Below are 121,198 nucleotides of genomic sequence, written 5' to 3' on the forward strand. Positions count from 1 at the left end.
GGAGTCAACCTCGAGGCAAAATCCGGAGCCGGAGTCCCTGAGGCAGTTCATGGCTGAACACAGTCACGTTCTGGCAACTCCTGTGATGCCACTGGAACCAACCGTATTGGCCTCTGCCTTTCCATTGGACCATTTCAGCGATGTGGAGAGTGGGGATTTGCTGCATGGGTAACAGCCTATCCTCCATACCTACTTTACCCAGGCTTTGCGCACTGGAGGGGACACTCTGTTCCAGAACCACCATTCAGAGCGTGACACCATAGTCTTCCGAGACTGAAGGATGCCAACAAGAGGTCAGGCTGAGTGGTTACTCCAACCTCCTTGCTCCTTCTGGGGGTATTCGACCTTTCTAGGTGAATCCTTATCCCATGTGCTTAACTTAGGGCCCAATCCCATCCAACTTCCCAGTGATGATGCAGCTGTAATGTAACTCCAAGGTAAGGGAACAAACATTCCCTTACCTGGAGGAGGTCTCTGTGACAGCCCTCTCACTGCAGGATGCAGCACATGCCCCATTGGCAGGGCTCTGTCACCCCAAAGACGTTGCACAAGACCAAAACAATCAACAGGTCTAACTGAGGAATAAAATTAGAACAAAAAGCTTGGCTGCCCTTGTCCTGGAGCTCCACAGCAGTGGTATGGAGGGCTTCCAGTTGCTACGCTGGGGCCACCATCCTGTTCTTGACCAACTTGACCAGTGCAACTTCCCCACCTGTTGCTCCTAGACTGGTTAACCAAATAAGGGCCCAGTCCTATCCAACTTTCTAGCTCTGGTGTAGCCACAATGCAGCCCCGTGGTCAGAGAACAAATGTTCCCATACCTTGAGAAGACGCCAGTAACTCTCCCTCCACCACAGTACACGGCACACACCCCACAGACACAACTGCACAGACACTGGAAAATGGGATAGGATTAGGCCCTAAGTGTTTACCAGTGGTAAGTCACTAGCAAGGGGGCCGCTAGGTGAAGAGAGCCTGGGGGCTGCTACCAAAAAAGTTGCACATCACCCTTGACAAATTATTGACCACGTTGATAGCAAATTCAGGGATCCACATTGCCACTGACGGTGTAATAAGCGGACAGCATAATCCCCTCCAGAGGACCCATGAGTGGCACTTGGGGTGAGCTGGAGGGTGTGGTCTGTTCTTCCATTCAGGTCCCCAAAGTCCAAGGCCAGCCAAGGACCCAACCATTTCTCTTCCAGCAGCCAAAGGCATCCTCCCCCTCCCGCATTTTACGGCATCTCCACTATTTCATCCCCCCCCTTTGGTTCTGTTTTCAGCTTCTCTGCTGAATCAGCCGGTTGTGAGGCCAAGCCTTTCAAGGATCTGTTCGCAGATTCCCCAGCCAGCCCATAATTCACATCCGACTGTCCCCGCTATTTCATTAGCTGGCTTTGAGTTGGCTCCTGGTGAGTCACCCTTTAGATGAGGCCGGCCTGGCTTTCTCAGGGGCCTCCTATCATTTTGTGCGAAGAGATGTATTGGGGAACAGGGCTTGGAGGATGATTCAGGAGCTTTCCGCTTAATCTGCTTTTGGCTGATAGAGTTGGGGGGGGGAGCTCTGAGGGGACTTGGCAGAACCCCTCAGCCATCATTTACTCCCGCTGGGAGTCAGCTTGGATGCCAACTGTGACTCATGAAACTGTGAAGAAGCTGGAGAGCAGCCGCTGCCAGCCTCCCCTACTCAGGCAAGTTCCTCACACCCGGTGCTGCCTGAGGAGTCCAAGCTGACCTTCCATGCTGCAGCAGAATGATGTGGTGGTAGCACCCCGAGGTGGCAGAAGGAACCGACCACATCATGGCGGTGATCCTGACAAGAAGTGTTTTCCTAAGGACGCGAATGGTGGCTACGTCCTACTTTCAGTCCGTCTCTGAATTCCAGGCACTGGGGAGCAGGAGTGAAAGAGGAATGACGGCTTACCCTCCTGGTGGGCTTCCCAGAGGCAGCTGGAGAGCCTCTGCAGGAAACAGGAGCTGCACTAGATCAGAGTCCCCTTTGGTATGATCTAGCAGGGTGTTTCTTATGGAAACACGGTTCAGAAGCAGTCTTCAGAAAGCCCTGTTTCATGCCCAGCCCCTGTGCTCCAGCTGTTCCAACTGACCAGAATTTTCCAAGTCCTCTAGGCAGCCCCCATCCCTGGTTTTGCCTTTAGGGGGGGGTGAGGCTGGTCAGGCCACTGCCAGATTTAAAGGGGTCCTCAGCGAAGTGCCTTAGAGGGAAGATTCACCTTGGTGACCATAGCAGTCTGGAGCCAGTGTGGGGTAGTGGTTAGAGATCAACCCAGAAGACCAGGGTTGAAAACCTTGCTCCACCACAAAGCTTCCTGGGTGACATTGGACCAATGACTGTCTCTAAGGGCACAATCCTAACCCATTTTCCAGCACTGACTTAAGGGCAATGCAGCTCTGAGGTACGGGAACAAACATTCCCTTACTTTGAGGAGGCCTCCGTGAGTGACACCCAATTGCAGGATGCAGCACATGCTCCATTGGCACCTCTATGCCAGTGCTGGAAAGTTGGTTAGGATCTGGAAGTTAAATCTGTGAGTGGGAACTGAAGCACATCTTCAAGTGTGTGTGGACAGGCGGTGGCATAGCTAGAGCGGGTGCAGAGCACTAGGTTTTGCAGGGATTCACCTCTGTTTTGCTCCCCCCTCCCCAATGGCTCCGAAGGAGAGGGGGAGGGGCTGCCTGCATGCTGTGGGAAGGATCCCTGCAAAACTTAGCGCTTTACACCCCCTCCAGCTACGCTACGGCTGTCTGTGCTGTTGTTTTCTAAAACACTTTGAATTTGAGCTACCTTGCAGCTCAGGTTTAGAAGTGCTCACTGTTGGTGCAAGTGCCGTGCAGCTGAGGTCTTTCCAAGGAGCAGTAAATTGGCATTTTGGCCAGTGTTTTCCTTTAAGTTCTCTCCTGAAGATTGTAGCCTAATTACCCAAAACATTTTTGAGCAACATTTAGCATTAACCTAAACAAACGTCAGGGTATTGTGTTTCAAAATTAGGGGTGGGTGGGGGTTTATGAGTTAAAATAAGGGGCAAGAGGACTATCCTGGTCTGGTCAGTATGCCCCACAGTGCCCCAAAGTTATTCCTGGGCTCCCGTTACTAAGCTCACCTGCCTCTGAAATACCGCACATTTATTGTTGCCGTATCTAGCTATCTTTCTGCGGTTTCCATGACAAAGGATATTAATGAAAGAGCTAGTGACTTGGCTGTGAGGAGTGGTTCCCACTTGCGCTAAACATGTTTTAATGAAACCGAATCACTTTCGGTGACTGTAGATGATCGGAAGAGTGAACTCGAAGGCCTGCAAGATAAGCTGTTGCTGTTTCTGAACTGCAGGTGTACAGTGGAAATGTAGCATTCCCCCTCCCCCTCACATTAAGCTGGGTAAATCTGTGATTAGCAGATACTGGTGAGACCTGCAAAACAAACTCTCATGGGTTTTATTTTTAAGATGTTTGGTGATTGTCTAGAAGGGTAGCAAGAATAGTCCCTCCCAGGAAATGCAGTCTTGGGGCATCTTAACAACCTGCATGTTGATTGTGACATGAGCTTTCAGAATGCCAGATGCAAGGGAGGGCACCAGGATGAGGTCTCTTGCTGTCTTGTGTGCTCCCTGGGGCATTTGGTGGGCCGCTGTGAGATACAGGAAGCTGGACTAGATGGGCCTATGGCCTGATCCAATGGGGCTGTTCTTATGGCCCATCCATGGAGACAGGTGACTCAGGCAGTCAGGAGGCACACACCTTGTCCACCCTCTTGCCTCCACTGCTCTTCCTCCCACTTTCTGGATTGGAAAAGGAGGGGGGGGTAGAGCAGTGGTGTGGGGGTGAGAGGATTTGTGGGCCATCTTCCTTTTCTAATCCAGTAGCTGGAAAAGCAGAGGTTGTTTCATCAACTGGTAAGGGTGGGGCAACATTTGACACACCTCTTCAGCCTCCAGGAGATCTTGGGCTAGAGACACTTTTGCTTCATCAGTCTACTGCTACAAGTTACCACGATCCAGCACGTGAACCCTGTGGTCCACATTGACAACACTGATAACAAGTGGGTTGGGGGAAAATTGATTTTGGCTTCCCTTTGGCCTCCCAAAAGTAATCAGGTGTGATCTTTGATCTCTCTGTCTCTCTCTCTCTCTCTCTCTAAGGCCAATTTCTGGCCAAGTCTTTGGTCACAGTGTTTGGCAGCCATTTTCAACCACTGTGCCAGGGCACATTGGTGCGCCGCAAGTGGTCCACAGGTGTGCCACAGGAATTTGAAGGTCATTTATTAGTAGGGCCAATGGGGATGTGAGACTCCCACTGGCAGCACAATGTGCCTTGGCAATTATCAAAAACCTGATGGTGCGCTTTGACAGTTTTAGTGCCTTGTCAGTGTACCGTGAGATGGAAAAGGTTCAATATTGTTGGTGTATGGTATGAAGCAAAGAGGGTCTAGGTTTGGCAATTGCCTCCCCCAGCTGCCTTCCCTGGTCCAGTGTTACCCTATGCCTATCACTCTAGCCCAGCAGTTTTCAATCAGTGTGCCACAGCACCATGTGCCATGAATGGCCTTCAGGTATGCTGTGGGAGTTTGGAGGAATGTCCTATATTAGTAGGGTCATTGGGGTGTGTGGTCCTCCTACCGCCAGTGTGATGCACCTTGTCAATTGTCAAAAAACTGATGCGGTGCCTTGACTTGGTTGAAGATTGCTGCTCTAGTTCATCCCCAGCCTCTCTCCCTTCCCTCCCCACCAATGAAACTGACAAGGATGGTGTCAATTTCATCAGTGGACAGAGAAGGGGGCAGCAATGAAGGAACTTGGCTTCTGTGAATTTATTTATTTATTTTATTTATTTTATTTATACCCCGCCTTTTTGCCCAACGGGCACACAAGGCGGCTTACAAACACTTTAAAAAATACAACATTAAAAACAATCATTAAAAACAATTTACAATAATTAGAAAATCTAAAAACAAACAAACCCCCGTGGATTTTCATATAAAAAGCAAGAAGCAAGAACGCCAGCCAGCCTGTCAACAATTAAAAGCTTTTTGAAATAAAAAGGTCTTCAGTCCACGCCGAAACATTAGCAGTGAGGGAGCAGTTCTCAATTCTAAGGGGAGGGTATTCCACAGTTCGGGGGCCACCACCAAGAAGGCCCTCTTCCTGGCCGCCGCCCCTCTCACATCTCTTAGTGGCGGCACAGTCAAAAGGGCCCCCCCAGATGATCTAAGAGCACGGGCAGGATTGTAGGGAAGGAGGCGGTCCCTCAAATACCCCGAACCCGAGCCGTAAAGGGCTTTAAAAGTCACAACTAGCACCTTGAATTGGGCCCGGAACAGAACCGGCAGCCAGTGTAGCTGCCGGAGCAACAGCTCAACAGAGTCAAACCGACTCTGTAAACCGAATTTACCTTTCCTCCTCAACATTGCCAGTTTCACTAGAGAGGCACTGAAGGAGACCTATCTGACCTTGAATATTGACAAGGTTTTCTTGCTGTGCTTCCTACAGGGAGAAGTTGAAGTGGGGGGACGGACACCATTCCCCAGTGTGGACCACGGCAATGGAGAAAATGGGCATGGAAGACCACAAAAGCACATCTTTAGGTGACGACACAAAAATGCAGTATGGCCACCTGTTGGTTTTGAAAAGCTGACCGGAGGGTATTTGAAGTGAGATTCTTTCCAGCGTACAGGCAAGCCAACAATAGGAGAGAGACTGCAGGTGCCTGGTGCCATGCAAAGGTCTCCTGCTCCCTCCACAGCTCAGCTCTGCCCTCTTCCACTGGCTACCCCTTATGCGGGGACTTTCTTCTCATGGCACACTGACCTCTGTGGTCTTCACCTCTTGTGGTGTCACGTCCGGCTTCCAGCAGAAGCGGCAGGCAGAGGAAGAGGGAGAGGCAATTCATTACTACAGACAAGTACATCTAGAAACAGAGCCACAGAACCCAGAAGCGGTTTTCAGTTACTTTCAACCTCTTGGCTCCAAATTCCTGCCACACACCTGTGGGCTTTTTCTGGCACACCAGTGTGCTGTGCCACACTGTTTGAAAATTGCTGCCCGGATGAGCCATACAGCTCTGTTTTGCTCCCCCCCACTAGGAATGGCTCAGAAGGGAGGGGCCACTTGCTCGCCGCGCTGAGCCTCCCTTCCAGACTGGCTATTCCGTCCCCCACTCCAGCTACGCCACCGAGCCTAAGTACATGTACATGTGAGCAGCTTATTGCTCCCCTCTCTCCAGTCCCCTCTGTTACTTCCCTTTTCTGCTTTAGATAGTCAGCCCCTTGGGGGCAGCGAACCTGTCTTCTCTTCTGTTGTAGAACTCCTGCAGATGTTCACAGAGTTTCAGTGAGGAAGTTTCAGGGTTCTATATGCAAGATGTCCACATCTGGGTCATATAATTTTGCATCTCAAGCAAATTTGAGCAGGACGCTAGTTACACAAATTAGATCCACCCTGGCTCATGGATCTCATTTGTTTAACTTCCAGCAGGTGCCTTGCTCTCTGCTCTTGCCCAGAACTAGGAGCAATAGACCACAGGGGAGGGGCTGTCGGTCAGACCCCTGTGTTGATCGCATCAAGCCCCAGGTTGAATCCCCAGCAGCACCTCAAGGAGAGGAGAGAAAAATTCCTGTCTAAAACTTCAAAGAACTTGTGCTAGTTACCATCAACAATGCCAAGCGAGATGGAGCAAGTGTCTGACTGAATAAGGCAGCTCTTTAAAGTGGGCACAGCCCAGTGATAGGAAATATGTTTTGGTTGTGGAAGGTCCAAGATTCAAGTCCTGACCCAAAAGATCTCAGGCAACTAGGGTGATAGAACTCCTGGAGAGACTTTGGAGAGCTGCTGTGAGTCAAAGTATAAAGTCACTTTGTGTGCAGAGTTTAGCAGCTTTACCCAGCATGCAATTAAACTGTGGAACTCCTTGCCACAGGATGCGGTGATGGTGGCTAGCATAGGGCACAATCCTAAACAACTTTCGAGCACTGGCATAGCTGTGCCAGTGGGGCATGTGCTGCATCCTGCAGTTGGGGGGCAGTTATGGAGGCCTCCTCAAGGTATGGCAATGTTTGTTCCCTTACCTCAGAGCTGCATTGCCCTTATGTCAGAGCGGGAAAGTGGGTTAGGATTGTGCCCATAGATGCCTTTAAAAGAGGATTAGACAGATTGATGGAGGGAAAGTCCATCACAGGTTACAACCCAGGATGCCTATATGCAACCTCTTGATTTTAGAATACCAGGATACTGATATAAAGTAGTCTTGTGGGCTCCCTAAGGCAACTAGGGGGTCAATGTGAGATACAGGAAACTGGACTAGATGGGCCCTTGGCCTGACCCAGCAGGGATCTTCTTATGCACTTAGAATGTCAGTGATGAGTTGAGAAGTTCTGGATTTGAATGTCACTTCAGCTGAGGAACACTGTGCTGGGACACTGTCCAAAGCCACACTACCCTGGACACCACCTCTGGCACTGTGTGCTAAAAGAAAAGCCATTTATATAAAGGGAATTTATTTTATTGTGAATGAAAGAGCTCCTTTATTTGCATGGCCCGTTTAAATAGAACTGGAAGTCTTGCACTTCCTAGTCTGGGAAAATCACATGACAAAGCACAGTAAAGAAGCAGATGATCCACTTTCCGGTTGCTCTTTATGCAGTTCAGGCCCACAGCAGGCTGGAGGGAGGTAGCGACAGACTCAGAATGAAGGACACTCCAACTATGGCATCCCCAGCAGACACAAGTCACATCAGTCCACTTCATGGCTGGGCCAGCCCTAATGAATAGGCCTGTCTTGGGTCCAGCTGTTGTCCTTCCATCTTTCCCCCATTTGCAATGAGGCTGATCAAACCGGCTTCCTTTGCAAGGAAGTCATATGCAAGGAAGTCATATGGATGACTGCAGTATTATAGGCGAAGAACTTGGAAGGCTTGCAATTACAGCTTATTTTAGTGTTCTCAGATCCAGTGATGAGGTGGGCCTGGGTGAACTGGGATCAGAATGGAAAGAGGACAAGGATCATCACATGCGCACACTTATGCAACTGTCTTTATTCCACATTGTCAAAAAAATAGCGTTGGAGATAGGAAAGCAAGCCGGGCATGACACTCTTTACACTCTCACATAACTCCAGAACCAGGGGACATCCACTAAAATTGAGCGTTGGGAGAGTTAGGACAGACAAAAGAAAATATTTCTTTACTCAGCGTGTGGTTGGTCTGTGGAACTCCTTACCACAGGATGTGGTGACGGCGTCTGGCCTGAATGCCTTTAAAAGGGGATTGGACAAGTTTCTGGAGGAAAAATCCATTACGGGTTACAAGCCATGATGCCTTTGTGCAACCTCCTGATTTTAGAAATTGGCTATGTCAGAATGCCAGTGCAAAGGAGGGCACCAGAATGAGGTCTCTTGTTATCTGGTGTGCTCCCTGGGGCATTTGGTGGGCCGCTGTGAGATACAGGAAGCTGGACTAGATGGGCCTCTGGCCTCTGATCCAGTGGGGCTGTTCTTATGTTCTTATGCCCCCATCCTCCTCTTGACAGCATCTGCTACAGTTCTCTGGAGACTCCAAACTTTCCTCCCACCATTAGTATGAAAATAGAAACCCAAGGTATAATGCTGGGGAGGGTGATCAGGAAAATAAACATCCTCCTTTGAAGGAAAAGGAGGATTTGCATGTCTTCAGGGCTGGCTCTGCAACTAGGAACATTCACAGAACAGGCCATTTTCCGTTCTCAGTGCAGATCCTGGAATATTTACAGAAGGGTGTCCTTCTTCAGTGATCCATCCCTGCTGCCTACGGGCTGCGCTTCCACTCCGGCATAAAACACCTTTTGCTGTTGACAGTTTCGCCTCGCCCAAAGCAGACACCGGGCTTCCTTTTTCCATAAACAAATAATGGATGGAAACTAAAATTATACCCAAATACCTCCGAGTGCAGGAGGGTTGCAGCAACCAGTGCCTCTTTCCTCTTGCTGCACAGAGCCCCCTAATTCAGTGGTTCCCAAACAGGGTGACCAGATGTCACAACCGCAAAAGAGAACCAGGCACCCCAAAATGTAGGACATCCAAGAAAAATGTAGGACATGACAAAATAAAAGCTAAAAATGCTCATGTATTGATTTCATGTTGTTAATTTAAACACTATACTACTTATTATTAAATTAAAACTATATTACATACAATTTATTACATATAGTTTATTAATTACAAGAACACTATGCGCTGCCTGCAGGGGCCCGCTCACAGGGAAAAGGAGGACATTTAAGTTCTTTTCCAGGACTAAAAAAGAGGACATGTCCTGGAAAAAGAGGGCATCTGTCCACCCTGTTCCCAAACTGTGGGTCGAGACCTGATTTTTGGTGGGTCCCCAAAGTGTGATGGAAGGATCAGATAACTAATTGCTTCAAGCCCTAAGGCTGTTCAAAAATCAGATACTGTAGCTGCTAATTGCTCTGCAAAGAGCTCAGCTCCTACAGTTTGCAAGGCTGTGTAACGATAGGGAGATAAATGTAAATTTGAGGGTCATTTTTTTCTGGTTATTATTACTTATACATTTAAAAAATATATTTTTTTTCCTAGATCTCCTTTTTTTCAAAGGCTGGTAAACCTCTTTGGGTCCTGAGAGAGTGTGGTCTTAAGACGTACAAAAAAGTTTGGGAGCCACATCCCTAATGGAAACGACCTTAGCAGGTGGAGGAGCACCCATTCAAGCCCTCCACGCACACACACACACACCCCTCAGCCTGCAAGATGCAAATGAGGAGGCCTCCCTCGGCCAATGGGAGGAGGGCAGGAAGGCTTCCAAGGCGCGCTGGAGCCAATCCGAAGGCGGCAGGTACCTTGTGAATGGGGAAGCGAGGCGGGGGAGAAGGAGTTCGAGGCTGGTCTTGCTGCTGGGAATCCAGCAGGGGCGATGCGATCCGACTGAACTGGGGACAGGGTTCCAGTCTTGCCCGCGCCTGCTGGAGGCCAAGCGTAGAAGGGGGTGAGAGAGGAGGAGCAGGAGGAGGAGCAGTGGGCGGGGCTGACCCCCCTCCCCTCCCCTGCTGGGCTCCACACCAGAAGCAGCTGCAACTTAGTAACTTTGGCAGGGGAAGGAGGAAGGAAGGAAGGATGGAGGCAGCCAAGGGGGACCTGGGCAGGCACCGTGGCCGCTGCGCTGGGGCGGAGGAGCGCCTGTGAGTGACCCACCGGCGCTGGCAGGAGGAGGAGGAGGAGGAGGAAGCCAGCAGCGCTCGAGGCAGAGGCGGACCCCACCTTGAAGGCGGTGGGGAGGAAGCGGCAGCAGCCGAGGTGGTGCGCTCAGCGCGGAGGCTCCGGAGAGGCGCTGCCTGCGATCGCGGGGCTCCATCGCCCCCAAGGCGGAGTCAGGGGACCCCCCAGTCCTCCACCCCCGGGCAGAGACGCCGTGCAGGCGCTGGAGCCATGGAGGGCGCGCACAGCCTGACCGCCGACGAGGTGCTGCGGCGCTTCGCGGTGCGGGAGAGCTGCGGGCTCAGCGCGGAGCAGGTGCGGAGGAACCGCGAGAAGTACGGACCCAACGGTGAGTCCTGGGGGTGGGGTACGGACACTGGGGGCGCCCCCTCCCCGCCCCGATGTCCGCGCTGGGGACGGTGGCGTAGCTGGGGGGGGCAAAGCGCTAAGTCTTGTAGGGAGCCGCTCCGCGGTGTGTAAGCGGACCTCCCCCTCCCCGTCGGAGCCATTCCGGGAGGGGGGAGCAAACGCCTGCAAAACTTAGCGCCTTGCCCCCCTCTAGCTACGCCACTGGGTGGAGGGATGAGCAGGGAGAGAGGTGGGGTCCGGGTCTGGGGCAGAGGCGGATCCAAGAGGGGTTATGGGTGTAAGACCCCCCAAAACTGCCTTGCCAGCGTGGAGGGACACTCACCTGGGGTTAGGAGTCCAGGTCTACCTGCCTGGATGAAGCGGAACGGGGGCCCTGGTCTACCTGACTGGTTGATCTGGGCTCCATAGTCTAGGTAGGAGCCCAAGTTTGCCAGTCCAACAAGCCTTGGCCATGGACACCAAAGTTTAAATGAGAGCCCAGGTCTACCCGCCTGGTTGACCTGGCCTCTGGAGTTAAGGTAGTGCTCATGGCCCCCCACAACACAAAGGCGATAGTGGGGGGGGGATGAAGCCACTGTGGGACAGCCACTGCTGGACTTGGGGGGGGGGGTCTGTCCTGGCTGGCTGGGTGGGTGGTCTTTGATGCGTTGGAGGCAGCTTGATGCGGGGCTTGGCACAAGGTCCATTTGGGACTGACCCTAAGAAAAGAGAGGGAGGGGATCGGAGAGAAGACAGCGGTACTTTGGCATCCCCATCTCAGAAGAATTCTGCTGTCTCCAGCCCAGCCTCCTGTTTCCAACAGCGGTCAGCTCAAGGCTTCCAGAGAGCGGGCGAACTGGACAGGAGTCAGTAGTTCTTCCTTGTTTGTCCCCCAGCACAAAAGTTGCTTCTTGGAGGAGGTCCATTGTCACTGTCCATGGGGGTTCCACTCCTAGCTGGATCAGTTTCATGCTTCAGGCAATGCCTGTCCCCTGTGGTGTGTGTCCCGCTTCCAAGTATTTACAGGTGTAGTGCCTCTGACCATGGAGGTTCCATTTTTAATGGTTGTCATTGCTTAGTCATGGAGAAATAGGGAGTGACTGCCATTTAAAAGCCAAAATTTGGTTATGGTTAGGAGGCTGTTGCAGTGGGATTTGGGAGGGACGATGACCTGGGCAAGGAGTGATGAGTGTGCTGGGGGAATGGTGGGGGGAGGCGCTATTTGGCTATAGGATTGGGAGGACAGCAATCTTGGGGGTATAAAGGGAGAACAGGCAGGGTATGCATAGACTTGGAAGGGACCCACAAGGTCATCTAGTCAACCCCCTGCTTGTAGCAGGGAATCCTCCTCCATGGAGCATCTCCAGTGAGGGAGAACCCACCACCTCCCTTGGTTATCTGTTCCACTGTCAAACTGCCCTAACCCTCAAGAATTTCATCATGATATCCAACCAGACTCTCCCCTCTTACAATTCGTACCCATTGGATATAGTTCTCAAACTAGATTGGGTTTGGGAGAGGCCTTAACTCAGGAAGCCCAAGTCCAGTTCCTGGCAGGTTAGAATTTTTTTTAAAGAATGTTTTATTATTATTATTTTTTTTTAAATTACTACACAACTAAGTTCAGATTTCTGCAAAGCTCACTGGGTGACCCCGGTCCAGTTGCCATCTTTGTCCATCCAATCACTAAAGGCTTGCTGAGAGGAGATCAAGTGTGTCCCACCTCTTGATCCTTGAAGGAACTGTGGGAGGAAAATGTCAGAAAAAACCAAACAGGATACATGAGAGTATTGAGAGTTGGGGGGGAGGGGGGGACAACTGGGGTTGAAGGCAGGGGATTGTTGAGGCATGTTTTGGTGGCTGATGTAGTTTGGGATACCTGGTGATGGAGGATCTGGTGGGAGGCACTTGGGGTGAGCAGGAGATTCGTTGGAAAGGACGCCGTCAGTCAAGCATTGTACAACCCTATCAAGTTGGACCAGTGGACCTCTCTGTCCTGGTATTGTCTAATCTGATGGGCAGGAGCTTCCTGGAGTTTCAGGCTTACAGGTCTCTTTCAGCCCTTCCTGGAGATGCTGCCAGGGTTTGAACTGGGTACCTTCTGCATGCAAAGCAAGAGTTCTACCACTGGGGTATGGTCACTCCTTTACCGTGCGTTTGAAGCATGGATGATGACTCCTCTCTAGCCCAGTCTGGTCTGCAGACCTGAGGCAGGGGTCTTTCCAAACCTTCCACCTGTGAACATAACTGGGCCACTTGATCTGCTCACCTGTGGCGATTATCAGGGGATTAGCCAGGAAAGCTTCTGTAGAACCATTTCCTGTCATTTTAGACTATCTGCAGTTCACAGTTGAGAACACAGGTGTGTGGGTGGGCAGACAGGCAGGTGGACTAGTGAGTGCTGAACTTTGGCAGAGTTTAAGACTAGCGGGTGCTGATTTAGAGTGTGAGGTTTCAGGAGAGGAGAAGAAGCTGTTGACATCTGGGTTAAGAACCACTTTTGATTTTTTATTTCTGTGCTGGAGGGTGCCGGGAACAAGACTGTGCCTTTAATTCTGAATGAATTTGTTCTGTACAAATGTGGCTCATCGGTCCTTCTAACCCAGCATTGTCTGCTCTGATTAGCAGCCCCTCTCCACAGTTTTGGAAGGCTCTGGCACTTGTGTGAAGGCATACATGGGACATTTTTTGTTTTTTCCTCTGGGGAGGAAGAAAGGAGCTTTACCGACGGCAAGAGTGTTGTTCTTGGTGGTTGCCATTTAGTTTCCCAAAAGCCTCCGGGAATTGTGCTACACCATGGCAAAACATCCTTTTGGGAAGGGGCTTCTGGGGGGAAAAGAACCACTTCAAAACCACCTCGTCACCACCTCCCACCCTGTTAGGACCGGAATTTCTCAACCTGAATTTAGAGGCTTATGAACCATCTTTCTGATCCAATCCAGAGTGCTGGTTTTAACTGTCAAGCCCTTGTGGCCAGAGATGGGAGGAATGCCTCTTCCTGGAGGAACCTACAAGAAGAGGCATTCCTAAACAGAACTGCTTTGCTCTGGTGCCCCTGCCTTTCAAAGGCACCAAAGGTAGGAGACTCTTCCATGGTGGTGTCCAGATGGGCAGGTGCTCTTCCTAGAACTGCTTTACTAGTGCTGCCTTGAGTGCAAGGCTGACATGGTCTCATTTGCCCAAGTACATCATGAACAACAGCTTGTTTGCTTATTGCACTGACAGCCTGCCTTTCTTCCCTGGTGAGGCAGCTGCACCATCCCTGGGGTTCTCTGGGCAGTCTCCCATCCAGGTGCAGACCGGACATAGACCTGCTTAGCTTCAGGGGCGTGGTTGGCACATGCCCTCTTAGACTACGCCCTGAGAGTGACTGGACCTGTCACCTTTAGTGTTCTCTTATTGCTGCTGCTTTGTTCTTATTGTTTGGGTAGCAGAACATTGCTCAAATGGACTGTTAAGTTCAATTGTAAATCATTGGTGAGTCACATTTCAGAGAATCCCAACCGTGGCATGCACAAAGTTGTTGCACGCTTGACCACCACTTGGCTAAAACCATGACCCATGATCAAATTTCTGGTCTCGTATGGTAGAATCGGGCCCAGAGCAGAAGCACTGGCTGTGTCATTTGTGTGTTCCCTTTTTCGAGTGACATCCAGTTGGGTACTTTTAGGGGTTGCCATCAGGATTGGAGATGGGCATTGCAGCTTTGTGAAGAGCCAGAAGCTTTGGCAGTGGTGTGGGTGCCATCCTGGGCATTACAAAGCTGCATCACCCATCCCAGGTCTTCAATCCTGTTGGCAACAATTGTCCAACCATGGCAGAAGAAACTTGCAATTTAGGAAGCAGTACCGGGAGGTTTTGCATATTGACTTCATGGAACATGCAAGGGATTGATGGAATTAGTGACTACAAGTTGCAGTGATGGCCATGAGCTGAAATGGCTTTAAAAGGGGGAGTGAGACAAATTCACTGAGGAAGTCTATCAATGGCTACTCATAGTGGCTATATTTATTTTTCACATTTCTTACCAATCCTCCAAGGACCTCAGTGTGGTGTACGTGGTTCTTCCCCTCTTTTTATCTTCACAACAGCCCTGCAAAGTAGGTGAGGCTGAGAGAGAGTGACTGGCCCAAGGTCATCCAGGACACTTTGTGGCTGCGCAGGGATTTCAAACTGGATCTTCCAAGTCCAGCTCTCAAACCACTACACTACCTTATTTCTCTATGTGCACCTGCTGGGTCCAGAGCAGCCTGCCACCAAATATGGTGTGCAGAGGATCAGTGGCAACTAGTGGCCTCTTGGAAACACCTGGCTGTTGACAGGAGGATGCTGTGCTAAGTGGATCTCTGGCCTGATTCAATAAGGCCCTTATATTCTCATGTGTAGGAATTGGAGCATAGCGACAGGTCCGTGGCCGGAACGTACTATGAGCACCACGTTGGCAAATGTTCCTGGGAGTCTGACTGAGGTGAGAGTCTCGAGCACTCCATGAGTGGTGTGAACATTTGGCTATCCAAACGCAAACAAGGGTGGGACTTCTCGCCGAGAGGGTGCCCAACCGCACCTGAGTCAATATTTGACTAATTTTAAGAAGCTCGTTGGGAAGGTCCTGTCGGCCCAACCGCTATTTGCATATGCAAATAGCTCTGATGAAACCAAAGCAAAAAGAGTGCGTTGGAAGATATTAAAAAGGATGGAGGAGGGGATGTGGTGGCAGGTCTACTTTGTGTTCAAAACTGAATTGGAGGCACAGTTTTGTGCTAATGGCAAAATTCTTTATAATTGCCACTTTGATGTTGTCGGTTTCAGAATCTGAAATTTCTTTTGTTTTTCAAAAGGTGCCTACATTCGACTTTGGTAACTCCTGAACTCGGATCTGGCCAACTATTAGGTTGCTTCAGTTGGGAGTTTGGCATTGTTTGCCCAGCCACTTTTGAACCTCGACTTGTGACTCATTAGGTGGCCTTCAGCAAACCACTCCCTCTCAGCCTCAGTCTTCCCCATCTGCAATATGGGGATAATATTGACTTGACAGCACTGTTTACATCAAGATAATGGCTATTATGCACTTTGCATTATCAGAAGGTGCTATATGAATGTTGAGTGGATCAAAAAGAGGGGAAGCAGGGAAGAAAGGAGATCGGTGTCTTAAAGCATCTCCTTTTCGCTAGACTTCCTCTTCCTTTTTGAGTCTAGGCAGTGGGAGGAAGAGTGATGGCTGGTGTAGCACCAGTTAAGGGGGCGACAGCATCTGTTGTGTTGCCTTGGGGACTGAGAGATCTTGAACCCTCTGCTTGGACTTGCTCCAATCTCTGACTTACGTAGAGGCTTGAGGGCTGAACTGGAGGCTTGAATGAGTGGAAAGATGAACCATCCTTGGAAGAATCTGGCCTCTTGGATTGCCTCTTGTGCTACAGAGATCCTAGAGATATCATGCTGCCTTGAGGACTAGTGTGCTGCTTGTTTTTAAAATCCAAATGGAGACTGTCACTGTATTGAATCTGTTGTGATCCGAATGCAGTCAGTAGGGGTATAATATCCTTGTTTGGGTATTGTCCAAACTTCTGTGATCCGAATGCAGTCAGTAGGGGTATAATATCCTTGTTTGGGTATTGTCCGATACTTCTGGTATTGTCCAGAGAAGATAACTTTGAGAAGCTATGAATCATCAGGGTTTAATCCAGTGCTCAATCTTAAATAATATTACACTTATGCTTCATATTATGGATTGTCACAGTGCAGTCCAAAGTATGTTTATGCATGGGACTGGACCCCCTGGGTTGAATGAGGCTTACTCTGTAGTAAGTAGCATTGGAATTGCCATCCAACTATCTATAGGTTCAATCTATAGAGTTCAATAGGTTTATTCATGAGCAAGCCTGCTTTTGACTGATGGCTGGTACAGCTTTCTGATTCATTTTAGAAAAGCGCCAGGGTAGGAATTTAGGCTTAATCTGATCCTTGTTTTTGGTGCTTTTGGAAAAAAAAAAAAAGTCTTGCGTTTTTGAAAATCACTTTTGCAATATCTGATCTCAGTTACACAAATGAGAAATGGTTGATGGTTAAAGAGGAGCTTGTGGATACATTATTGGAATACGGTTTTTTAAAAGTGTTTTTTGGAATGGCATTTATTTGTAATTCTATAATTAAAAGAAGCTTTGTCACTCGCCGCATCCTGGAATGCTGTCAGGAACCAAATGGAGCTAACCTGACATGACTCATCATAATTGTGATGCTGCCTGGGTGCATTTCATGAGACTCCTTCATGGTGCGAAACCTTTGGAGAGGGTCCAGTTTTGTGGCAACTTATTGCATTAAAAATGGGGTAAAAGCAACAGAGCCCAGTTATCATCCAGAAATTTTGATGGCACTTGGAACAAGTGACAACTTTTTTTTTTTGGTGAGTAAACAATTTTCTGCCTGCGGAGGGACTATTTTAAAAATTAGTTTTGTCCCTGCAGTGCCATGGTGAAACTTGGTCCTCTGAGACCTAGAACATAAGAACAGTCCCACTGGAACAGGCCATAGGCCCATCTAGTCCAGCTTCCTGTATCTCACAGTGACCCACCAAATGCCCCAGGGAGCACATCAGATAACAAGAGACCTGCAAGGCTTCCTGGGAATTGTAGTTAAGAACAGCCCCACTGGATCAGGCCATAGGCCCATCTAGTCCAGCTTCCTGTATCTCACAGTGGCCCACCAAATGCCCCAAGGAGCACACCAGATAACAAGAGACCTGCATCCTGGTGCCCTCCCTTGCATCTGGCCTTCTGACATAGCCCATTTCTAAAATCAGGAGGTTGCGCATACACATCATGGCTTGTACTCCGTAATGGATTTTTCCTCCAGAAACTTGTCCAATTCCCTTTTAAAGGCGTCCAGGCCAGTCGCCATCACCACATCCTGTGGCAAAGAGTTCCACAGACCAACCACACGCTGAGTAAAGAAATATTTTCTTTTGTCTGTTCTAACTCTCCCAACCTGGGCTTGAATTCCAGCTTGGCCATGAAGTTTCCTGGGTGACCTTGAGCAAACCTGCTGTCTGCCAGTTAAGATGGTGTCTTTCCTCCCCACCCCACCCCCTGAGTGGTCCTGGCCAGCAACTGAGACTCTGCCTTAGCCATCATGACAAATCGCTTATGCTAATTTGCGTAACCCCCTTTTAAAACCTTCAAAAGAAATGGCCATCATCACACCCCTTAGTGGTGAAGAGGGTCTCCTCTGTGTACTTGGAGGGTGGTGTTGGTGGCACTCTGGCTCTCAAGTTTTTTCCCCTTAAAGACTAAGGGCCCAATCCTATCCAACTTTCCAGAACAGGTGCAGCTGCAATGCAGACCAGAGGTAAGGGAATAAATGTTCCCATGCTTTGAGGAGGCTTCTGTGACTGCTTCCCCAACACAGGAAGCAGTACCTACCCCATAGGCATATAGCAGCACCAGCACTGGAAAATTGGATAGGATTGGGCCCTAAATCTGGCATTGACCAGGCATCATACGATGCATAATGACTTATAACCATCTCTCTCCTCCAGCCCCACATAACATGGGCCCGATTCAGGCCAGGCTTCCAGGAACTCCAAAACGTGGAGCTCCAGAAACGAGCATTTCAAACCCAGAGCCCCTGCCTCAGGTCTTGTACTGCTGGAATAAACTAACCCTGAGAGCACCCATACAGGTCTGGATCTACATCTTGCACTCTGATGTGCTTCAGAGCTTATCAGCATAACTTCAAAAGAAGGACAGCTCACCTCTTACCTGTCTGCTGGACAGAACTGAAGGAAAGAACTGCAACTCTTAATAGCTTTTCTCCTCTACTACATCTTGTGCAGCTAAGCTTGGCTGTGTAGCCAAAGCCTCCTGACCCCCTGGGCATAGCTGCTTCTAAGCAATCCTCATCTGCCGCTGTTGACCAAGAGAGTGCCTTTTTGCCAGCCTGGTTCCTTGTTATCGAGACTAGATGCTGGCTGCTTTGCTTTAAGGATCTGTAGTGAGTTGGCAGCTGCACCTACAATATAGAAATATACGTGTGTCCCCCTTTCTAAAGTGACAAATGGTTGCTAGGAAGAAAATGCTGTGGTTGCGTAAGTGTTCTTGCTTTCTCCACACTGCCTTATTTTCTAACTGCCCGCTAAGCTGCAGAACAGTTTGATCTGTAAAATCTGCTGCAAGGGGCTAAATGGCTCTTAACAAATTGGTTTGTGGTCTTTCCAGATCCTCCCCTGCTTTTCCTTTTTTGTCGTGTGCAGGAACAATCTTGGCGCCCAGTGGTTCTGATGACATAAAGGGCCAAGCTCAGTGGTTCCCAAGCTGTGAGAGCCCCGGCTCCCTGGGGAGCCACAGAAACCAGCCAGGGGAGCCGTGGAACCCTTGCAAAAACCTGCAACCCTATACAACGGTCAGGATTGTAGCCGTAATGGGGAGCTGCAGCCTGTGGCCCAGTAGGTCAAGGGAGCCGCCAGTCAAAAAGTTTGAGAACCACTGGCCGAATAGGGCAATGTGCAGTCTCTGAAAACCAACCAAGAACCTGGCTTTGGGAACTGAAGTGATGTTGGGAACAGGCAATGTTGGGAGGGGGGAGCTGCTTAGCCTCCCCTCCCCCATAACATGCGCTCAAAACCACAGTCCCCTCAAGTGAAAGAGATGAAGACCCAGACTGCTTTGAAAGGCAGCACTGAAGGCTTTGATCAGGAGCAGAAGTAGGTGTGTGAGGAGGGAATCTTAGCTGGGGAAAGTGACCCCAAGAGGATCAAGCAACCCTCTCCCCTTTGCTTCTGATCTTAGCCTCTGCTGTTACTTCTCACTTAAAAATAAGTACAGGCGAGGAGACTTGTTCACACTAGAAACGGTGCTAAGACTTTGCCTCTTTGCTCCCCACTGCGTGGAGTGATTTGCTCACCTGCTGCTTGGGGGGGGGGGGTGTCATCTGTGTTAATGCAATGGGGCAAACAGAATCACATTATTGTTGTAACCCTGAATCTTGGGATGTGCAGGGCTATTTAAAACATGTAAACAATATCGTTCCATAAGCTGAAGAGGGATCTTTGGACATCCTCTCTGGTGTTAAGAAATGAAGCTGTGTCTAGCAGTGAAGCCTGGAACTCTCCTGTTCCAATTGCAACTTGTCTTCAGATTCTCTAGAAGGTTCTTTGACTTCTTGTCTCTCTTTCGGCCTTCTTGGTCTGCCCTAGCGGTAGAATCTGGGCCTACTTTGCAGAGACGTTGTAAGGATCGCACCAGCGATTTTCCATCTCACGCTTGACAAGGCGCTAAAATTGACCTGATGCACCATCGGTTTTTTTTTTTTTTACAATTGACAAGGCATGCCATGCTGCTAGGGTGGGGGCTCGCATCCCCTGATGTCCCTATTAATAAATGGCACTCCCTTAAACTCCTGTGGCACACCTGCAGATCGTTCATGGCGCACCAATGTGCCACAGGCCACTGGTTGAAAATCACTTGATGACACTATAATAAAAACAGTGGTTTGGAAGAAAGCTATGTTAGTGAGAAGTGTTGGTTATTCCTTGAATGTCTGAATCTTCCCTCTCTGTGCACTTGGCAGGGCGTGCATCAGACAGGGAACGAATTGGATTGGATGAATCTGATTGGATGAACTGGATTTTTAAGTAGTGATCTAGACAGAAGTCCTGGCTGTTTTGTTTGGAGGGCTAAACCAGTGCCTGCTGTCTGTCACTCTCTTTTTGCTAACATCTTCTCAACCTGGCTGCCGTCTTCTTGCCCTGTTCACCCTAAGCAGCTTGGTTCTGAAGCTATTAAGTGCCTATTAAGCAGGTTACTAGGCAATTGTTTGAACTCTGCTTCCCCCACCAAGAGGTTAGCAACTAGCAGTAGCTCACGCAAATCCTGTACAGTCGTGGCGGTAGTAATAATCGCGGTAAGCCGTCGTTTCTCCTGAAATCCTGAGCTTCCTGAGATGCCAGTAAAAGAAGAAAAAACACAACATTCTCCCCCCCCACTTCCTGACTCATTCGACTCAGCTTTCTGTTCTTCTGTACATCGCCCACTTTCCAGCCCCCGATGTACACACTTAAATCGTCTGATTCATAAACATTCAGCTCCCTGCCTCCCTCTCTGCTTTCCAACCCAATTCCTTCCCTCTGGAGGAACCTGAATGTGTTCTGATGCTGCCGAATCTACAGAGACCCAAAATGGTGGAACTTTGAGTAGATGGGGGGGGGGGAGAGGGGAATTATTTGGCCTGCACTGCAGTATTTATTTAAAAGTTTTATATTCCGCCTTTCCCATGTCAAAGCAAATGTCCAAAGCAGCTTACAAAGCTCTACGATGGAAAGTATAATGTATAAAACCAATAAGTAAAATAAATAAAAATGACAAAACCATTGGGGGGGGAACTTATTTGGTCCACAAAGAGGCAGCAGAACCTAAATGTTACTACAGAGGGAAGGCATCAACCCATCACCCAGATCAGGGGTGCCCAAACCCCGGCCCTGGGGCCACATGCAGCCCTCGAGGCTTCTCAATGCGGCCCTCAGGGAGCCCCCAGTCTCCAATGAGCCTCTGGCCCTCCAGAGATTAGTTGGAGCCCGCACTGGCCCGACGCAACTGCTCTCAGCGTGAGAGCGACTGTTTGACCTCTTGCGTGAGCTGTGGGATGAGGGCTCCCTCCATTGCTTGTTGTTTCATGTCTGTGATGCAGCAGAGGCAGCAAAGGAAAGGCCAGCCTTGCTTTGTGCAAGGCCTCTTATAGCCCTTGAGCTATTGCAAGACCTTCATTCATTCATATAAGTTCATCTTTAATATATTCATTTATGTAAACTTATGCAAATTTATTCAAATTTTAAATGTAAACTGCCCCTGCTAATTGGGTAAGAGGCACTTTTTCAAGTGGGTGCTCCTTTTTTTAGCAGGGGGAGAGTAACTGGCCCACCTCACCCCAGCACTGTCTGTTCTAGTGGCTGTCTGCTGGTATTCATTTGCATCTTTTTAGATTGTGAGCCCTTTTGGGTCAGGGAGCCATTTAGTTATTTGATTTTTCCCTGTAAACCGCTTTGTGAACTTTTAGTTGAAAAGCGGTATATAAATACTGTTGATTGATTGTTGATTAAATGTAAACTAATTATTTCCCCCCCCCTCGGCCCCCGACACAGTATCAGAGAGATGATGTGGCCCTCCTGCCAAAAACTTTGGACACCCCTGACCCAGATGAAGGGTTTTGAGCCTTTGCTGAAAATCCACAAGGGAGGGAGGAGTTAATTCCCCCAGTAGGGAATTCCATGATTGTGGTGCCACTACAGAGGAAGGCTTTTGCTTCCACTGCCATCCCTCTAACTTGGGATGGAGGTGGCACTTGTTGAGCCCTCTCTGATGACCTAAGAGGGTAGACCAGAATGTGCAGGAGAAGGCAGTCCTTCAGATAGTCTGGACTCAAACTGTTAAGGGCCTTAAAAGTCAGTAGGGTGACAGGGGGTTGGGTCTATCTCTCCCTGCCAGAGGTGTGATGGATGGTGGCTGGTCATCTCCAGGAGTTTGCGGTTAGTGTTTGAGACCTGTAAGTGTCAAGATGCTTTGGAAAGTCTCCTCCTTCAAATTTCTCCCTGGATTTTAGATTTCTGAATTGCTTGGTCTTGTTTCCAAGGAAGTGGCCCTTCTACTGAGTCAGGTGACTGGTTTATCTAAATGTTCAGTATTGTTGACACTGACTTGCAGCGGCTCTGTAGGGTTCTGGTCGAGGGTCTTTCTCTACCTGAATTAGAGACCTTGCCAGAGATTGAATCTGGAACCTACTGTACACAAAGCAGTTGAAACTTTCTAGCAGTCCTAGAAATTTTCCCATAGTTTCATTTTTTTATTTGTTCAATTTTGGACAGGAGGCTTGTCAGGTACGGCTTTTCATTGATAAACTCTGCAAAATGCCTCCTCCAATCCTTGGCATGCGTGTAGTTGAATCAAAATTATTTTTGTGTAGTGTTTTATCAATGCACTCTCACACTCCAAGACGTTGGTGAAACACCATACCAAAAGAATTGTGATGTAGTGACATGAACATTGCCTTTTGCCATGTGTATCGGTAAGCCACCCTTGCACTCTGAGTCGAATTGCACAATACCCTAAATTCCCTAATGGCCTAGCGCATGTTGTTTTACAAGAATAAAGAGAAAGCAACTTGGGGGGATCTGTTTAAGGGAGCAGAGCTATGGTGGTGGTGAAAAGTTGTCAGGCTTTACTTTGCCCTGCCACAGTTTCACACCTGATTGTGCCCCCCCACCAGCTATTTTAAGGAGGGGGAAGCTTCAAATGAAAGAAAATTGGAACTTTTTTCTTTTTAAAATGGGGGTGTGTGTGGGGGGACAGGACATGCAAAGCCCTAAAGTCTCCAATACCTTGTGCCATGTTTCTGATCTGTTTTGCACGCCACCCCAGCTACTATTTAAAAACACTAACTGGCCACATGGAGAGTAATGTGTAACTTGGCCCCAAGTTTCAACTTCTGGAGACTCTCTGGGGAGGGAGTGGATCCAAAAGCCATTCTTGTACCAAGGGGGGGCTTAGAATTTTTCCTTTTCTCAGCCCAGCTTATCAGGGCTGCCATTAACAGATTCATAATCGAGCATTTGCTTCCAAAACGAGATTAAGTTTGATTACATTCAACAAACTTGGCATTGGATCCATGGGAAGATTGTGGCTGATGATTGTGGGAGAACTCCCAGGGTCTATGTCCAGTCATTCTTTGGGGTGATGAGGCTTCTCGTTTTTCTTGAAGGATTTTTAATTCTCAAAGCCATTTGGTGTCTACAGTGGATCAAACAAAACTATATAAAAGCAATGATGAATATATGATCTCTGTGGTTCTGGAGTTGTGCGAGTTCACCATGATATATTTGGGGGTGAGATGAATTCTTCCATAGAATTAAGATCTTTATTAAAAATAATAAAATGACTTCTTGTCTAGAGAAACTGCTGGAGTCAAAATGGAAAGAGGCCAGTTATTTCCCAGGTGGTAGGCAAAAAAAGACATTCTCACAGCTTCTTTAATTTTCCTTTGAACAATGATCAGTGTAGCTTGTGGGAGGGGGTTGAGGAAGGCTGACAGTTTGCCTTAATGATAAAAAAAAAATCCTCATTAAACTTCAATTTTTTTTCATGTCCCTTATGCTCACTTTTAAGATGCACTTGAAAAGTGCCTGTTGCACCATGAAGTTGGTCTTTCAGCTTAGTGGCTAAATGACCCACTGTACCAGTGGCGTAGCTAGAGGGGGGGCAAAGCACTAAGTTTTGCAGGGAGCCTCACCACGGCGTGCAAGCAGCCCCTCCCTTTCCAAGTCATTCTGGGTGGTGGGAGCCAAACAGAGACTCCAAAGGGGAGGGGCTGATTGCATGCTGCAGTGAGGCTCCCTCCAAAACTTAGTGCTGTACCCCCGCTTTAGCTACACCACTGCACTGAACACAGTGAAACATCCCCTGCACGTTTGCACAATGGGAGTGAGTCCTATTGAACGTGGTGGGACCCTGCTTATAAGGTCCTCTGCAGATCTTGCAGCCATTTCATAAAGAATGTTACGGTCACTTTTGTTTTTAATTGCTTCTCTTTTTAGCTTGCTGTTCTTGTGTGTGCTGGCACAATGCAATGTTTTTTTTGCAGGAGGCAGGGTTCAGATTAGGTTCCTGGAAAATTGATATTTTCTACCCTTCCCTGGTCTTCCTTTTTTAAAAAAGCAAAATTCTCCAGGGTCAGAATTGCCACTTGCATTGTGTCTTAGTTGTTGCCTGCCTGGTTAGCAGAGATTGCGTTTTGACTGCTCTGCAGTCAGGGACGGAGGTGTGACTTAGGGAGAGGAAATCCGTTTTTCAGGCAATCGTGGGTGCTCCTGGTTTGCAACTCAGAGTCCCTCGGTTCCTGTCCCTGAGATTAGTTTGCTTGTGTTTCGGACCTGGCTGTTTCCTGGCCTTTCAAAGCTTTTTATATCCATCTTTTGAACACAGCTGAGAAGGGGTGGGGAAAGGCGAAATGGAAACAAATACCAAGGCACAAGCTGTTTGGGGTGGCTTTGTTTGCTTGCTCTGTGGTGACATGCAAAAAGGTGAATTTGCAAGGCTGCGGTCATTGCAGGAGGGGACAGCCATGTAAGCCCTGCAGAGTCTGGAATGCCTGTGGATTGTGGGAGGGGACACACCGTTCAGCTTTCTGAGGATTGTGTTACTCAGATCCACACCCTCCCTTCTAGGAGCTCAGGGTGTTTACATTTCTTTCCCTCCTCCATTTACTTTTCACAACAAGCCTGCGAGGTAGGTTAGGTGGACAGAAGGCGATTTGGTCACTTGGGGAGTTCCATGGCAGAGTTGGGATTCGAACCCAGTTCTCTCTGGTCGCAATCTGACATTTTATGCATTAGACCACATTGGCTCATCTGTGCTGATGCTGGAAACAAAAAGAGGTCTTGCAGCAGTTCCATGCTCCCTCTGCCTCATCACTGCAGTTGGCGCACGGAGGTGGGGAGAAAATGGAGATGTTTCTGCTCATAGAGTTCGGCTCAAGTAGTGCCTCCTGTAGAACTGGGCTGGCTACAGGAATGCCAGCAGCCCTGTGGTGTTGCTGACTGCAGCAGAGATGGTGATGTAAGGCAACAATTTTCAGCTCTTGTGCCATGGCATATTGGTGTGTTGCGAAAGATCCACAGGTGCACCGCGGGAGTTTGGCGCACAAGCAGTTGAAAATCACTGAAAAGATCTGCAAATCTTTTTCTAGGGCAACTGTAGGGCACTGCTAGTGAAAGAAGAGGAACAGACAATTTGTTACAGCAGACAGTTGCCCTTGAGGCAGCCACAGAACTTGGAAGGGTTTCCCGCAATCCGGAAGTGACATTGCAAGAGGCAAAGACTGTAGAGGTGACCATAAAGATCAGTGAGAAGAAAAACATTGAAAACCACTGGTGTTGGGAGCAGCCTGTGCATGTCTACTCAGAAGTAAGTCCCATTATAGTCAATGGGGCTTACTCCCAGGAAGTGTGGATAGAATTGTAGCCCAGATCTTCTCCCCCAGATTAACCACCCTGGTGACTTGCCTTGCCTTGACAGCCCTGACCATTGCTAATCAGGAAGTCCCCCAATCCTCCCCAAAAGCTTTTGAAAGTGGTCATGCTTTCCCGCATTGTTGTCTGCAGATGGGGGTGCCGATTGTCTTGGCCTTGGCATTGATGTTATATTCCTATGCCGATTCTTGACTTAGAACTGGAAGCTTTCTTTTTTAACATCCTTCAGCAGAGCCCGTCCAGGAAACGGGCTGCAGGTTGTCACGGCAGAGCTCTTGGGGTGAGGCCCAGCTGTCTTCGGTTAAGATAACAATCTCCTCTGCACTTGCTTGCACCAGATAATGGTTCAATTGGTGCAATCCTCCCATGGTGGGGTGTGGAGGGTTTTCTGCACATGGCTTGAGGGCATTAAACAGATGCCTGGAAGGGTGACACTTCTGTCTCTTTCATAATTACATAGAAGAATGCATCAGGCTGCAACTCTGTTTCATGGGTTCAGGAGCCCTGAGTTTTGTTTTGTTTTTTGTTTTGTTTTTTTACAGCGGGTTTTATCCCCCAAACACCCCTGTAATGTAGGTCAGGCTGAGAAAGAACAACTGGCTCAAGTTCACCCAGTTTGAGCAGCAATTTGAAACTGGCTTTCTCTATTCCACTGTCTAGCTGTCTGACCACTGTACTATCCTGCCAATTAGGGGAGATATTCTTTGATTCATCTGGGAGGCAGGCCCTGGAGGCCTCTTTTATCATTGATGCGTTGAGCATTATTTGTCCAACCAAGTGGGAAAGAGCAGCCCAAAATCTTTGCCTTGGGTGCTTTCAGGGTGAGGAGTCTGGGTGTGACTCTTCTGCTCTGTCCTCAAAAGAAAGGAGGTGTGACTCTTGCTGCTCGGATTGTGCCCAGGAGGCTAGTCACGCCCTCCCTTGTGGCTTGACAGCTGGGTTGCCTCCAGTAACTGTGTGGCAGGAAAAGTGACCTGGGGGTGACTTCTGGCTCTTTGCATCTCCTAGCCAAGAAAAGGAGCTTTCCACCTCTTAAACAGCAGCTACAAGTACGGCATCTGCTGCACCCATTTTAAACTAGTAAAAATCCAAATGGCACAAATTTGGGGTGGTTTGTGGGGTGGGGTAGATCTCTCCAAAGACACTAGCCTTGATTGCTAAATGGAGCCTCTGTGTGCAGGCGTCATGTACTTCTGACTGACAGGTAATGGGGTCAACAAGGAGCAGACCCTTCTCTCCCCATTGCCTCCTTATGGACTCCCTGGCAACATCTGGTTGGACACAGTTGGTAAGCAGGATGCCAGGCAAGGTGAGCATCTGGTCCTGTCCAGCAGGGCTGTTATTTGAGTGGCACTGGACACATTCATGGAAGGGAACTTCATCAGTGCGGTTGGCGTCATGCCCCCATATCCAAGGATCTGTACTGTGATCAGTCCTTTTTCAGCTGTGTTGATAGGTGGTCTGGTCAGTAATAGGGGAGACCCCGAGAACCACTGCTAGTCAAGCGTTGGCAATATTGGGTTGGCCAAACCAACCATTGTCAATGTTTTTCTTCTCAAGGCACATTGACCTCTGTGGTCTTCTCTATGCCTCTTGTGTTGTCACTTCCTGCTTCCAGGATAGTCTGTCGGCAGAGGAAGGACAGAAAACAGTTGCCCTAAAAACAGAGCCGCGGAACCCAAAAGCGTTTTTCAGTGATTTTCAACCATTGTACTCCAAACTCCCACAGCACCTTTCATGGCACACCAGTGTGCCGTGGTGCGCCAGATAAAAATTGCTGAACTAGAGCAACGCCCTGACTCGGAGCATTTTTAACAAGCCATGCTGGATCAGGCCCCAGGGGGCCCATCCAACCCAGCATCCTGTTTCCCCCACAGCAGCTGCCAGCTGCCTCTGGGAAGCCCACCCACAGGAGATGACAGCAGGCCCTCTCCCATCATAATTCCCTGCAACTGGGGTTCGAAGAGATGCTACTGCTAAACTTGGACATGTGACACGTAGTTGTCATGACTGCTATATTCTCCATGGATTGGCCTGGTTCCATTACCGCATCCCTCCTGGTGGCAGTTTCCTGTTGTCTCCCTTGTGTTCCTTTTCAGATGGGGAGCCCTCTTCCCATTCCGTTTGCTGTGTAAACCATTTGGGGGTCTCTTCTTGTTGTGGACCTAAGATTTATTATTGTGTTAGTGCCCCCCAAGAGCAGCTTGTCGACAAGACATGGAGTCTGGTTGACAGCATGGGCGCCAATGGTCAGGGCATGGGCTCCAGTGGTCAGGGTCAACTCCCTCCGGAAACAAAATGAAGTTTTGTTTTCAGATTTTAAATTAATGTAGGGGGGCATAGCAGTGGACCACCCACCTGCCTACTGCAGAGTTTGAAAAGGAGGAAGGGCTAGAACCAAAGAAATGGGGAGGGGCTAATAGGTGGGGTGGGGCTAATAGGGCTCACCCCATCCTCTCTTGCGCTCAACCCCCCCAACCTCCAAATCCAAGGAATGTTGTGGGCAGGTGGGAAGGTGCGGTGAGGGCAGGTGGGTGACTCTTGGCATCTGCCTCAGGTGTGCCTGAAGATCTTGGACTGTCCCTACAAACCATGCTCTTTGAGGTTTTCAGTTATGTGCTGCACCCAGCCGTGTGAACGGCACTCAGGCCAGGCATGCAACGCGATTGCCGGTTGCCCTGAAGGGCCTGCATCTCGAGCCGGTGGGTTCATGGTGCGAGGATAACAGGGAATTTTTCTCCTCTCCTCTCCCTGGACCTTGACTCGAAGTGACTTTCAGAGCTGGCTAATTTGCAGAACAAGAGCGTGGCAGCTTTCATCACGGTGAAAGAACTGACCCTTTCCTTCCTGTTCCATTGGGTGCCTTCGCACACAAGAGATTAGACGGCTCTAGGGAGGCTCGATCTAGCAACGGCTGTTAGCCGCAAGCGCTGAGAAATAGGAACCCCCGCCCTCTGTCTTCATAGTTCATATACCTAGGAAGTACCTGCAGCCATTGGGTCCTGCCTTGGAGACCTCCAGGTTCTTTGGAGGCAGAGCTGTGGAGTCCAGTGGCTGATTCTTAAAGCCCTCTAAGCTGCATTCTTCTCTTGTGTTGTGTGTGTGTGTGTGTGTGTGTGTGTGTGTGTGTGTGTGTGTGAGAGAGAGAGAGAGAGAGAGAGAGAGAATGCTGCCTGCATCTGTCCTGTATATACTACGAGGCATTCATTCACTGGGTGCCGCAGGATCTAGTATTCAGGAAGATTTTATTTCATTCAGAATGATGAATATGAATTATAGCTTGATTAGCAACAAACTACTTCCTCCAAGGAGCTTAGGGTGGCCTGTGAATGGGGGGGAGGGAGAGAACCATATGTAAAAAACTCTGTGAGGAAGACTATGCTGAAGGACAGTGTCTGGCCCAAGATCTCTCAGTGAATTTCACAGCTGAGTAGGGATTTTAACTCTAGTCTCCCATTCCTAGTTCAACATCCAAATAGTTCTGCCGTGCAGTGGCATAGCTAGACGGGGTGCAAAGCCCTAAGTTTTGCAAGGAGCTCTGAGCAGTGGGAGCAAAACTTTGCCTATTTTGCTCCTACCGCCTGCTGGATCAGGTCAAAGGCCCATCTAGTCCAGCTTCCTGTATCTCACACTGGCCCACCAGATGCCTCGGGGAGCACACAGACAACAAAAGACCTGCATCCTGGTGCATCTGGCATTCGGAGGTCGCCTAGTTCTAGCTTGCACACTGCGGTGAGGCTCCCTACAAAACTTTTCACCCCTTCTAAGGACACCATTGCTGCCATGCTGGGCCTCTGCATGAATGATGTCGGTGTGCATGTTCTGGAGATGTAAGCCCCCTTTTTGCATCTGTTGTGAAAGTGTGCCAAGTCTCTTTGCAAAATTTAAAAAATAGATAACGAGGGGTTGGTGGTAGCTGTATGTGATGTTGCAAGCTTGTGGTTCCTGTGTACATTACAAAAAATATGTTTCTCTGATCTGGTATGACTGGAGGAGAAACAATGAAGGATTAAAGAGAGAGGTTGCCACCCTTCCTTTCTTTTCTGGAGGGTGGGGAATGTAATGGCCCCTAGTACAGTGAGTACTTGATTTCTATCTATCAGTTTTGTATAGGCAGGGAGCAGCAGGTGTGGTCTGATGCAAATCCCATTCCACAACCTACCATTTTGGTAGGTTTTGAAAATGTTGGTATGACGGCAAAGTGTGTGTGTGTGTGTGTGTGTGAGAGAGAGAGAGGAGCAAGGGCTTTCTGTCTTTCTCCCCATGGGAGGAGGGACATAGGAAACTGCCCTATAACTTACCAGTGAAGTCAGACCTTGATCAATTTAGGTCAATCTTGTCTAACATAAGAAGAGCTCCCCCTGGATAGGCCAAAGGCCCATCAGCTTCCTGTGTCTCACAGTGGCCCACCAGATGCCCTGGAGAGCACACAAGAGACCTGCATCTTGGTGCCCTCCCTTGCATCTGGCCTTCTGACATAGCCCATTTCTAAAATCAGGAGGTTGCGCATACACATCATGGCTTGTACCCCGTAATGGATTTTTCCTCCAGAAACTTGTCTGAACCCCTTTTAAAGACATCTAGGTGAGACGCCATCACCACATCCTGTGGCAAGGAGTTCCACAGATTAATTACACGCTGGATAAAGAAATATTTTCTCTTGTCTGCCCTAACTCTGCCAACACTCCATTTGAGGGCATGTCCCCTGCTTCTGGTGTTGTGTGAGAAGGAAAAGAACTTCCCTTTATCCACTCTATGCATCTCCTGCATAATTTTTAATGTCTCAGTCATGTCCCCGCCCAGGCATGATTTACTTGATCTACATTTTATTCAATAGGGCTTACTCCCAATCCTCTCTTCAAAAGTATATAGAGTTGTAGCCTCACAGAGCACTTCACCAGAAAACCTCTCTCTCACCCCACACCATGCAAACTTTATGAGCCTTGAACATGTTTCCTGCCCAGATGCCTCCTCCCCTAAAGTAAAAAGCCCCCAAAGCTTTAACTTTCCCTTGTAGGTTTAGGCCCTGAATTAGCTTGGTTGCACTGTTGTCCTAAGGGCCACGTTTGCATGCGAGGCAAAGTATGTGCCAGTGAGATCAAAGGGGGGGCGGTGTCGTTCCCTCTTAGGACTTCCTTGAAGTCTGGTGCCTTAGGCAGCGGTCCGCCCTGTCTCCTGGGTTGGGCCAGCCCCTGTGTGCTCATGTTGATATTTGCCACTTTATAAGGGCTCTGCAGCCTTCCTGAGAGACGCTACAACAGCAGATCTGTTCGGTGTATGTGTGTTTTGTTCCACTCCCTCACCACATTTTCCTTATTTTAGTCCCTTTGTTGACCTTGGGAGGTTACAAAATGGAAAAATGATGGGGGGGGGAATAAAAATAAAAGGACAAGCTTGTCGGCTTTGCTCGCCAATTTGTAAGTGCTTATCAAGGAACAGAGTTCTTTCCTGTTCCCAGAATGCGTTGCGGAGATGCCCTGCCCTCCTCCATCTCCCCTCTGCTGTACAGGAAAATGCAAGGGTTTTTTTTGGGTTCGTTTTGTTTTTTGATAATATCTGCACCAGGAAGTTCCTATACCACAACTTGACTTACTTGCATGAACCGGGGAGGTGCTTGTGTGCTGTCTGCCACTAAGGAACAACAATAATAATAAAATGGAACTATTCCCCATAGTATTGTATTGGCAACCTTCAGTAATCGTTATTATTCGAGAGTGTGTGTGTGTGTGTGTGTTACCCACAATAGCTAAATGGAACCTCAACATTCAGGGGCAGTGTGACTCTGAATATTGGTTGCTAAAAAGGCAAACAGGGGAGGGCTGTTACCTTCATACCCTCCGTGTAAGCTTCAGCAAAGCAGCGGCGTGACCGCGATTGGAAACAGGATGCTGGGCTGCACGGAAAGTGCAGTCCATAGAAGTGGCTGAATTGCATGCTGAGCCAGCATGGCTATTGCCCTCATTAGCCACTGATAGGCTGGGAATGGAACTTCCAGGTGCAGAGGCAATATACCTGCAAGTCAAGGCAGACTGGTTCTGCAGGACCTTGGCTAGCTCCAAGCAGATGTCATCTGAAGTGCAGCTGTACTTATGTACCTGTCCTGGGTGTTTCTTCTTGAGTAGGGGCTCATCTTAAAGACATGGACCTCTTGCAGAAGGTCCCCACCCCCACCCTATTTCGGACCTGCCTCCATCAAGGCTTTGTTCATGCAAATGTTAGATGAGCTGATGAAAAACTATTCCTGTGCTGTGATGCTTCTGACCTGTATGTGTTTCATGGGACCACAAGCTCTTCATGTGGGGTGGGAAGTAGAAGAGTATGCAAGTACAAGAATAGTGCATTATCAGAGGTAGTCATTCCTGCCTTTCTTTCCTACTCTCTCCTTTTTATTCTCCCAACAACGCTATAAGGTGGGTAACACTGAAAAAGTGGGGGTCCCTTTAGTTAACTTCATGGCTTGGTGAGATTTGAACCTCAGTCTCCAAGTCTAGCACTTCTGTCTTCTTAATCTAAACTTCTCTAATGAGAACTTTCAGCCAAAATGTGTGAGATTGGGGGGGGGGGATGTGAGAACTGAGACAGGCCCCCACCTTGCCATTTTAAATCATGCTCTGCATTTGTTTAGTGTTTTTTGAGCATGCAGGAATTATCTTGAAATTTTTCCTTACAACTAAGACAAGTCCATTTAATTATCCCCATATTGCAGGTGGGGAAGACTAACGCAGAGAGGGAAGGGCTTGCCTAAGGCCAATGAGTGAGATTCCAGGGGAGGCGAGACTTGGAAGTGGTCCTGATTTGCAGCTCAGGCTGCAATCCTAACCACACTTTCCTGAGAGTAAGCCCCATTGAACAAAATAAGACTTACTTCTGATTAGACCTGGTTAGGATTGTGCCCTCAGTCTCTTAGCCAGTGTGTTGCACCAGCTCTCACCAGTTGCTTCCATGGCAGCAGAAGTGCTTGTCGTGCTGGAATCTGTTTGGAAGGAACATGACTGAGCTACTTTTTGGATCTGGGGATGGTCTGTGCCTGGATGGGAGGCTGCCTGGGGCCTTTTTGGACACTACCCTGAGTTCCCAAGAGGGCTGGAGGGACATGATGGCAGCAAATGAATAAATCCCACAAACACACAGGCAGCCAAAAATAAGTTAAACTGAAGTGCTAAGTACATAGTTCCTTAAACCTCAATATTTGTCAGTTAGTGTTTTCCATCCATTCCTTGGCAACAGTCACCATCAGGAATCCTTTCCCTAAACTCCTGTTGAAATTTGCTGACCTTTCCTCTGCCGTTCAACACATTGAGTTCCCTCCCTCAGTGGTGGTGGAAAGTGTGTGTGTGTGTGAGAGAGAGAGAGAGGGGGGGGGGAAACATGGATAAAAGCCATGATGAGCTTATCAGAATGTATAGAATCCTATGTTTTATTGTTTATTTATAAAACACCCCTCCTGGAACAGACCAAAGGGCCAACTAACCTAGCATCCTGCTTCAAACAGTGGGATGTGGAAGATGCAGGCAATGTGCCTCTCTGGCTGTTGCTCGCCAGAAACTTACATTCATAGGTACAGTGTTCCTGAACATGCAAGCATTGCACAACCACTCTGACTAATAGCCTTGGCTGGATCTCTTCTTCCCCTTCATGAATGTGTCTAAGTCTCTTTTAAAGTCATCTTGGTGAGTGGGCACCGCCACAACTTGTGGCACGGAGTTCCCAGGGTCAATGTTGCACTACCAAGTCCTTCCTTTTGTCCATCCTGGAGCGATCCTAAGTTCTGATGTTAGGGAGAAGAATACCTGCCTGCCTGGAGCTTTTCCATCTTGCTGGATTCTACACCAGCAACCTAGTTTGGAGCATAGCAGAATTCTATAACATGAGAGGCTTAACGGATAAAAAAAAGATCATATAAAAAAGGCTCTAGAAAGTTGCAGTGGATGAGGTCTGCTGTCCTGAAGGGCTCGATTCTTCCTTGAAGTGAAAACGGCAGTTTGTTTCGACACCCTCTGCAAAACAAACCCTAACTGGCTGAATGAGCAGGAAGGCCTGATAAGATCAAGCTTGGCTCAGTACAGGTGGGGGGGGGGGTTGCCAAACGTCATTGTGCTGGCTTCAGTGGAAACCTTGCTGTGACACCTCTGTTTTGCTTTTGCTTGCCAGGTTTGCAACAAAAGGCCGTTCGTGTGGGGGAGGAGGGAGGGAGGGGAATACCTCTCCAGGGAGACCTGGTTGCAGGCACGAAGCTGCTACCAGGGGAAATTCTGTGGTTGGTTTTGGGTGCCCTGGGGGGTTTGATGCCGCGGGCCCAAAACTTGGCCGCGAGTTTGCTGTTTTTGTTTGCCCCCTTTCTTGGCCTTTCATGGCCAGCCTAGTTTGTAGAAGTTAAAATATTTACACTCATTCTTCTCTTCCACGGGGAGAGATCTCCTATCCTATCCTATCCCATCCTAAAATGGATGTGCCCACTGTCTGCACCCATGTTCAGCTGAACATGCAGACATCAGGAATGTGATGAGGCATCACAGACCCACGCTCTCTCTGGCGAGGTCTCCCTGGTGTCAGTGCTGGTGTGAACATGGCAGTTGCGGCCACAGATGGAGCTTTTCACCACTGTCAGTTACCAAATTCCCCTCTTGCCAAAAATCACAGCAGCGCACGTGGATTCGGAGCCCTCCAGCTTCCCACCAGATTGGATGTGATAAGCTACGGAGATGCCTACCGATTTTCTATATTTGACTTGTTTTTGGACAAAAACATATTTAAACATAAATGTGCACTTTTATGGAAGTCCTCCCTGCACAAGGAGCTGTTTGGCCCCCTCCCTCAGTCGGAAGGAGAAGGCTGAAGCTTTTCAGAGAAGGTTGCCTCCTTGTCAGTTTCAGATTATGTCTGGTTGTTTTCATTCATTCTCTTGGCTTGCTCCTGTTAGGCGATAGTTTCGTCTTCTGATTTTGATTTGATAATTACTGTGTGTTACTGTGATCGGTGGCATAGCTAGAGGGGTGCAAAGCACCAAGTTTTTCAGGCGTCTGAATGTGTCATGCAAGTCATGCATGTGGCCCCTCTCCCTCCCCTTTGGAGTCATCCGTTTTGCTCCCCCCACCCAGAATGGCCCTGAAGGGGAGGGGCCGCTTGCATGGCGCATTCAGGAGTCTGCAAAACTTAGTGCTTTGCACCCCCTTCAGCTATGCCATTGAGTGTGGTTCTCGGATTGCCAAAGAAAGGCAGGATACATTTTAAAAATATGATTGCAACTGCTGTTTGAGTAAAGAAGCACATGAAAAAGCTTTGTTGGGGGGGGAGCTGCAGATTTAAATGTGGTGGTGGGTTGTTTCTTTCAATGCTGGGGAAACAAATTCTGGAGATTTTAAGCAGTTTGAAAGTCTCATGAAAGCAAGCCAAGTTGATGGGATGACAACAGAGATCTGCCCATCCCTAGAAGTGTTAAAAACCATGGAAGGTGCCCACAAGGTCACCTAGTTCAACACTTTGCCTATGGCAGGAAGTCCTCCTAGAGCAGTGGTTCTCACACATTTAGCACTGGGACCCACTTTGTAGGATGAGAATCTGTCAGGACCCACCGGAAGTGATGTCAGGACCAGAAGTGACGTCATGAAGCAGGAACATTTTTAACAATCCTAGGCTGCAATCCTACGCACATGTACCCAGGAGTGAGTCCCATTTACTGTCATTGTTAAAAGAATATACATAGTAGCCTGTTAAAGGTACAGATCTGTCACATTTCCCCAAATGCAGTCACATACTGTGGTAGCATCAAATCTAATATATTAAAAATAAAATATTGAAATGAATGGGGACACATCTGAAATTGGCTCGCGACCCACCTAGTGGGTCCCGACCCTCCGTTCGAGAAACACTGTCCTAGAGCATCTCCAGCAGGTGTCTGTCAGAAGTACTTCCAAGATGTCGTTTGAAGTGCCTGCCTATCTGTATGTTCCCATCTCTGTGTGTTATTTGCTTATATACAGGGCCGGCCCATCCATGAGGCCAACAGAAGCTGTTGCCTCAATCGGCAGATTGATGGGGGGGGCACCATCTTGTCCGCCTACTTGCCTCCACTTCTCCTCCTCCTTGCAAATCTGTGGATTGGAAAAGGACAGAGAGGAAGAGGAAGTGTGGAGGGGAGTAGAATGTTGAGCTGGAACATTGGAGATTGGGAGGAGCAAAGGCTCCTCCTACGTCAGTGGTTAAAGGGGCAGCATTTAGCAACTGTTACCCTGCACATGCCCTATCTCATCTGATCTCAGAAGCTAAGCAGGGTCAGGCCTGGTTAGTACTTGGATGGGAGACCACTTGGGAATACCGGGTGCTGTAGGCTTATACCATGATCTCGGAAGCTAAGCAAGGTCAGGCCTGGTTAGCACTTGGATGGGAGACCGCCTGGGAATACCGGGTGCTGTAGGCTTATACCATAGTCTTTCGAGACTGAAGGTTGCCAACCAATATCCAATCCAATTTGGCCTGCTGCTTCAGAAGGTCTTGGGCCAGCCTTGCTTACATATGTATAGTGTAAGCATCATTTTTTTCCTTTGACTTTTTTAAAACCACCTGCTCTGTTTTCTTTTGAAATGCAAATGCCGCTTTTATTTTTTATCAAAACACTGTTTTCATCTTGGGGATTGAGCTGGAAATTCCTTCCATCTTCCGTCTGCCTGGAGAGGGCAAAACTCCTCAATGGATCTGTTGCCTGGGATACTGTTGGAAAGCTTCAGAGTTTGCACTTTCTGCTGCTGTAGGGTGAGAGCCAGGACTGAAAAGGGAGGTGGAGACCTTCCTTTATGCCACCAGAGATAGGTGGCGGAATATTTCCGGGTGGATGTCTGTGTTTGTTTTACTACTGGCAGCAGAGACCTGTGGGATCACTTTTGCTTTCCTAGTATATTATCTACAGTGGGGAGGACAACAGGGCTCTCTCTCCATCACAGTGAGTCCTCCTGGAATCTGATCCAGCCGGTCGGCTGGCAGCAGCTTCCTGGGGACAGGAGGGGGAATCCCTGGGCTTCTTGGGTCTGTCATTGCATTGCTTGGATGTGAAGCGAGTTCAGGTCATGCTGGCGGCTGCATCTGTTCATGGTTGGAGCCCGGCAGCCTCCAGCAGCCTTGGAAACATGACTGGGAGAGAAAGGGGGGTGTTTAAAATAAGCAGAGTATTTAAAATAAAAAAAAGTCAATAGTGGATTCAGTTGGGTGACTGTGGTAAAAACTTCAGGGCATGCTGGATTCTAATAGCAGTGACTCAGGGCTGATTTTAAACCAATTGGACCAATTGCTCCCAATTGACCCCCCACACCTAAGGGCCCCCCCACTAAAGTAAATCTGGCCTTGTCAAATACACTTAAGAAAATTCCATGATGTTTGGCTCAAAAGCTGCCCTTGACTTATCTGTGAGACTACTTATAGGCGAGTATCTATAGTACTTGTCGGCTTGCGTGTATGCAATTTTATAATAAAATGTGCATAGATCCATTTGATCCATTTACTTGCACACACTTTTAAAGTACACATTTTGATTTTTTTAATTCTATCATTAACAGTATTAACAGTATTTATATACCGCTTTTCAACTAAAAGTTCACAAAGCGGTTTACAGAGAAAAATCAAATAACTAAATGGCTCCCTGTCCCAAAAGGGCTCACAATCTATATCATAGAGATATAAAGGCGATAATAAATTTTATTTCTAACTCTAAGATCCTACAGACCTTGTCTGTGAACGCTTGGCCCCGCAAAAATGTTTCCAATTGGGCCCCACAGCTGAAGGTGCAAATTGAGGCAAGGACCGGTGACTTTGAGAAGCAGGATCTTCCGCTTCTTAGGCAGTTTTTCAAAATGGTAAATAGCCTACAAGTCTAGGGTTTGCGAGAGTCTCTTCTTTACTGCCAACGTGGTGAAGGAGCATATGCATTTATCACCCATATGGCTCAACACAGGGCTGGCCTTAGGAGCTGTGGGGCCCAACTGGAACCATTATTTGCGAGGCCCCAGGTTCACAGCCAAGGTCTGTAGACTCTTAGAGATATAACTAAAATGTAGCGCAGGGGTGCTCAAACTTTCAACTTTAGGGGTGCCGGACCTTTAACAAGTGTATAGAAGAGAGAATTTCAGCAGGTGTAGCTTGTCATCTGTGGGATGACAAGTTGCACCTGCTGCAATTCTCTCTTCTATACACTTGTTAAAGGTCCAGCATCCCTAAAGTTGAAAGTTTGAGCACCCCTGATGTAGCGTAACTTTCTTTTTTTTATGGTAGAATGAAAAGCAACCAAAATGCGTGCTTAAAAAGTGCATGTGACTTAATGGATCTAAGCACATTTTCATATCAAACTGCATACATTTAAGCCTGGATTACCTTAGTGCGGCGGCCCCTTAGGCGCAGGGCTCAATTGGTCCCATTGGTTTAAAGCTGGCCCTGGCTCATCAGATTAAAAAATGTTCCTTCCCTGTTGGGATCTTGCCGGGGTGTGAGCTGTGTGTCCGGGGAGGGGGATGTGTTCCCCTTTACGCTGCTTGCCCTCTTCACATTTCCTCTGATCTTGTGTTCATCTTTCATAAATAGAACAAAAAATGTCAGTGATCTTTTCCTTTGTGGTTTACAGTAGAGGTTTCCAATTTTACGAGTGTGTGTGTGTGTGTTTTGGGGTGTGTGTTTTGGTGAAGCGTGCGCTTAGAAAAAGTTCCATCAGCGCAAGAGTGTCGGTGCATTTTTTGAAAAGCCAGTTCTTGTTTGCCCTCTGTGCTTCCTGTGCCCCTCCTGTTTCCTTTCAGCGAGCCACTCTTGCAGGCAGGCAGGGTTCACTTGCTAAATAAGGGCACTAAAGGAGTATTTTTAGCAAACTTCTGGCTAATGACCCCGAGATGCTCAATTTCTGTCATTTTCTGATGATGTCTTTGCACTTGCTTTATGGTGGCTCTCCAAGTTAGCAGCATTCACAGTTTGGGGAATCCTAGTGATGAGTTAAGCTACAGGGAAGGGAAATGCTTCTGAACAGTTCACAGGTTGGGCTGACAACCATGAGAGTCAGTCTTTTCACCAGGTCTGTCTGCATTTGTGTTTTGGGCAGAGAGAAACCCAATTTGGCTCACCTTCACACGTACATGAGTGGAAGGTCACTAGGGCTGCAGCTCTATACGCACAATCCTGAGAGTAAGCCCCATTGGACACAGTGAGATTTACTTCGGAGTTGCTGCTGGCAACCTTCAGTCTGGAAAGACTCTGGTATCACGCTCTGAAAGGTGGTTCTGGAACAGCATCTAGTGTGGCTGAAAAGGCCGATTCAGGAGTGACAATCCCTTCCACACCGGGAGCAAGTGCAGTCTGTCTGTGGTCTGTCTCCCTGGCTATGGGCCTTCCTTCTTTGCCTCTTAGCCTCAGACTGTTGGCCAAGTGTCTCTTCAAACTGGGAAAGGCCATGCTGCACAGCCTGCCTCCAAGCGGGCCGCTCAGAGGCCAGGGTTTCCCACCTGTTGAGGTCCACTCCTAAGGCCTTCAGATCCCTCTTGCAGATGTCCTTGTATCGCAGCTGTGGTCTACCTGTAGGGCGCTTTCCTTGCACGAGTTCTCCATAGAGGAGATCCTTTGGGATCCAGCCATCATCCATTCTCACAACATGACCGAGCCAATGCAGGCATCTCTGTTTCAGCAGTGCATACATGCTAGGGATTCCAGCACGTTCCAGGACTGTGTTGTTTGGAACTTTGTCCTGCCAGGTGATGCCGAGAGTGCGTTGGAGGCAGCGCATGTGGAGAGGGTTCAGCTTCCTCTCCTGTTGTGAGCGAAGAGTCCATGACTCGCTGCAGTACAGAAGTGTACTCAGGACGCAAGCTCTGTAGACCTGGATCTTGGTATGTTCCGTCAGCTTCTTGTTGGACCAGACTCTCTTTGTGAGTCTGGAAAACTTTGGAGTAGACGTGCCTCAATTATTCTACTGTAGGATAATTGGCAGGCCCTTATTTTTAAAAAGGTTAATTTTGCTTAGGTGAAGAACAACTATAATTACGTCATGTTAAAACTCAACAAGTGGCCTGGATTTATGTTCGGCAATGATTGCAGCCCCTGAGTTGGGAGCTGGGGAAAGTTGGACACCCCAAACATTAATATAAGCTGTCAGCTCTGGCTGACACATGGCAGGTATTGGTCTCTTTGACGTGGTTTCTGCTGGTGTGTGGGTTGAAATGGAGCTCCTTTAAAATAACAATTTATTTTACAGTGCATCTTGACTAGACGCAGTGTCCCCAAAATGGGGCGTCCCGGGGGTTGCTGTTTTTTGTCTCTCTCAAGTCCTTGACAGTCTCTCTTCCTGTTTTGTTTAAACTACAAGGAGAGATATCTGAATGATGGGGGAAGACCTAACAGTGCGAGAACCCTGCTAAATCACTTTAAATGTGACAGGTAGACTGCCTCTGAGCATGCAGGTTCCACTTAACCATCATAGATTTCTCTACCTGTATCTCATTCCCCTTAAAGAGAACTAGAAGAGCAAGTCTGCTGGATCAGGCATAAGTGCCATTAAACCCAGCATCCTGTTTCTACAACTGAGCATTCAAATGATTCCAGGAAGCTCCCAAGCTGGACATGGGGGCAACCACCACCCCAATTTATAGGGGTCTCTGATGCTCTGAACCACTTTTCAGAGTGCAATACCATAGTCTTCCGAGACTGAAGGATGCCAGTGAATAAATGATACTCAAAGATAGACTTCTCTGAACGTGGAGGTTCCATTCAGACATCCATAGCCATTGACAGACCTTTCTCCCCCTTGAATGTGTCTAATCTTATAAAGCCATCACACCATCTTGGGAGAGCAAATTCCGTACATTAATTGTGTGTCACTTTTCTGTCTCAGAATCTCTTGCCCATTAGTTTCATTGGGTGACACTGAGCCCTAGTGGTGTGTGTGGGGGGGGGGAACCTATCTCTCTCTCTCTCTCCAATGTGCATACATTTTAGAAACCCTCCTCTAAAGCTATCTTTTTTCCCCCCAAAATTAAAAAGCCCCCCAAGACTTCAGTCTTTCCTTGCAGGGGAGGTGTTCCAACATCTGACTTTGAAAATGCCTGTGCCCCAGTCTGTGGTGAAGAGACTGGGTTATGAACTGGGGCTTCCCCAGTTTGAGATTTGCCTCTGCCATGAACTTGCAGCTGCAGGCGACTGAGGCGGAAAGGCAATGGTTTCTCTCACTCAGAGGCACAGCTAGAGTGAGTACAAAGCACTACGTTTTGCAGGGAGCTCTATCACGGTGTGCAAGGCGCCCCTCCCCTTTGGAGTGATTCAGGGCAGGGGGAGCAAAACAGAGGCATACACCTCTTTTTTGCTCCCACCACCTGAAATCGCTCTGAAGGGGAGGGGGCACTTGCATGCCGTAGTGAAGCTCCCTGCAAAACTTAGTGCTTTGCACCCCCTTTAGCTACGCCACTGCTCTCACTATCCCTTTTCTGCCTCAGTCTTCCCCAGCTCCAATGGGGGATAATAATGTTTTACTTTGTAGGATTGTGGAAGGACCGTACCAAGATAGGACATGTGAAGCGTGCCATCTGCACTCAGAAAGTGCTATGCAAATATGATGTATGTATTATTGGTAGGTGCTAAAGTTGTAACTAAATCTGCAGCGGCTGGTGCCAGTTTAGAAACCTTGACTTCTGCTTCTCCGCTACTAAGTGGGGGGGGCACGATTTTCAACATGGAGTGGCGCAGGGAGTGCTTTACCCTTCTCCTATTCACTGCTTTTTTTCTTATCAAGTTAGTAGGTATTATTATAAGCATGCTTCAGATGGGGAAGACTGAGGGTGAGAGAGAACAGCTTTCCTAAGACCTCTTAAGGAGTTCATGGCAGAGGTGAGATTCAAACTGGGAAGTTCTGATTCGTGGCTCTTTTCTCAGCGATTTTCAGCCGGTGCCGTAGGAGTTTGGAGCACAGCTGTTGGAAATCACTGAAAAACTCTTCCAGGTTGTGCAGCTCTGTTTAGGGCAACTGTCTGCAGTAGGGACAGACAAGTCATTACTACAGAAGCTGGAAACAGAGCCATAGAACCCGGATGAGTCTCCCAGAAGTGACATCACAGGAGGCGAAGACCACGGAGGCCAGTGTGTCATGAGAAGGAAATTGTTGAAAATCTTGGCACTGACCCACTGTAGTTCAAATGGACCATACGCATCTAAGCTCTTAAAAAGCTGGATTCCGCTGTTGAATGCGTCCAAAAACCAGAGGTTTCTGAGATGGGGCTGGGTGGCCAGTCCTTGAGAAATTGGGGAGGGGGAGAAATCTGGTATGAGGTGGTTTGCAGTCTCAAAGGAGCAGAGTCTCGTTATGGTCTCAGATTAACTGTTGCCCTTTCGCCTGAGAAACAAAGCAAAACCTGGAGGAAAAAAAAGATCGTTTGGGGGCAAATTGCCATCCCTCTTAAGGCACCATTTTGGAAGTCAGTGGGTGATGTCTGGGACAATTGACAGACCAGAGTGGGTTTTGTGGCTGGAGTATGATACTCTTTGCCCTTTCTTATGGGAAACAGAAGCAGTTTGGCCTAATTTTTCACCATTAAATCCTAAGCAAATGCCTTAACTGACATCTTTCACTGGAGCACCAAATCTTGCCTCTCCCTGGTTCAGTTCAGTTTACCTTTTAAAAGGACAGAGTGCAAATGGCCCAGCCCATGTTTATCCACCTCTCCGTCACCTGTTTGCCATGGGCTTGCTCATGTGCGAGATGCCAGGATGAAGGCTTCCCTTTGGAAAGGAGTTTTGTTTGAATTGGCAGTGGCTGAAATGTCAGCGCAAGTCAAATAGCAACTGGAGCTTGGAGTTCCATTTCCCTGAGTGACTTTTCTGGCTCCCAAATTAATCTTGGAAATGTTTAACCAGTTCATGCCCTGTCAGATTTGTACTCTGTTCATCGAAATGTTGACGGTCTCCTTTGTTTCCTAACATCGAGATGGGACAAGGAGTTTTTTTTGTTTTTTTTTTTTAAGAATTGAAAAATTAAATTGGAATAAGTGCATGTGTTGGTTCATTTCCAATGTAGCCACTTTTGTTTGATTCCAAGGCCTGCAATGTCTACTCAATGCATCACATGGGTTAAACATATTTTGGAGTGACTAAGACAAGGTCCCCAGTTTGTCTGGGCAGCAGATTTTTTAATTTCTTTAAAGTGTTTTTAAAACAAGTCCTTGTGTTTAACCTGTGATTGGAAGTGCCAAGACTGCTCTTACATTCTTGTTGATCGTGGTTAGGTAATAATGAGTATGACATTATCCAGTTGGGATTTCCCTGGACTGAAGCTTGCCTCTGCTGTAAATTCTCGTTTGGTAGCCATAGACAAGCTTTGCAGCGTCAGGGTCCAATCCTATCCAAGTTTCCAGTGCCGATGCAGCCACAATGCAACCCCAAAGTAAGGGGACAAACATTCTCTTACCTTGAGGAGACCGCTGTGACTGGCCTTCTCCCCCACCTCCCCTTCTCAGCTCACACCCTGTTGGTATGGCTGCATCAGCTCTGGAAAGTTGGATGGGATTGGGACCTCAGTCTTCCCAGCTGCAAATTGGCAATGGTAGTATTTACTTTAAAGCAGTGCTTCCCGAACCCTTTAGCACTGGGACCCACTTTTAAAAATGATAATTATCATGGCCCACTGGACAAAAAAAGTGATCTAGAAAGAAATATTTTATTATTAATAATAATTAATAATGATTTAATAGTAAAAATCTGCATACTGTTTATCCACAGATTTTATATCTGGCTCAACATGTGCCCCCCAGTCCTGTGCTGAGCCCAACTTGGCCCGACCTGAGCCTTCCAAAGGCGTCCAGAGCCAACTGGCTTACTGAAGCTTCCCTGGGCCTCTGAATACCTTAAATGCATAAAAACGAGGGAAATCAGAAGTGACTTTTTCAACCTAAAATGGCCATTCCGGAGCCCGCAGAGGCTGTGGGAGGACTTAGCCTCTGTGGGCTTCAGAGGGTATAAAGGGGCCAAAACAGCAGATTTTGCTATCTGTGGTTTTTGGTATCCGCAGGGGGTCCAAGAATGGATCCCTCATGGATTCTGAGGTCCCACCTGTAATCAGTGTCCTGTGCTTCCAAGGCTACCTTACATATAGTATATATTTGCTAGACCCTCACTAGAAATGGAGTTCAAGGACTGTCCCCCAAAGCCTTTAAAATCATTCCAGGATACCGAGAAGGCCCTCCGTTTGGTTGTACTTGTTGTAAGAGGCGACTAAACAGCCACCGGGTAGGTGAGGCTAGTCAGCCTGGGAAGGCAGCTCATCTGAGAGAAGCAAAACTCTGATCCCAAACCTCCACTGCCTTGTGGCTACATCCAGTTATGGAAAAGGCTTCAGGAGTCAACCTCGAGGCAAAATCCAGAGCCGAAGTCCCTGCGGCAGTTCATGGCTGAACACAGTCACGTTCTGGCAACTCCTGCGACGCAGCTGGAACCAACCGTATTGGCTCTGCCTTTCTATTGGACCATTTTAGCGATGTGGAGAGGGAGGATTTGCTGCATGGGAAACAGTCTATCCTCCGTATCTACATTACCCAGGCTTCACGCACTGGAGAGGACACTCTGTTCCAGAACCACCATTCAGAGCACGATACCATAGTCTTCCGAGACTGAAGGATGCCAACAGACTCAGAAGGCTGACCTGGAGAGCAAGACGTACAGCTAGGGACTTGCAGGCCAGACAAAAGGCTGAAACTGGGTTCACACATGATCTATGGCATGCCAATTACTAGAGAAAGTGGGAAAATGCAACATTTTAATTTGGGGGTGTGAAGATTACCTTGGACCACAGGTTAGCATTCCTGTTTTTTTCTTCTGCAAGCCAGGCAAGGGTGCTTTCAAAGGTTTTTTTCACCAATGCTTCAAAAACTTTTTGCGACCCACCCAAAATCAGCTCACAACCCACTGGTGGGTCCCAACCCACAGTTTGGAAAACACTGCCTTAAATGATTGTTGTTAAGTATAGATAATTCAGATAGTGTGTAACATGTATCTATAACCGCCATTTCTTAGAAGTTTAACGCGAGGCATCTGGCATCAAAGGAACAAAACTCAAGAGCACTAATGACCTCAATTCAGTGAGTGTGGGGAGAGAGAGGGAATAGGGGCATGCCTTGTTAACCCTGCCCCGATGCTGACATGCTCCCCAGCTACACCCCCAGGCAGCCCCATGTTCAGTGCTTGTCTGCAACTGCTGGGTAGGGGGGGAGAGCTCCTTCGTGTGACTGAAGAAACCTCCAGCTACAGAGGTAGTATACATCTGAGCACCGGATGTTGGCAGCATGCCATGAAGTAGGGCTGCTGCTTCCATGCCCTGCTTGTGAACTTCCCAGAGGAGTCGGTCATGGTGCAAAAGAGGACTTCATGTACCTGTGGGTGAAGCCACTTTTCTCTTCCACCTCTCAGTTTCTGTGGCATGTTTAGGGCTGATTCATATCTCGTGGGCAGGCGGAGCAAAACAGAAGATGTGTTCTGTGTCTGTGGTATGCAAATGTCCTTGGCTCTGTCATGTGCCCTGTCGTGCTAGTGGTGGCCCTCTTCCTCCGCCAAAAGGAAATCGTTGCTCGCCTGCGATGACATCCTTCCGTGGGCTTTTTTCATTGCAGTTTTCTCTCTCCAATGTCGTCTGCAGTTGTGAGTCACTTGGGGGCTTGATATGAACTAAGAATTCATTCAAAGAATGTTAATCCAGTTGGTTTTTAAAAAAAAAAAACACTGAGCAAGAGAGAGTGAGCAAGAATGTGCAGTACGGTGGATGCCAAGGTTTGGCGTGTTTCAAAAAAAGAGACTGCTTTTTTGCAAGAAATAATATTAGCAGCTTTTCAAGACATTTGTCGCCTCTTACCTTTTCTCAGATGCCATCCAAGGATGCTGGGACTGGTTCTGGGTTTATGGCACCTGGTTGCAGTCAGATGAACTTCTGAGCCAGAGACCATTCTCCCCTGCCCTTTCCGAAGTCACACTGATGCAAATGTTGGCTTTAAAAGCACACAGTGGCTGTTGAAAAGGCAAATGTCATGTTCAGATTTGTTATGGAAGGGACCGGCAGTAAGAAGCTCGCTGGTATCAGAGTGCCTCCCGTGCAAAACACAACTGGCCCTGGAATGTTGCACATAATTGTGGTTGACCAAAAAGATATTGCAAAGGCAAAAAGGGAAACCTGAAGATGAGGGAATAGGAGCAGCTGAAGTGTTTGGAGATTCTGCGAGTAGGAAAAAGATGATGGGGGAGGGGTAGGGATAATCTATAACAGGGGTGCCCAAACTCCGGCCCTGGGGCCACATGCGGCCCTCGAGGCCTCTCAATGCGGCCCTCAGGGAGCCCCCAGTCTCCAATGAGCCTCTGGCCCTCTGGAGATTTGTTGAAGCCCACACTGGCCCAATGCAACTGCTCTCAGCGTGAGGGCGACTGTTTGACCTCTCGCTGTGGGATGAGAGCTCCCTCCACTGCTTGCTGTTTCACATCCGTGATGCAGTAGCGGCAGCAAAGGAAAGGCCGGCCTTGCTTTGTGCAAGGCCTTTTATAGGCCTTGAGCTATTGCAAGACCTTCATTCATTCATATAAGTTCATCTTTAATATATTCATTTATGTATACTTACGTAAATGTATTCAAATTTTAAATGTAAATTAATTCTCTTTTTTCCCTGGCCCCCTACACAGTGTCAGAGAGATGATGTGGCCCTCCTGCCAAAAACTTTGGACACCCCTGATCTATAAAATGATTCACGGTGCAGAGAAATTCCTCTCCATAACTCATGTGACCCAGTGAAACTTAATAGGCTGTCGATTCGGGACAGACGAAAATCTTCACACAATGCGGAATTCTAGCTTGTGGAACGTGTCTCCACAAGACATGGGGATGGACACTGGCTTGGATAGCTTTTGAAAGGGATTGGATATAGTCATGATGGACCCTTTTGTCAGTGTCTCCTTGCAGTCATATGGAACCTCCGTGTGCAGAGGCAGTTTAATTTTGAATATCAGTTGCTGCCAGCCGACAAGCAAAGAGGAGAGGAGGGCATCTTCATTACATGCTTACGGGAGTCATCTGGTCAGTGACCTGCAGGAGACAGGATGCTGGTCTTTAGATTTAGAAAGTTCTAATCTTATCGGCCACTGTCGGATTTGAACCTCCATGGACAAGAGGCAGTGTTAGGAAGAGATGCTCAGATCACGTGGGAAAGGGTTGTCTCAGTGGTAGAGCACATGCTTTGCATGCAAAGATTCCTAAATTCATTCTCTGAGATCTTTAGGTAGATCTGGGAAACCCCCCCCCCCCCAATCTGAAGCTCTAGGGAGCTTCAGCTCCTCAGATGCAGTTAGGCCAGTTTTTCTTCTCAAGGCACACTGACCTCTATGGTCTTTGCCTCTTATGATGTTGCTTCTGGGAGACTCTTCCAGGTTCTGCAGCTCTGTTTCTAGGGTAACTGTATGTAGTAATGAATTGACAGTTCCTCTGCTGGTTTATAGTTGCCCTAGAGAGAGAGTGGCAGAACCTGGAAGAGTTTTTTGGGGCAATTTTCAACCTGCAGCACACCTGTGGACCTTTCATGGCGCACCAGTGTGCCAGGGCACACCAGTTGGAAATTGCTGAGTTAGGTTGCACCAATGTTCTGACTTGGTAGAAGGCAGCTGTGTGTGTCCAACATGTAACAAGGGAGTATGCTGACCTTGCAAGTGGGGCCTGCATGTGTTGGGTTGTATACATGCATGCCACTAAGAATTTGAGGCATGGATGTCAGGTGGTGTCTGAGGTGGGTTTTGCAAAGTGGATGTGGAGGGAACTTGTAGGGCAGCGAGAAGGCATTGCATGAATCATTCCTTAGTTTTGGGTGCTTGCAAATTTGAAAACTAAAGATGGTCACTGAAACAGAAAGAAGCTGCAGTTATAGTGATGGACTGTGTGTCTCTTGATCAATCCATAACTAGTCTCTCTCTCTCTCTCTCCCCCTGCCCCTCCTCTTTCCTTGGTTGCTCTGTGTGCACCTTCCATCGGACACCGTGCAGAACTCCCAGCTGAAGAAGGTAAGCACTCTGTTATCCAGAGCTGTCTGTAACCTGGATCTGTTATCCAGAACGTGGCCTGGGGTTGGTAGTAAAGGCTTAGGCTTTGCCTTGGATTAGGGAGCTCTAGGTTGAAATCTCCTCTCAGCCATGGTGACCTTAGTCACTGTCGGCTAAACTAGAGGTCACATGGAGTTCTGTGATGAGAACTACCAACGTCAGGTTTTGTGTGTGTTTGTGTTTTTGCATTTGAGCTGGGGCTTTTTCCCCTATGCTGATTTCATGACTTGAATCACACACACTCCTTCAGTGGCCTTACAGTGCAGCCCTGTGTGTATGTGTTTACTCAAAGGTAAGTCCTGCTGAGTTTATTGGGGCTTACTCTTGGGGACAAGTGCACAGGACTGTAGCCTTCCTATGTCACGTGCAAGATGGCAGCCATAGTTTTGTATGTACTGCATCGGTGGTTCCCAAACTTGGATGTTACCGCGACACACCTTGTTCTCCCCAGTGGGTCACAACATGCTGCTCCATCTTGTGAGGTCCCGGAGGCTTCTTTCAGGCGGATGACCTCTTCTATTGTTTTCCACAAGTCTCAGAATGACCTATAAAAGCCTCTAAAAGTCATTTCCAGTTTTCAGAAGTCACTTCTAGTTTGACAGAAAGTGACTTCTAGAGGCTTCTGGCCATTCTGAAGACCACAGGGGTAAGTCAGGAGGGTTGCTGGCCTAGAAGAGATCTCTGAGGTTTCCTAATACTTCCAGAATGGCTCTGATTTGAAGCCACCTGGAAGCAAGGGAGGGTGAGAGGGCCCAGGTTGTGACCCACCAGACATAGGCCTGTGGCCCACCGGTGGGTTGCGAACCATACTTTGGGAAGCACTGCACTAAACAGTTTTGCAGGGTGGGGGGAGAGGGAGCGGGGTTGGGGGCCTGGCTTTGTTGAATATCTGAATTGATTTTGGTTCTTCTTCTTCTGCTCGCTAGGGAAGTCACTCCTAGAACTGGTGCTGGAGCAGTTTGAAGACCTCCTCGTGCGAATCCTGCTTTTGGCTGCCTTTGTTTCCTTTGTAAGTGGTGGTTCCAAGATTTCCCCTGCAGATTTGGGTGGTGATAATGGTGGTGGCAATGGTGAAAAAGCTACACAGGTGACATAAATATAAATTCTGTGGCTGCCCATCCAGTTTGGTTTGGAGAAGTGGTTGGAGAAGGATCCAAATCTGGATTCTGCTTTGAGTCCTGAGCTGGAATGTTTGAATTCCAAGCTATTCAAAATAACAGCGTGAGTGCACAATGCAATGGGACCTTTGACTGATTGCGGCTTAGGTTTGAAGCCTAAACCGATGATGTCACTTCAGGCCATGACATCACTTTCAGATTAATGACATAACTTCTGGCGGGTCCCGACAGACTGTCATTCTAAAAGTGGGCCCCGGTGCTAAATCATTTGAGAATGACTGCCTTAGGTGTTTAGATGTTACAGGTTTTCTGCAATGAATGATGTACTGATAAGAGCTAATGAAAATGTATGTACATTTTTGGAGACACTCTGTATAATAGGAGGGCTGTTTCTAGAATCACTGCTGTCAGGTCTTGAAAGTTTCAGTGCACTGACGGGTTGACTTTCTTTTCAATGCTCTGAGTTGGTTGTTGCCTGCCTCCATGTTGGGTGTTGTGTTGAGCCACAAGAGCCTCTCCTGATTCAACACCGCATGGCTCATCCCTTCCCACCAACTCATTTGGGGTTTAAGAGACTGTGTTTCTGAAGGATGTGCTGCCCACTTGGTCTCCGGCTCCCTTGCTGAGTGAGAGTCATGAGTAGATAGACTGCTGTGGGCCTTGGTGACTCATCCAAAATCGTCTCTCTGCAGTGAGGGTCTATATGTTCTTGAAAGCAAACAGATCATCTTGGTGAAGCTGCTATGTGTTTCCTACCTATCCGGTGGGGATGACTCACTTTCAGGAGGAGGGTAAAACAAGTTGGCATGTCTAGGCCAAGGCTAGGATGGAGCCCTTGGCCCTGACATGCTTGCTTTCCAACAGCGGGGTGGGGGAGCATTCAGTGATGTGATTACCCACAAGTGGGAAGCTGTCTTGCACAGGATGAGGCCCCCTGTTGATCTCTCTCAGCACTATTGAGGCTGGCTGGTGGTGGTGATGGGGAATCTTCATCTGCCCTGCCTGGAGATGCTACCAGGGGTTGACCCTGCGACTTTCTACATGGTTGGTTGGCAACCTTCAGTCTCGAAAGACTATGGTATAAGCCTACAGCACCCGGTATTCCCAGGCGGTCTCCCATCCAAGTACTAACCAGGCCTGACCCTGCTTAGCTTCCGAGATCAGACGAGATCAGGCTAATAATGACCTGTCACCTGACCTGGAAGGACCCCTTCTGATCTCTTGCTGTGCGGACCACCTTATCAACTGTATGGGGCTGTTGCTCATTGGCAGAGGGTCTGCCCTGCTTTGACCTCTGTCTTCAGCATCTAAAGGTAGGCTGGGAAATGTTCTGTCTGAAACCCTGTAGAGCTGCTGCCAATCAGTGTAGGCAAGACTAAGCCAGGTGGCTCAATGGCCTGGTTCGGGATACGTAACTTCATCAGGAGCATCTTTGGCCCAGTGGGAGAGCAAGTCATTTGCATGGAAGAAGGTTCAGTGCCTGATATCGCCAGGTCAGGCTGAGAAGGACTTCCTGCCAGTGGTGTGGCTAAGGCACCTGCTGGTGCAAAAAGTTTTTTAATATCCCCCAATTTTAACACCCCCTGTACAACATCTTAGGGGGGCACTGGGTACTTTCTGAGGCCTCGGGTACCAGGCCTTGAGGGTGTGTCTCAGAGGCCTTTGAGAGGCACTTCCAGAGGCCTCTATTACCTCAAGACCTGGTACCTGTTGCAATGTACCCACACTCCCTTAGCTAAGCCGCTGCGTTCTGCCTTGCTCAAGTACTGTCATTCAGTGCAGATTACTGAACAAGGTGGACCAGTGATCTGACTTCGGAGGAGGCATTTGTGAGAAAGGAGGTGTCATCCCATAAGTAACCCAGCGGATCGAACAGTCGTCTTGGGGGAGGGGGGGCTTCCCCTTTTTCTTTTTGCATGTTGCTGTTTTGCCTTTGCATCAGTGGAACTCCTGGCTGAATTTGATTTCATTTGCAACATCTCCTGAAAATGCAAAGCGCCTTCTGAAAGCCGGGATCCTGCGTGCAAACATCTGCATCCCACGGTGGATACAACCCAGTCAATGGGGATTCCTCCCTGCCTGATCTGTTTGCAGAAGAGTCATAATGAGGACATGGCCGTGAGGGGTACCCACATTAGCAAAGCAATATCTTAGTAACATCACGACTAATCTGGTGACAGGTGTGCAGCCCTTGGAGCGGTGGGCACGCCCCTTCCTCGAACAGCCCTTACTTCTCCACCAGGGGACTCTAGCCTGGTGCTAGAGCATCTGCTTTTCATTTAGATGGTTCCCAGTTCCTGGCAGCATCTTTGGTTTGGTTGGCAACCTTCAGTCTCGAAAGACTATGGTCTAAGCCTACAGCACCCGGTATTCCCAGGCAGTCTCCCATCCAAGTACTAACCAGGCCTGACCCTGCTTAGCTTCCGAGATCATGGTATAAGCCTACAGCAACCGGTATTCCCAGGCGATCTCCCATCCAAGTACTAACCAGGCCTGACCCTGCTTAGCTTCTGAGATCATGGTATAAGCCTACAGCACCCGGTATTCCCAGGTGGTCTCCTATCCAAGTACTAACCAGGCCTGATGCTGCTTAGCTTCCGAGATCATGGTCTAAGCCTACAGCACCAGGTATTCCCAGGCGGTCTCCCATCCAAGTACTAACCAGGCCTGACCCAGCTTAGCTTCCGAGATTAGACAAGATCAGGCATGTGCAATGACAGCATCTTTGGCCAAGCTAGGAAAGGCCCCTACCTGACATCCTGGAGGGATTTTCCAAGTTAGTGTTGGGCTGGGTCAGGGGTCGGCAACCTTAAACACTCAAAGAGCCATTTGGACCCATTTTCCAGAGGAAAAAAAACCTCAGGAGCCACAAAACCCTTTTGACGTCTAAAATGAAGATAATACTGCATATATAGTTTTTTTTTTTCACCTTTATGCTCTTATAGGTCCCATTTTTATAATGTAGCCCCCTCTTGTAGCTTTTAGTTTTGTCATACATTCTTGTCCTGTGTTTTCAGACGCCTGGTCCTCTATGGTGTTTTGCCTGATTCCAAGGCCATTCTCTGCCTGGAGAATTAGGCCCACTTTAAGCAAATTAGCTCCCCTTCTTTCTCCCAACAAATGACCCTGGTTCTGCCCTGCAGTCCTGCTGGACCCCACCTCCAGGGTAGCTCGCCTGTTCAACCTACAGAGGTCCTCTCTCTTGCCAGCAGCCTCCCACCACTACAGCAGACCCTGGGTCCTCAGCAGGTCTTGGGCACAGCAGCCACACACCAAACTCCAGTGTCTCCAGCAGTCCATTAGTCACAAAGTCAGTCAGAGCATCCAGGGCAGAGTCCAAAGTCAATAAGCCAAGTCACAGTCCAAGGTCAGATTCCAAAGTAAGTCAGTCAGAGTATCCAAGTCAAAGTCAATAAGCCAAGCCAGTCAGTCTCCTACCTCCAACCTGCACTCCTTCTCCAACCCACACCCCCTTCCTCAGGTGCTCCTTATATCCCTGAGGGCCCTATTGCCTTCCAGTGGCTGCAGCTGTGCAGCACACTCTGCTGGATGCCCAGGCCTTACCCTTAAAGGGGCCACTGCTGACACCACATCTACCTCCTCACCAGATCTTCCAGGATTCCAATACATATGGCGGTTATGACATCTGCTTATCTTACATGGATACTAAAGAACTCCCCTCCCCCCTCCCCCCCCTTCCAGAGGCACCCTGCTGGAAGGAAAAAAGGACACAGACTCCAGAGGTGGGGAAGAGAAGAAGGGAGGGCAGCCACAGGCCAGCTTCTGCCCTGCCTGCCTGCCTGCCTGCCCTCCCTCACTCAGGTTGCAACTCTCTCCACACTATCCTGGGAGTAAGCCCCATTGACTACAATGGGACTTCTGAGCAGACCAGTTGGTTTGAGCTCTCAGGCTGCAGTCCTCGCCACACTTTCCTGGGAGGAAGCCTAACTGACTACTTGTGAGTAGACCGGCATAGGAGGGGGCTGAGGCTGCAGCCCTCCACACCTTCCTGGGAGGAAGCCCCACTGACTACAGCGGGGCTTACTTGTGAGTAGACCTGCACAGGAGGAGGCTGAGGATACAGCCCTCCACACCTTCCTGGGAGTAGCCCAGGGACTACATTGGACTTGCTCTGGAACAGACCTGCGCAGACTCCCACTCACCCGTCCTTGCGCTTGGCCTTGAGCAGGCTTCAAGGCTGCCATCCCAGGCACCCTTTCCTGGGAGTAAGCTTCATCCTCTGTAATGGGGCTTACAACTGAGTAGACACGCATAGGAGCAGGCTCCACAGCTGCAATCCCAGGCACCCTTTCCTGGGAGTAAGCTTCATCCACTGTAATGGGGCTTACTACTGAGTAGACACACAGGATGTCTCCTCTGCTGTGGAGGAAAAGCCTCTCCTTGCACTGAGTGGGGACCTGCTCAGGGAAAGGCGGGCTGCAAGGGCTTGCAATGGCTGAGGAGGAAGGCGGCTCAGGATTGGCTGGTGGTCAGCCAGTGAAGGGCCCTGAGCCATTCCAAATGAAAAAACCAGGAGCCTGCTGGATGCTGATTGGCTGAGCCTGCTGGAGAGTTGGGGAAGGGAAAAACAGGGAGCTTAAGCCTGCAGAGCGGCAAAATTGAAAAGGGAAACCAATGCGGGGCAGGTGGGGGTGAAGGGAGAGGAGGGCAGTGAGCTCAGGGAGCGGAGGGAAGCAGCCCGCCCTCCCAGCACAGGTGCCTCCTGTCACACTCTTTGCCACTTTCACCTGGAGGAGCCGCAGCAGACAGCTGAAAGAGCCGCATGCGGCTCTAAAAACGCAGGTTGCCGACCCCTGGGCTAGGTGGACCAGTGGTCTGACTCAGTATGTGGCATCCTATGTTCGTAGGCAGGCTCTGGGGATCCTCCTAGAAAGTGTGTCGTAGAGACATACTTTTCTTCAGTAAGACTTTGTGATCAAAAACCAACTGGGGTTGAGTTTCAAGTTAGTGAGGAAGGATTAGAAAGGGCCAGAGGCCAGAACAGCCAAAGACAGGTAAAGGTCCAAGGAGACGAGAGCAGGACCTTCAGCCGTGTCCTCAAACTAGCTAGTAAACAGGGCGTGGCCCCTGGACGTCAGTTGTTGGAATACTCAGGGAGGGGATTCACCCTAGGGGCTGCATTCCTCCAGTCTTGCTATGGGAGAACTGGGAGTGCTGGATGCAAGTCTTGAGTGCTGGGAGTCCTAGCTAGAGACCTTCCCCTGGAGCCTCAAGGGGATGTCTAGGCAGCATGGCTTCTCAATTGCCAAATGCCACATGTTAAATAGGGCTGTAGCTCTGCCCTGGAAGTCACCACTGGTACTGTGATGCCCTTGCATCAAAATGGTGGGCGTGACACCGTCAACAGCATCGAAAGCGAACGTGTGGTTGTGAATGCCCTGGGCCAATGTGCAGGAAGTCATTTTGTCCATTGCCAGTGGACGACATGTACCCATAATCTGAAAGGGATTAAAAATGGGACAGGAAGTTTCGTAACGCCTTGATAGGAATATTGGATGTAGCACATTCACTATGGGGAGGGGGTTCTTCGGACCCCTTTGAAAGGGAACTCTTTGGACCCTCTTTGTATTGTAGGGCTGCAAAAAGTATAGGACAGGATGACCAAAATGATAAGGGGCCTTACACTTTTGGGGCTTCTGGATGTTGACTGGGGGATAACATGCAACATGAGAGAAGCTTTAAAAGGCATGTGTGGCACAAAGAAGATATTGAGACACAACAATCTTGTTCTCTTCACTTCTCAACATGTCCGGTTGTGGTGCTCCAAGAGAGACCCCCCAGAATGGGCTAAACCTGCCTCAATCAGGCTTAATGACCCTCACTGTTTTATTTAAGATTTTTATCTTGTCGGATTTTTCCTCAAATGCAGTAATATCCAGTTCTCCTTGACATCCCATGAGAACATAAGAAGAGCCCTGCTGGATCAGGCCATAGGCCCATCTAGTTCAGCTTCCTGTATCTTACAGCAGCCCACCAAATTCCCCAGGTAGCACAAAAGACAGCAAGAGTCCTGCATCCTGGTGCCCTCCCTTGCATCTGGCATTCTGACAGAGCCCATTTCCAAAATCAGGAGGTTTCCCCCCTCTCCTGTTTGTGGAATTGCAACATTTTACGTAAAAACCATTAGCCCTGGTGGGCTTCCTCTCCCCTCTCCCTCTTTGTTTCCTTATTAACCACAATTACTTAATCTGATAAAATGGAAACACAGAAAGTTGAACAGCCCGGTTGGAATTAAATAATGCTGTGCAGCTCGGTCTGTTCCTTTTTCCAGCGAGCCATTAACTCAACGGGCACCAGTTCCTTTGCTTTCAGTGCGTCTTCCCACCTGAAGAAGGCAAATTATAAGTTTTGCCACTACCTGATGCTGGGAAAAACCTGTCTGAAGGGCAGGGTAAAAAAATACATCAAATAATAACAGATAATTAAAGAGATTTCTGTTTTGCCAACTGCTTTCAAGTACTTCCCTCTCCAGCAGAGGCCTGGAGAGATTCCTCTGTTTTGTGAAGGTCTGGGGTTTATCCATGGCTTCTCACCACCTGGGAAAAGTCCTTTTGGTAGAGGAATTTGGTGTACTCCCAACCGCCCACCATTTATTTCTCTATGCCAGTTTTAATCCTCAATTTTCAGATTACTCTTGCAAAGCTTTCACAGTGCAATTTGCAATCTGGGGTGGTCACAGGGTGTTCTGGGCACACGGGATGGGGAGGGGACTGCCTTCACGTTCTTGTGGTCATCCAGGAGGCATCTGGCTGGATGATATAGGGAGACAGGGTGCTGGACAAGGTGGTTTCATCTGGTGACAACAGATTTAAATTTAAGTTCATGGAGGATGAGACTAGCAGTGGCTGTGGGGAACCTCCAGGTACAGTGGCAGTATTTCGTCAATTACCTGTGACTAGGGGCAATGGCAAGGGAGACAGTTGTTACCTTCATCTCTGCTTGAGCATTTAGGAGGCATCTGGAAGCACAGAAGAGGGCAACTAAAACGGTTAGGGGGCTGGGTAACCTTCCTTATGAGGAAAGTCTACAATGTTTCGGGCTTTATCGTTAAGAAAATAGGCAAAATAGGATGAGGGGGTGAAGGGGAAAAACGCAATGAGGTTTATGAAATTATGCGCAAATTGAAGAGAGAGAGGTTTTTTGCTGCTCTCACAGCACTAGAGCCAGGCTGGGTCAACCCACAAAACTGATGGGCAGGAGAGTCAGGATGGACAAAGGGGAGCGCTTCTTTGCATAACAAGTAATTAATCTATAGCACTCACTGCCACAGGATGTGGTACTGGGCTAAGGTGGTTTCAAGAGGGGATTAAATGAACACATAAAGGAGGGAAGGTCTGTTAGTGGCTATTTGCCCTGATGATTGAATGGAACCTCCATATGCATGAGCAGTGTACCCCTAAATATCAGATGCTAGGGACATACCTTCATCTACTGCTTGTGTACTTCCTAGAAGCATCTGGATGGCCACTCGGGAAAGCAGAACGGTGGCCTAGATGGTTCATTAGGGTTGTGTTCATGTTGCTGTGAAACATGTACATGATTGTCTTGCCCTGATAGGTGGCTGGTTGTTTGCTGGATCCAGCCCCACCAAAACTACCTGCAAGGAAATCAGGGCCTGGCATAGTAATTGCTACAAAATATTTTGTAGTATTTACTCCACAGGAAATGAAACAGGCCAGCCTCCCTGAAGGTCAACATGGGAGGGGAACCTCTGCAGATAGCTTTTGATTGATGGCAAAAAGTTCCTCTCCTGTTGCCACAATTACCACTGGGCAGCTTGGCACACAAACAGCCAGGCGAGGTCAGGGCAATGGATGTGGGCTGGTTTCATGCTTGTGCTTCAGGGCATATCAGCATGACTACCCAATGAATTGCAAAGGATTGATGAATCTTGACACGTGATGGGTGTCAAATTCAAAATGACAGTCCCTGACTTGGCATGTGTGAGTTACAGCTAAATGTGATTTTAAACTACTTTATTTTTTGGCAGATGGTTTATTCCAAGGGAGCATTTTTATAAATTATAACCTTTTAAAAAGTGTACTAGGTAGGTGATATAGGTGGTATAGAGCAGATGTACCCACAGTCATTACCCAGACTCCCTTTCAGCCCAGCCGAATCAGCTTCTAGTGACCAATATGTAGAGGATTTTTTTGCTGGATTGTTTTGTTCTTTTACAAAAAATGAGAAGTGCAGAAAGCAGTATTATACGTTTTTATTTTGTTATCACCCAAAAATTACAGCTCCTAGGTATAGCCATCCTGAGAATGGTACGGGATAGAGCAGGGTTTCTTAAACATGTTTAAACATTGAGGAGGGGCTTGCCCATGCTTTGCAAACAGGAAGGTGATCAGTTCAGTGCTTGACAGTGTTTCTGGGTAGGGCTAGGAAAGCTCGCCCATCTGAAATCCTGATGGCAGAATTGCTGCTACCAGTCAGTGTGGACGATGGTGGACTAAGGGTCTGACTTGGTAGGATGCAGCTTCCTTATGTTCACTTTTCTTCCTTCTGCAGATCTTGGCCTGGTTTGAAGAAGGTGAAGAAACCACCACGGCCTTTGTGGAGCCTGTGGTCATCATCATGATTCTCATCGCCAATGCGGTGGTGGGGGTCTGGCAGGTACAGAATGTTCATTCGCCTCCTGACATTTTGGACCGTACGGGAATGCCAGAGGACTTGGAGAAGTAGTTAGCAGTTGGAGTGCTTCCTCTTCCTATTGCATAATGAGTTTCTCAGATGCTAGATAAGACCGCAGGCAAACAGGTTAAGCCAGGTCAGTTTCTCCCTTAATAGGGCTGCAAAGTTAAGTCCAGTCAATTTCTCCCCATCTGAAGACTGAGACAGGCATTGTATCTCCAAGATAACTACAGCCAGTAAAACAGTTCTGTAATAATAAAAGATATGGAGCGGCACCGACTGCAAAATCCGCTCTGTGATGGTTCCTGCCCACCCCAGATCTGTCCTGAAGTCGGAGGCATGGAAGGAAAAAGCCTGATCAACTTTTTGGAAGGGCAACTGTGCTTTAATGTATTGACTCACAAAATGGTTGTATTGTCCTCAAACAAATAAAATGAACAATTAAAGCGCTCCAAGATGAAATTATAAAAAAAATTGCCATCATAAACTCTGTGTTGTGGCGGAACTAAAAGAACTCATAAAAAAGAAAAAAGAAGCCCTAACTCATAAAAGCTAGTTTGCAGAAGCTGGACAGAATAAAAACATCTTCACCTGTGTATGGAATGACTTTGGTGAGGAGGAAGCCAAATAGACCTCTGAGGTTATAACTGAGAAGGCCCTGTTTTTTGTGGATGCCAATATGTTGTCCAAATCCAATTATTAGCCCATATCAACTGATCTCAAGTTCTGGGGAAGGTTCATATGGGGTGGAGGGTACTCTCTAAGATGCAAAGATTGTTCGTGCATTATCTCCCCCCACCCCCAAGTGACTGCAAATGGTATCTGTCTTTGCTAACTTCACAGGAAAGGAACGCTGAGAGTGCAATTGAAGCCTTAAAGGAGTATGAACCAGAAATGGGAAAGGTGATTCGGGCTGACAGGAATGGAGTCCAAAGGATTCGAGCTCGAGACATCGTCCCGGGAGATATTGTGGAGGTGGCAGGTATGAAGCCAATTCAGAGGGAGATGGTGTCATTGTGAAGCCAATTCAGAGTGAGAGTAGGAAGTGCTACTTCCTGCCCTTTCTTTGGTGTCTTGTGGGTAAAATGGAATGAAATCTCCTTAGGTTGGGACACAACTCTTGGTGAGATTGTACCTGTGGCTGCATTGAGATTCTTTGGGGAGGGTACCAATGTGTAGGAGAACATGTGAGCATTTGTAGAACACTATCTGATCAAAAGCATGAGCACCTTAAGATTTCTCTTTTGCAGTATCTTATCCTTGCACATGTGAGTGTAGATCAGGGAGGAAAAGATACAGAAGAACTGAAAGCTGTAGCAAACACCCCAGCCTAATTTTGGAATTTAGTTTTAGAAATTCTCCTAGTTAAACTGAAATTCACAAGGAGTGGAACTCAGAGTGTAGCCACAGAACAAGAGGAATCCTCTTGTCCTGTGCTACACCTCTCTTCTCCTCCTATTGGATTTCTGACACACATGCTACTCAATCACACAGTGCTTTGTCATCTGTTGCCCTTTTGATTGATTGCATATTTTGTTAATTTGATCTTGTTTTGCTGTATGTTGTAACCTGCCTCAGTAGTTCCTTTAATGGGGTAAAATTGTGAGATATAAATATTTTGCTAACAATAACCCCTACCCTCTTTGTAGTTGGTGACAAAGTGCCTGCTGACATCCGGATCATTGAGATTAAGTCCACAACCTTGCGAGTTGACCAATCCATTCTCACTGGTAAGTAGGAGGTAGTAGGTGGAAGCTGACACTATTGTCAATACTACCACAAAGCAACGGTGCTTAAACTTGCAGCTGCTGTGCCCCCGGAACACGGTCCCCATCTGTACTGCATCCGAGAGTTCCCCTTGGGCTGCCTTTTGGAGGACAGGGATGCCCTGGGCAGTCGTGTCATCGGCTTTGTGTCCCAGAACATAGTGCGATGGGACGTCTGGGCAGAAGCAATCTTCATACTCCCAAATTAAAATGTCACATTTTCCAATTTTCTCTAATAATCGGTATGCCACAGATCATATGTGAACTCAGTTTCAGCCTTTTTTTCTGGCCTGGAAGTCCCTAACTGCACATCTTGCTCTCCAGGTCAGCCTTCAGGGTAACCTGGAATGACTAAAGGTTTGAGGGAACAGTCCTTGAACTCCATTTCTAGGGAAAGTCTACACATGTAAGGTCTCTAGTATCCTCAGGAGCATATGGTCCCGATTAGTAATTAATAATTTATTATTTATTCCTATGTTATTTCCTTCTAGATCTCTTTTTTGTCGAGTGGGTCATGATGGATTGTCATTTTAAAAAGTGGGTCCCGGTGCTAAAAAGTTTGTGAAGCCCTGAGCTAGTGTATGTACAGTGTGTTGAAAACCAGTGATTTTCAAGCGGTGTGGTGTGGCACATGGATACGTGGTGGGAGTTTGGCGCACAGTGGTTGAAAATCACTAAATTAACCTCTTCCGGGTTCTGTGGCTCTGTTTCTAGGGCAAGTGTTTGTAGTACAGACAGAGCCAGTGGAGGAAGAGGATTGGACAAGTTTCTGGAGGAAAAATCCATTACGGGGTACAAGCCATGATGTGTATGTGCAACCTCCTGATTTTAGAAATGGACTATGTCAGAATGCCAGTGCAAGGGAGGACACCAGGATGCAGGTCTCTTGCTATCTGGTGTGCTCCCTGGGGCATTTGGTGGGCCGCTGTGAGATACAGGAAGCTGGACTAGATGGCCCTGTGGCCTGATCCAGTGGGGCTGTTCTTATGTTCTTAACTACAATTCCCAGGAAGCCTTGCAGGTCTCTTGTTATCTGGTGTGCTCCCTGGGGCATTTGGTGGGCTGCTATGAGATAAAGGAAGCTGGACTAGATGGGCCTATGGCCTGATCCAGTAGGGCTGTTCTTATGTTCTTAACTACAATTCCCAGGAAGCCTTGCAGGTCTCTTGTTATCTGGTGTGCTCCTTGGGGCATTTGGTGGGCCGCTGTGAGATACAGGAAGCTGGACTAGATGGGCCTATGGCCTGATCCAGTGGGGCTGTTCTTATGTTCTTAAACTACAATTCCCAGGAGGCCTTGCAGGTCTTGTTGTCTGGTGTACTCCCTGGGGCATTTGGTGGGCCGCTGTGAGATACAGGAAGCTGGACTAGATGGGCCTCTGGCCTGAGCCAGTGGGGCTGTTCTTATGTTCTTATGATTGCCCTAGAAGCAGAGCCACAGACAGTGGCATAGCCAGAGGGGGTGCCAAGCACCAAGATTTGCAGGGAGCCTCACCGCAGCATGCAAGCAACCCCTCTCCCCTTGGAGCTGTTCCTGGAAGAGGGGCATTCACCTCTGTTTTGCTCCCCCCACCTGGAATGGCTCTGAAGAGGAGGAGGGGCTGCTTGCATGCTGCAGTGAGGCTTCCTGCAAAACTTAGTGCGTTGCGTCCTCTCTAACTATGCCACTGGCTGCAGAACCCGGAAGAGTCTCCCGGAAGCTGGACGTGACATTGCAAAAGACCATAGAGAAGACCACAGAGGTCAATGCGCCATGAGAAGAAAAATGTTGAAAATGGCTGCCTTATTCCAGGTTTGCCTTCTTCCTTCCTAGGTGAATCCGTATCTGTCATCAAGCACACAGACCCCATTCCTGACCCCAGGGCTGTCAACCAGGATAAAAAGAACATGCTTTTTTCAGTAAGTGTTCTCACGCCTGCCAGCTGCATCTTGAAAGGCCTTTGCTGGTGGGGAACATCTTGGCAGGAGTCCTGTAGATAAACACATTCCACTTTGCAGCCTGCCTGCTTTTGTGGGATCGCCCGACGAAACCGGTGGCAGGGTTCGGATGTCTTGGCAAATCATGAGAACAAACCGCTGTGGGGCTTGAGCTTGCATGTTCCCACCCGCCCCTCCACCTTCTTCTCTCCTTTGCAAATAAGAGGCAGGGATCAGAAGCTACCCTTTGTGGTAGGGAACAAACGACAGTTTCCCACCATGTCTGGCTACAGGGAAACTGGTTTGTATAAACTGCGATTAGTTAATGAACCAGGATCTGAGACCAGGATGTGACAGAGGCACGAATGCCCATGCTGGGCCTTTATAGGGCTTGGTGGACAGGGATTGGTCAGCTAGCGGGTTTCTCAAACAGAGAACTGCAGCCTAGAAGGTACCCTCGAGGTCCAGAGCTCAGTCTGCCAGACTGGTGGTTGGGGTGGGGGGTAGCCTTGGTTCAACTGACTGACACCCACATCCTTGCACAGAAGGGCTGGCACGTGTGATGCTTTTCCCGAACACAGCTGCCTGCATTTGGTTGTTCACGTGGATTCGTTTCTACTGTACCTGGGCTCCTCGACACAGACTGTGCCCTCATTGAGTGGGATGTGTGAATCGTCAACATACTTGTCCTTGCGTATGCAAATGTCCAATAGTTATTTGCTTGGTCCTTTTAAAAACTCAGTTAAATCTTTGACAGCCGCGACTGGGATGTGAGCTTGTGTCACTCTTTCCATCTCCACCCAGCGGTCCGCTGCCTAAATCTTTAGCCCCTTTAATTGTTCTTGTGTCACACCACTCCTTACGTCTACCTCAGAATGTTAGATCCAAGGGAGGACACCAGGATGTGGGTCTTTCGTTGTCTTGTGTCTCCTGGAAGCATTTGGTAGGCCACTTGGTGAGATCCAGGAAGCTGGACTAGATGGGCCTTTGGCCTGATCCAGTGGGCCTCTTCTTATGTTCTTAAATTCAGTGGCGTAGCTGGAAGGGGGTGGAGCAGCCAGTCCGGCAGGGAGGCTCAGTGGGGTGGGCAAGCGGCCCCTGCCTTCGGAGCCATTCCCAGTGGGGGGAGCAAAACGGAGCCATATGGCTCCGTTTTGCTCCCTCCACCGGAAATGGCCACGAAGGGAGGGGCTGCTTGCCTGCCTGAGTGCTCCGCCCCCTCCAGCTACGCCACTACTTAAATCCTTTTGCTCTCCCAGAGCCAGAACCAGCTTCTAGTCTGGGCCTTCAAAGACCTTTGTGGTTTTGCCTCATCCACCCTTTCTGTTCTTGTCTCCCACTACACTCTCGCCTAGCAGCACTACCAAGTCCCACATCGTCTGGAGCGTTGCCACTGTGATGTTGTGCAACGTCAAGATGTCACTTCTGGGTCCTTGCTGAGCGTGAAGAAGGAGGAGGCCATGGTGGCTGGGTTGAGAAGTCCCTGTGCCAAGCATGAAGGGCGGAGGCCACGGCAGTGGCAAAAGTGGCAGTAGTGGTTTTGCAATCTTACTACCGCCCCATATCTTCTCCTTTCAAAAGGAGAAAAAACAGGGAGGCAGAGACATCAAAACACAAGGAGGGGCAGTGACCTCTACCTACCTGTGACCACGTTGGTGGTGCTGCTGCTTTTCCTGCTGCCGCCTTCTTGTCTGGGCCTCATGGCATCCGAGGCTACCTGCCCCACTGCCCCCACTTGCTACGCCACAGCACCTGCCTGCGACTTTAGCTCCTGAACCCTCTGAAGGTTTTCTGCTACCGGAAATGACTCCGCTCTTTCTCCATCATTGCCCCTGACGTTGAAACTGCCTGCCAGATAACTTGTGGAGGGCTTCTTCACTCGCTTCCTTCAAATTCCTTCTTAAAACCCATCTTTTCCTATTCTGTGTTTGGCTCAAAGTCGGAGTCTCCATTCCCTGCAGCGACAAGGTTATACCCCTGTGCGTCACACAATTGCACGTGCTTCCTTTGGTCCCCCACCCCTGCCACCTTTTCTCCCTGTGTTGATATCTAGATTGTAAGTCCCGTGGGGCAGAGACCTGCCTTCCAACACTATGTAAACTGCCCACGTACATGTGTGGTGCTGTGTGAATCAAGGTCATAGGGCTGTCCTGTTTCTTCTCCCTAGGGTACCAACATTGCTGCCGGCAAAGCGGTGGGTGTCGTCATTGCCACGGGGGTGTACACGGAAATCGGGAAGATCCGGAACCAGATGGTGGCCACTGAGCCCGAGAAGACGCCCCTGCAGCAGAAGCTGGACGAGTTCAGCCAACAGCTCTCCAAGGTCATCTCTCTGGTCTGCATCGCCGTCTGGGTGATCAACATCAGCCACTTCAGCGACCCCGTGCATGGCGGCTCTTGGTTCCGTGGCGCCATCTACTACTTCAAAATTGCAGTGGCCTTGGCGGTGGCCGCGATCCCCGAGGGGCTGCCGGCGGTCATTACCACTTGTCTGGCTCTGGGCACCCGCCGGATGGCCAAGAAGAATGCCATCGTGAGGAGCCTCCCCTCTGTGGAGACCCTGGGCTGCACCTCGGTTATCTGCTCAGACAAGACTGGCACCCTAACGACCAATCAGATGTCGGTTTGCAGGGTGAGTCCTGGGGCAAGTGTGGGCTCTGCTACAGCCCTACACTGTGTGCTCCCTTTGAGAGGGGAACATGGAGCATGTTGGGGTCTTGCTTGCTCTCTAACAGATAAAATGTGGCAGACAGCAGTTGGGAATGATCCTGGCTCTGTGCACGATTCTTCTAGTTGGTTCAGGTTGTTGCTTTAACAGATTCTTGGTTGTCTGTGTTTTCTTGAGTCGTTCCAGCAGCCAGACACACTTGCCCTCGTTTTGTGGATTTGTCCACTTTCCTAGCCTTCAGACTTGGAGCAGGTGTGAAAACCTAATGGTACGGCTCTCACAGGAGGACTGTACCACCACGCTCTTGCATATTAGAATTGGTTTTAAGGCACATGGCAGGGATGGAGGGGGCAAGCCTCTCCAGGGGATCAAGCTGGGCCAGCAGACGTGTCAATTACGCACAGAAAACAATCTCATTCTGTGACCCTGATAAAATTCTGCAGATGTGCAAACATTTTGAAACAAGGAGAGATGAACAGGTTTGCAGCTGCATCCTGACTGCTGGAAATGTTGCTTGGTTTCCCTTTGATTTCTGGGGCTTTGTCAGCTACTGTTTGACCTTGGGTTTATTTCTGCAGGGCTAGAAGCTTTGTTGTTGTTGTTTTTTGGGGGGGGGGGGAGGCTGGTTTGAAATGCAACCATGAGATTTGCTATATGGAGCAATGTGCTGAGAATCAGAGCTAACTGGCCTCTCTTCCTTCCAAAACTAAACTTCTAGTCCTTATGAGTTTCAGAAATAAACTTGAAATCCTATGGTAGCTGCCAAAAGGTATCATACGATGCCTCGTACATTATGGACATGCCCAGGGCCCATGAGAGCGGGACAAGAACATAAGAACAGCCCCACTGGATCAGGCCATAGGCCCATCTAGTCCAGCTTCCTGTATCTCACAGCGGCCCACCAAATGCCCCAGGGAGCACACCAGATAACAAGAGACCTGCAAGGCCTCCTGGGAATTGTAGTTAAGAACATAAGAACAGCCCCACTGGATCAGGCCATAGGCCCATCTAGTCCAGCTTCCTGGATCTCACAGCGGCCCACCAAATGCCCCAGGAAGCACACCAGATAACAAGAGACCTGCAAGGCCTCCTGGGAATTGTAGTTAAGAACATAAGAACAGCCCCACTGGATCAGGCCATAGGCCCATCTAGTCCAGCTTCCTGTATCTCACAGCGGCCCACCAAATGCCCCAGGGAGCACACCAGATAACAAGAGACCTGCAAGGCTTCCTGGGAATTGTAGTTAAGAACATAAGAACAGCCTCACTGGATCAGGCCATAGGCCCATCTAGTCCAGCTTCCTGTATCTCACAGCGGCCCACCAAATGCCCCAGGAAGCACACCAGATAACAAGAGACCTGCAAGGCCTCCTGGGAATTGTAGTTAAGAACATAAGAACAGCCCCACTGGATCAGGCCATAGGCCCATCTAGTCCAGCTTCCTGTATCTCACAGCAGCCCACCAAATGCAGTGGAACCAAACAAAGGAGTCCCAGAATTTTCCTTGGATCACACACTTCCCGATTTCACCTGGACTTACTGCTCACATGGGATACTGGAGGCACTGAGGCTGCCGCTGCTGCAAGCCATATTTGCCAGGTCTAGGAATGCATACATGACACTCCTTGACACAATGTCAAATCTGGGAGGACACTGGCCCGCATCAGGAGCTCCCAGGCTTGCAGATCCTCTTACCATGAAGGAGTTTACAAGAGCTCAGTGGAGAGTTGTCAGCCACTCGATGAGAGATTTGCTTGAATTGAAAGCGTCACTCCGTACGCACGTTGACAACCAGCCGCTCCCGTAGTTCTTCTCGCTTACCGAGCTGGCCAGGGATTATAAACTGGACAGCTAAACTCCAGCAAACATTAAAGCTCTTGGGATCAGCATAGCACTTATGTTTCATGACTGAACATAGGCGTTCAGAGGGTTAGAGTGATTACGGGCAGCTAGACTTATCCAAGATTTGGGATTGCTTTGTATAGCTCTCTCTGTTTGTGGGTGTGTGTGTGTGTGTGGGTGTGTGTGTGTGTTTCACTCCAATTCTTGAAAGGTCTGAGCACACATGAGGGCTGGGAATTCAAATTCGCTCTAAATGCATTTGCTTGAGAACTTGTACGTGTTTTACTCTGAAGTAAGCATCACTGTATCCGACAAGGCTTAACTTGCAGATAAATGTGCAAAGGATCATAGCCTTCCCCCCCCCCCCATGTCAACTCAGTGGTTCCCAAAGTGTGAGCCATGAAAACCAGCCAGGGGAGCCATGGAATCTTTATGAAAAATCCACCACTCTATAGGATTGTGGCTATAATGGGGAGCTACTGCCAGTGATCCAGTAGGCCAAGGGAGCCGGCAGTCAAAAAGGTTTTGGAATCACTGGGCTAAAGTTCTGTGATCTGAGCTAACAGGGGGTCATTTAGGTAGCCTCACAAGATCTGTTTTAATTATTGTTTTTAATTGTTAATTTTGTATTTTTTAATTGTTGTAGGCCGCCTTGTGTGTATTGTATTGGCAGCCTTCAGTCTCGAAAGACTATGGTATCACGCTCTGAATGGTGGTTCTGGAACAGCGTCTAGTGTGGCTGAAAAGGCCGATTCGGGAGTGACAATCCCTTCCACGCTGGGAACAAGTGCAATCTGTCCCTGGTCTGTCTCCCTGGCTGTGGGCCTTCCTTCTTTGCCTCTTTGCCTCAGCCTGTTGGCCAAGTGTCTCTTCAAACTGGGAAAGGCCATGCTGCACAGCCTGCCTCCAAGCGGGCCGCTCAGAGGCCAGGGTTAAGGGTTTCCCACTTTTCCCATTGGGCAAAAAGGCGGGATATAAATCAATAAAATAATAATAATAATAAACAACCCCCTGTTAGTTCAGGAGCCCCTTTGAAAAGGGCACACTTACAAAGGTGGTTTGTCAGAGGCTGAGCGCTTGTGTTCTCCCCCGCCCCAATTCTTGTTTGTTCCAGCCAGCCAACTTAGCATTAGAGAGCTGCTTTGCTTTGGGACTGGCAGATAAATTAGCTCCTGGGGGGGGGGTAGCCTTAGTGACGCAGTGTGGGCCTGAGTGGTCCACACTTAACTCTGTGTCAAGAGCATGGGGGAGGCAGCAATGCGTTCCACTCTATGCAGTGCTAATGGGCTTGTGCCCTACAACAAGAGGCCTGCTTACTAATCTGAAAAGTGGGAGGAACAGCTCATCTTTCTAGGAAACCGTGTCTGTGACTTGAATGCAGAGGTTACGGACTCTGTACGGACTGCTGTAGAACTGCTGAGATCTGCCGGTTGCAGCATGAGCTTTCAAACATGACAATGGAGTGTGAAGGGAGTCGGTGGCATAGCCAGAGGGGTGTGTGCAAAGCACTAAGTTTTGCAGGGAGCCTCACTGCAGAGTGCAAGGGGCTCCTTCCCTGTTTGAAGCCATTCCAGGCAGGAGGAGCAAAACACAGGAGAATGTCAGAGAGGACCCAGAGAAGAGGCAAACACCTCCTTTTTGCTCACACCACCTGGAATAGCTCCGAAGGGGGGGCCGTTTGCACTGCACGGTGAGACTCCCTGCAAAACTTAGTGCTTTGCACCCACTTTGCACCCACCCATGCGCTGCCTCCGACGTATTCTCGGCATCACCTGGCAGGACAAAGTTCCAAACAACACAGTCCTGGAACGTGCTGGAATCCCTAGCATGTATGCACTACTGAAACAGAGACGCCTGCGTTGGCTCGGTCATGTCGTGAGAATGGATGATGGCCGGATCCCAAAGGATCTCCTCTATGGAGAACTCGTGCAAGGAAAGCGCCCTACAGGTAGACCACAGCTGCGATACAAGGACATCTGCAAGAGGGATCTGAAGGCCTTAGGAGTGGACCTCAACAAGTGGGAAACCCTGGCCTCTGAGCGGCCCGCTTGGAGGCAGGCTGTGCAACATGGCCTTTCCCAGTTTGAAGAGACACTTGGCCAACAGTCTGAGGCAAAGAGGCAAAGAAGGAAGGCCCATAGCCAGGGAGACAGGCCAGGGACAGACTGCACTTGCTCCCAGTGTGGAAGGGATTGTCACTCCCGAATCGGCCTTTTCAGCCACACTAGATGCTGTTCCAGAACCACCTTTCAGAGCGCGATACCATAGTCTTTCGAGACTGAAGGTTGCCAACTACTTAGCTATGTCACTGCAAGGATGTGCAAGCTAAATGTGCAAGCTAAGTTGACCCAAGTTTGGTACCCTGAGAAGGTGTATTCCCCCAATTTTCAACCAATCCGCAGGCGTGCCGCAGGAGTTGGGGGGAGATTTGCTTATTAGTAGGGCCATTGGGGGTGTAATGCCCCCGCTGGCAGTGCAGTTTGCCTTGTCAATCGTCCAAAAACCGATGGCGAGCCTTGACAATTTGAGCGCCTTGTCAGTGCGCGGGATATGTGAAAAAGGTGGGAAATGGCAGCTTTGTCTGGACTGTAGCACTTGAAACTACCGTCCTGGGCCAGTCCTCTGCTTTCTCATTCAGAGGTGGGGCTAAAAGATTTGATGATGATGCAAGCGGGGTTACTTAGCAGGCTGTCGCGGAATCTGACCGTCAGCTTATTAAGTCCTAATGAGAAGGAGGCATGGGATGAAAGTATTAGTTAATGACAGCAACTGTTACCCTGCACATGCCTGATCTTGTCTGATCTTGGAAGCTAAGCAGGGTCAGGCCTGGTTAATACTTGGATGGGAGACCACCTGGGAATACCGGGTGCTGTAGGCTTATACCATAGTCTTTCGAGACTGAAGGTTGCCAACCACCATTAATTAATAGTTACTTTATATATACTCTCCAATAAACACATTTTTATCAAGTTTTAATCAAGATTTCTCTTAATTGTACGCTGAGCAACAGAATGTTTATCACCTATGATGGAGAATTAGGTTCGGAGCACTAGACCACATTCAGCAGCTTGGCTAAGTACCAAACTCAGAACAGGCATAATATGAATTTCATCCTCCTTCCCTCCCCCCCACGCTTTTCCTTTTAAAAACTAAAAGTAAAAATTGGCAAATCAAATCATCGATGCCTCAGATGAATATTAGTTATTCCATGACCTAAACAACTCTGGGAGAGGGAGAAAGACTGGAGTTAATGTTTAACTGTCAGGAGTTCCCTGGTTAAATAAAGGCAAATGTTTAATGGCAGGAATATGGAGATTTATCACAGGTTTGCAGACTGGGTTAAAAAGTTAAATATTTGTCCAGCCTGCTATTGATCATCCCCTTTGCCAGGGGAGAAGAGATGACATTTCTTGCTAAACGGGTTAGTTGCCCCACCCTTACTACTGTATACAGAACCAGGCTTTAGGGCTTGAGTTTGAGTTTTTTTGGGTTTGGGGAAGTTTAATGCTCACAGAATCTTGGAATTAGAAGGGTCCTTGAAGGTCATCTAGCTCAGCCCCCGCTCCGTGCAGGTACCGACTGGCCTGGACGCCTTTAAAAGGGGATTGGACAAGTTTCTGGAGGAAAAATCCATTACAGGTTACAAGCTATGATGTGTATGCACAACCTCCTGATTTTAGAAATGGGCTATATCAGAAGGCCAGATGCAAGGGAGGGCACTAGGATGAGGTCTCTTGTTATCTGGTGTGCTCCCTGGGGCATTTGGTGGGCCGCTGTGAGATACAGGAAGCTGGACTAGATGGGCCTATGGCCTGATCCAGTGGGGCTGTTCTTATGTTCTTAACTACAATTCCCAGGAAGCCTTGCAGGTCTTCTTGTTATCTGGTGTGCTCCCTGGGGCATTTGGTGGGCCGCTGTGAGATACAGGAAGCTGGACTAGATGGGCCTATGGCCTGATCCAGTGGGGCTGTTCTTATGTTCTTAACCCTGATAGGTGTCTGTCCAGCTTCTTCTTGAAATATCTAGCGATGGAGAGTTCATGGCTGCATGTAGCAGACTGATCTACTGTCAGGCAGCTTTTACACTTAAAAAATCTTTCCTCTTAGTTAGCCTCAATTAGCTTCCCAGTAGTTTCAACCATTAGTTCTAGCCCTGCCCACAGGAACTAGAGTGAACACATCTGTCCCTTCTTCTGGCAGTCCTTCAGATACAGGAAGTAGTCCTCTCTTCCCCACACTAAGTACGCCAAGGTCTTTTAACTATTCCTCACCACGCTTGGTTTCCAGACCCCTTGCTGTCCTTGTGGCCTTCCTCTGAACTTCAGTTTATCAGTGTCCTTAAAGCGTGGTGCCAAAACTAGACGCAACATTCCAAGTGAGGTCTAACTATGCAGAATAGAGTGGAACCTTTGCTTCTTGTGATATGGATTTCATGCGGCTTAACATTGTGTTGGGTTTACACAGCTTATTGCTTAGTGTAGGGTTTACATAAACCCTGTGCTGGAACCACTTGAAGAGCCATTGCTTTTTCCCCTTCTCAGACATCTCCCCACTGCCCCCCCCCCGGCAATGATGACAATATAACCTGCTGGACTAATCAAGTTTGTAGGCATATGTCACGCTTCCTTCAAAATTTCCAGTACTCAAAAAGGGGGCAGAACTTAAATTAGGTAGCCAAGCTGGGAGGAGGATAAAACAGGATTAGTTTGCCTCTGGGCCTTGTAGATAAGTGTCCCAAATAAGTATCTCAAACCAGATAAGTGTCCCAAACATGTTCCCAGCACACAAGAAAACTGGATTATCCATGCAAGTTACCCATGCAATGATCTATCTTGGGGATAAATGGGAGTCCACAGGACAAAAATGTGATTCTGTTGCAGACCCCCAAATTGATGGTATCTCTCAGTAGGCCTGGTACATATGGATTATTCCAGTGAATTCATACTCTTTGACCATAACACCAGAATGGAGTATTAGTGCGCATTTAGATACTATCCTGCCTACCTAGTTTTTTTTCTCTTCCTTCTTCACAAGTAAAAGGGACTAGAAACTTGCTCTACATTTAATGAAAGCTGAGCATCCAGATAAGGGCCTGGAATAGTTCTGAAGGGATGAGACTCTTCCCACTCCACTCATGGCTGCTGCACACTTGTGGAATATATAGTAGCCCCATGGTATCCATATGGTTTTGGTTTCTGGACCTCCCATATATACAGATTTCCGCAGATAATTGAATCCACAGGCTCTGAAAAACCAGAAGTACCTGTCATAATGTTCCAGCAGCCACTTGCAATTTTTTTGCCAAACCTCTCCGAGCCTTGGGTGGCCTCCCGGAGCCTTCTAAAAGGCACTTCTGGTTTGGCAAAAAACTGGAAGCGCCTTCCGGATGCTCAGGGAGGTTATGTGCAATGCCTGTGTTGGGACAAATCTGCAGGTGCCCCCTGTATCAAGCCCTTGAATCCGCACCAGCCCCCTAATCCTGCCCAAGCTTTCTGTGGAATACAATTTTTCTTGATGCCAAATTTCTGATTTCTTCATAGATCTGAGAATCGACACCCCTGAGGATAGTTAATTAAAAGACGACTTAGCCTCAGAGCTCTTGTGTTGCACTCTGGGGGTTTCTGAAATTGCAGCTTGAGCAAGGCTGCTGGCTGTTGGTTGTCCCTCCCCCTTCCATTTCTACACGAATGTGTAGGTTGTGGTCAGCAACACTTCCAATGCATGACTCACCCTCCTCTCCCCGCCTCCCTAACTTTAGTTAGACTCCAACGGCAGCTTCCTCTCTCATTACTGCTGCTCTTTATTTAGTGCCGAGTGCACGGAATTAAAAAAAAAAAAAAAAAGCCCAGAGATTGACAGGCACGTTCGGAAAAAACACATGGCCCAGTGCTCTTGGGGCTGTACCACTGAAAATGTCGGCGAGGAGAGTGTTGGGTTTTTCTTAATGTTCCTTGCAGAAACTCCCTACCCATCCTTCCCCTTGGGAACTGTAGTTTCCAGGTAGTCTTACAAACCCTTGCATGCAAAATGAATAGTGCGTCACAAATATCCAGCCAGAGAGACTAAAAAATATAGCATGTAATGGAGGAGGGATACATTATAATAAACCAGTGGAGGCCTGCTGGGATAATCACAGAATTTTAGAGTTGGGAGGGACCTACAAGATCATCTAGTCCAACCCCCTGCCTGTAGCAGGAAACCCCCCTAGTCGTTCCCAAACTTTTTTGACTGCTGGTTTCCTTGAACTATTGGGCCCTCGGCCATGACTCCCCATTAGGGCTACAATCCTATACAGTGTATTGTTGGCATCCTTCAGTCTCGGAAGACTATGGTATCTCACTCTGAATAGTGTTCTGGAACAGAGTGTCCTCTCCAGTGCGCGAAGCCTGGGTAAAGTAGATATGGAGGATAGACTGTTTCCCATGCAGCCAATCCCCCCTCTCCACGTCGCTGAAATGGTCCAATGGAAAGGCAGAAGCCAATACGGTTGGTTCCAGCGGCATCACAGGAGTCGCCAGAATGTGACTGTGTTCAGCCATGAACTGCCTCAGGGACTCTGGCTCTGGATTTTGCCTCAAGGTTGACTCCTGAAGCCTTTTCCATAACTGGATGTAGCCACAAGGCAGTGGAGGTTTGGGATCAGAGTTTTCCTTCTCTCAGATGAGCTGCCTTCCCAGGCTAATGAGTCCCATCTACCCAGTGTATAGGGCAGTGTATACAGTGTATAGGGCAGTGGGTTTTCTCACAAGAACTCCACAGCTCCCCTGCTGGTTTCTACAGCTCCCCAGGTCAACACAGCTCACAGTTTGGAAACTACTGTTCTAGAACATCTCCAGCAGGTGCCTACTTGAAGATCTCCAGTGAGGGAGAATCTACCACACCCTCAGCCATCTGTTCTACTGTCAACCACCCTGTCAAGGATTTCTTCATGGAGTTCAACTGGAATCTCCTCTCTTGCAATTTGTACTTATTGGATCTACCCTTCTTCCGTATGACAGCCCTACAGGTATTTGAAGAGCACTGTAAGAAGGCCTTGAGGAAGTGCTGGAAAATTGGTAAAGTGGGAGTCACCACCAAGAAAGTCTTGTCACAGGTTACTGCTGTGGTGCCAGTGGCAGAGTCTGCAAGGGGGGCTTCGCCAAAGATCTTGTTGGTGGCAATACAACAGTCTAGTTTGAGAAGGGATCTAGGTCAGTGGTGAAGTACCAGCGTTGTATCAAGAGGCTCCTGAGTTCCAATACTAGATAGAATTAGGGAAAGACCTCCCTGCTCTGAAACCCTGGAGAGCCTCTGTCACTCACTTGGTCATCAGTCATCAGGTGGGTAGGCCAAGGCCAAGTGTGCTTTGCACACTTGAGGGAAGGGTCTGCCACTCCATGGTGGAGCACCTGTAGAAGGTCTTGGTTCACTAACTTTCATCTCCATGTAAGCCTGGAGAAGAATTCAGATATTTCAACACAGTTTATTACATGATGGCCTTATTTATAAATACAAATTTTCCAAGAGATTCTCAAAAGTTCTGGCCACTTGTGGGGTCACCCTCTGCCCTGAAGGTGTCACCTGCTGTAGTCCACACCCCTAGTGACTCCACTGGCTTCTGCCGGTCAGTATAAATAAGACTGACCTTGTTGGACCCATGGTCTGACTCAGCAGGAAGGAGCATTGCCCGTTGGGTATGAAGCAGGGATGATAACCGGCTAAACAGCTGGGTGTTAAGAGAAGTGCTTCCTGTGTGTGCCATACATATCTAGCCTGACCTATATTTGCTTTTCATTCCTCTTATAAGGTTAGCAAAGCCCCCCCCTCCCCAGAATCTTTTTAATTGGCTCTCAAAAAGGAGGGCTATTTCTGTAGGTGCCTCGGCATGGCTCCAAGGCCCTTTTGATTAAGCAAATCGCTCTGTTTGGGTTACCACCTAATCAACAAGGTATTTAATGGCATACTTTAAGAGTGTGTGTTCGGAATGCTGAGTAGGAATGTGGTGATTAAGGAGAAGAATCCAGTATGTGTGCAGCTGGGATAGTGGTCCTAGGAGGGTGAAGAAGAGACACATGGTCCAAGCCGCTTAGAAGAGAGGTCTAGGGAGCAGAGTGCAATAGAAAGATCTTAGACAGATCTGGAGTTTTCTCTCTCTTTTTTAAATTGGAGGGGGGGAGAGACTTTACTAGAACAGGAATAAGATGTAGTATTGTTTTGTTTATTTGCTTAATTTTTAGTTTGCCAAATTGCATTCAGGGTGACCAGATCCAGTGGAGGACAGGGTGTCTATACCTTTATCCATTGTATAGAAGAGGGAATTTGGGAAGGTGCAGTTCAACATGGAAGGGTTTAAAAACATGCCCAATTTACCTCTTCTATAGAGCGGTTAAAGGTACAGACACTCTGTCCTCCACTGGATCTGTTCCCCCTGATTGCATTCAAAATGATATACAGTATATCAGAAATAAGATGAATTGTGCACCAAAAGATATGTATAGGAGTGGCCTAAAGACCTGCAGGGCCTTTTGTAAAAAGTAAATAGTTACAAAACCACCTTTTTTATTGACTGTGAAATGATTTAGAAAATCTTTTTTTTTTTTTTTTTACCCTGGCATGGGGTCCAATAGGGATCAATTGCTCCAGTTAGCTTAAAACCAGCACTGGATATGTTTATCCAGGGCTTGTTATCATGAAGGGGGGTAATCAGCTTTTACAGTGATAATGTCCTGATTGGCCAAGGAAGCAGATGGCCATTGAAAGCTAATTAAGAAAAATAAAATATTGAAAACCATTCAGAAAAGAGGAATGAAAGGATACAAAAACATTTATTCTATTTATCTGGAATATTTGAATGCTGCTTTTTTATTATTTAAAACCCCAGTTTTCAACTGCTGTGCTGCAGTACATTGTGCGGTGAAAGGTCTACAAGTGTGCCACTGGACTTTGGAGCACAGCTGTTTAAAATCACTGGAAAACTCTTTTGGATTCTGCGGCTCTGTTTTAGCTGGTGGAGAAAGAGGGACAAACGATTTGTTAATACAGTTGACCTCAAAACAGAGCCACAGAACCTGGCAGAGTTTTCCGGAAGCCAGAAGTGACATGGCAAGGGGAGAAGACCATGAAGTTCAGAGTGCTGTTACATTGAAAATTGCTGATTTAAAATAACAATAAGTATTTAAGGGGCAAAGATGGGAGAACTGATGACTAGGGAAAACATTGACATAGTAGGCATAATGGAAACCTGGTGGAATGCAGAGAATCGGTGGGATACCGCAATCAGGGATGGACAGGGAGGGGTGTGTTGGAGGTGGGGTGACCATTTATGTTCTTTGCATCTGTCTTCACGGCAGAAGACCTTGGGCAGATACCGCTGCCTGAACAGCCCCTCCTGACCAAGGAATTAAGTCAGATAGAGGTTGAAAGAGAAGATGTTTCAGACTTCATTGATAAATTAAAGATCAATAAGTCACTGGGCCCTGATGGCATCCACCCAAGAGTTATTAAGGAATTGAAGAATGAAGTTGTTAATCTCTTGACTAAAATATGCAACTTGTCCCTCAAAATGGCCACGGTGCCAGAGGACTGGAGGATAGCAAATGTCACGCCGATCTTTAAAAAGGGAAAGAGGGGGGGACCCTGGAAACTATAGGCCGTTCAGCCTAACATCTATACCAGGCAAGATGGTGAAATTCCTTATCAAAGATAGAATCTCAAAACACATAGACGAACAGGCCTTACTGAGGGAGAGTCAGCATGGCTTCTGTAAAGGTCAGTCTTGCCTCACGAACCTTTTAGAATTCTTTGAAAAGGTCAACAGGCATGTGGATGTGGGAGAACCCGTGGACATATATCTGGACTTTCAGAAAGCGTTTGACACGGTCCCTCACCAAAGGCTACTGAAAAAACTCCACAGTCAGGGAATTACAGGGCAGGTCCTCTCCTGGACTGAGACCTGGTTGAAGACCAGGAAACAGAGAGTGGGTGTCAATGGGCAATTTTCACAATGGAGAGAGGTGAAAAGCAGTGTGCCCCAAGGACCTGTCCTGGGACTGGTGCTTTTCAACCTCTTCATAAATGACCTGGAGACAGGGGTGAGCAGTGAGTTGCCTAAGTTTGCAGACGACACCAAACTTTTCCGAGTGGTGAAGACCAGATGTGATTGTGAGGAGCTCCAGAAGGATCTCTCCAAACTGGCAGAATGGGCAGCAAAATGGCAGGTGCGTTTCAATGTCAGTAAGTGTAAAGTCATGCACATTGGGGCAAAAAATCAAAACTTTAGATAGAGGCTGATGGGTTCTGAGCTGTCTGTGACAGATCAGGAGAGAGATCTTGGGGTGGTGGTGGACAGGTCGATGAAAGTGTCGACTCAATGTGCGGCAGCAGTGAAGAAGGCCAATTCTATGCTTGGGATCATTAGAAAAGGTATTGAGAACAAAACGGCTAATATTATGATGCCGTTGTACAAATCTATGGTAAGGCCACACCTGGAGTATTGTGTCCAGTTCTGGTCGCCGCATCTCAAAAAGGACATTGTGGAAATGGAAAAGGTGCAAAAGAGAGCGACTAAGATGATTACGGGGCTGGGGCACATTCCTTATGAGGAAAGGCTACGGCGTTTGAGCCTCTTCACCCTAGGAAAGAGATGTCTGAGGGGGGACATGATTGAGACATACAAAATTATGCATGGGAAGGATAAAGTGAATAGAGGGATGCTCTTTACACTCTCACATAACACCAGAACTGGGGACATCCACTAAAATTGAGTGGTGGAAGGGTTAGGACAGACAAAAGAAAATATTTCTTTACTCAGCGTGTGGTTCTAAACAGCCACCGGGTAGATGGAACTCGTCAGCCTGGGAAGGCAGCTCATCTGAGAGAAGGAAAACTCTGATCCCAAATCTCCACTGCCTTGTGGCTACATCCAGTTATGGAAAAGGCTTCAGGAGTCAACCTCGAGGCAAAATCCGTAGCCGGAGTCCCTGAGGCAGTTCATGGCTGAACACAGTCACGTTCTGGCAACTCCTGCAACGTTGCTGGAACCAACCGTATTGGCTTCTGCCTTTCCATTGGACCATTTCAGCAACGTGGAGAGGGGAGATTTGCTGCATGGGTAACAGTCTATCCTCTATACCTACTTTACCCAGGCTTCGCGCACTGGAGAGGACACTCTGTTCCAGAACACTATTCAGAGCGTGACACCATAGTCTTTTGAGACTGAAGGATGCCAACTATATGGTTGGTCTGTGGAACTCCTTGCCGCAGGATGTGGTGACAGCATCTGGCCTGGAAGCCTTTAAAAGGGGATTGGACAAGTTTCTGAAGGAAAAATCCATTATGGGTTACAAGCCATGATGTGTATGGGCAACGTCCTGATTTTAGAAATGGGCTATGTCAGAATGCCAGATGCAAGGGAGGGCACCAGGATGAGGTCTCTTGCTATCTGGTGTGCTCCCTGGGGCATTTGGTGGGCCGCTGTGAGATACAGGAAGCTGGACTAGATGGGCCTATGGCCTGATCCAGTGGGGCTGTTCTTATGTTCTTAACTACAATTCCCAGGAAGCCTTGCAGGTCTCTTGTGATCTGGTGTGCTCCCTGGGGCATTTGGTGGGCCACTGTGAGATTCAGGAAGCTGGACTAGATGGGCCTATGGCCTGATCCAGTGGGGCTGTTCTTATGTTCTTAACTACAATTCCCAGGAAGCCTTGCAGGTCTCTTGTTATATGGTGTGCTCCCTGGGGCATTTGGTGGGCCGCTGTGAGATACAGGAAGCTGGACTAGATGGGCCTATGGCCTGATCCAATGGGGCTCTTCTTATGTTCTTATGTTCTAAGGAGGCTTATGTCACAAAAGGAATGAGAAGCTGGTGTCCTGCCTCAAAGGGGTGCTTTAAAAAGTATCACAAGAGAGGTACCAGCCAACCACCACCAGGTGGGATGCAGTAATGAAATGAGTAAGGGCAGTTTATTATAAAGCAGGTTAATCACTAATGGATGATTCTTGCCAAAGAGGTTGTTTTAAAGAGGAGAGGGCACCCACTGTCCTGTGTCTGTCCCAGGAATGTGTTCCATATCTGTGCTTCCATCTCTGAGAAGCCACTGATTGCTTGCTTGTTTTCCCATCCATCCATCCATCCATCCAAATTATATTCCACCTTTCCTATGCTGTAGCAAATGCCCCATCATAAAATATGCAACATATAAAACAATTAGTAAAAATAATAATGATAAAACCTTTGGGAAGCAGTGGCATATCTAGAGGGCGTGCAAAGCACTAAGTTTTGCAGGGAGCCTCATTGAGGCGTGCAAGCGGCCCCCCTCCCCTTCAGAGCCATTCCTGATGGTGGGAGCAAAATGGAGACATTTACTTCCATTTTGCTCCCCCCACCTGGAATGGCTGCGAAGGGGAGGGGCCGCTTGCATGCCTGCAAAACTTAGTGCTTTGCACCCCCTCTAGCTATGCCACTGTTGGGAAGGGCTACTATTTGGTCCAGAAAGAAGCAGCAGAACCAAAACACTCTTACACAGGGCAGGCATCAACCTGTTACCCAAACTGTGGAAGAAACAGAAATGTTTTGAGCCCTTGCCGAAAAGCCATGAGGGAGGAGGTAGTCTCTAATACCTGTTTCTAGTATTTATTCCACTGTTCCTAGTATCACAAGCACTAGACACCTGAATTGTCTCTGCCAGGCACAGCAGACAATACTGGGTTGGACTGGCCAATGATCTGACTTGGGATAAGGCAGCGCCAGGCTTCAGGGAGCATTGCAAGCACATCCAACTGACCTCACCCTTTGCAGTGCGACCAGCAGTGTACTGTACAGTGAGCAGATTTTGCAAACAAGTCTCGAGTGTGCTTCCATATATACTTGACTGAGCTTTTGGCTGTGGTCCAGTGGAGTTTTCCATCTCTTTGACACAGGTGTGAGCCTGTATCCTTAAGCCTTTTAAGGTCAATGGGGCCCTATGTTTATAGAGGATCTTTCTGGAGCTGGCGGTCCTCCAGGTCCCTTTTTCTGAAACGGCTTGTGAAAGATTGAACGCTAGCTGATCCGGTTTGGGGATTAGCCTTCTGCTATTTCCGCCACACTGTTTACCTTTAACTGCAAACATCGTTCAGCCTGGAAAGACCTAACGTGGAAAAAAAAGAGGGGGGAACTCAACCATGCGCCTGACGGAATACCTGTTGGCTTTCTCACCGCTGAACTTTCAGCCCCGGTTTGCATGGCACCAATCTCTGAACCCTTTGTGAAGGGAAGGGGTGGAATGCAAAGCTTGGTTGCCATGAGAGCCAAGGCCTTGCCTTTCTGCCTAGGGCAAGTCCAAGCGTGATTTCAAGTAGCTGTGGGCATACGGAAAGGATGTCACCAACCCAGTGCCACCAGCCAACCACAGGAAGGACTGAACCCAGAAGTTGGGCCTGAGTAGAAGGGGGGGAAGCAGGAATATCCAGCTCAAAAGGGCCAAGAAAGGGCATGGAGGTTGCCTGGGCACCATGATGTCATTTCAGCCACCGTGCCGCAAAAGGCCTGCAGGTGCGCCTAGGGAGTTTGGAGCACTGTGGTCGAAATTCCTTTAAAACTCTTCTGGGTTCTGTGGCTCTGTTTCTAGGGCAAACAGTCTTTGCCGGTGGAGGAAGAGGGACAGACAATTCATTACAACAGTTGCCCTAGAAACTGAACCACAGAAACTGCAAGAGTCAACTGGAAGTGGCATCGCAAGAGATGGAAGACCACTGAGAAGACCATAGATGTCTGTGGCAAGAAGAAAAATGTTGAAAATCACTGCTGTAAGGAGTTGGCCAACGTGGGCACTTTCTATGGCCAACCCCATAGACCTGACAAAAACAGCGAGTGACTGCCAAGGAGTTTTCCAATCTGCTGTGTATATCGGCAAGCTAAGACTCCTCAAACCTCGAGTAGTTGTGGCTGCTTAGAGTAATCTTTGATAGCTGTGCTGGTGACCTGGTTGGCAACCTTCAGTCTCGAAAGACTATGGTATAAGCCTACAGCACCCGGTATTCCCAGGTGGTCTCCCATCCAAGTACTAACCAGGCCTTACCCTGCTTAGCTTCCGAGATCATGGTATAAGCCTACAGCGCCCGGTATTCCCAGGCGGTCTCCCATCCAAGTACTAACCAGGCCTGACCCCGCTTAGCTTCCGAGATCACGGTATAAGCCTACAGCACCCGGTATTCCCAGGTGGTCTCCCATCCAAGTACTAACCAGGCCTGACCCTGCTTAGCTTCCGAGATCACGGTATAAGCCTACAGCACCCGGTATTCCCAGGCGGTCTCCCATCCAAGTACTAACCAGGCCTGACCCTGCTTAGCTTCCGAGATCAGATGAGATCGGGCATCTGCAGGGTAACAGTTGCTGCTCCTGCTGTCTTCCTTCATGTGCAATGCTGTCCTTGTCATTACAGCCAGTGTCATGGGCAGGGGCTTTGCATTATGGGTAAGGATGGTTGCCATCAGCACTGGTACCCCACTCCACCCCTATTCACACCCAAATAAACAGGCCCAAATAGCATTTGGCCATGTGTTGCCAAGAACCTGGTGCGTAGTGGAGGGGGCATAGCCACCTAAAGGGTGCTGCAGGACAGACCTGGGGGCACAGTAAACTGGTCACTGGATCTCGGGTTTCAGGAGGCTGCCAGCTCTTTGATCTCAGAAGCAGCATGGTTGCACCTTCTCACTTCACCCAGTATGCGTGTCTGCCCACCTGTGAGCGTATCTGGACATCTGAGCATGAATGTTGCGTCTGAATAGCGGCATGTGAAATTCGCCATACAGAAGCCTACATTCTGTAGTCAATTCCTCCACTGGAAAGGACTGCACAGTGTGGACTTATTGCAGCTTGCTGAGGGTATAACCCGTTTCTAATGTGGCTGTTTTGGAAAAAAAAACACTCCTTTTAACAGGCTTTCATCTCTGCCCGTGGAGGATTGAGTATTGGCTTGGCAGGCTGTTTGTTCCCTGTTGCCTAATTTTAGCAATGGGATCGGATGCAGTTGAAATAGGTATTTCTTTAAAGTTCTTTCAAAAACAAAGGCTTTGTTCCAAAGAACTTCTGGAGGGCTGCGTTTACAGCAGGTGGCGACACTTCATATTATTCTTCCAGCTGTGAAGGATTCAAAATAGGAAACTTTTAAAGTTTTATGGGGTAACTTCTGTTTAGTAAAACATTTTTTTCCAGTCTTGGTTGTAACAGCTTCTTTGACTTGAGTCTTTCCTTGCCCCTGATTCCTGAAGTTATGTCCATGGTTGCACAGATGTTCATATTGGCTTGTATGCATCTGTTTCTGACATTCTCATCCCTGTGTTGTAGCCTGACGCATGGCCACCTACAAAGAAAATGAAGGGTTTTGGGTACTCACTGAACTCTGTAGGGTTTCACAAACACAAACAAGGAGGCAAAAAGCCTAAAAACACTTGCTTCCTGAGGATCTAAGGCAGCCATTTTCAACCACTGCGCTATGGCACAATGCTGTGTCACAAATGGTCCCCAGGTGTGCCACGGGAATGTGGGAGAGGGTCGTATTATTAAGTAGGGGCATTAGAGGACGTGGGCCCTCCATTGGCCGTACAGTGTGCCTTGTCAATTGTCAAAAAACTGATGAGGTGCCTTGACCATTTTAGTGCTTTGTCAGTGCACCATGAGATGAAAAAGATTGAAAATCACTAATTTAAGGGTGATTTTCCATGTTTTTCTTCCCATGGCACATTGACCTCTATGATCTTCACCTCTTGTGGTGACATGTTTGGCTTCTGGGAGACACTTTCATGTTCTGTGGCTCTATTTCTAGGGCAACTGTCTGTAGTAACAAATTGTCCACAGAGCTGGTAGGAGGAAGAGGGACAGACAACTCATTACTACAGATAGTTGCCCTAGACACAGAACCACATTTTTCAACCACTGTGCTCCGAATTCTGGCAGCATCCCTGTGGCCCTTTTGCAGCGCTCTGGTTGAAAATCACTGGATCGAAGGTGGAGAAGACCAGATTCCAGGAGAGGCATTGCTCTGTATTGGAACGCACTCTTCCGGCTTAGGGAGGGCAGGAGAGGGAAAGAATTTCAGCGTTCGTGTAACAACAAGAAATTGAACTGTTGTTTTTTAAGGCTCAGTGTATGAAATGAGACAGATGGGGAGAGAGAAGGAAAAACTCAAACAGCTGGGAAGATCTGAACCAGAGAGAAAGCTGGCGGTTTCCTGCTATAGCCTCCCACTCAGTTCCTGCAGCCTAACAGTATGATCCAGGGCATATAACTCTGAAGTAAATCCCCCTGAGTCTAGCTGAATTTACTTCAAGAAGATGCCCATATGCTATGTGACCCCTCTTGTTTTAATCTACTACCCAACTTGTTCTGACATATAAAGCGTGCAAATGTGCTCCATTTATTCTAGGCAAATCTTACAGACAACTAAGGGTGCTTCTGAAATGCAGGAGCTACTTCTCTATTGGACAGACCAGGTCCTGAATTTCTGTTCAAGAAGAGACATGCACAGGCCCAGGATCGGGGGGGTCTGTGTTGTGGGGCAGCTGCTGAGAGACCCCGGCCTGTCCCTGAGACCATTTCTGCGTCCATAGCCTTTGCTTGGTCTCCAGGAGCCCTGACACTTACATGTTGGAGTTCTGAGCTGGGATCTCAAGCCACAACGTGGCATGATGTATGAACTGAGTCAATGACTCATAAGCAGTTTGTTACCTTTGTGAAGAAGTTCAATGCAGGCAGCACCTTCAGATACCTTCAGATATCATTTGGGAAGAATGCAAGGATCTTTGCATGTTGCAAAGCTCTCTTTGGTAGCAGTGGCATAGCTAGTGGGGGGTGCAAAGCACTAAGTTTTGCAGGAAGCCTCACCGCAGTGTGCAAAGAGTCCATCTCCCTCCCCTTCAGAGCCATTCCAGACAGGGGGAGCTGAGTTGTTGGCATCCTTCAGTCTCGGAAGACTATGGTGTCACGCTCTGAATGGTGGTTCTGGAACAGAGTGTCCTCTTCAGTGCGCAAAGCCTGGGTAAAGTAGGTATGGAGGATAGGCTGTTACCCATGCAGCAAATCCCCCCTCTCCACGTCGCTGAAATGGTCCAATGGAAAGGCAGAGGCCAATACGGTTGGTTCCAGCAGCGTCGCAGGAGTTCCCAGAACGTGACTGTGTTCAGCCATGAACTGCCTCAGGGACTCCGGCTCCGGATTGTGCCTCGAGGTTGACTCCTGAAGCCTTTTCCACAACTGGATGTAGCCGCAAGGCAGTGGAGGTTTGGGATCAGAGTTTTCCTTCTCTCAGATGAGCTGCCTTCCCAGGCTGACGAGTCCCATCTACCCGGTGGCTGTTTAGTCGCCTCTTACGACAAGTACAGCCAAACGGAGGGCCTATTCTTATCCCCAGCCCCCAGGGGAAACAGGGGGAGCAAAACAGAGCCATACACCTCCATTTTGCTCCCCCTGCCTAGAATGGCTCAGAAGGGGAGGGGGATGGGCCCCTTATATCCTGCAGTGACTTAAAAACTTTGTCCCTGCAAAACTTAATGCTTGGCACCCCTTCCAGCTATGCCACTGTTTGGTAATATGTAATCCTTTCCATTGTACCTCTCTTTCTCTGTTGCAGATGTTCATTGTGGAGAAGATTGAGGGAATCCATTGTCACCTTCACGAATTCACCATCACTGGGTCGACGTACACCCCTGAGGGACAAGTGTAAGTCTTTGGTGCTTTTGTCTGGTTGTATTGGAAGTCAGGGCAAAATATTTTCCTTCAATAGAAAGGTGATGACTAAGTTCTTACGCTACTGTCATTGCCATGGATTTGATGGGTTATTTCTCCAAAACTGGGGGTTTCTTTGGTGCTAAGCAACCAGAGAACTTGATGTAACATCATCAGTGACAGAGGAACATGGAAAGCTGGTTTACACTGAGTCAGTCTTATGTGACTCAGTCTTTGGTCCATCCCGCTCAGTTCTGTTTGGTTGTAGCTCTTCAGGGTTTCAGGCAGTAACTTTGAAGGGCTCCGAAAAGTAAAGGCAAACAATGAAGATGATATAACAGTGGTGTGATGTGGTCACATCCTGGCAGCAGTGTAGTTTCCAGACAGTCTTCATGGGCAGCCTCAAATAATGTGATTTGCAGCAATCAACTCTTTGTGTCATCAGGGCAGAGCTAACCATAGCCAGTTTTGCCTAATCCAAGAAAGGATTCAATTGACACACAGACTTAAGCAGGAAAAGCCCTCTGGGTTGTCTACAGCTGTCATCTGAACATGCTGTTTCAAGGCTGGGTCCAAAAGCACCTTCAAACTATGAACCTTGATCCTTCACAGGAAGTGCATGAACAATCCAGTTCCTGGGCTGTAGCTCTCCTTACTGAAAGCACCCCTGTCTTATCCGTATTTAAATGCTGATAGCTCCAGCTATTGTTAGCTATTGATAAGCAGCTTGATAGCCCTCATCCAACTATTGCCAACTCCAAGCATTGAATTCAGGACTTCCACAGCCTCCTTGGCCAACAGCAGATATGACAGGGAGAGAGTTGGGTGTCATCTGCTTATTGGTGATACCCAACCTCAAATCCTTGGAAGACCTTCCCATGTGGGCTTCCTGTAGATGCTAAAAAGCATGGGGGGGGGGGGCGAGACCAGCATGGAACCCTGAGAGTTATCATAGACCCTTGGCCATGGTGCCTTTCTTGCTTTCCATACAGTCTGGCTTTCTTCCTTCTAAGGCACTGGTTTGTGGGTTGCTACCCAACTTTTGGTGGGTCATGGGGCCAGCACTGTGTAGACGTTGCAAGGCATTCTGGGCCACATCACACCCTATAGTGTCTTGAGGCTTCTGGGTAGTGCATGTGAACCACTTTGTTGGTCATGTTGTGCCCCAGAATGCATTGTGGCCTTGCATTCTGAGGTGCAACCTAGAAGCTGCTAGGTATTCTGGGGCATGAGGTGACTGACAAAGTGGGTCATGGCGGTAAAACGTATGAGAACCGCTGTTCTAAGGTCTAAGGAAAGGGCACAAACTGGGAATGGCTACAAGAACCCATGTTAAATGTATTTTGTGAAATGTAGAGTACCACACTGCTGCAGTGAGATAGTAACCTATTCAACCCCTCTTCTGCACCAGTAGGAACTCATGATGTTTAGCAGGGCTGAGCGGTGTGAATTTTCTCTGCCTTACATGCCATTCGTAGTTTCTGATTACAATTCTAGTTGACTTCCAGGATACTTAGAATTTTTATCCTGAATTCCAAATTGGAATGTGCTATAGCTCAGTGATAAAGGACCTCCTTTGCAGGCAGAAGGTCCCTCATTGAATCCCCAGCATTTCCAGGTAGGACTGGGAAGGACTGAAACCTTGCAGGCACACAACCCCTCCCCCCCGTCAGTGTAGCCAATACTGAACTAGATGAACCAATTGTCTGATTTCATCAAAGACTGCTTCCTATGTACGTAACATGAACCACAGCTACCCTTGACTGGAAAAACAAAGCAACATTGACGCAACTCTGTGAGGACACTTTCTGTGCACGTGTGCTCCTTCACACTGATAGAGCTCTATGCACAAACATGCCAAGATTGCTTTTTTTTTTTGCAGCATTTATCAATGCGCATGTATGCACTAGAAAGGAACGAAGAAGGGTGAGGAGATACAAGTAATTTCAGTTCAAGAACCGAAAAACTGGAGCCAATGGCAAAAGCATGGCATTCTGTATAAAATCTGGAGATTAAAAATGGGACAATGGAGGATTTCTAATTACAGTTGGCTCTCGGTATCTGCAGGGGATCTGTCTCCAGACCCCCCACGGATACTGAAATCTGTGATAACAGAATCTGTGAGTGGGGGCCATCAGAAGACCTCCAGTTGTGACCAGAACCCATTGATTTGACTCCATGTGGGCTCCAAACTCGCTCTGGAGGGCCTCGCCTGACCTCCCAGGTGCTTCTGGGAGGTCAGGTGAGGCCCTCTACCTCGGGTTTGGAACCTGCGCTGAGTCAAATCCATGGGTTAAGAACCCACAGATAAAGTAGGCCCACTGTAAGCAGTTTTGCAACAGAAATGAGACTGGGTAATTCAGAACTCCAAACTCTGAGGAGGAATGTTTGGTAAGAATTTCAAAAGTATCCCTATGTGCTTTTGTGGTGGGCTTCACCGTAATCATGGGTTTAGAATTAAGCTCCTCTTCTCAAATATGAGGATTAGATGCATAATGGTTTTTCTTCCAAAGTAGATTTCTAAGACCCCAAATTCTGTACTGGTGATTTCTGGACTGGTGGACGGAACACAACCCTTTATTGAAATTAGCCACTTACTAATGCTATTAATGCAGACTCTTTTTTTTTTTAATAATGTTTGTCTCGTTTCCACTCTTGAGCTATTTATAAAAATTCCATGGGAAACTGCAAGTGGAATAAATCTCTGCTAAAGAATGTGTGACGAGTGAGTTCTTTCCAGCTCAAGGCTGATTGGTGGAATCAATGGGGGTCAACTGTGGCTTCTTTCTCCGGATCTGTGGGAATCCACCTCACCCCATCCCAGAGGAGCACACCAGTATTGCACAAGCTGGATTCGCTTAGGAAAATGCGCCTGATTAAAACACAGAATGAACAAAAGTTGGGATCAGGGATCAAAGGGGATATTTTATTGAAGAAAACGAGGGCAAATAATATCCAGTGAAATTCTGGGTACAAGCTGACTTTCAAAACTAGATCTTAATCCAATACAATGAAAGTATAATATCATTTATCCTCTCCCCATTCCATTCTTTTATTCTTTATTTTCAATCAATCAACAACCTTTAATGGCATCACAATTCTTTATTTTCTTTACCCTTTTTTCCACTTCCCCTGATTAACTAGATTAACTGGAACTTTTAAAATTAATTCCAGAATTTGTCTGCCCAGTTCACCGCAGCTTAGATCCTTTCTCTGTAACTGATGCACGTGGATAAAATAGGGCAGAAACCAGATCTCTTTTTGAATTGGATTTGAATTAAAAAAAAAAAAATTTATAACTATGCAGGTGTGCATAGTCCACAGGGGTTCTGTTCCAGAAACCCCCCCCCCCCACTGTTAAATGAAAACATGGATATGAGGGAACGCTCCCACCCACCCTCTGGAGGCGATGGGAGCTTGGAGGGACTTCTCAGCGTGCAGTACATTTTGCAAAGCAAATCCAGCTTGTGTGATACTGGTGCGCTCCTTCAGGATGAGGAGAGGTGGATTCCCACAGATCCAGAGTAGGAAGATGCAGCAAAAAAAGTGACTGTTTTTTTTTTCCTGAAAAACCAGAAGTGATGTTTTTAATGCCTTATAAGGCATTAGAAGGCCAGGGAAGCCCTTAGTGGCTTCCCATTCTCATCAATTCAGACTTTTTAAACTTCGCTCTATCTCCTGGTGCTTGTCTGAATTTAACAATAATTCTTTTCAGGGCCTCAAATGACTTCCTCAGATTTTGAAAAATAAAATTGATGTCTGCATTTAGCAGTATAATGCTTTCTGTCTCCTACATCTTTATCCCTCTGCTGTTAATTTTACATCATACTCCATCGGCCAATTTCTCAGTAATGACCTTAAAGAGGAGAGGTGACAGAAATCTGCAAACCCATCAGATCTATTTTGATCCTGGACAAATTGTTCATCTTCCCTAAATAATTGAATTATCCCAGATGCCACTTTTCTGCCAATCCCTTTGATAAATACAAGCCAAGATTATTTCCATACTAAGTTTTTGTTTGCCTTATACAAAACCTTTTCTATTTCCTGTGTATCCACTGATTTAATGTGATTTTAAACCATGTCTGTCCTTCATTTAGTTCTTTCTAGACCAGTAGCTGTATGGTCAGTTTCCAAATTATCACTGTTATTTTTCACATTTTTTATACCACCCTTCCTTCAAGGTGTTCAGGGTGCTGTCTATGCTTTCTTCCTTTCCTTTCCCCCCCCCTCACAACAGCTCCTTGAGGTAGGTCAGGATAAGAGTAGTGACTGGTCCCAGGGCACCCAGGAAGCCTCACGGCTGAGCAAGAATTTGAAACTGGGTTTGTATCATTATTTCACACCCAACTGATGCATGACCCATATAGATCAGAAGGTATTTAATTTTTCACAACATCTTGCTTGCTCGGAGACAAAAACACTTGGGGATTGGTATGTGTTTGCAAAAAAAAAAGCATAGTCCTTCTGTGTCCAGCGAAGGCACCTCCAAATAACTTTTTGTTGGCATCCTTCAGTCTCAGAAGACTATGGTGTCACGTTCTGAATGGTGGTTCTGGAACAGAGTGTCCTCTCCAGTGCGCGAAGCCTGGGTAAAGTAGGTATGGAGGATAGGCTGTTACCCATGCAGCAAGTCCCCCCTCTCCACGTCGCTGAAATGGTCCAATGGAAAGGCAGAGGCCAATACGGTTGGTTCCAGCGGCGTCGCAGGAGTTGCCAGATCGTGACTGCGTTCAGCCTTGAACTGCCTCAGGGACTCCGGCTCTGGATTTTGCCTCGAGGTTGACTCCTGAAGCCTTTTCCATAACTGGATGTAGCCACAAGGCAGTGGAGGTTTGGGATCAGAGTTCTCCTTCTCTCAGATGAGCTGCCTTCCCAGGCTGACGAGTCCCATCTACCCGGTGGCTGTTTAGTCGCCTCTTACAACAAGTACAGCCAAACTGAGGGCCTATTCTTATCCCCAGCCCCCAGGGGAAAGTTATCCAAATAACTACCAATGTTAATTTCTGGTTTTTCCCCCCTGTTCTTGAAATTATTTTTTTACTGACCCCCTCCTCCGATTTGAAGTATCCAATACAGGTGGTGCCTCCTTATCCGTGGGGAACCCCAGTCCTGGACTCCCCATGGATACTGAAAACTAGATAATGAAATCTGTGGTTTTGGGGGCCCACTGGAGCTCTGAACATGACTGGAGCCATTCTGAGCCTTTTTTTCAGTGTCTTCCGGTTTTCAGAGAAAGCCGGAAGTTGCCAGGAAAAAACTCTGGGTGGCATTCTGAGCTTTGGAGAGGTCACACACCAGTGGCCTCTCCGAGGCTCAGAAAATCTCCCAGATGCAACCAGAACTAGATTTCAGTCAAGTCTGGGAGGTTTTCATTGAGGTGATCTGGGGGTTCGGCACCCACAGATAAAGAGGCCCCACCTGTGTTTGTCTCACAATTCTATTCATATCTTTCACATTTATCCACTTGTTTTCCTACTCAATCGTTAAGTGATCTATCGTTCTACCATAACATTCAACTTGCCCTTTATTTAGAACAGGGGTGTCCAAAGCTTTTGGCAGGAGGGCCACATCATCTCTCTGACACTGTGTCGGGGGCCCGGGGGAAAAAAAGAATTAATTTAAATTTCAAATTTGAATAAATTTACATAAATGAATATATTAGAGATGGAACTTATATGAATGAATGAAGGTCTTGCAATAGCTCAAGGCCTATAAAAGTCCTTGCACAAAGCAAGGCCAGCCTTTCCTTTGCTGCCGCTGCAAATGTGAAAAAGCAAGCAGTGGAGGGAGCCCTTGTCCCACAGCTCATGTGAGAGGTCGGCCATCACGCTGAGGGCAGTTGCATCAGGCCAGCATGGGCTCCAGCAAGTCTCTGGAGGGCCAGAGATTCATTGGAGATTGGGGGCTCCCTGAGGGCCGCATTGGGAATTCTCGAGGGCCGCAAGTGGCCCCAGGGCCGGGGTTTGGGCAGCCCTGATTTAGAACATACAAGCAACCTCCTGTTGCTTTTAAGAAGTCTCTATTCTCACTTCAAAGTATATCTATTGTCCTTCTGCCTGTGTTTCAAGGAAGCTTGATCTGAAAAGTTTCATTATACCCTTCATTTTTATACCCACTGGGGCATGATAAATCTCTCTGATTAAATGATTATTTCCTTGAATTGAATTTCTTGTGTGTGTGTGTGTGTGTGTGTGTGTGTGTGTGTGTGTGTGTGTGTGTTTTATATGCATTTCCTGGACAAACAATATATCTGGGTTATCAAGATTGCAATCTCATATATAAATAAAAATGAAATAATGATATCTAGGTTATTTTTTTTTTTAATTTTTACTTATTTGGTAAAACACCCCAGCCAAAGCATCTCAGGGTGCAAGCCTAACTCCTTATGTCAGTGCTTTCCAGCACTGGCATAGCAGTGGCAATGGGGTGTGTGCTGCATCCTGCAGTTGGGTGTCACTCACGGAGGCCTTCTCAAAGTAAGGGAATGTTTGTCCTCTTACCTCAGAGCTTCATTGCCCTTATGTCAGTGCTGGAAAGGGGTTAGGATTGCGCCTTCAATGGAACAGCATATCTGTTTGCATCAAGATAGCTTTTTGCCATTGATAGCAATCAGAGACGGTGGGATACATTTAAATCACAGCTATGGCAACAGGTGAAGGGGTTGGAACCTTCCTTTTCCCTGCCTCCTAGCTGTGATCCAAATCATGCACATGCATTGAGCATCTCTCTTTTGAAAAAGAAAACTATTGCAGGGTCCAACCATGGAAGTTCCACCTCTCATTCAGTTTGGCTCAGAGACCTCAGATGTTTTTGAGGACAAAAATGTGTTTAATTCTTCTCTCCTCTCAGGTTATATAAACTCCCCCAGAGACAATGGCGATCCTTTAATTAGCAAAGAGCTTTTCCATCACAGCTGTGCTTAGTCCGAGACATTTGTTAATGTCTCGTGAAAGGGTACAATTTGTCACTCACTTAGAAAACAGCTAATTGACAGCCACTGTTCAGTCCTTCTCCTGACCTTCTGAAACGGGCTCCTTCTATACCGTGTTTCAAGGATTTCTTAGGGCAAACTCGAGGCTTAATTTGGAGATGAGGCTTGACAGCAGTTGGTCCTTAAACTACTCTGCCCCCCTTGGGTCAGGATGCGGGAAGTAATAATTATAAAGAGTTATGTTCTTAAAGAACACTCCAAAAGAATTTCCTTATTTCCGACTAATCGCAACCTGAGACTGCACATTAATGGATAAAACTTCCTTATTCTGAACCAGACCGCTGGTCTTGCTGTCGTTGGTTTGCTGCCTAGAAAGCTTGACCTTATAGTGAAATGGCACATATAGGAAAATTCCCACTCCCCCATAAGATAAATTGGAGTTAATCGGGGACCATACTTATGGCTTTGCCCCACACTGGCCTTGAAGGGGGGAATTTTCTCCCATAAGAAACAATGGAATAAGGTTTTCAACATTCCTCTTCTCGCAGCACACACTGACCTCTATGGTCTTCCCCTTTTGTGATGTTACTTCCATCTTCCAAGAGACTTGTCTGGGTTCTGGGCTCTGTTTTGAGGGCAACTGTCTGTTTTGTAGTCTGTGCCCAGATAGGTCCAGCAGGATCTGAAGCCAACAGCCCTCTCCTGTTAATTTCCACCACCTGGCATTCAGAGGTACACTGCCTCTGAACATGGAGGTTCCATTTGGCAATCATGGTTAATAGCCTTTGACAAGCCTCTCCTGTATGACTGGTGGATACATGTGGGAATAGCCATGTTTTCTCCTGAGATATGGAACTTGTTCCGTTCCATCGTTCAGTTCATCTTAAATGCAGATGAAGAGGTTTCTTTTATTTCCCAGTGATGTTGAATTGTGGGGTTTTATTTCCTCTGTTTAATTTCAGCCTAAAAAATGACATCCCTGTTCAGTGCGGTAAATATGACGGCCTGGTGGAGCTGGCCACAATCTGTGCCCTTTGCAACGATTCTTCGTTGGACTACAACGAGGTGGGTGGTACTTGAAGCCCTGCCACCTCCGTTGCCTCTGCGGTGGGGACAGGAAAGCATTTCCGGTGGCAGAGAGAGACTGGATCGTTCACCCATCTGTGAAGTGTGAATAGCAGGGAGTTCATCTATTACTTGGAGTTCAGCACTGCTTTGGGTTTATCAGTATTTTTTAACTCTCTCGTGCGGGACTCCAGCCATTTCACATATGTTTTAAACATAATATTGGATTTTTTAACTTGCTCTGTAAATTTGTGTAATGAATATGATGGCAGCTAACGCGGGTAGGGGAAAGAATACTTTTAAAAAAACTGTTTGCTTTTTAATTTTCTAAAAAGTATATACAGCCCACCCACCCACCCCCGTATCCATGGATACAGTTTCCACTGTTTCAGGTATCCGCGGTTCACAAATCCCCCCCCAATCACACTCATTTCACCTGTTTTTTGTTTTGTTTGCCCAGTCTCAGCCCTCCAAACTGCTTCCTCTTTGCACCCTCTGAGTGTGAAGAGGAAGCAATATGGAGGGCTTGTGCTGGGTTTGTACGCGTAGGGTCTGCTGCTATCCATGGTTACTGGTGTTCTCAGTAGTAGTAGGTATCCATGGTTTCAGATGCCTGCAGTGGCAGCAGGAATGTGTCCCCTGCAGATATGGGGGAACCACTGTATTTTATAAAGATCAATATTTTTTAAAACCAGGAAAATAACCTTTTACTCGTACATTTGAAAGCTGAATTCCTGCTTACTTAATCACTCTGAACCAGTTATCATGTTTTGTGTTCTGTGAAAATGGAGTTGCAAAGCTTCTCTCTTTTCCTCTCACCACTCAAAGGTGTGATCCTGCCTTTTCTCTCCTGTTTATATCAGTCGAAGAAAGTTTACGAGAAGGTGGGGGAAGCAACGGAAACGGCCTTGACATGCCTGGTGGAGAAGATGAACGTGTTTGATACGGACACCAGCGGCCTGTCCAAGGTGGAGAGAGCCAATGCCTGCAACACAGTGAGTAGGAGAGAAGGATAATTTCCTGTGTCTTAATCAAATTTAGGGGAGGGACATCTGGGGAGGACAGCTTTTCAGAAGCCATGTCTTCACCCCCCGCTCCATACTGGTCACATTTGCTGAGCCATATTGATGACTAACTGGTTAAGGTTTGGTTGGTGTGACACAAATGGCTCCAAATTCTGCAAGATGTGAAGGCACAAAGTGCCCTAGCTCAGTGGGAGAACCACTTCCTTGCATGCAGAAAGGCCAGGTTGAATCCCTGGCAGAGCAGGGAGACCAGCAGCCTCGTCAAGGTGGAAAGAGCCCATAATAATAATATTGGGTATTGGCAACCTTCAGTCTCGAGAGACTCTGGTATCGCGCTCTGAAAGGTGGTTCTGGAACAGCGTCTAGTGTGGCTGAAAAGGCCAATTCGGGAGTGACAATCCCTTCCACACCGGGAGCAAGTGCAGTCTGTCCCTGGTCTGTCTCCCTAGTTATGGGACTTCCTTCTTTGCCTCAGACTGTTGGCCAAGTGTCTCTTCAAATTGGGAAAGGCCATGCTGCACAGCCTGCCTCCAAGCGGGCTGCTCAGAGGCCAGGGTTTCCCACCTGTTGAGGTCCACTCCTAAGGCCTTCAGATCCCACTTGCAGATGTCCTTGTATCGCAGCTGTGGTCTACCTGTAGGGCGCTTTCCTTGCATGAGTTCTCCATAGAGGAGATCCTTTGGGATCCTGCCATCATCCATTCTCAGGACATGACCGAGCCAACGCAGGCGTCTCTGTTTCAGCAGTGCATACATGCTAGGGATTCCAGCACGTTCCAGGACTGTGTTGTTAGGAACTTTGTCCTGCCAGATGATGCCGAGAATGCACCGGAGGCAGCGCATGTGGAAAGCGTTCAGTTTCCTCTCCTGTTGTGAGAGGAGAGTCCATGACTCGCTGCAGTACAGAAGTGTACTCAGGACGCAATAATAATAATAATAATAATAATACAGGTATTTCTATACCGCCTTTCTTGGTCCTCAGATTTCTCCTTAGACTTTATTCAGGGCGGTTTACATAGGCAGGCAATTTAAATCCCCTTAGGGATTTTTACAGTTTGAAAGAAGGTTTCTATCTTTCAAGAAACCACAACATTCAGATGTTTCTTTCATTGATCTGGTTTCACATTCTGGCCTCCATCCTCCCACGGTCAGAGCAGATGGAATAGCTCAGCTCAGCTTGTCAGCTGCTTCAAGGTCGCACGGTGCTGCTGGCCTCGAACTGGTGACCTTGTGGATGTTATCGTCAGGCAAATGGAGGCTCAACCCTCTAGACCAGACCTCCTGCGCTCCATGCCTGCAGGACCGTGAGCAGGAGAGAAGGGTGCTTTCTTGCATCTTAATAAAACTTTGGGAAGGATGCTTTGTGCAGCTGCTGGTGAGTGAAGACAACTCTGAGTTAGAGAAAGAAATAGTCTGGTTCAGGACAAGAGCAGCCACATGTCATCCTGTTGGCAGTAGACCCAGTGAGAGGATGAACTTGTAATGTTGGAGGAAGAATGAGAAGCATGTTGCTTTTCTGAGATCTCCAAAAGGATATCGTGGAACTAGAAAAGGAGCAGGAGAGAGTGAACAAAATGGGTACTGGGTTAGGGCATCTTTTGTTGAGGAAAGGCTATAGCATTTGGGGTTTTTCAGTCTAGTGAAAAGGTACCCAAGGAGGGACATGACTGAGACAAAATTATGCAGGGGGTGGTTAGGGTGGAGAGTAGGATGCTCTTTTCCCTTTCACACAATGCCAGAACCAGGGGACAGCCACTAAAATTGAGTTAGAATAGACCAAAGAAAATATTTCTTTACCCAGTATGCGATTTGTGGAACTCCTTGCCGCAGGATGTGTGGAGATGGTGTCTGGGTTAGATGACTTTAAAAGGGGATTGGACAGATTTCTCAAAGAAAAGTCCATCCCAGGTTACTAGCCATGATGGAGTATGTGCAACCTCCTGGTTTTAGAAGTCGGTGACCTCACAATGCCAGATGCAAGGGAGTTGCGCCAGGATGCAGATCTCTTGCCATGTGTGCTCCTTGAGACATCCGGTGGGTCATTGGATAGGAAACTGGACTGGAATGGCCTTTGGCCTGATCCAGTGGGGCTCTTCTGATGTTCTCGTGCTTCTGGCATCCCCGTAATGTCAGTTTTTACCCTGACAATCAGCAAGTGAGTAGTACTATAAAACTGTCAACTTTCCACCTTGGCAGACAAGTCACCTGAATGGAGGTTTTGTGATCTTGTGTGCTTTCCTCTTTGCAGGTGATCAAGCAGCTCATGAAGAAGGAGTGCACCCTGGAATTTTCCCGCGATCGCAAGTCCATGTCTGTTTACTGCACCCCAGTGGCCTCCAGCCACAACTCCTCTGCCAGCAAACTCTTTGTCAAGGTAGCTGCACTGCATGGGAGCGCCCGCTGCTACTGCTTTCATGCTTTGAACTTGATAATATCTTTTCCACTAGGCGGTGGAGAACTGCCTGAGTTGCAAAGGGGCAAAACACTCATCTGATGATGTTGTTATTATGATTTTATAATTGGAAGCCCAGATAATCTCAAAAGGCTTCTGGCCCAAATGCTAAACTCTGTGACTATGATTATGAGCTAGATATTAACAGTCTGAGCTCTTTCCTTCCTGAGAATATTTTATAGGGCTCTGGCCCCCTCCCCCCTGATTGTAGGGCATATAATGGTGCTTGCAGGGGGTATATGGGAGATAAAAATGGTAGAGCCATGTACGGGGTGTTGCTGGCACAGTTGCAAAAAATGTGCAAGCTGCAAGACATGTGGGGGGGGAACTGTAGGGGTACATGTGCCCCCTCCCTGCTCCTCCCGCAAATGCCATATTGAAAGTTCTCCCAAGATATCTTCTGGCTATATTCTAGTTGTTAGGTTCTCACCCTACTTAGTTTTATCATATGAATTTTAGCTGATGAACCGATTAATGAATACATCCAGCCTGCATAAATGTTCACCTGGCACCAAGCCAGGCAGACTATTTAAGTCAGGGGTGCTCAATAGGTGGATCGCGATCTACCGGTAGATCGCGAGGCAAAATGAGTAGATCGCGGAGTGCCGACCCCCCCCTTCAGGTGCCTCTGGGAGGAAACGCCGGGAGTAAGGCCCATTGTACTCAATGGGGCTTACTCCCAGGTAAGTGTGGCTAGGATTGCAGCCTCACAGCCTAATCCTAGGCATGTCTACTCAGGAGTAAGTGCTGTTATACTCTGTGGGGCTCAAGGTACACCAACATACATTGTACACATAAATGTTATATGTTATGATGGCGCGAACATTGTAAAAAAAACTCTGGTAGATCTCCGGGCCTTGCTGGGTTTCAAAGTAGCTCTCAAGCCAAAAAAGTGTGAGCACCCCTGATTTAAGTGGTATGTTTTGCCCCCTGGGAGAAGCCCAGGCTTGCCCTCTGCAAGAGGAGATTGCACTGAAGGATGGCAAAACAGCGCCATCTAGAGGCCTCCAAGAATTCAGCCCACCTTCCACCAGCTCTGCAAAAGAAAGGGAGGTTTTTACGAACTCAGAAATAAATGTACATTTATTGCATTGAGATCTGTCGGTTCCTCAAAATCATAAACATGCCCTGAATGCTTGATGTGTTAATAGGTGCCATAAGTTCCTGAAGACCCGATATCTTTGGCATTCTGCATTCCCCAGTTCTCCACAGATTCCAGAGTTTCAGCTGTGTAATCATCTCTCTAATGAGCGGTGGAGTTGTCTGTTTCTATTTTTCTCTTTGTTATATTCCTGTAATTTTTTTTGTTATTAATGGAATAGAAGGCAGGGCTCCTGGTGCTGCAAGAAGCGCAAGTTAGGAAGAGACCTCTTGTTGGCTGTCCTCCCAGCCTGTCCTGTCACCATTTAGCCTGCTCTGATAGCCCCCGCTTGCTTCCAGCCTCCCCTGTGACTCTTTCACTGCCTTCCTTTCCACAGGGAGCTCCGGAGAGTGTCATCGAGCGCTGCAACTACATCCGTGTGGGTGCCAATAGGGTCACCTTGACGCTCTCCGCCAAGGAGCAGATCCTGTCTAAGATCCGGGAATGGGGCACCGGCATTGACACCCTGCGCTGCCTTGCACTGGCCACGCGGGATCACCCTCCGCGGAAAGAGGACATGCACCTCGATGATGCCAGCCTCTTTGTGAACTATGAGGTGAGGTCAGCTGAGGTTAGACTCTTACATGGGAGCCTGGGGGCAGAAACATGTCTTAAGGGCTCCAGACAGCCTTACAGAGGTCTTTCTGTCTGTTTTCTGGAGAACACTGGGACTCCTTGGAGGCTTACTGGCTTGCAAAGCTACCATCTAGCCAACCATTGGTCCCTCTAGCTCAGTAATGTCTGCTCTTATTCACAGTTGCTCTCCAGGGATACAGAGGAGGGCCTTTCCCAGAACTCCTTGGAGAGGCTGCTAGGGAAAGAACCAGGAGTCTTCTTCATGCGAACCATGTACTCTGTTGCTGAGATACAACTTCATCTTTATGTCTGTCCCTCTGCTGGCAGATGAAGAGGGACAGATCATTTGTTACTACAGACAGTGGCCCTGGAAAAAAAGAGCTGCAGAACCCAGAAGAGTTTTTCAGCAATTGCATCTGCTGTGCTGCAAACGCCCGCAACACACCTGTGGCCCTTTTGTGGCACGCCAGTGTGCCATGGCACACTGGTTGTAAATTGTTGAGCTTAGACCAACTCTCAGCACTACAGTATAGGTGACCTGGAGGAGGACAGAGAACCAGTGGGAGGGAGCCAGAGTTGGGTGGGTGGGGGGAATTCTGGAGCACATCTTGCAGGAAGCCTGGGCAGGGTTGAGACAGCAAAAAGATACCACAATCCCGTGCTGTAAGCTCTACAGGAGGGACAGGGAGGGGCGTGTTGGAGGTGGGGGTGGCCATTTATGTTAAGGAAGGGATAGAATCCAGCAAAGTAGAGACTGAAGGTAGGTCCGACTCCATAGAATCTGAAATTAAATCCAGATAAGACAAAGGCTCTCCTGGTTCGGAAACCCTTGGTGCAGGTGCTGGAGTATCGGCTTGCACTGAATGGGGTTGGACTCCCCCTGAAGGAGCAGGTCCGCAGCTTGGGGGTCCACCTGGACTCGCAGCTGCTCCTGGATTCCCAGGTGGTGGCTGTGGCCAGGGGGACCTTTGCTCAGCTTCGGCTGGTGTGCCAGCTGCGGCCATACTTGGATCGTGCAGACCTGGCCACAGTGATCCATGCCATGGTGAACATCGAGGCTAGATTATTGTAACGCGCTCTATGTGGGGCTGCCCTTGAAGACGGTTCGGAAACTGCAACTAGTGCAGAATGCAGCGGCCTGCATGGTTACTGGAGGTAGGCGGTTTAACTCTGTCAGTCTGCTTCTCCAGCGGCTGCACTGGCTGCCCATTCGTTTCTGGGCCCAACTAGGGTGCTGGTTTTGACCTTTAAAGCCCTATACTGCTCTGGGCCAAGGTATCTTAGAGATCACCTACTCCCGTGCAATCCAGCTCGTCCTCTTAGGTCATCAGAGAAGGCCTTTTTACAAGTGCCGCCACCTAGGGAGGTACATGGGGTGGCGGCAAGAAATAGGGCCTTCTCAGTAGTGGCACCAATGCTATGGAATTCCCTTCCCTTTGACTTAAGAACTGCTCCCTCTCTTGTAACTTTCCGGCGAGGCCTGAAGACCCTTCTGTTTAGACAAGCCTTCTGAGTTCCTGGCCTTTGTAACATCTTTTTAACATCTCTTAACATTTTTTAACATCTGTTCACAGGCCTGATCCTTTTCTAATTTGCTGCCCTATTCTCTTACCTGACTAGTTTTTATCTGACTACTGTTTTTATGATATATTATGTTTTTATCTGCTTTTAAATTATGTTTTTAACTTGTTTTAACCTTGTTTTGTAAGCCGCCTTGAGTCCCTTTGGGGAGAAAGGCAGGGTAAAAATTGAGGATAATAATAATAGATGGTATCTAGATTAGAACTGAACCTTCAATTTCACCACCGCATTTGTGGGCATCAAAATGGGATACTGTTCTCTGGGTAGGGAAATGGTGGGCTAAGAGGCCACTTTAGTTCAACTGATAGTTGGCAGCCTCCATGATTTTCTTCCATACTGCCCCTGGGAGTGATCCCATGGTGTTTGCCATTTGGTTTTACCCCTCAATTCCTCTCTGAACGATGCTACATGATGCAGTATAATTTCATGGGGAAAGAGACGGTGAGCCCTACAAAAGAGGTAGGTCTGGTTTTCCTCCCTTGTCTCCCATATAGTCCCCCCCAAATTTGGCCGAATTCTCAACTTAGAAGAAACTTCTAGTCCAACCCCAAAACAACCAAACATCTAGCAGTTGGCCCAGGTAAAATCCCAGGTCTGACCAGAATCTTTTATGGTCGAACCAATCTAGAGGAAATCAGTGGGCTATCTGTATAGGCAGAGCTATGTGGGAACCAGAATAGAATTGTTCTAGCATTCTGTAGCCCCAACAACCAGAAAAAAAACAGGTAGTAGGAGTAATCACTGAGCATATTCAGTAGTTTGTTTTGCAGAGTTTCTTTGCATAGGATAGTCTGGAAGATTGAGGTGGTACCACCCTGAGGTTCATCCTTTCCCCCCTTGCATGCAGATGAACCTGACTTTCGTCGGCTGCGTAGGGATGCTCGATCCGCCCCGGAAGGAAGTGATGTCATCCATTGAAATGTGCAAGAAAGCTGGCATCCGGGTCATCATGATCACTGGGGATAATAAGGGCACGGCGGTGGCCATCTGCCGGAGGATTGGGATCTTCTCGGAGAGCGAGGAGGTGGCAGGCAAAGCCTACACGGGGCGAGAATTTGATGACCTCGCACCAGAGGCACAGAGTCAGGCCTGCTGCAAAGCCCGCTGCTTTGCTCGGGTGGAGCCTGCCCACAAGTCCAAGATCGTCGAGTACCTGCAGTCTTTCAATGAAATCACAGCCATGGTGAGCTTGCAAATGGGATTCTTCATTTGGATCACCTCTTCAGTTCTTGGGCGCACCTGTAGGCAAACAGGAGCACGACTGATGTCTGCATGTCCTTCTTGAGAACCTCCCAGACCTATTTGTTCAGTCACTGCTGGAAAAATGCTGTCGGTCTATGTGGATCCTTGATCTTTTCTAGTAAGGTGGTTCTATTCCAGGGGTGCCCAAACCCCGGCCCTGGGGCCACCTGCGGCCCTCGAGGCCTCTCAATGCGGCCCTCAGGGAGTCCCCAGTCTCCAATGAGCCTCTGGCCCTCCAGAGATTTGTTGGAGCCCACAGTGGCCCGACGCAACTGCTCTCAGTGTGAGGGCGACTGTTTGACCTCTTGTGTGAGCTGTGGGATGAGGGCTTCCTCCACTGCTTGCTGTTTCACGTCTGCGACACAGTAGCGGCAGCAAAGGAAAGGCCAGTCTTGCTTTATGCAAGGCCTTTTATAGGCCTTGAGCGATTGCAAGACCTTCATTCATTCATATAAGTTCATCTTTAATATATTCATTTATGTAAACTTATGTAAATTTATTCAAATTTTAAATGTAAATGAATTCTTTTTTCCCCTGTCCCCCAAAACAGTGTCAGAGATGATGTGGCCCTCCTGCCAAAAACTTTGGACACCCCTGTTCTATTCCATCACTACTTTGGCAGCTCCAATGCCAGTTCAATTCAGGGTGCTAGTTTTGACTTTTAAGGGACTTTTCAGCTCAGGACCAGGGTATTTGAGGAACTGCCTCCTTCCAGCCCATCCTTTGAGGTCATCGGCGGGGACGGTTTTAACCATGCCGCCATGGATGGAGGTGACTGGTGAGGAACGGGGCCTTCTTGGTGATGGCACCCCAATTGTGGAACTCTCTCCCTTGAGAACTTAGGACTACTCCGTCTGGAGGCTTTTTGGCGGGCCCTGAAGGCATTTTTGTTTAGGTTGTCTTTCAATAGCTGGCATGATTGACTGGCATTTTAACTGAAAGTCGCTTTTAATTATTTAATTATTAAGTGACCCACTGGGTTTCTTTGTTTTTATTGTTTTTAGTGTTATATTGTTTTGTTTTTGTTATTGTTTTAAAATATTGTAAGCCACCCTGAGTGCTCTCACTGGAAGAAAGGCTGGCTAAAAATGGATTAATTAAATCTTGCTGACCACTGGGGGAACCGGCGCTGAGCGAGATGGACTTTTGGATCTGATCTGGCCAGACTTTTCTTAGGTTCCTCAGGGTGTATCTTTATTTTCCCCCAGACTGGCGATGGAGTGAACGATGCCCCTGCTTTGAAAAAAGCAGAAATCGGGATTGCCATGGGTTCTGGCACGGCCGTGGCCAAATCGGCTGCAGAAATGGTCTTGTCCGATGACAACTTCTCCACCATTGTCGCTGCCGTAGAGGAGGGCAGAGCCATTTACAACAACATGAAGCAGTTCATCCGCTATCTCATCTCTTCCAACGTTGGAGAGGTCGTCTGGTAAGAGCATTTGATCTCCGATGCAAAGCAGATTAAGGTCAGGGGCAAAGCGTAGGGATTGGGATAGGGCTGTGCGTGTATCCCAGAATTCCATAGAAGCACAGTCAACCTGTCAAATGTGTTGTTTGGGGACATGACATTCAGCTTCCTGCAAACCTCTACTTTTATTTTAAAAACTCCCAGTAAGATCAAGTTTCTAGCCCTCGTGAACCTGAAGTTAATGTGCTTCACAGTGATCAGTGCATGGTGTGGAGAAAGTAGGGAAAGAATTTTTTCTTTCCTCTTTTACAGTATTTTCCTCTTTTACAGTATTTTCCTGACGGCCATCCTAGGACTACCCGAAGCTCTGATCCCTGTCCAGCTGCTTTGGGTCAACCTGGTGACTGATGGACTGCCAGCTACAGCTCTTGGCTTCAACCCCCCTGATCTTGACATCATGGACAAACTTCCTCGGAATCCAAGAGAGCCTCTTATCAGTGGCTGGCTCTTCTTTCGCTACCTTGCCATCGGAGGTGAGTCCTTGCAGGCTAGATAAGGGGGTTCCTCGTTGAAGAGCTTGTCCTGAAACTGGTATCCAGTCCCCATGTCACAAGTGCCTAAAACGGTGGAGCCAAGTGGTAATATTGACCTGGATTGTACTGTTATAGGCTGTAGTCATAAGAACATAAGAACGGCCCCACTGGATCAGGCCATAGGCCCATCTAGTCCAGCTTCCTGTATCTCACAGCTTCCTGTATCTCACAGCGGCCCACCAAATGCCCCAGGGAGCACACCAGATAACAAGAGACCTCATCCTGGTGCCCTCCCTTGCATCTGGCATTCTGACATAACCCTCTTTTATTGTTGTTGGCAACCTTCAGTCTCGAAAGACTATGGTATCGCGCTCTGAAAGGTGGTTCTGGAACAGCGTCTAGTGTGGCTGAAAAGGCTGATTCGGGAGTGACAATCCCTTCCACGCTGGGAGCAAGTGCAGTCTGTCCCTGGTCTGTCTCCCTGGCTATGGGCCTTCCTTCTTTGCCTCTTTGCCTCAGACTGTTGGCCAAGTGTCTCTTCAAACTGGGAAAGGCCATGCTGCACAGCCTGCCTCCAAGCGGGCTGCTCAGAGGCCAGGGTTTCCCACCTGTTGAAGTCCACTCCTAAGGCCTTCAGATCCCTCTTGCAGATGTCCTTGTATCGCAGCTGTGGTCTACCTGTAGGGCACTTTCCCTGCACGAGTTCTCCATAGAAGAGATCCTTTGGGATCTGGCCATCATCCATTCTCATGACATGACCGAGTCAACGGGATGCAGTTGGATGCAACGGGATGCAGGGAGCCAAAGGGATGCAGGGGCGAGGCTGTAGACTAGGAGCTTGAATATTTGAATGCTCTCAACACATAGAAATCTAGCTGAATACATCTTCATGTCACACCAGCTTTCTGTGTGTGAGGAAAGCCCTAAGTTACTAGATTGCAATCGGTTCCTAATTCTGCTCTCTTGTGTCATTTTTTTCACTTGTAGTGTATGTTGGCTTGGCAACTGTGGGTGCAGCTACCTGGTGGTTCTTGTATGATGTAGAAGGACCACAGGTTACCTTTCATCAGCTGGTAAGTTGATGGACCAGAAGGGGCACCAGGCAGTTAATTTCTTTGTCTAATTTTAAACCTTGTCCTTTATTCTAGTGCTTTCGGAAGGGTTGCGTTTTATTCACAGTGTAATCCTATGGATGTTTGCTCAGCGGTACAGTGGCAGGCTCAGCACCTGCCGATTCCATAAGCAGCGGATGCCTCCCTACACATTGGAGGGCCTCCAGGATGGGATCGGAAGCCACTTCTGGTCATGTCTGGGACATTTCTTAGGCACAGGGAGGCCAGCAACGCACTCCGTGGACCTCTCTGCACCCCAGAACACCTCCCAGACGTGACCAGAAGTTGCAGATAGGAGCCAAAAATTACTTCCAGTCATGTCCTGGAGGCCTTCTAAGAAGGTGGGGAGGCCCTTGACCATGGTGACCACTGGAGGCTCAGCTCAGCCCCAATGTCATTGTGGCATCAAGTGCTGGACTTCAGCACCCACTGAATTTGTTATCTGCAGGGATTCTCTATCATGAGGGCCCACTATAAATCCTACTGAGCTCAAAGGGGCTTTCTCCCAATCTATATAGGAACACACCCTTGGTTTGGTATGCCTGCCATTTTGAATGGCTCCGAGGGGGAGGGGCCACTTGCACACCACAGTGTCCCTTGGCTCCCTTCAAGACTTAGCGCTTTGTACTCCCTCTAGCTTCACTGCCTGTTTTGCAGTGGTGCTTTTTGTAGCAACTACCATTTCCCCTCATGCCTCCCGAATTCCAGGGTCTGCTAAACTTCCCTTAGATAGGGGGATTGTGGGGGGAAAAGATGCAGCCCCCCCTACACACCTGTGTTCTCATCCCTGCAGAGGAACTTCATGAGGTGCACAGAGGACAACCCCATCTTTGAAGGCATCAACTGTGAAATCTTTGAGTCTCGCTACCCAACCACCATGGCATTATCTGTGCTGGTGACCATTGAGATGTGCAACGCCCTCAACAGGTAAAGTGCTCTTGGCCTGAAATCCCTGTCATCTTTCCACTTGAAAAGGATCCAAGACTAGATAAGGGGGAAATGTTCTAGCCCAGTGCTTATCAATCTTTTTTTTTACTACCACAACCCACTTTGGCTGCCGTGGCTTCAGGGCAGTGCCCAAGAATGCCTTGCGACTTCTGGGTAGCACCTGCATGCGATCCACTTTGTTAGCCACATCGCAGCTTCTGGGTAATGCCCCAGAATGCCTTGCAGCACCACAACCAGTACTGGGCTGAAACCCACCCCAAAATTGGATCGCGACCCACTGGCAGGTTGCAACCTGCAGTTTCAGAACCACTGTTCTAGCAGCTACAAACTAATTTGCTTCTACTCATTAGCTGCTCTGGATGGATTTGGGCAATGTTTATGAACCAGTAGATGTTGGCCTTTGTAGTTGGTATGGCAAGAAAATCTAGCAGAAGTAGTCAAGAAACCCCCTTGATAAAATTTTGTCTTTTTAAAAAAAAAATATAAACTTCCTTTTGAAATATTCCCAGATACGTATTCTTAGGAGGAACCCCAACATTCATTTTGACTTTTATGTGAAATGTCAGTGCCAGCTGTAATGAAGTGGTGAGCCAACACTGAGCTGGAGGGCACAGGGGCTCAAAATGTGGGTGCGTCAGGGTTAAAGGAGGGGCAGATATCTGCTGCCCACGACTCCTTTTATTTCACTGTGATTGCCTTGCTGGCTGAGTGCAAACAAGAAGGTGCCAAGCAAGCCTCTTTCAGGAGGAAGTTCCGCCAGGGCAAGGCATCTTAAATGGGGGGAAAATGGTTTGCTGGGCTTTAGGTGTGCAGGGAAAGGGGACTGAGGGACTTACCTCTGTTTCTTCTGCAGTGTGTCTGAAAACCAGTCTCTGCTACGGATGCCCCCCTGGCTTAATATCTGGCTTTTGGGGGCCATCATCATATCGATGGCGCTGCACTTCCTAATTCTCTATGTGAAGCCATTGCCTGTAAGTAATGGGATCTGGACCCTTGAGAGAGGGGAAAGAAACATGGCCAGGCATTTATTAATTTCTGCAGAGGAAATTAATTGGTCTGGGAAGTTTCATAAAGTAGGTACTGATGTCCTTAGTTCTAAATAACAGCCCAAAAGATTTGTTCCACAGATGAGAACTCAAGACTCCCTGGAAGAGATTGGCTGCCTGCTTCTCACAGCCTCTGAGAGTGCAGACGCCCCCAAGCTGTTGGGGCAGTGGGGGTGCTCTGTCTTTGAGGCACTCCCCTCCAGGAGACTTAGCTGGGATCTTTCAGTTGGGGCTTCAAGTGTGTCGAAACGCTGGCTCAATTTCAATGTTTTGGCTACTTCCCTGCTCTTGCAGTGATCTTCATGGTTTCAAAACGGTGTTACGTCTTCGGTTAGCCACTCTGGAACAGTGATTTTCAACCGGTGTGTCATGGCACATCGGTGTTCCGTGAAAGGCCGTGTACTGTGGGAGTTTGGAGCACAGTGGTTGAAAATCACCAAAAAACACTTCCGGGTTCTGTGGCTCTGTTTCTAGGGCAACTGTCTGTAGTAACGAATTGTCTCTCCCTCTTCCTCTGCTGTCCCTGCCTGTTCTGATTAAAGAGTTGCACAAAGGGGTGGGTGAGGAGGACAGCTCTGTCTGCAGCAGTAGGGTGGGTTCTTTACTCCCCCCCTCCACTCAGACCCCAATCTGCTGCCCAATGCGAATGGTCTCTTTTGCATCTTGGACAGGCTGGCCCTGACTGTGGGTGACAGGACGCTGGACTTAGTTGGCTTTGGCCTGTTCAGCAGAGTGCTTCTTGTGGCCTTATGTATAGATGGACAGTATATGGTTTCTAGAAACATTTAAATGCACAGATGATCCTTTTGCTTTGCAGCTGATCTTCCAGGTGACACCACTCAGTTGGCCTCAGTGGGTGGTGGTGCTGAAGATCTCCTTGCCGGTAATCCTGCTGGACGAAGGCCTGAAGTTTCTCTCCCGCAACCATTTAGAGTGTGAGTGCCCGCTGGCTGGCTGGCTGGCTGGCTGGCTGGCTGGCTGGCTATGACATTTTTTTATCCCACTATCCAAGGTGCTCATTTCAAGACCAGTATTAAAATGAGTAAATTTAAAGAGGAGTCCCACAATGAAAAATTGCAGTGTGAAATCCTTCCTGTGACTAAGTCCCACTGGACTTGGTGGGGCACATTTCAGCGTAAGCATGCCCTGGGCCACACTCTTGGGCTACAAGAACCTCTGAGATGGAGCAGCCATTGTGATGGCTATGAGCTAATACAATAAACGATTTTGACTTGAGGTGGACTCTGAGATGAGCCAGCCTGACCTTCTTTCACACTTCCTGTTTCAAATCTTCCCTGTTTCCAGTGGGTCCCCACCATGTGGTCATGGTGGCTGAAAGTGAAAGTACAGTCAAGTTGTATTCTTTGGCACAGTGATGGGGGTTGCTGGTTTCCTAAATACGCACATTAACACAGCTTTTGCAAGATCCCCGCTTCTCCCTCACTTCCTGGGCATGCTTCTTCACAAGAGCACTCTGGGAATAAGTTTTTCTTCAGGAGGGCTTTGCAAGGAAGGAAGTGGACACCTCTTTTCCTAGGGAGTCCTAGGTTTTAGCACCCTAGAGCTCTGCCTGCTGAGTTGAGCACCCTACCACTGCTTGTACTATCAGGCTGCAGTTTTCCTGCTTACCGCGCTGCCCCATGTGCTCACCGCGCCACCCGTGGTAGCCACACCTCACACTTTGGGGGCCCCTGCTGTAGTTCAGTTCCCTGCCAACAGGAAGTTCTGTGCACAGGGACGCCTTTCTAGGAATCCAGACTTTCCTTAACTTCTGCACTCCCCAGGAAACCGGCATTTGAGCCTCTCCGCACACCATTTGGGGGTTTTTGGTTATGAAAGTTTCCAGCTTCTTGGCAAACCAGTGGAGTTGAGGGAGTGTCTAACCCCCTCCACCTCCTTTGCGGCTGGCCCAGCTTTGATACGCCATCTGGCATGCAAGCCTTGAGTTTGCTGCTAGAGGGAATGATTCAGCCCATTGCTAGAATTAGTTGGATGGTTGGATTGCTTCCCAACAGTGCTCTGGGGGGCCCCCACCATCAACTTTGAAGTGGTTTCTGTGTGGTTGCCAGTTGCCTGAATCCACCCGGTGCAGAGAGGCAACCGGTGTGTATTAAGTGATCCTGAGTTGCCCTGGAGCGCTCCTGTCCAAACTTTAGGATTCCCTGGAGCCACAGGAATTGTGCAAATCTCCTTCAATTAACAGAGGCGTTCCAGCAAAACATGCGACAGCCATTCCCTGCCAACATAACCTGTTCCGCCAGGACTCCCAGAGGGCCTTGTTCACCGATCAGCATCCCCATAGCGACTCGCTAACAATGAGCAGCGGAGTAGCCCCTGTGTCTGCCTTGGATGCCGAGAGCCATAGCAAAAGGCTGTGTCATTTCTCTGTCCTCTAATACAGCCTTGTAGGGTAATCCTTGCTTGCCTGCTGTTACCTTGGAGCCTGAATGGCATCTGGGAAGGGGGAGCGTGCCTCTCACGGAGGCCAAATCCCATTAGTTTGGGTCTTTTAATCAAGGAGAACGATGTCCACCACCTGACCTTCCCAGGAGGGAGCCCTTCAGGCTTTCGTTGCTGCCCAGAAAGTCTTGTGAACGTGAAGGACAATCCAAGCAATTCACTCACCCTGAGCCCGTTTGCTATTTGGTTGGAAATCCTAATTGGTCAGACCCAGCTCCTAAAAAGGCAAAAAGAACAGGTCCAACATAGCTCTGAGGCCCGGTTCTTACTGAGATGGTGCAATCCTGTGCCTGGGCTGTTCCATACACCAATGCTCCCTTGTTCTAGGTGCTCCCTTCATCTAGAAAACGTGTATGTTCAGGAGCGGCCTGACATGCTTGTTGTCTAGAAGCAGGGGTGGGGTGTATAAAGTGGCAGCCAGTCACGCAAAGCACCACCTGTGGTCAATCGACATTGTCCCCTCTTGGGGCCATCAATTTCCAGCAAGCACCCAGAACGGGAGGCACCCAGGTTCAAATTCCTGCTCAGCCGTGAAAGGGTGATGCTTGGGCAAGTCGCACATCTCAGGCTAACCTATTTCACATGGTGGTTGTGAGGTTACAATTTACAGGATCTGTACAGTGCCCTGAGTTCCTTGGACGAAGGGCAGAATAGAGATGCTACTTGAACGTCCACTGATTTTGTGTTGGGAGAAGGGCTGTCCATTTGTCTGCTGCCCATCCATTTCATTCATTGGGTCTCATACCTGGGTTCTGGTACTATAGAATCCCCACCTTTTTCTGCACTCTACGTTAAATCTGTGTTACTGAAACAATAGCATATGCTTTTCCTGTCCACTCCTGCTCCACACCCTTTCCCTTCCTCTGTTGTTCTTGTTGAAACAACTTTCTTTCTCGTTGGAAGAACAACTGCATATAAGCTAGATCATCACAATAACATGGGGTTGTGAATACCACTCCACTGGTAGGGGCAGCATCCACCTATGCATTTCCTAGTTTAAAAGCTTGTGTGTTGCTGTCTCCTACTTTGATTAGACTTTTCATTAGCTTCTTTTCCTGTCTTCTTGTTTTACATCTCCCTACCCAAGCAGCCTTGACCAGCTATACAGGCTCGGGATAAGTTCCTGCTGCTACCGTGGATACTCGAAGCCGTGGATAGTAGCAAACCCTACTCAAATCCCCCCCTCTGTTGCACTCATGACTTGCCTCTCTTGGTTTGCAAATGCTTTGCAAAAGACAGCTTTTTTTCCCTTTGGAGCAAGAACCTGGACTTGTAGCTGCTAGAGGAACACTACAAGAGGTGACAGTGAGAATGCTACTAGTAAGTGGACTGAAGAGAACCTCCTGTTAGTGTTCTCACTCTTGCCTCCTGTAGCATTCCTCTAGTACAGAGGTTCCCAACTTTTTTTTCCACTTGCATACCCCTTGGCAGCCCATTCCCATAAATTGTACCCCTCATATTAGTAATTAATACAGTTGCTGTTACTTCGAATGTATATATTTTCAACTAGTGATCCATATCTGATAATACGTAAATTGATGACCAGAAACTAGCAGTTTCTGGGGCTTTCACAGTCCAGCAAGGCATTCTGATACAGACCTGCCTTTCTCTGCCATGATTCAATTATTTTTCAAGTACCCCTAAAGTTACCGGCAAATACCACTGGTTGGGAACCTGCTCTGGTAGCAATGAGTTCTCAGTGTCTACTTCTTGTTCCAAAGTGAGCGGAAGAAAAAGTGACCTTTTGCAAATGAAGAGAGGTGAGTCATGAGATTGGGGGGGGGGGATTTGAGAACCATGGATCACAGATATGGAACCTGTGGATATGGAAGAGGGGGGTGACTGTATAAATAAATAGCAATAACACTACAGGGAGAAAGTAAATGTCCTTTCTTATCTCTTCCCCCTTTTCTTTTCCTTCCAGGTAAAGAGACCAAGAAATGAATGACACGAAGGCAACTCAATTTCTCAGCAAAATGAACCCCAAGCTCTTCACTGGGACTGAAAAAAAAATTGCATGCTCGAACATTGCCAGATGCCAGCGAGGGTTATGCATGTGTGTGAAGTCTCGGACTGAATGCGGGTGAATCGTCAAAAGAACCGAAAAAAACTGATTTCATTTTTTTCCCCTTGGGTTTGTTTTTACTTCTGTTCTGTAGTTCTTTTTGTTTTCTGTATATAATGGTGCAGATACTGGACAGCTAAATTATGATTTGGGGGGTGGAATTTGTTCTGTAAGGGAGGCGGGGTCACCTGGATCCTCAGGGATCTGCGCCTGGAGATTTAACTCTTTCTTTCTCTTGTTTTCTGTTTCCTTTATTGATGCCCTGATAACTGCATTGTTTAAGCCTATCTCAAGGCAGAGACAACAGAACTTGTGATGGTTTGGGGTGAAGGTTGGTTAGTTCTTGCTTGCTTGGGGGGGGGGATAATGTGCAGCAATCGGGGTCCAACAGAACAGCAAAATCAGGCTGTTTCAAGAAATGATGGTAGCCAGGCTCCCTTACTGAGCAACTCTTGGGGGGGGACGGACGGACACATGACCTCCTTTGCCGCTCATTGCTCAAGAGGTTTGTTCCTTTGTTCCTGCCCTAGTTCCCTCCTTTGGGCCATATCTTGGTGGAGGCGCTTGGACTCCATTGCAGTCTGACTGCCCTCTTGTTCAAGACCGCAGCTCCTGATGTCAGTCTTGACAGCCTCGGGGTTTGGGAGATTAATGACGCTCTTTGACCTTTAGCCCCTGAAGATGAATGTTTGTGGAAATAAACCTGGCACGGACCCAAGTGTGGTTTTATCAGCCACACTTCAGTCAATCCTTATGTTTCTGCTTTTTTTCCTCCCATCCCCTGAGTGTGTATTTCAAAGCTCTATCAAGAGACAGGCACCTCCTGCTTCCCTGACACCAATGTGCTTGTGCTGACCCCTGGCTGAGTTCTGAAGAGCCTACAAGTCAGCAACTTCCTGCAAGTGGAAAGCTAGGATGTTGGGGAGAAGGCTTCTCGCCCAACCATCTCCCTGGCATGCTAGCTAGTTTTCTGTGTGTAGAAATCTCTCTCTCTGGCACAGTCTAGACACAGGTTTACCACTTCAGTGTAAACTAGGGCTGTACCTTTCTGTATAGTTTTAAAATGCTACCATGAAAGAATTTGGACACTGCCTGGGGGCAGACTAAATGACCTCGGGGTTCCGTTATTATAATTACTGATGTCTTTTTCTTTTTTCTAAAGCAGCTGTGGAAAGGGGTGATTTTGGATTGGGGCAATGATATGGTGGGGAGGGATTAACCCTTTCCCCACTTTGCTTATTCCTCAGCTTATATCACCCCTCTCCAAAGTTTCTGTTAGGTGCAGAGGGGGGGAAACCATATAGCCTATTTTTCCACCCCATTAAAATTTCCCCTCCATGGCTAAAAGTGAGGGATGGGATATTTAGGATCAGGGCTATGTTACAAGGGGAAAGGATCCCCATGCCACAGTCCCATGAGGTTGTTTGCTATCTGAGACAGAATCTTCCCCTGCAGTCGTGGAATTCCCATGTCATGTCCAGACTGGCCCTACAATGTATTGTCCAGTCACTGCATATGTCCTGAACTGTTGGCTTCTTTTGTTAAATATATATTATTCATAAGGAGGTGTTATGGAAGCCGTTTAAACATCTCATATAAGGAATCTTTGAAGAAGTCCACTTCCCAGATAGATCATATATCAAATGCATAGTCATTTCTCCTGTGCTTTTTAGAAATAGACACCATGGTGGTAGTGGGGTGTTCCAGATCATAGAGTCCACTTCCCAGATGGACACCATGGTGGTGGTGGAGTGTTCCAGATCATAGAGTCCACTTCCCAGATAGACACCATGGTGGTGGTGGGGTGTTCCAGATCATAGAGTCCACTTCCCAGATAGATCATATATCAAGCATGTAGTCATTTCTCCTGTGCTTTTTAGAAATAGACACCATGGCAGTGGTGGGATGATCCAGATCATAGAGTGGGGGGAGGGGTCCTGATCTCCTGTGCCATTTTCCCCATGGAAAGTTGTCCTTCCTTGAAGCAGAGATTTGTCGGTGAATTCCCCACTATTTGCCTTTGCCCAGGAAGAATGGAAAGAGCATGTTTTTAATGTGGCATAGATCTGGGCCTAAAATGCTCTTTTGTCTCTGGTCAGGCACAGCTGCACCTATATAAATATAAATAGGATTCTGCCATTGGCTTGGAGAAGAATTGCAGAAATATGAGCCCCTTTGTCCAGTCTGCACCTTCTGTGCAGCAAGCGACAAGAAAAGAGAGGGATGCAGGTGGCATCTGAGAAAGTGGCAGAGAAAGTAGGGGCAATTGCACCAATCCTGTCCCCAGTTGCACTACAGCAGCAATTTTCAGCCAGTGTGCCACAAAAGTTTCTGCAGGTGTGCCATGGGAATCTGGAGCACAGCAGTTGAAAACCATTGAAAAACTCTTCCAGGTTCTGGGTTAATTTAAAGGAAGCTGGAAGTGGCATCAGAAGACGTGAAAATCGTGAAGAAGGCCATAGAGGTCAGTGTGCCATAGCAGAAAAGCATTGAAAGTCTACAGCAACTGGGAAGAGGATGACTGCCTCCTTCCACCACCTCTCTTTGCCTTCACTGGCTATGCAGAGAGGATCTTGGAAGTGGTTAAAGGTGGACAGCAGAGGAGGTGGAGGTGGTGACAGCACAAAAAGGGCAGAATTTCAGCACTGTTTCAGGCCCCATCTTGATTTGTGCCATTGTGGGACACATTGTGGCACATCGCTGTTACCTGTTCAGCAATGAGCTGGTGATTCCAATATCTAGCAATGTGGTTGAGTTTACAGTGACTTCATCTTAGAGCAAGTGTGTGGGCTGTTGAAACATTGCCAATGTCTGGGAGTTTTTTTAAATATTTGGATCGAGTCTGGGCACTCCACATGTGGTGACATTTTTGGACCACAGTGTGAAAGCAGATTCACCTGCTCTGTTGGAACCCCCTTTTTCATCCCAGGAGTTGTTAGTTCATGTGAAAGCTGGTAGCTTGGATATCTCGGAGGCTCCAAAATGAATCTTGTGTGTCGTCGCTCACACCAATTGATATATCTCCGGCATGTTGTCGCTCACACCAATTGATATATCTCCGGCATTTCTTGTTTAAAATTCTACTTGTGTTACAGGCCGACCAAAATGCCCCACTATTCTTGCCGTTTGATACGCAAGTTGTGAAAATGGGGGGTGGGCCTGCAAAACTGGTTCCTTCTGGTGGTTGCCATTTTTCTGCACTCACAACTCCTACATGGGATGGTGTGTCATTGCATAGTGAAAGTCCAAGGGAGAGAACCAGAAACAAAATGGCAGCCACCGATGGCTTGTACCATGTGCCTCGATTGTGCTATATTCATAATAATTGTTGCCATGATAGTTAAGGATTAAGCGTGAGCTCCGATATTAAAGTTAACATGAGAACTTTTGACTCAGTCCTGTGTAGGAGTTTGAGCTCTGGGCATTAGTCTCTGCATGTCCCAAAACTGCAGTCCCTCAGCCTGGACGTGTGATTTCATATTTGTGTGTGGGAGATGTAGTTGCATTTTAAACTGGTTTTGATCCACTTCAGGTAGGTTGTGAAGCTGTGCTTGCCAATGGCATAGCTAGAGGGGGTGCGAAGCACTAAGTTTTGCAGCGAGTGCAAAATGGCTCCGAAGGGGAGGGGCCACTTGCATGCTGTGGTGAGGCTCCCTGCAAAACTTAGTGCTTTGAACTCTAGCTACGCCACTGGTGCTTGCAATAGTAGATCACTGTCATCGATGGGGTGCTCGCCCCACAGCTCCAGTGCGACATCTTGTGTGTCACAGGGCTGTTGGGTCATCTCAGGGATGTTCCTCAGACACTGCAATTTTGCACAGATCCTCATGGGTTTGGGTTGAAGCCATGAAATAATATTTTGGCACAATACATTTGCTGCAAGCCGTGTGTGTGTGTGTGTGTGTGTGTGTGTGTGTTTGGGGGAGATTTTGTTGTGGTGTGGTGCATCATGTAGAGGCACCTAAGTGGAGGTTTATCAGGACTGTTTAGACACCCTTCAGAATTTCCCCAGTAAAGGTCTAGCTTTTGAGCTGATGTTGCTGATCTAGAAAGCAATTTAAAGAATAGTTGGATTGAACATAGCGAGCACTGAAATTCATGAATGGAGTGCATTTTTTCCTCGATTGGATAAGAACTGAAATACTGATTCTGCTTTCAGTAGATGAAGCCATCTTATCTTCACGTCTCTGTTCCATGCTTGCTGAAGTTCTTTTGGTCTCTTGTGCCACTCTTAAAGGCATTGATGTTCTACCAGAAAATAAGGTCACAACCCTCTATGTTTATGTTCCTGGTTAATCTGGCTTGACCCCTGTGTAAACTCCAATATATGCGCTCTCACTTTTCCTTCCATTGCCCTCTATTGCCCTCACTGATGCTATCCCATAGCCCAGGGGTCTCCAAACCCCAGCCCGGGGCCCAGATGCAGCCTGCAGTGAGCCCCTATCTGGCCCGCAGCCAGCCTCTTGTCCCCTGAAAGCCTCTGGCCCACTTGACTGAACATGACCAGAGCTGTGCTCTGATTGCATCTGGAGGGTTTTCTGAGGGCCGGAGAGGCTGAGTGAATGAGCCCACTCATTCATTTATTCATTCATCTAAGTTCCATCTCTCATATATTTATTTAAATTTTAAATTAAAAATTTTTCCGGCCCTCAGCGCTGCGCCAGATATTTCATGCGACCTTCTGGCCAAAAGGTTTGGAGACCCCTGCCATAGCCTAATCTTTCCAACTATATAGCCTGGGAACTTTATTCTGTTCACTGTGTGGTCACTGCTGTTTTTCACCAAATCTAAACTGGTAACAAACCTGCTTATCTATCATGGCTCCCAAGCAAAAAAAACCAAAGGACTGTGGTTTTTATGGCTGTAGAGAATTAACAAATTAGAAGCGAAACTTGTTTGTTTTTAAGCTTTTGACATTGCTGAAAAAACTAGTCTGCTTTGGGGTGAATTTTCATTGCTTTCACTTACAGCATTGCATAGTTAAATCTGACGATGTGGCATGTGACTTTATCTGTTGCATAGTGTGATCCCTGACATTGAATAGATAGAATCACCCATGTGATGAATTTAGGGAAGGAGAGGCCACGTTAGCTAGGGCCAACAGTGGCAGTGCGGGAAATAGAAAATGGTCACTTGTATCAGTCTGGGAGATAGGCACACAGATATTTTCAGTTTCTAACCAGAAATCAAAATTGGAGAACCATCCGTGTAGCCCTGGTCTGGTCTGATTTTCAAAACCTTTATTTTAAAAAATCCCTAGTTTGTAGTGGGGGGCCAAAACAGTTAAACCAGTATCATATTTAGTTGGAATGCATAACACTTATTTATGTTTTACTCTCCAAGGTGCCACTGGATGTTTGCTTATTTCCAAGGCCCCCCAGTGAACCAGAACCTCCCCACACACTGAGGTGTTCACAAGGTTGTATTCTGCTAGGCCACAATGCTCACCCCCTGGGGAAAAAAAAAATTCAGCAGTGATTTTGCCCCATTAAAAATGAGGGATCAAATTCATTGGCCTCTGACCTTTGCCACAAACAATATGACGACAACCATCCTCTGGAATACGTGTGCCAAAAAGATGCGATCCATCTTTCTTCTTGATCACCATATTGTATAAAATAAGTTTCAGGAATTGGGAGCATCCCCATCCCTCTGGGAATGTATAGACTTGAACATACTACTGAGTTGGTTGAGCTGTACAGAAGAAATCTTGCATGAAGTGGTGTTGTTGTATTTAATAATATATAACTGTATTCAAGGAATTTTAATATGGAGCTTTTGGAAAAAAAACAAACACCTTTATAGATAATCTGTGGTTACAGGAAAGTTGTTATAAGAAAGAAAACTTATTCTTCATTTTCTGACTGTGTCTTGTGTCACCTTCTTGTTCTGTAGTTCGGTCCAGCTCCTGGAAGGGTCGTCCTCACACCAGGAGCACATTGCTGGATGGGCTGGGATTGGTTCTTTGGGGTCAGCTGATGGAATGCTCAGGCAAGATGGTACATTCTGCAGTCTGGACAGAGGCCCTGGAGCACAGAGCCCAGCCTGCCATAGTTGGCTGGTGACCACAGTCCAACTCTTGGAAACCTTGGTTCCAAGGGATTTCTGAAACACCTTTTTGAACATGAGAAGGCAACAGGAGGGGGCTATTTAGACCTCTCGGGGGAGCACATTCAAGAGAACCAGGGTCCTATCATGAAGGTTGTGGTCCTTGGGAGGCAAATCTAGAGTTTCTGTAAGGTGGACTCTGGAAGATGGACTCATCAGAAGTTCTCAAGTATTGGGGAGCATTCATAAAGGGTTCCTGTTTTGCTCCCTGTCCAGTCTATAAGGAGAACTGCAAGGAGTGGAACTGACAGTTATTTCAAGGTCTCGACCATAGCTCCTTCCCTTTGTTATTGAACATTTCCGATCCTAGCTCCAGGATAAGAGAAGCATTGCACCTAAATTATCCAACATGATTTTGGCTAGGGGTGGGGTGGGTTTCAAATGTTACTTTCCTAACCTAGGGCATCCTCTGTGACACTCTTGAAGAAACCCAGATTCTGTGGTATGCTACTCTTGGCGCTGTCCATGGTGCTAATGAAGTCACTGAACTAGAGTAGACCATTCACAAGATCGGATCACTGCATTTGAGGGTCACAAAAGATGTCTGCATAACAGAGAGTGTGTGGTATCAAGGGCAGTTGTGCAAATCCGCCACAAACTGGCAAGAGACATCACAGGCAGAGTCATTGGGTCTTTTCCTTGGGAATGAGTGCGTTTCCTAGGGGCAGTTTTGAGATTTTTCAGCAGTAGATCTGTCCATTCTGTTTCAAAGATGGATATCATGCATTTCAAGAGAGCTATCCAAGGTTGGTTATTCAGTTGAGGATCTGCTAGAACCAAGGCAGGTAATTGATGAGGAAAAACCTCATATTTGGCTGACTCATGCCCCAATCCTATGCCCCATTTCCCGCCAGCGTAACTAGCATTGTGCTGGTGGAGGCTGCTTTATGGCTATTGTAAAGCAACCTCTGCTGACAAGCGCAGAGGACTTGCCGGCGGGGAGGCCACAACTAGAGCAGGTAAGTCCACACGGGTTGGAGGGAGGTGGGAAGGGGGTTGAACGGGACAGAGGGAGAGTGGAATAGGAGAAGTATGGGCAGCGTGGGGCAATGATGGGGCAGGAAGGAGGGCAGATCAGGTCCAGGAGGGGGTAGTATTGGCAGCAGTACATTCCAAATCCTGAACTCTTGCCTGTCCTGGTCTGCCTGAACAGAGCAGCGTGGACCTGAGCCAGCAATTGAGCTGGTGCAGTTGAGTTGCCCCATAGTGGCTTTTGGGGTTTACCCCAGTGCAAGGGGTCAAATGTTCCCTTACTCTGATGAGAAAGTAAGAAGTGTTGCCCATGTTCTCAATTGGCATTACAGTGTCATTACACAGCCAAACTAAATTGAGTCCATAGCCAGTGCGCTAACATCATATTGCCATTGGGTCTCTGATTGGTTGGATCAGGACAAATAGTCCTGATTTGTCAGTCAGGACAAATAGGTACCCTTCTTTTATAAAAGCATCCACCAGAGCAACTCCTATGCAGGTAATGACTAGAAGGAGCAATAGAAAGGTTTGGGGAGGTTGTCCTCTGGAGAACATTGGAGAACATCTGGAGTTCAGGTTGTCCCCTGAACTCCCCTTTTTCCACCAGAAACATTCACCCACAAAAATTCAATACAGCCCTCAAGGTAAAATAATCTATAAAATCTTTGTTATGAATTTATCGACTCCTTGAACTCTAAAACGGAGTGGGCCCTTGTTGGTTCTCCGCTGTTTACATGGCAACAGATCCACATCTAAGCTCAGTAGAGAGGCAACATGACAACCAAGCTACAAACCTGAACTAATCAATTAGAACTTGGCTTTTTTCCCTCCCACCAATAGATCTGGGGTGGGGGGGTGGGCCTGTATTTGCATCAGTTTGGTTAGAAATGCATTTGAGATCATTTGCTCTGAGTCTTTTAGGCATGGAGCAAAGCAGAGACAGTGAGATCGGATGATAGTGGGGGTTTTCAACATGACATGTCCCAATTCTCTGAATTCAAAGGAACGCCTGATAACCATCAGACATCCAACTGCAAACCTCAGGGCCCTATGGTTATCAAGTGCAGGCAGGCCTTATAAAGGGAGGTCTCTCCATAGGAGGAAATGACTCATAACCGACAGTATGAAATGAGGCCTTCTAAGGAAGCCTGGGTCCTGCCATGCCAATGGGGTGACAATAAGGAAATCTAAATTTAAACAGCCCTCTTGTAAAACTCAGCTTTGTGTGTTGTAAAATCAGGGGGCAAATCCAGGCTCATTTGGGGGGACCCGAGGCTATTTTATAGTCCTGATCCTTGCACCTATCAAACCCCATGGCGTCTGACCTCAAGGAGGGATTGACTTCAGGCTGTTGGGGATCCAGAAAGAACTATCAGTTCAAACAGACTGAAAAGCCTCAAATGCCATAGTCTTTCCTTGTAAGGGAGGTGCCCCATCCCATTAATCATTTGGGTTACTCTCTTCTGCACCGTTTCCACAATATCCTTTTAGAGGTGTGGCAACCAGAACTGGACAGAATGTGGAGGTGGCAGAAAAGCCGAGTGAATTCTTGTCATCAGTCTTCACAACAGAAGATGTAGGGCAGAGCCCTATGCCTGAACTAACTTCAGGGACGGAGTCTGACGAGCGGAGCCAATTAGAGGTGACAAGTGGGAAGGTTCGAGCACATCTTGGCAAATAAAAGATGAGCAAGTTGCTGGGTCCAGATGGCATGCACCAAAGAATTCCAATGTGCAATTGCTGAGCTACTTACAGAAATATATAACATGTCCTTTAAAGCAGCCTACGTGCTAGAGTACTGGAAGGTGGCCAACGTAACACTGATATTTTAGAAGGATCCAGGGTGGATACTGAACATGACAGGCGGGTCAGTTTAACATCTGTTCTCAGTAAACGTATGGACAGCATAATTAAAGAGCAAATATTTAAGCATCTTGTCAGGAGTGCGTACATAGATCAGCCACCTAAGTTGAGGTAGATCCATCATCCCTACGTGTATGAACCCCACCCTCCACTCTTGCTCTGGCCACCACCTCTTTCTCACCCACCCATCTGCTGAGGAAAGCTGTCTGGTGGGGAAGGAGAGGGGGTTAAGGCGAGGAGTGGTGAGGACAGGCTCTCTGGAGCTCACCCCACCACCTCCTTCCTCTGTGCCATCCAGGATGCTGGAAAGCTCCTTGGATGACTTTTCCTTACCTGCTCAGTTGCTTTCCTAAGTTGCTGGGGGGGTGGGCAAGGAGAAGGGCAAAATGGCAGTCGTGGCAGCTGTCATAATTATTTTTTCCCCCACCAGTGGTGTTGGAGGAGAAAATGGGCTGCCACTGCTTAGTCTAAGGGCTTTTATCTTAAGGGGGGGAACAAGTGGGGGCACGGGGACATGATTGAGACATAAAATGATGCATAATTTGGCAAGAGGCGAGAGAGAGAGAGAGAGAGGAATTTTGCCCTCTCTCATAGTATTAGAAGTCATCCAATGAAGCTAAACTTCCTGAACAGGAGGTTTAGGAGACACAAGAGGCAATACCTCATCACAAAGCACATCACCAGCCTGTGGAATTCCTTGCCCCAAGATGTGGTGTTGGCCACTGGCTGCAAAAGGAACTGGACGAATTAATGGAAGACGAGAGACCTATCAACAGCTAGTAGTTCTGGTGGCTGCATGCAATCTCCGAGTTCACTGGCTGGCTCTCTCTGAATTCCACTTGCAGGTGAGCTATGGCAGAGGAGGAGCTCTGGCCTTCATCCCCTGCTTGGGGGTTTCGAGAAGCAACTGGTGGGACCCTGTGGTAGACAGGATGCCAGATGAGATGGGACGTTGGTCTGCTCCAGCAGGACTTTTCTTGGATTTTTAGATGAACGGAGAGAGTGGTGTGGGAGGACAGAATCTGACCCGCCTTTCCCTATTTCATGGCCCTGATTCAAACTGGACCTGGACTGAGACCGGAAAGAAGCACAGCTCTCAAATACCATGCTCATATAGCATGCTCATGCTTGACCTTAATGTGCACCCACTTCGAGCAGCGACAAGGGCTTGCACTGTGCCAGCAGATGCAAGATTAGCTATTGCATTATTATTTAAAGAAGACCGTTGGTTACCCTGCATATGCCTGGTCTCGTCTGATCTTGGAAGCTAAGCAGGGTCAGGCCTGGTCAGTACTTGGATGGGAGACCGCCTGGGAATACCGGGTGCTGTAGGCTTATACCATGATCTCGGAAGCTAAGCAGGGTCAGGCCTGGTTCATACTTGGATGGGAGACTGCCTGGGAATACCGGGTGCTGTAGGCTTCTACCACGATCTCGGAAGCTAAGCAGGGTCAGGCCTGGTTCATACTTGGATGGGAGACTGCCTGGGAATACCGGGTGCTGTAGGCTTATACCATGATCTCGGAAGCTAAGCAGGGTCAGGCCTGGTTCATACTTGGATGGGAGACTGCCTGGGAATACCGGGTGCTGTAGGCTTATACCACAGTCTTTCGAGACTGAAGGTTGCCAACCTTTGGTCTCCTATCTCTGGCTTGACTCTTTCATCATCTATCATGTGTGGAAGCTGACAGGAAAGCAGCACAAAGCATTTGTACCTCTTCCTACCACTGCTAAAGGTTCAGAGGGCTGTGATGGATGCAACTGTGGAAGGCCTCGCTGTAGCGCATGCAACATGCTGGTCACCTGAGGTCAGTGACTAGTTCCGAGTTGTGCTTTCAGTCAGCATTACAAGAATCTTGCAGGATGAACCACATGAATTTTCACCTACTTGTGGTGGATGGCCTCGATTTGACGCGCACGTTGGAGGGGCTAAGAGCCAGTGGTGTAGCTAGAGGTGGTGCAAAGCATTAAATTTTGCAGGAAGCCTCACCGCGGTGTGCAAGCAGCCCATCCCCCCCTTCAGAGCTGTTCCCGGAGGTGGCAGCAAAATGCCATTTTTAATTACGTAATCATATACGAACCACCTTCTCCTGCCTTGCTTTGCAATTGCACTGCCACACTATAAGGGCAGGAAAGGTTAGAGCAGCAATTTTCAGCCAGTGTGCCATGACACATTAGTATGCCACAAAAGGTTTGCAGGTGTTTCATGGGAATTTGGAGCACAGTGGTTGAAAAATCACTGGAAAAAAAACTTCTGGGTTCTGCTGTTGTTTAAAACAGAGTCACAGAACCTGTAGGAGTCTCCTGGAACCCAGAAGTGATACCACCAGAGTCAAAGACCATAGAGATGGCCATAGAGGTCTGTGAGAAGCATTCATTTACTCCCCACTTTTTCTGAGCCCTGGTGAAAAGTGAGTTCCCCAGTTCCCCTGGGGGCTGGGGATAAGAATAGGCCCTCCGTTTGGCTGTACTTGTCGTAAGAGACGACTAAACAGCCACCAGGTAGATGGGACTCGTCAGCCTGGGAAGGCAGCTCATCTGAGAGAAGGAAAACTCTGACCCCAAACCTCCAGTGCCTTGCGGCTACATCCAGTTATGGAAAAGGCTTCAGGAGTCAACCTCGAGGCAATATCAGGAGCCGGAGTCCCTGAGGCAGTTCATGGCTGAACACAGTCACGTTCTGGCAACTCCTGTGATGCCACTGGAACCAACCGTATTGGCCTCTGCCTTTCCATTGGACCATTTCAGCGACGTGGAGAGGGGGAATTTGCTGCATGGGTAACAGCCTATCCTCCATACCTACTTTACCCAGGCCTTGCGCACTGGAGAGGACACTCTGTTCCAGAACCACCATTCAGAGCGTGACACCATAGTCTTCCGAGACTGAAGGATGCCAACAAGTGGTGAAAAGTGAGATCAATCTCTGATTAGGTATTTTATTTGTTTTCCGGTGACTTTTTCTAGCAGTGAGAGCAGGGAAGATCAACAGTAGTAGAGAAAACAAGGAAGGAAAGTTGGTGATTCTTTTGTGAAGTTTCCCATAAGTATCAAACTACACATCACGGTGGAGCTCTTTGATGGGAATTTTTGATGTTCTACAACCATGCAGGAGGGCTGAGTTACATCAGGACTGAAGCACAAGGGCAGGGGGGTTAACCTCTGCACTGATTTCCTGTCTTAAAATGCCCCCACCCCCACCCCACAGTGCCATTAGCTATGGTGGGGACAATTTGCAGGCACAGTCTGGAGCCTGTACATTTTCCCCTTCGTGGCCGATAGCAGCCCAGTGGGGTGATGGTTTAGATCAGAGCCATGGCATGGGAAAAAAAGAGTGAAAACCCCCTGTCTGGCTGTGCCAAGGCCCCAGTCCAAACCGCTCCCCTGTGGCTGCTTTTGGAGGTGTGCAAACATGTC

At 48.0% G+C, this 121,198-nt stretch overlaps 1 protein-coding gene and 2 pseudogenes across 1 annotated transcript; 2 read left to right on the forward strand and 1 right to left on the reverse strand.

Moving 5' to 3' along the window:
* Nucleotides 1-10,185: 10,185 nt before the first annotated feature.
* ATP2A3 (ATPase sarcoplasmic/endoplasmic reticulum Ca2+ transporting 3) lies at nt 10,186-114,676 on the forward strand. Its single transcript, XM_066635004.1, has 21 exons — nt 10,186-10,537; nt 47,552-47,569; nt 48,535-48,617; nt 57,262-57,366; nt 58,228-58,366; nt 59,034-59,114; nt 60,963-61,048; nt 63,234-63,698; nt 83,160-83,248; nt 91,151-91,253; nt 92,117-92,248; nt 94,526-94,651; nt 96,208-96,426; nt 98,875-99,210; nt 100,478-100,698; nt 101,008-101,210; nt 102,198-102,283; nt 103,116-103,249; nt 104,124-104,241; nt 105,134-105,251; nt 108,701-114,676. Exons 1-21 carry the CDS (start codon nt 10,420-10,422, stop codon nt 108,718-108,720), a joined length of 3,000 nt encoding a protein of 999 aa, XP_066491101.1. The 5' UTR covers nt 10,186-10,419; the 3' UTR covers nt 108,721-114,676.
* Nucleotides 35,754-35,873, forward strand: LOC136659682 (5S ribosomal RNA; annotated as a pseudogene).
* Nucleotides 79,813-79,929, reverse strand: LOC136659492 (5S ribosomal RNA; annotated as a pseudogene).
* Nucleotides 114,677-121,198: the final 6,522 nt, after the last annotated feature.

The sequence above is a fragment of the Tiliqua scincoides genome, chromosome 8 (genome assembly GCF_035046505.1).
Source record: "Tiliqua scincoides isolate rTilSci1 chromosome 8, rTilSci1.hap2, whole genome shotgun sequence".
NCBI classification, from domain to species: domain Eukaryota; kingdom Metazoa; phylum Chordata; class Lepidosauria; order Squamata; family Scincidae; genus Tiliqua; species Tiliqua scincoides.

Excerpts from the sequence above, each read along its gene's own strand:
- ATP2A3 (XM_066635004.1), top strand. The coding sequence starts at position 10,420 with ATGGAGGGCGCGCACAGCCTGACCGCCGACGAGGTGCTGCGGCGCTTC. Across the intron at positions 96,427-98,874 it reads GCCTCTTTGTGAACTATGAG|ATGAACCTGACTTTCGTCGG; the intron begins GTGAGGTCAGCT and ends CCTTGCATGCAG. Across the intron at positions 105,252-108,700 it reads CTCCCGCAACCATTTAGAGT|GTAAAGAGACCAAGAAATGA; the intron begins GTGAGTGCCCGC and ends TTTTCCTTCCAG.